Source organism: Zingiber officinale, chromosome 7B, assembly GCF_018446385.1.
Source record: "Zingiber officinale cultivar Zhangliang chromosome 7B, Zo_v1.1, whole genome shotgun sequence".
NCBI classification, from domain to species: domain Eukaryota; kingdom Viridiplantae; phylum Streptophyta; class Magnoliopsida; order Zingiberales; family Zingiberaceae; genus Zingiber; species Zingiber officinale.
Genome location: NC_055999.1, coordinates 92,088,040 through 92,232,218, shown reverse-complemented (window position 1 = coordinate 92,232,218; position 144,179 = coordinate 92,088,040). Strand labels below are relative to the sequence as shown.

Sequence of the window (144,179 nt, the reverse complement as noted above, 5' to 3'; positions counted from 1 at the left end):
ATCTTTCAATTATTAGATTAGCTAAATTATTTTTCGATTTTTAGTTACACAAACAGACTAATGCATGACCGACCGATAAAGGTATTACTTTGGTTGCAAGCACAAGCAAGGTTAAGAAATCAAAGCTCAAATTCTGACCTAAATCCGAATTCGAATTAGAAGACAACAAGGAGATCACCTCCAAACTAGTCATCCAAGATCAAAAATTGCTAAAGAAGCAAAGGACAAGGAAGGTGTTGAAAGCAATGTGATCTGAATCCTCGGAAGACTCCGACGAAGAACATGAACAAGCGAGCTTCCTTCCTCTATCGGAAAGTTTAATTTAACTTTTTATTTTTAATTTTGAGTTTAATTTTAATTTAACTTTTTAATTTTAATTTTGAGTGTAATTTTTAATTAAAATTTTTAATTTTAATTTCAAGTATATATTTTAATTTTTAAAATTTTTTAATTTTAAATTTAATTTTAAGTTTAATTTTAATTTTAATTTTAATTTAACTTTTTTATTTTGATTTTGAGTTTAATTTTAATTTTAATTTAACTTTTTAATTTTAATTTTGAGTTTAATTTTTAATTTTGATTTTGAGTTTAATTTTTATTTTTAATTTTAAGTTGAATTTTAATTTAAAATATAAAATTTAATTTTAAATTTAAATTTAAATTTTTAACTTTAATTTTAATTTGTAATTTAACTTTTTTATTTTAATTTTGAGTTTAATTTTTAATTTAAATTTTTAATTATAAGTTTCATTTTAATTTTAAATTTAAATTTTTAATTTTAAATTTAATTTTAAATTTAAATATTTAATTTTGAATTTAATTTTAAATTTAAATTTAAATTTTATTTTTTAGTTTAATTTTAAATTTAAATTTAATTTTTTAGTTTAATTTTGAGTTTAATTTTAATTTTAATTTTGAATTTTGATTTTAATTTTAAATTTTAATTTTGAGTTTAATTTAAATTATAATTTTTTTGAGTTAAATTTAAATTTAAATTTTTAGTTTTAATTTTGAGCTTAATTTTAATTTTAATTTTGAGTTTAATTTTAATATTAATTTTGAGTTTAATTTTAAATTTAAATGTTTAATTTTAATGTTTAGTTTAATTTTAAATTTTAAATTTTAATGTTTAGTTTAATTTTAAATTTAAATTTTGAGTTTAATTTTAATTTAAATTTTAATGTTTAGTTTAATTTTAATTTTAATTTTAATTTTGAGTTTAATTTTAATTTTAATTTTAATTTTAATGTTTAGTTTAATTTTAATTTTAATTTTGAGTTTAATTTAAATTTAAATTTTGAGTTTAATTTAAATTTTAAATTTTAAATTTTATTTTGAGTTTAATTTTAAATTTATTTTTATTTTTATTTTTTAATTTTAATTTTGACTTTAATTTTCATTTATTATTATTTTAATTTTAATTTTTGAGTTCCTTAGTCATCTCACCCGATCTACATTTTCAATTAGGGAATCATATAATTTTGTGAGATGAGTTAAGTTTAATTTCAGGGTTTCGTTTAACTTTGTTAGATTCAGGTTTAGCTTTTGGATTCAACAAACAGACATTCTTTAGATAAATTTCTGGGCTATCGTGAGTCACCTGGACATCATTAGAGTAACTATGTCGTTGAGGTTTTCCAAATAGTCCTATTCACTGAACTTAGTATAAAACCTTAGTCTAGCTAGTTAGAATCCGTAAGGGGTAATTTCAGTTAGTTCCACTAAGCCAAATGCATTAGGTCAACGTCATATCTTCCTAGACATGCATAGACAGAGTTTCGCTAACCTACTATCATCCAAAACTTCACTAGTACTTTTGTCAAGTTAAACTTGTTGGACCCCGTGGTTGTTTTGATGTGATCAACCAAGTTATGTTAGGTCCTGTTTGTTTTGATCCCTGTGTCTAAGTGTGCAGGAACTTAGGAGCGCAGGAAGTTGAGCAGAAGATGCAGCTAGCAGAAGGACAGCACGGGAAGGGAATCGACGGGCTCGGTGCGTCCGAAGGATGAAAGAGCTACGGAAGAGTACACCGGTGGATGAGAAGAACATGCGCGGTGTTCGAGGGATGAGAAGCCGGGACAGAAGCCTGCTCGAGGAGAAGGCTAGAAGTTGGGTTCGGGTGAGCCCTATTCCGGATGGCCAAGATCACCCAAGCAAGCGGAGTTAGATCGGAAGAGACCTGGACCAAGGCGAACTGAACCAGAGCAAAGGACCCGGATCAAAAAGTAAACCAGAACTGACTTTAAGGTTCGGGCGCTCGGATTCATTTCGGGGGCCCGGACTTCCGAGCGCCCGGAAGTGTAGTTTGACCAGGATCGCGTTAAACGCGATCCGTTGCGAGGGGATAAAGTTTTATCCCCCAGGGCGCCCAGAACCCTTCCAGGCGCCCCAACCAAGGCTATAAATATACCCTTGGTCCAGAAGATTGAATCATCTCTCGAATCAACTGCATTCAACTCTTGTATTCCATTTCTAGCAATAGTTCTGAGCTTTTAGTGTGTAAAACCTTCTCCGCCTTCAGAGAAGGAGATCGTTAGCGCGCTTTTCATCGTCTTGGATTAACAATCATCTTGGTTCTAACCAAGTCAACTTCTGATCTTCTCTAATTCTTTTTGTTTTATTATTTTATTATTATTGCTATTTATTTTGAGTTGAAAGCCTTGAGGAGGGTATACTTTTATTTGGCAGGCAATTCACCCCCCTCTTGTCGGCCCCGCTGCACCAACAAGTGATATCAGAGCCTGACAGCCTCAAAAGGACTAATCGCCGTCTGAAGGACAAATGGCCGGAACAAGCATTCATCCCCCGAAGTTCGATGGAGACTTCGCGACATGGAAACGCAGGATGGAGGTATTCTTTAAGACTGAATTTGATATACTCTTAATAATGAAATATGGATATACAACGCCAAAAGACTATGAAGAATACAACTAGACGAAGAAGGAGCAGGCAGATTTTATGGCCAACGGAAAGGCGGAATTTCACTTGCTCAGCGTTCTGCCGCCCCAGGAGATAGGTCGGATCAGAAGCTACGACTCCGCCAAAGACCTCTGGGATAAATTCCTGGAGCTCCATGAAGGCACCTCAGAAGCAAAATTAGCAAGGCGGGACATCCTCCGGACACAACTGACGAATCTCCGGATGAACACCGGCGAGAAGGTTGCGCAACTCCAAGCAAGAATCAAGGAGTTGATAACGCAACTGACAAATCTCGGTGAATCAGTAACGAACCGAGATTCCATCCGGTATGCGCTCAACGCCTTCCCTAGAACTCCAGAGTGGGCGCCCTTAGTAGATGCTTACTACATCTCTAAGGACTTTGAGGTAAGTAGTTTAGAAAGTTTATTTTCTATATTTAAACTTCACGAGTCTCGAATTGTAGAACCTATAGAGAAGTCAAAACTCAACGTTGCCCTACAAGCCGAGATGGACGATCCCGACTCCGAAGCATTTATCGATGAAACTGAAGCGACACTACTGGTAAGGAAGTTAAATAAATTTGTTAAAACTAATAAATTTAAATCGCAGTCGAGGAAGCATCAACGCAACAAAAGGACAGTCTGATGCTACAACTGCTACGAGGAAGGGCACATCAAGGATGTCTGCCCCAAATTGAAGAAAAAGAACAAGGAGAAGTCTTAAAGACCGACGTCCTCTACACGCAAGAGTCTGAAGGTTACATGGGATGATTCTTCATCCTCCGAGTTAGAAGTCGAAGCCTTCTCAGAAGTAGCACTGATGGCCAACCATCTCTTTAAAGATGACTCAGATTTAGAGATGAACATAGATCAAGGGGGAGAATCAGAAGAGGAAAGCTACAATGGAGGGGGAGCATCACCAAGTGAGGTAAGTAAGGTACGTGCTCTCACTCCTACTCAGTCTTTTCAATTTATCAAAGTACTTACGAAAGATCTAGCAAAATTAGAAAAAGAAAATACTGAATTGAAATTAGAAAAATCATGCCCCTTAGAATTATTTAACAACTTAAAATCAGAGAATGACAGTTTAAAAATGTAAATTGAAAATTTGAAAACTGCTGCATGTTCAAAAATAAATGCTTTTCAAAAATAAAAAATTAGAATTTATGGAAAATTGAATTGGTATATTAGAAAACACCAGGGTCAACTCAGAAAAATTCCCAAAAGGTATATACTCCCTAAGTTTTTAAAAAATCCAATAGGAAAGAACCTATACTCGGTTCCAAAATCTTTGTTAGTTTAAATTTTTTAAGTTAGAGCTTATAGCGAGAAAATTAAACAATGAATTTCTTTATGAGACTTTGTCTAAGGAAGTAGTTGTTACTCTAATAACCAAGAAGACCTAGTGTCTCACCACGATCTGGAAGCCAAAATATTAAAATAAAATGTTTAATTAACTTTATGCAAAAACATTAAAATTAGAATTAAATAATGCTTTAAAAAGTTCTTTAAACATTTTTTTTTTGTAAAATCTTCAAAAATATTTTTATACCTAGAAAAATATCTTTCATAAAATTTTGACTTAGAAAAATTCTCAAATAATATTTTTATCTAAGTTAAAATCTCATCTTATATTAGAAATTAATTTTAAATTTATAATTAGAAAAATTCTCTTGCGAATTTTTTTTTAAAAAAATCATGTTTTTAACTTAAAATTTTTTACTTAGAAAATCTTTAAAACTATTTTTTGTCTAAGTTAAAAAGTCTTCTAAAGTTAAAATTTTTTTTGTAATAATTTTAACTTGGAACAATTTCTCAAAAATAATTTTTACAAAGTTCTCTAGACTAAGAATTTTAAATTATTTTTGGAAATAACTTATTTTGTACTTAGAAAATTTTTAACAATTTTTTTAAAAGTCTCAAAAATATTTATATTTACGAAAACTAAAGGAAATTTTTTTCTGAAAAAGATTTATTTTAAAAACTTGAACACTTACCTAGAAAAATTCTTGCCTAAGTTAGAATCTTTTCTTTTACTTGTAATTTTTTTTAAAACTTTTTTACTTATTACCCCCATTCTTTTTATTGTGTTCAAAGGGAGAGAGATAGGTACAAATTCAGGGGGAGTAAATTAAAGTAAATTTTAATTATTTTTTTTTAGTGTTACAAATTTTTTATTGCAATCTTTATGCTTCAATGTTAGTTTAATAATTTCTTTAAATTATTACTAGTCTGTTTACCCTAACTTGAACTTAGGTTGATGCACATAAAAAAGGGGGAGATCGTTGGACCCCGTTGTTGTTTTGATGTGATCAACCAAGTTAAGTTAGGTCCTGTTTGTTTTGATCCCTGTGTCTAAGTGTGCAGGAGCTTAAGAGCGTAGGAAGTCGAACAGAAGACGCAGCTAGCGAGAAGGACGACACGGGAAGGGAGTCGACAGGCTTGGTGCGTCCGAAGGACGAAAGAGCTGCGGAAGAGTACACCGGTGGATGAGAAGAACGTGCGCGACGTTCGAGGGATGAGAAGGCGGGACAGAAGCCTGCTCAAGGAGAAGGCCGGAAGTTGGGTTCGGGTGAGCCCTTTTCCGGATGGCCGAGATCACCCAAGCAAGCGGAGCCGGAGTGAAAGAGACCCGGACCAAGGCGAACTGAACCAAAGCAAAGGGCCCGGATAAAAAAGTCAACCAGAACTGACTTTAAGGTCCAGGCGCCCAGAAGTGTAGTTTGACCAGGATCGCGTCAAACGTGATCCGTTGTGAGGGGATAAAGTTTTATTCCCCCAGGGCGCCCCGACCAAGGCTATAAATATTCCCTTGGTCCAGAAGCTTGAATCATCTCTCGAATCAACTGCATTCAACTCTTGTATTCCATTTCTAGTAATAGTTCTGAGCTTTTAGTGTGTAAAAGTCTTCTCCGCCTTCAGAGAAGGAGATCGTTAGTGCGCTTTTCATCGTCTTGGATTAACAACCATCTTGGTTGTAACCAAGTCAACTTCTGGTCTTCTCTAATTCTTTTTGTTTTATTATTTTATTACTATTGATATTTATTTTGAGTTGAAAGTCTTGAGGAAGGTATACTTTTATTTGGCAGGCAATTCACCCCCTCTTGCCGGCCCCGCTGCGCCAACAAAACTGTTGTCCCTATTTTAGTTAGTCCTAATTAACCTACCGGGTAAGTTATTATTTTAGATGTGTCAACTAATTTGGAGTCTCCCCCTGAATTATTGAGCTTGATTTCAAGTTTTAGATTTGTATCGATTACTTTTGTAATTATAGTGGACTTGATGGTAATTAAATTTGTTTGATTTTATTTTATTTTTAATTTTAGAATTTATTTTTTGTAGATTTATTTTGGTTTGAATTTAATGTTTTGGTCGGATTTGATTTTATGTAGTGGATCTCATTTTTAGGTACATAATATTGGTTGATTCCTACTTGCATTGTTAGACACGTTTTTGAAACCCAAGCTTTAGTTTGGGTCTTATTTTGATTAATTAATAATATAAAGGATTTGTTGGTTGAGCTGGACTTGTATCCGAGTCTGGATTTGTTATACACAACTCTTTGTGGCCTAAGTATTATGTCGAGATACTTGGATCTAGTTGTGAATTTTTATAGTAATTTTTTTAGTTCAATTATTTTATTTTTCAGTCTGAGATTATCCTCCTCAAGTTTTGCAACTTGAGTTGGGATTTCAGCTTGAATTGGTTCATTTGTTGAACTTGATCTTAATTGTTCATTAAGTTTGTTATTTTCTTTTGTTAGTTCATTCATGCAATTTTCAGAGTTAGTTAATTGCTTATTTAAGCATGTAATAATTTTAAAAAAAAATCTTTTGCTTAAATAAAACTATACCTCGTCAGAACCTTCGGAAACGAGTACAGACTCATGGCTTGATTCGGGTTCAGACCCGTCTTCTGATTCGTTCTTCGATTCTGTTGTTGGTGCAACCTTAGGTCAAGGTTGACCTGGGTGACCCGACTCGAGTTAACCTGACTCGAGGTATATTTTGATGTTTGACAAGAATAGAGAAGTTGTATTTTGATGTTTGACAAGAATAGGAACTTGGGGGATTGTGGGTGCAACCTTTGGTCAAGGTTGACCTGGTTGACCCGACTTGAGTTGACCTGATTCGGGAAAAGTCCAAGTATGGAGACTTAGCACGGGAAAAGTCCAAGCAGGGAGCTTGGCACGGGGAAAAGTCCAAGTATGGAGACTTGGCACGGAAAAGTCCAAGTATGGAGACTTGGCACGGAAAAGTCCAAGTATGGAGACTTGGCACGGAAAAAGTCCAAGCAATGAGCTTGGCACGGGGAAAAGTCCAAGTATGGAAGCTTGGCATGAAGGTCGGAGAGGGCTCGGTAGCTCGTTCTCTGGACTGGATGAAGTCGAAGAGGGCTCGGTAGCTCGTTCTCCGGACTAGGTCAGAGAGGGCTCGGTAGCTCGTTCTCTGGACTGGATAGAGTCAGAGAGGGCTCGGTAGCTCGTTCTCCGGACTAGGTCAGAGAGGGCTCGGTAGCTCGTTCTCTGGACCGGACGAAGTCGGAGAGGGCTCGGTAGCTCGTTCTCTGGACAGGACGTGGAAGTCAGAGAGGGATCGGTAGCTCGTTCTCTGGACCAGGAAGACGTTAGGGTTTAGGGCTGGGAAGCACTAAAACCAACAGAGGCATTGGATCGGTCTGTTGACCGATCCAGTGATACTTTGGCTGTCTGGATCAGTCTGTGGACCGATCAGTAACCACACAGTAGCTTTCTGTGGGTTATCTGATCGGTCTGGTGACCGATCAGTAAGAAGCGATGGGATTCAGAAAATAATAGGGGGATCGGTCTGTGGACCGATCCACCTATGGCCTGATCGGTCCACAGACCGATCAGGGCCCTAAACCAACTCTCTGTGAGAGTTGGGATCGGCCTGGGGACCGATCAGCTTAGGGCCTGATCGGTCCCCAGATCGATCAGGGGTTTCCTGGACCGATCAGGCCATAGCCTGATCGGTCCAGGCCTAGCCGTTGAGTCACAACGGCTAGATTTCTGTGTCTTCTTCTTCGCAGGTTCATATAAATCAAGAGGTGGAGGGCCTCTACAGTGCTGCTATTTTTTCTTACTCCTGCGATCTGAGCTTTGCTGAGCTCTTCATCCCTGAATCTTCGTGTGAGCTTCCCTCGACTGGTTCTCTGATCAGCTACTGTTGGCATCGGTGAAGTTGTTGCTTCATCAACAGACCCCAGTCGACGAGAAGGCAAGCAAACTTGGTAGGGTGTTTTTACATTCATATTGTCCTTGGTTTCTTGCTTTTTTTCTTGTACTCCGATCTTGCTGTTGCAAGAGAGATTGTGGCGAGGTTTCTCCACCCAGAAGGAGTTTTTTATTAGCCGGTTCTCCGGGGTCTCATCCACCGACGGATTGATAGGATTTGTCCACCTTACGGACACGCTGAGGAGTAGGAGTATCATCTCCGAACCTCATTATATCGTCGCGTTTGAGGTTTGATCTTCTCCATTTTCGTTTCTACTCTTTATTTCTGCTGCGCTAACTCAAATTGTAGGAAGAAACGAGAATTTGGGGCCGGCTATTCACACCCCCCCCTCTCTAGCCGCATCCGAAGGTCCTAACAAGTGGTATCAGAGCGAGGTCGCTCTTCGTCGGATTAACACCCGGGGGAGCACGAGCTAGAGAATGAATCAACTTGGAGAAGACATCACGATTCCACCCTTCTACGATCGCGACGACTTCGCGTATTGGAAGGTAAGAATGAAGTATTTTCTTATGACTAACCTAGTAAATTGGAATTGTGTACAAGTAGGTTTTATTCCTCCGGTGGATAAAGAAGGAGAACCTCTCGAGAAGAAGAAGTGGACGAAAGAACAAATCCACCAATCCATAATCAACGACGAGGTAACGGAAATCTTTGAATTTTCATTACCTAATGATATCTTGTGTAAGATATGTGGATACAACAATGTCAAGGAGTTGTGGAACAACTTGGCTAAGTTCCATGAGGAGAGCTCCAATTCAAGTCATGAAGAGGAGTCAAGTGAGTCAAGTCGCTCACATCATGGAGGTATGGAATTAGAAGTTGAGGGCTACTCAACATCTAAGGAAGAAGAGGAGGAGAGTTCTTCTTCAAGACTGGAGCAAGAAGAAGAAGCCTCTACCTCCGGAAGGGATGAAGGAGAGAGCTTATATCCATCCTCAACCCTAGCTAACTCAAGGAACTTAATTTCAAGTAAATTACATATAATGTGCTTTGAGTGTAGGGAATATGGGCATTACAAAAGTAAATGTCCAAAGAGGATTAGGAAGACTCCACCGGCACCAAAAGTCAAGGAAGCCGGAGTCCCGATACGCAAGGGCAAGGAGCACGTGGTGTGCTTCCAATGCAAGCAAAGGGGACATTATAGGAGTCAATGTCCAAGGGGGAGGCAACCTCACAAGGACAAGAGACCAAACACATCTATGGGGGGAGCTAAGGCAAACCCTAAGGTATCCTTTAAGGCACATTCTTGCAATTCTAATAAGACACATGCTAGTAGTTTTATTGCAATTGTCAATAATGATAAGCATGATAACCATAGAAACCGATACATGTGCTTAGGTGCCAAACATGTTAGCCTAGATAAGGACAATGCTAGAAATGCCAACCCTAGAGTTAACTCATCTAAGGTTAAGGAAAACCTAGATAGGAATCCCAAAATAACTAGACATATGCCTAGGAATACCTCAAAGAAAAATGGAAAATTAAAGCTTGAGGTATTAAAGAAGGAAAATCAAGTCTTGAGGTCAAGACTTGACACTTTAGAAAAGGCTCTCAAGAATTTGGAGAAGTCAACTCTAGGGTCTAAGGGTCAAAAATCAAGGCCCAAGGACATGAGATGTTTGGGTCACAAACCTAAGTCTCAAGTGGTCAAGCCCGCTTATCATAATGTTCCATTCGATTATGGAACAAGACCTAGGGCTAAGAAGACCATCACCAAGGTCACAAGGGGAGTCACCCCTAGAGTTGATCTTGATGAATCTCAAATGACCAAGGCTTTAAAGCCTAGGAGGGTCATTAGGAGGGTTGCTAGGGAAGTTATCCCTAGTGAATATTTAGTGAACCCAATGAGCTCAAATAGGTATTGGGTTCCTAGGAGCGTGATTCCTTCACGCTAGATGGTTTTGGGTGTGCCAACCTTAATTGGATAGGTAGTTAACCTACTTATGGCAAAAGGTGACATTTTAGGAATTTTCAAGGTGTAATCAAGCCTTGAAAATAAAATTAAAAATTATTCCTAAGGTAATTAGGATGTGCCAACCACATTTGAGGAGTTTTCTAGGGTCAATCTAATTGGCACATAGTGATCTAAAAATCTTTAGTATATGATTTTAGGTCTATTACACTTAGGAATATAGAATTTATGGTAAAATGATCAAAATTATCAAAAATGGCAACTAAGGCTAGAATTAGGTATTTTCTATACCTTTATATGTTATTTGCCATACATTGTTTGTCATATGTCATGTCATCATATTTAACTTATTATGATTTGAAATGTCATGATAATACTTAGGTTAGTTATATGTCATGCCTTATTTAAGTTTCATACTTTATGCCATGACATCATGACATTGACACATATTTCCACTTCTGATATTATTTTATGCCATGTCATCATCTCTTGCATTTATGATCAATTAAATTGATTTAAGGATAAAAACATAATTTGATATGGAAATCTAATTGTTGTTTAGAAAATGCATGAGAACTTAGCTTAAGATGACCTAAACCCATATCTCACATCAAAATTGACTTGGATATGTTTGATACACCTTAGATGTGTGTGAGATATTAGGATGATGAGTTAGGATCAAGGTGCATAGTTCTTGTACCTAGATGAGCCTAATTCAAAATTGAGGATCATAGGGAAAACTTGTGTACAAGTCATGTACATTTAGTCCTAAGATTGTGGTCCTAAATTGAATGGTTTAAAATCATTTCAAAATTGATTTAAAAAACCTTGATGAAGCTTTTCTAGTGATAGCATTCATCATTGAGCAAGTTGATACAAAGATGGATTAACCTTGAGTTATTTCAAAGTCTTTCAAACTTTGTATCAAGATTTAAAAATGGAAGTTATTTTCATAGAAAACTATTTTTCCATGATAATATATGTCATGAGGAATGTATCCTCAAAATTTTACAATTTTTGAAATTTTCTGTGATTTTTTAGGGGTTTCTGAATTTCGAGAGAAAAATCAGAAATCCTTATCAGAGAGTTGTGGACCGATCAGAGGGGATCCTGATCGGTCCAGGGAAGTCTGGATCGGTCACTGGACCGATCCAGGGTAGTGTGGATCTGTCTGGTGACCGATCTAGTAAAGTCCTGATCGATCTGGGGACCGATCAGAGCGTGCCAAAATGCTGATTTTCGACTGTTGTCTGAAATTTCAGCTATGGAAGTTGGTGCTTTAGATTTCTAAAGGGTTGAAACTCTCCAAGACATTGTTGGTACAATGGTTAAGGAGGAGTTGACCTTTAGGGGGAGTTTTACCTAATAGTCAAGGAGGAGTTGACCTTTAGGGGGAGTTTTACCTAATCGTCAAGGAGGAGTTGACCTTTAGGGGGAGTTTTTACTCGTCAAGATTTCTGAGGATGAGTTATATGGGATTATCACTAAGTTGACTATGGATTTTAGTATCAAGGGAGAAATTAAGGGTTTCAATGAAAGGTATGAGATTTTCATTAGGAAGACACTCTTGACCTTGATTCACTCTTTTTGATGTGTGTCAAAAAGGGGGAGAATGTCCAGAAAATGTTCAAGGAAGAACATTGGAGTTTGGGGAGAATGTTCAAGGAAGAACATTGGAGAACTATTGGAAAACCTGAGTTAGGTTATCGGGTTAACCTAACTTGATTATGATTTTTGTCAAACATCAAAAAGGGGGAGATTGTTGGTGCAACCTTTGGTCAAGGTTGACCTGGGTGACCCGACTCGAGTTGACCTGACTCGAGGTATATTTTGATGTTTGACAATAATAGAGAAGTTGTATTTTGATGTTTGACAAGAATAGGAACTTGGGGGATTGTGGGTGCAACCTTTGGTCAAGGTTGACCTGGTTGACCCGAGTTGAGTTGACTTGATTCGGGAAAAGTCCAAGTATGGAGACTGGGCACGGAAAAGTCCAATCAGGGAGCTTGGCACGGTAAAAGTCCAAGCAAGGAGCTTGGCACGGGGAAAAGTCCAAGTATGGAGACTTGGCACGGAAAAGTCCAAGTATGGAGACTTGGCACGGAAAAGTCCAAGCAGGGAGCTTGGCACGGGAAAAGTCCAAGCAGGGAGCTTGGCACGGGGAAAAGTCCAAGTATGGAAGCTTGGCATGAAGGTCGGAGAGGGCTCGGTAGCTCGTTCTCTGGACTGAATGGAGTCGGAGAGGGCTCGGTAGCTCGTTCTCCGGACTAGGTCAGAGAGGGCTCGGTAGCTCGTTCTCTGGACTGGATAGAGTCAGAGAGGGCTCGGTAGCTCGTTCTCTGGACCGGACGAAGTCGGAGAGGGCTCGGTAGCTCGTTCTCCGGACTAGATCCGAGAGGGCTCGGTAGCTCGTTCTCTGGACCGGACGTGGAAGTCGGAGAGGGCTCGGTAGCTCGTTCTCCGGACTAGGTCAGAGAGGGCTCGGTAGCTCGTTCTCTGGACCAGGAAGACGTTAGGGTTTAGGGCTGGGAAGCTCTAAAACCAACAGAGGCATTGGATCGGTCTGTTGACCGATCCAGTGATACTTTGGTTGTCTGGATCGGTCTATGGACCGATCAGTAACCACACAGTAGCTTTCTGTGGGTTATCTGATCGTTCTAGTGACCGATCAGTAAAAAGCGATGGGATTCAGAAAATAATAGGGGGATCGGTCTGTGGACCGATCCACCTATGGCCTGATCGGTCCACATACCGATCAGGGCCCTAAACCAACTCTCTGTGAGAGTTGGGATCGGTCTGGGGACCGATCAGCCTAGGGCCTGATCGGTCCCCAGACCGATCAGGAGTTTCCTGGACCGATCAGGCCATAGCCTGATCGGTCCAGGCCTAGCCGTTGAGTCACAACGGCTAGATTTCTGTGTCTTCTTCTTCGCAGGTTCATATAAATCAAGAGGTGGAGGGCCTCTACAGTGCTGCTATTTTTTCTTGCTCCTGCGATCTGAGCTTTGCTGAGCTCTTCATCCCTGAAGCTTCGTGTGAGCTTCCCTCGGCTGGTTCTTTGATCAGCTGTTGTTGGCGTCGGTGAAGTTGTTGCTTCATCAACAGACCCCAGTCGACGAGAAGGCAAGAAAACTTGGTAGGGTGTTTTTACATTCATATTGTCCTTGGTTTCTTGCTTTATTTCTTGTACTCTGATCTTACTGTTACAAGAGAGATTGTGGCAAGATTTCTCCACCCAGAAGGAGTTTTTTATTAGCCGGTTCTCCGGGGTCTCATCCACCGACGGATTGATAGGATTCGTCCACCTTACGGACACGCTGAGGAGTAGGAGTATCATCTCCGAACCTCGTTATATCGTCGTGTTTGAGGTTTGATCTTCTCCATTTTTGTTTCTACTCTTTATTTCCGCTGCGCTAACTCAAATTGTAGGAAGAAACGAGAATTTGTGGTCGGCTATTCACACCCCCCCTCTCTAGCCGCATCCGAAGGTCCTAACATCTGTTTCGTAAGCCATCAACGCGAGGTAGTTAGAGTGCTTCAGTTCTCCTCCGTCTGATTCATCTCCAGACAATTTGTCCCACGTCAATTTGAGAGTCTTCTTCTTCTTCAGATTTTGGGAGTCGGTCTTGTAGTGCCCCTTTTTGTTACACCCAAAGCAGGTCACATTCTTATTGTTAGAGTTGGTGGTGGAGTTGATCTTCTGCAGGTCTTTTTTCTGAAATTCTTCTTTCTCCTGGTGAACATGTTTCTTACCAGGTTCACCAGGTATTCTTCATCCTCTGAGTCTTGGTCAAACTCAACTTCTGATTCTGGTTTATTCTTATGTTTAGTTTCTTTTGAGGGTCCTTCAAGAAGATCAACACCTTTCTCGACCTGCTTTGAGTTAGTTTGTTCATGGAGTTCAAGTTCACAAAATAATTCATCTAGTTTTAATTTAGAGAGGTTCTTCAAAATTTGGTAGGCATCCATGATGGATGCCCATAGTGCATTTCGAGGAAACATGTTTAGGGCATACCTTTTCAAGTCATGGTTCTCCATCTGGTGGTCGATGGCGTGAAGCCCATTGAGAATATATTTTATCCTCGGATGTAGTTGACTCACAGATTCTCCTACCTGTATTTTTATGTTAAATAATTTATTTAAATAAAGATCCCTTTTTGTTACCTTTGTATCGTTGGTTCCCTTGTGCAATTCGATAAGTTTATCCCACAACCCTTCACATTTTCGTATGGGCCGATGCAGTTAAGTTATTCCTTCGTTAGCCCGCACTAGAGTGTGTTGAGAGTCTTGAAGTCGATCTGAGCCTTCTTCTTCATTTCTGGATTCCACTGTTCTGGGTCCATTGGAATTCCGGCGACATTGATGGGAGCCTTGTAGCCTCTGGTGATGCTGAACCACTGGTCGAAGTCAGTCCTCAGGTATACCTCCATCTGCTTCTTCCAATGCGGGAAGTCATCACCGTTGAATAGGGGAGGACAAACGGTGTTGTACCCTTCAAGTTGTGCTATTTGAGTGCTGAAAAGATAAACTAAAGAAGGTACCAAGACTTGGTCTTGCATTAGCAGAGTCTGAGATATAAATATAAAAATATAGAAAAATTTGAGAGGTGTTACACCAATCTCAAATTAAAACTAAAAAAATTATCTGAAAAGTTTTACCAATTCAAATGGAATGCAAAGAAATCTGAAAGTGATTCCCCCATCTTGATTGGTGGTTGCACCAAATTAGAGCACAAGCTGCTTTGATACCACTTGTTGGATCGATCGTATATGAAAGGGGGGTGAATTACGTGGTTTTCAAAAACTCATTTTGTCGGTTTTAAATTACGAGTACGCAGCGGAAAAGAATAAGAAAGCATATAAACACCAGAGAATATAAGCAGTTTTACTTGGTTCGGAGCCTTCGGCGACTCCTACTCCAAGACCTAGGTCTCATGGACCTATCGATGGGTAATCCACTAAAAACCTCTTCCGGAACCTCTAGAAGAGGGAATTGAGTATAAGAATAGGGACAATGTAACAACCTATACTTCCCTTTTTAAAGCAGTAATAAAGTACACAAATGAAATGTTACCGACACTTTTAGAAATATAAGAAAGAGCACTCGTGTGTCAGTCTACCGGCCATGATCGGAAGTTCTCGGAGTAGTTGTCGAGTGCAGCAGCTTCGCAGCAGAGTCGTAGCAGAAGCCTGGGGTAGTCGGAAGCTCAAAAGGATGTGCAGTAGCTCGTATCTCAATGTTATGTCAATGTCTTCTCAAGATAGCCTTATAAAAGGCATGGAAGGCACCTCTAATGAGGCAAATTTGATTCCGAATAGCCCGACACTTATCCACGACTTTGGCCAAAATTTATCATGTGGAAGGCATCTTCCATAGCCATGGAAGGCGCCTTCTATGAACAGTACGAAGGTGCCTTCAAGCAGTGACGGCACCTTCACTGCTTGAAGGCGCCTTCAGCACTGTTCATCTGAAGGTAATATTTCTTCTTTTGTCATGCAAAACAACGTTAGTCCAAATAACCTATAAAATAAGTATTAGGACAAATAATAATTAATAATAAAGGATAGTAATTAGTTCCTATCCTCCTGGGATCAGGAACTAGTCAAGGTCTCAGCTTAGGGATCCCAAATGGACCTAAACTGGACCGACGTCTACTGTTCCTCGAACAGGGACACGTCCTCACTTGGTCACTCTCCTCCAGTGACTTACCTTAACATACCAGTTTGTCAAACATCCAGTGAGCTCGTTGACCTGTCTGGACTTCATGCCAGCTATCCGGTAGGCTCGTTGACCTAGTTGGACTTCTTGCCAGATATCCATTTAGTCCGTCGACCTATCTGGACTTCGTATCAGTTATATGGTAGGCCCGTCAACCTAGCTGAATTTTTGTCAGATATTCGGTCGGCCCGTCGACCTATCTGGACTTTATACAAGCTATCCGGTCAGCCCGTCCACCTAGCTGGATTTTTGTCAAATATCCGGTCAGCCTGTCGACCTATCTGAACTTCGCATCAGCTATCCGATCAGCCCGTCAACCTAGCTGGATTTCCTGCTCACTTAATCAAGTGGTTAGATCACAACCAAACCTAACTTAACTTATTTGTTATTCATCAAAATCTGAGTTAGACCGTTAGTGCAAACTGCACCAACAATAACTAATCTTTTTTAGCTGATCCCTCCAATGAAAAAGGAAAGGCTCTCAGTTTAATATCCTCCTCGAAAATGTTATGTGGTTTTATAGTGGAGCAAACCACATGGAACTTGTGTAGATGCTTATTGGGATCTTCTCTTGATAGTCCATGAAATTTAGGAAACAAATATATAATATATGATCTTAGCTCAAAATTTGTCTCCAACTCAGGATAGTTGATGCAAGAATACTAATAGGTCACGTCTGGTGCTGCAAGCTCCTTTAGGGTTATGATGTTATCTGCCATGTTAGAATCCAAATCTACGGAACTACTAGCAGATGTATCAGATGATCTGACCCTCTTTTGAATCCTCAACAAAGCATAAAATATTCTATCAATCTCTGGATCAAACTCAATAAAGTTATCACAAGAAGACTTGGTTATACACCACACAATCAAGTATCATAAGTGAATAGGCAATGAAATCAAGAAAAGGAAAACACAATAACAAACAAAACTAATGCATAATCTAAAAACAAACGAACACCACCGTGTTCCTTGGCAATGACACTAAAATTTTGATTGCGTGTCTTTCACTCACTCAAATCAAAATTAATAATTTATAATCAACCGAACCCCTTAACCTACATTAAGACAGTATAGTAGAGCGCCTGGGTCATCTCTCTTGCGGAACTAATGACAGGACATTTATTTTCCGATGAAATCGAACAATAGGGTTGTTTTGAGGGTTTTGTTCTCTAAACATAATGTAACAAATAATGTCCTAACCAACAATCAACAATGAATCAATAATGCATTGTCACTCTATACTACAGATAACACTGTTAACAGAAACAACATGTAAGAAGAAGCAACTGGCAGTTCTATCTAACTATTAAGGATGAACCTGCATCGCATTGTCACCCTACAACACAAGGATCATCATCAATAGACGTAGTATGGAAACAAATGGAATTGCAAGATAGATAATTAAATAATGTGCATGCAGAGGAAACAACCAACATGAACAAGAAATAAATCCTAATTAACTAATCTAATTCCCTGATCAAAGATGAGAAGTGTTCTGCTTGTCACTAACAGAACCATCAAGGAGTATCCCATTGTCACTCGAAAATCTCCTAAATTTGGTGGACGACAATGCTATTGGTCGGAGATGTAAACGTCGATGGTGGAAGCCGCAACTTCCTCGAAGCAAACCCTTCTAAGGGAAATTAACCAGATCAAATGGAGCAGGAAATGCTATCTAGAAATCGTCAACCCTTAATTCAAGCCTATGTAAATCCCGCTGGTTGAACCAGGATTGAATGGAGCCTAATTTGGACTGCATTGTGGGTTCCTCACCGGAGATGGTGGCGGACCACTGGAGCTGGTTAATTGATGCCCCTACCTTAATATGCGCCAAGGCTGGACTGTGGAAGGAGGATGTCGCCGCCGAGGAGAGGGAATGCCACTGCTGTCAAAGACCTCTTCCTACGCAAACCATGCCGGCAAGAATCCTCAACGGGAGTTAAGATGGAGATGCACTGCAGCTCGCCACCTACGAAATGCCACCTCCGCCTTCGTCACTGCACCCGACAGAGGGCTCCAACCGTGATACGAGATGGAGAGAAAGGACCTTGCCAGAAAAACCCACTCTAGCTCTGTCTGATGGTCGTCGTTGTTGCAACTCCGCTGAAAGCTCTTCGCATGGGTATATCCTCAAAAGTAATCTGATCCGGATATTCTCCCCCCATCTCCATTTCAACAATCACTCTAGCATAAGCTAGCCTCGTTCTATTTTTTGTGCATTGATCAGAAAACAAAGGTTTACCAAGAATACTTGAGATAATGCTGAGATTATCCATACCCCAAAACTCCCACGGAAGAGCTGGAAATGTCACCCATACAGGAATTTTGAAAGTAGCCTCTTTTGGGAGAACGACAATTATCTAGTTTATTGTTTTCTATTCTTCAGTTGGTTGGCGATCAAGGGTCGAACTTTCCCGCAGATAGACTGATTCTCTCACCGGCATACTTGACTTCCTATCTTGTTCGGGCCTCGGTTCCTTTCAGGCTTGTAGAGACTTCTAGTTTAGCTCTGCTGAGGAGCTGACAAACGCATGGAGTTTCTACGGCTATCGTGATAGGGGAAATTCCCGCTTTTGAGAGTTGTGTAATGGGGCGGATAAGCCTCTTATTTGAGCCCGCTAGAGGTGTATGAGTTGTTTCGATAATAGCAGATAGGGCGGGTCGGAGCTTTCTAAGATCGATTGACTCTCTTTTTGAATGAGTGGGAGAAGCGGTGCTATGAGATAGCACCCGATTTAGTGGTAGTGTATCTGTCGTCTTCTTCCTCGGATGAGCGAGGTTCTTTGGTTTGTGCTGGCATGATTCCTTGGCTTTCGCCTATCTGTGGATTGAACCTTTCTTTTGGCTCGATAGCTCATTGGAAAGGCACCATTTTCAATCATGAGGAGCGAGTGAGTGGTGCTGATAGCACCCGAAGGCCAAAGCAAACGAGATACCAATCCATCATGTCAGGCTCTAGCCTGCAAGGTGGCGATAGTCCAACTGCATCATAGGACCAGTAGTGTAGGCGGAGGACTTTATTTACGCTATCCAAATTAGTCCGCTACTGGCTTAACTCACTCCTATCCTCCTTAGACACTGAAAAGAACACATAATGAAAACTGTCAGCAGAACGAAAAGGAGTTTGATAAAAAAGAGATCAAGCGAACTAGCCTATCCTTTGTATGGGGCTTACATGGTGGTCGACTTGCATTTCATGTGTTAAGCATATAGCTAGCGCCTATTGATCGGAAAAGACCCCACCTCGCAGTATCGACATCAACCAGTCATGAACCGGTTAGGGTGAGACTCAGCATTATCTCAAGTATTCTTGGTAAACCTTTGTTTTCTGATCAATGTACAAAAAATAGAACGAGGTTAGCTTATGCTAGAGTGATTGTTGAAATGGAGAAGAAATCGAACGCCTGTTATTATTCTTTATTTTTTTATTATTTTAATTGTTTTAAAATTAATGTTCGATTTATTTCACATTATTATTAATTAATTAATATTTTTATATTAATTTAATTATTATTTTGATTAAATTAAAATTGATTTATTATTTAATTAATTCATTAATTGAATTAATTATAATTAAATTAAAGTTATTAATTGATTACATATTAAATTAGTCAAATAAAAATTATTTAAATTAATTGAGAATTGAATTAAGATTGATTGATTAATTATTGATTTTCGATTAATTGGTTGATTAATTAATTTAGAATTAATTAGATTAAGATTGATTAATTAATTAGATTAAGATTGATTAATTAATTATTGAATTTTAGATTAATTAAATTAGTTTGGTAAATAAAGATTGATTAATTAATTATTGAATTTCAGATTAATGAGGTTTTTAATTGAGTTTCAAATTAGTTAGAATTTTAATTGAGTTTTAGATTAATTACCTAATTCATCTCACCATTTGTAAGTTGCCAAACATGGTAAACATATAGTTCTATGAGATGAGTTTAGTTTTAATATTGAGTTAAATAATTAATCAAGATAGTTTGAACTTGTGTTAGATTCAAATTTAGATTGGATTCGCCAAGCAAGCTTTCTTGGAATAAACTTCCAGACAGTGATGAGTCACCTAGACATCATTAAAGTTTCCATGTGCCTAAAATAAAGTTTTTCCAAATTGTCCTGCCCAAGAAACTTAATACTACATTTTGGCTTAACTAGCCTAGATTAGACTGAGATGACTTCATCTAGTTCCACTAAGTTGATTACACTAGGTTGAACACATAGGATTCGTCTTATATATGCTTTTGGCAGAACTTCCCTAATCTACTATCATCTCAATATTTTCTAATACTTTTGATCCAGTCAGAATTAACTTATTGTTATTGTTTTTAACCTTTCTACTCCTAAGTGTCAAACAAGTAATTATGCAAGTTAAGTTGTTAAGATAACAATAAAGTTCTCACCTCCCCATAATTATAAAATCTTTATGCTGTGTTTAAATAATGAATTTTACCTTTAGATACATAATATTGAGTTTATCCCACTTACTTGGTTAGGTAAACTTTTGGAACTCATGTTTTGGCTTGTTTCTTATTTTGACTGACAAGTGATATGAAAGTTTTATTGGTTGAATTAGATTTGTAATCGAGTCTGGACTTGTTGTACACAACTCTTTAAGATGCAAGTATCATATCAAGATACTTGGTTCCCAAATTTAACTTTTCCAAGGTCTCCTTGAATCTCTCAATTTCACTTTTCAATATGAAGTTTTCTTCCTCAAGTTTTGCAACTTGAGTTGAGTTTTCAGTTTGAACCTTGTTAGTTGAGAGGTTCAAGTTAACTTGTTCCTCGGATTTAATTAAGTTTCCATTTAAGCATGCTATAATTTTCAAGAATTTAATTTCTAGATTAGAGTTTATCTCGTTTGGATCTTCTGAATCGGATACAGATCCGTGTCTTGATTCATTGTCGAACTCAGATTCATCTCCTTGACTTGATTTTGCCTCAGACTCAAACTCAGGTTCACTTGCTTGCTCCTTTGCCATTAGTGTCATGAAGCTTGTTTGCTTCGGTTCCTCCACCCCCGAATCTTTTGATGAAGACTCATCCCAAGTTGCTTTCAAGACCTTCTTTCTCCTTGTCATCTTGGGTTTGTCCTCTTTCAGGTTCAGGCGCTTGTACTTGAAGTGACATTTCTGGTTGCACCTATAGCAGGTGATGTTCGCCTTAGTTTTCCTTGGTGTGGATTCAATCATATTTTTTAGATCCTTTTTGGTGAAGTTCTTTCTTCCAGTGAATATTTTTCTTACCATGTTCACTAGTTGCTCCTCCTCGTCTGATTCGAACTCATCCTAGGATTCAAGTTTAGTGCGAGTTTTCAATTTTGTCTCCTTGGTTGAATCTGTAAGAAATTTTATACCATTCTAAACTTATTTTAAATTAGTTTGTTCGTGTAATTCTAATTTACAGAAATGCTTGTCTAATTTTAACTTTGAAAATTCCTTAAAACTTTATATGTATCTACTATAGATACTCATAGTGTATTTCGAGAAAATAGTTTAGGGCATACCTTATTACATCTCTGTTTTCTAGTTGATGGTTGATAAGGTGGAGTCCGTTGAGGATGTCCTTGATCTTCGCATGCAGTTAACTTACGATTTCTCCGTCTTGCATTTTAATTTTAAGCAAATTATTAAGTAACAGGTCTTGTTTAGTTACCTTGGAGTCGTTTGTGCCTTCGTGTAGCTTGATCAATTTGTCCCAAAACTTCTTTGAATTGTCAAAGGGTCCAACCCAGTTGAGTGCCTCCTTCGTCAGCCTGCATTAGAGGGTGTTTAATGCCTTGAAGTCAGTTTGAACTTTCTTCTTTATTTCTGGGTCGAGGAGCACAGTTTTGGATTCATTTAAAGGAGTCGTGTATCCTCGTTGAATGCTAAGGCATTATTCGATGTCGATCTTTAGATTGACCTTCATTCTTCTCTTCTAGTATGAGAAGTGATTCTCATTGACAAGTGGGGTGGGGGTGGGGGGTGTTGTATCTCTCACTTCGGGCCATTTAGTTCTTGTAAAAAAAAGAAGTAATTAAAAGAAAAGGAATTTAGAAAAAGATTTCTGAAAAAGAAATAGATTTTGCTCAAGTTCGTGGTTGCGCAAAAATTGAGCGAATTTGCTTCGATATTATTTGTAGGACCGTTTGCACATGAGAAGAGGGAGAGAATGAATCACGTGCAATTAAAAAAAAATCTTTTTTTGGTTTAAAAACTTATCGAAAATGAAGTGTGTAGCAGAAGAAAAACAAACTAGGATAAGACAAAAAATTGTTAGGATCGATGGTCGCGGCTAGAGAGGGGGGGTGTGAATAGCCGCTCCAAATCGTTTGTTTCTTTCTACAAATCAAGGTTAGCGTAGCGGAAATAAACAATAGAAACGACAACGGAGAATAGCAAACCTCAAACTCATCGATGTAACGAGGTTCGGAGATGAAACTCCTACTCCTCGGCGTGTCCGTAAGGTGGACGAAGCCTATCAATCCGTCGGTGGATGAGTCCCCGGAAAACCGGCTAATAAGAACACTCCTTCTGGGTGGAGAAACCTCGACATAGAAACTTCTTGCAACAGCAAGAAAGGTGTACAAAAATACAGCACAAAACAGAAGACAATATGAATGTACAAAACAAAGCTTGCCTACTATTCTTGTCGACTGGAATCCGAAGCAGCAACTTCAGGAAACTCACAGCAGCAGCTGATCAGTCGAGGAAAGCTCACCCGAAGCTTCAAGAAGGAGCTCACACGAAGCTCAGTAAGCTAAGAGCTCAGCAAAGCTCGATCACAGTCAGGAGTAGGAAGAAGAAGAGAAGCTACCACTGTAGAAGCCCTTGAACTCCTTTTATAACCTGCACTGCACCTGCGAAGAACAGAAGACAGAAGACTAGTCGTTATCTCTCAACGGCTAGGGCCAGACCGATCAGGCATCACCCTGATCGGTCTGGGGCTGATCTGATCGGTCGTGGGGACCGATCAGGCTCTATGCTGATCGGTCCCCAGACCGATCAGAATGCTTTCACAGAGAGTTGCCCAACTCTCTGTGCGTACCCTGATCGGTCCCGGGGACCGATCAGGCTTCCTGCTGATCGGTCCCCGGACCGATCAGTAAGGCACACTGATCGCTTTCTGATCGGTCTCCAGACCGATCCAGGTCTTGGTTTTTGCCCAAACCAAGTCCAAACCAATATCCGATCAACCTTGACCTCTTGGTACATCATGCTTAGCATCCGGTCACTCCCTTGACCTGATAAGACTCCCCACCAAGTGTCTGGTCAATCCCTTTGACCCACTTGGACTTTTCTCTTCGTGTCAAGTATCCGGTCACTCCCTTGACCTACTTGACCTTCTCAACACCAGATGTCCGATCACCCTTGATCCATCTGGATTTTCCCTTTCCCGGCTTCACTCACCAGGACTTTCACCTAGCTTCACTCACTAGGGTTTTCACCTGGCTTCACTCACCAGAATTTCCAATCTGCCTGGCTTCACTCACCAGGACTTTTCCGTCTGCCTTCCTGATCTAGAGAACGAGCTACCGAGCCCTCTCTGACCTAGTCCGAAGAACGAGCTACCGAGCCCTCTCCGTCTTTCACTTCCGATCCAGAGAACGAGCTACCGAGCCCTCTCTGACCTAGTCCGGAGAACGAGCTACCGAGCCCTCTCCGACTTCCACTTGCCAAGTTCCCATACTTGGACTTCTCCGTGCCAAGTCTCCATACTTGGACTTTCTCCCGTGCCAAGCTCCCTGCTTAGACTTTTCCCGTGCCAAGCTCCCTGCTTGGACTTTTCCGTGCCAAGTCAACTCACCTCGGGTCAACCAGGTCAACCTTGACCAAGGGTTGCACCCACAACCTCCCAAGTTTCTGTTCTTGTCAAACATCAAGATACAACTTGAGTCAGGTCAACTCGAGTCAGGTCAACCAGGTTGCACCAACAATCTCCCATCATGTTCTCGTCAAACATCAAAATACAACTCGAGTCAGGTCAACTCGAGTCGGGTCAACCAGGTCAACCTTGACCTAAGGTTGCACCAACAAAAATAACACATGGTTGGTTACTTGGTTCGTAGCCTCAACGATTACTACTCCAAGGCCCACGTCCCCTTGGAAAGTTTCTGATAGGCAATCCACTAAGATTCTCTCTAAAAAAAAATTCAGACAGAGAGGTCGGATATGAAGACGAAGAGAGTGTAATACACTACATTATCCTATGCAAGTATAATACAAATTAACAAAATTGTTTACTGACAATAATCACAATTGAGGATTGGAGCTCGATGTCGGTATGGTTCTTGCTGTAGAAGTTCGCTCGAGCTTGAGTTAAAAACAGTAAGGCCGCAGCACAGCGGTTGCAAGGTGATGATACAACAGAAAAACAAACTAAGACAAGACAAAAAATAACACATGGTCGGTTACTTGGTTCATAGCCCCAACGATTACTACTCCAAGGCCCACGTCTCCTTGGAACGTTTTTAACGAACACTCCATTAAAATTCTCTCTCGAAAAACATTCAGATAGAGAGGTTAGATATAAAGATGAAGAGAGTGTAATACACTACACTCTCTTATGCAAGTATAATAAAAATTAACAAAATTGTTTACCGACAATAATCGCAATTGAGGATTGGAGATTGATGTCGGTATGGTTCTTGCTGTAGAAGTTCGCTCGAGAGTGAGTTCAAAGCAGTAAGGTCGTAGCACAGTGGTTGCAAGGTGATAACACAGCAGAATTGATCGAGGAATCATTTAAAGCTTTTATGAAAAATTGTATCTCTATAGTGTTTCGACAAACTGCTTTTATAAGGCATTGGAGGCCTCTCGGTTCATCTGGGGCGCCTCCATGCATACTGATATGATTCGATGATGTTGGTGTTTATCCTCTTCCAGGCGCCTTCAGTTTCCCCGGACACCTCCAATGCGCTGACGTTTATCCTTGTAGCTTATCCAGTGTGGGGTGCCTCTATTCACACAAGGTGCTTTCAGTGCTTCCTCTTCATGGCGTCTCCAGTCACCCGAGGCACCTCTGTTCACCTGATGTGCCTGGAGTGAGTTTTCCTGCATATGTGTTAGCTTAAAAAGAATATGTTCTTGCAACACAAAGTTAGAAAGACAGATGTATGATAAGTATTTGTGATTTAGATTCTGTCTAGGATCTAGTCTGATCTTAACTTAGATTTTCAATTTGGCTCTAAGTTGGATCAATGTCTAAGTCATCCCAAATTAGGATGCATTCTCACTAAATCTCTCCACTCTAGTTTACTTGCTTACTAGTCGTTAAATCTCCTTTGACTTCTAATATCTTGACCCACTAAGCCTTCTTACCAGTTATCTGGTTCTGTTAATCTAACCAGCCTTCCTTTCCAGATGTCTGATCCTTCTTGACTAATCTGGGCTTCTTGCCAACCGTCTACTCCTTTTGACCCAACTAGACTTCTTTATCGTGTCTGACCCTTTAGATACGCCAAGTCAATTTAGGTCTATACACTTAGTCAACATATTATATCACAATAGAATTTAACTTTAAAATTTTGACAATATCAAATCATATATTCGATTCTGGTAAATAATTCTTCTTCTCCTCTGTCTCCACCATTAAGGGTTGGCAACGTCATCTCCACCTTCACCATCAACGTCCCTCGTCTTCTTTCTCATCCACCCCATATCCTCATCCCTCATCTTTCATTCTCACCGGAGCTCATCTCTTAACTTCCTCCTTTCAACCATCGGCAGCCCTTGCACTTCGATTTTTTTCCCTTCGTGTTAGAAGAGGAGGAACTGAAGCACCTCTTCCTCACCATCCATCATCCGACCACTTCCTCTTCGGGTTAGACGAGGAGAAACCGACCATCTATGTCCTCCACTCTTCGGGTTTGAAGAGGGGAGCTCCACTCTCCATCGCACGGACAACCTTCCTTTATCCATCCGGCTGACCATCTCCCTCTTTGGGCTAGAAAAGGAGATCCAACAGCCCCTTCCGAATTCTAGCCTCTCCTCCACTCCCGCAATTCATCTTCTCCTCTTCAAGTTACAAGAGGAGGGCAGCTCTTCGGCGATTCCACAGCTCCTCTATTCTCCACGATAGCACTCTTCTCTTTGGGTTAGAGAGAAGAGGTCCTCCTTTATTCGAGCTCTAATCAGCCTGCTTCGGAAAGTCATCACACGTTTTTCATTTGCTCCGAAGCTTGAGTTCATCCACGTGCACTTTTGTTGTTTCTTATTGTTGGGTTGTTTTATTTTTTGTGTTGATTGATCATTAGTATGTTAACACTCGTATTGAATTGATCGCCTATGTTTAGAATTGCACATATTTTGTTAATTGATTCATACCCACAATTTGTTTGATGAAATATTTCTTTAACCTAGTTAAATTTTAATTTTTTTCAATTAGATTAGTTTAATTTTGTGCAATGCTTGTTTTGTTGATGTTTGTTCTTATCATTAAGTTAGCTGCAAGCAGATTATATTAGATTAGGTTTTTCTAGAATGCTTTATGATCATTAAATGTTTTATTTTTTTTCATGTTACCTTTAATTTTCTATTTTAGTTTAGATTATATTTTGTTATTTCATTTTATAGTCTAATCCTAAAATCCGAACCCCCGTTCAAAACATCAAAAACCCAATCGCGATAACATTATCCTAAATTTATCATTCTACCATTATATTTTTTTGTAGGCACCCAAAAAGAAGTCTTTCATACTTGATTGACTACGCAAGACTTGTATCTAATTTTCAAAATAGGCCTTATATGAGCAACATCTAGTCAAGTTTCCTTTTGTTGTGTAATAAAGTACTTGTGTTAAAAAGAAGGTAGGTTAATCGTGTATAACTAATTTTCTCAACTCCTAATGATGTAAAAATTGATTCTTTAGTAGACTTACTAATTCATTTGAAATATAAATCCACGTTATTTCTAATGTCCCATAGGTGACTTATGCTTACTTAACTAATAACTTAAATTTTCAGACATAGGAAGTAATCCACTAGAACCACTAGTTTTCTTCGGGCCACCTCCTAGGGATATCAATTTGGATTGACGAGGTCACATTCAGATCAGAATTTTTTTTTTTTTAAAAAAAATCTTAACCTAAATCATACCCAAACTCAAATTCAACTTGAAACTCCTAAATCCGAACCCAATCAACCCGACCTTGACCCGAATAACCCAATTTATAATGACTTACCCCTAAATTCAGATCAATCCAAACATGACCCGAATCCAATCCAAAAATTTTCAACCTGAAACCCTCCAATCCAAACCTGAATCAAATCCAAAAATCCCCAACCCAAACCTGATTTTTTTTTTTTATAGACTCGGATCGGGGCATGGGGTCATCTTTGACACTCCGAACCTTGTTCTTTAACATGGGAAGTTCCAACCAGAGTTACCTGGAGACGTTACAAAAAATATAGCATATGGACATTAATCCACCATCTCCTATTTCAATCATTATGAAGTAATCCAACTAGAACCGCTACTTTTCTTCAGACCTTGTTCTTTCATCCTCGCTCTAAATTGATCCACAATATCCCATTTCTGAGACAAAGCATATAAATTTGAGCCAGACACATAGCTGGAAGGATTATCAGGCTCGGACTTAAGAAGGAAATCATAGGACAGTTGCTGCAGTTTCTCATCATTGTGAATCACTGAAGCACCAAGCAGAGCACCCCAAACACTAGCAGACGGCGTAAACTGCATTGATTGTATGAAATGCAAAGCATGATCCAACATGCCGGCTCGACCTAACATGTCAACCATGCAAGAACATATTTCAACAGTGGGGGTAATTCCATGGTTCTTTACCAATGCATTATATATCTCAAGCCCTTCAATTGCTAGGCCACTCTTGGCACAGGCCGACAGGACAGACAAACTTGTGATGTGATCAAATTTGAAATCAAGACTAGTCATTTTTCTGAATAAAGCAATTGCTTCGTCTCCCCTGCCATGAATGCCATAACACGATATCATGGATCTCCTGGAGATAACATCTTTCTTCCATGATTCGTCATCAAAGATGCATCTTGCAGAATCAATGCTTCCACATTTCGAATACATGTCAATTAAGGCATTGTTCAAGGAGGTCTCTGTATTGAACCCTAACCTGATGGCAAAACCATGCATCTGTTTCCCATTTGGCAAGCTCGCAAGAGATGCAACAGCTGGAAGGACACTTACAAGAGTGATCTTGTTTGGAAGAAGGCCATTGCTTAGAACCATCTCACGGAAAAGCTTGATAGCTTCCTCATTCTGTCCGTGCTCAACATGCGCAGCAATCATTGCTGTCCAGGCTACTACATTCCTTAACTCCATCTCATTGAAGACATGCTTCGCCAAATCCATTCGCCTAGCCTTACAATACATATCTATTAGGCAAGTATTTATGTGAAAATCAAGCTCGCCATTGAAACTATTTCTTAAAATAAAGCAATGCAATTCCTTTCCACGCTTCTGACTCCAATTATCGGCGCCGCACGTAGTAAGGAGAGTGGAAACTGTGAAGGAATCTGGTTTGATGCCCTCCGTTTGCATCTGTTTCACCAGTTGACATATTTCTAGAGCATCTACGGCAGCCAACTCGGAGATCAAAGTATTCCAAGAAGCCACGCTTTTCAGGGGCAATCCATCGAACAAGACGCGAGCATCGCGTGGGCACTCGCATCGAAAGTACATCAGCATGAGAGAATTTGAAAGTACCGTGTCGGCGTTGTATCCGAGGCGGGTGGAGAGGGAGTGGATGAAACGCCCGGTTGGCAAGTCGAGGAGCTCGGCGGCGGCCTTGGCGGCGATTGAGAGGCTGAAATGGTCGGGGGAGAGGCGGAGACGGAGGCGTCGGAAGAAGGAGAGGGTTTGGCAGAAAAGGTGGTTGCGGGAAAAGGCAGAGAGGAGAGAGTTGTAAACGATGAGATCGGGGAGGTGATGGGAGTGGTGTTGACGAAAAACTAGGAGGGCGAGTGAGGGAAGGCGGAGGTGCGAGTAGGCGGAGATGATTGAAGAGAAGATGTAGGCGTTGTCGAAGAGGCCGTGAGTGATGAGAAGGGCGTGAGATTTGAGCAGGAGAGGGAGGGAACGATGATCGCCTTGGTGGAAGAGACGAGGGAGAGCAGCTACGGCGGCGACGATCCGGGCCGGGAGGGGCATCGGGTTACGACTAGAGTGAGTTACAAATCCAATGTACTTCAATAATCTACCATTATGCTGCGAGTAGGGCCAACCTATGAAACGACGGATCGGGCCGTTAAAAACTCATAATATAACAGAGCAAGAGCAAGGTGAGATGGGCCAAAAAAATTCCTAATTCAGGTGGATGGTGGGTTAGGCCATAATGAACTAGGAAATTTTTAATTAAATCCAAATCAAGATGAACTATAGGTTAAATAGATCAACCCACAAATCTTTCAAAAAAAAAAAAAAAAATTGGATTGTGATTTAGGTGGATCATGTCCACGAGCTCACTGAGTTTTCCATTCTAATTTTAAATGGTTGAATAATTATTTTTTAATCTGCGAGTTAATCCAAACTGTCATAAGTTGATCCACGTGAGTCATAGACCTAAACAAGTTGATCTATTTGGATCTGTTTTAAAATGGATTAATAAAATTTCAACCAAATTTACTTAAGTTGTTTGATGAGACGAGCTAATCCAACGGGCCAAATCTAAATTGACGGTTGTAGCTATGAATGCCAAAAAAAAAACAAGGCATGAAGCTTCACTAATAGGCATCAAACATTAACATGATGAAGAATATTGGCACCATGCGGTATTAACAAGGGCGGGTTAAGATGGGCCTTTATTAGCTCGAATTAAGACAAAATTTAAGAGGCATTAGTTACGAAGAGGGTGTCAGTTATAAAGCATCACACATTATAACAAACAGAAAAAAATGGTTTCAAGGATAAGTAATAATATTGTCGGTAACAATAATGACGTCAAATAAAATTACGATAGAATTACATTTTATCAAAGGAATTATGACGGAATATTCTATCGGTAAGCTCGAATATTTTTATAGTGAACAGGGAAGGAGACGTTGTTGATGTAGTGAGAACTAGAAAATTAAATCTATATTTTTGATGTTGATAAATATTCAAAGTTAAGATTAAGTGTGATCTATCAAAGTTAATCAAGTGTGCATGTAATTAACCTATTAAGCCTTAGTAGTTCAGGTTAACTAGATATTAGGCAAGTTAAACCTCTAGTAGGTTAGCTGGATTGAATACTAGGTAAGGAAGTCTTAGCATATCAAGGACACTAGAGAGCTAAATCTAGATGGGTCATCGGATTGAATATCTAATAGGAGGGACTTGATGGGTAAGTGAGGACTAGAGATCAAGTCAGAAAGCCCTAGGGTGCTAAGCCGAGGAAGCCCAAATAGGTATGGAAGACCAAGGGTTTGGCAAATGGTAAGTTGAGATAAGCTCCTAAAGTGGAGTAGTGATAACTAACATTTTGATGTATTATTTTAGCTCTTATTCTTATTGATTTATATCATATTTTGTAGGATCAATTTTTGATCTCATTATAATTTTTCCCTAGATTTTGTCATTATTTCATAATTTTGCAAGGAATTAAAGAAGGTTCACTCAAAGCCCTCAATCCGGTTCAATTTAATTGGTAGAGCCATCAATTTAGGTTGGGTCCGTCAAGTTGGCCTACCCAGTCAAACAATTTGAGTGAGTTGGATTGAAATTTTATTAACTCATTTAAAGGAGGATTGAGGCGGGCTGATTCATCTGGGCTGCGACCCGCACGAGTCTGCCCGTTGTGGGCTTGGGTTGACCTGCAATTTGAAAAAAAAAAGTAATCCAAATTTAAACTTGTTAATCTTTTATATATATATATATATATTTTATTTTCTTTTTTATTTTTGTGGTGGGCTCATGGGTTGGTCGTTGAGCCCGCAACTCGTCTTAAGTTGGGTTGGATTGGAAATTTCTCAATCTGCTAAGATGACGGGTTGTGACTCGTCCTGCCCTGTCAAATGGTCGGCCAGCTAAGGGTCGACCGCCCCGCTATGGGTTTGCTTGTTTGACATCTCTAATAATTAGTTATTGAAGATGAACCATGGAATAAGGCTTGAATCAAATTAAATGAACCTAATGCTAGGGTTGAGGAGAGTTGGTCCAAAACTTGATGGGTTGACTTGAAGCATCAATCGGTTCATCTACTGGAGCCAGTTCAATTTAGAGTATGGTTCAAGATTGAAGGAAAAGATTTGATTCAACAACCCTTAATCAATGGTTCACATTTAACTTGGTTCAATTGGAGAGTTTGATCAACTTAGAGATGATTTATTGGGAAGTTGGTTCAAGTTTTGGATGGTTCACTTGAGGAAGAGCTATCAGTTCACCAAGGAGGATCTCAAGTAGGGGTGTAAATGAATCGCGCTGGCTCGCTAGTTTTTCTAGCCGGCTCAAAAAATATTCGATTCATATTCGAATTTATCGAATTTGAGCCGAAATCAAACATGCTCGAATTTTTTTTCGAGCTGAACTCGAGCCCAAATTATATTGTTCGATAGTTCGTGAGCCACTCGCGAGCCTTAATATTTTATTAATATAATTTAAATATATATTAAATAAATAAATTTTGAGCCTTTTGAGTACATATTTTCGAGCAATAATTTGAATAGTTCGCAAACATGTTCTTATCTTTCGAGCCGAACTCAAACCCAAGCCCTAATTCGAATCAAACTCGAACCAGAAATTTTGAAAATTTCAAACTTCTAATCGATCTCGAACTCGAATATACCTATTTCGAACCGAATTCGAGCCTTAGATTTTTCTGCATATTCAGTTCGATTTGATTCATTTACAACCTAATCTCAAGCAACCACCTCTTCCTCACACCAATCTCAGACAAGGAGGCCAAGCTTCACCGACGCCACCCTCCTCCATCATCTTCTTCACCATCGCCTCTCATCACCATCTCCTCACTTCCAAGGGCCGATGGTCACCCCATCTTATTCATCCACCGTATCTCTCCCTCGCATCACTCTCTTCTAGCGTCACTTCTTCTCCATTGACATCCAAGGCTGGTCAACCTCCTCTATCTCATCTCCATTAATCTCATGTCATATCCTCTCTCTCACCTCTTCTCTTTGGGTTAGAAAAGAAGAACCCCTTCTCCACTTTATCACCACCATCCGACCATCCTCCTCTTCGGGTTAGAAGGGAAGGAACTGGATGTCCCTTTCGGAGCTCCACCATCTCCAGCCATCCATCTTTGGATTAGAAGAGGGAGAACCAGAGCTTCATTTTCTTCCTCCCCACTTAGGGTTAGAAGAGTGAAGCTCTTTCCCTCCCCACTTCGGGTTAGAAGTGGAGAATCGATGACAACCCCTTTTGAATTCCAATAGTCCTCCTCTCTTCGGGTTAGAAGAGAAGATGCCCTCCCTTATCTGAGCTCTTATCAACCTACTTCCGAAGTCCATCCACAATTGTCATTCATCCATGAGGAGTTCCATCTGCAAGATCCATCCAAAGCCAGGGTGATGTCTTTATATGATGGTTGTTTATGCTTGTTGGTTGTATTGTTGATTGTGTGTTGAATGCTTGTATTAAGTGATCCCCATGTTTAGATTCCACATACTTGGTTTAATTTGAGTAATGTTCGCAGCGTGTTTGATGAAATCTTCCAACCACTTTTGTTACTTTGGTTGTCATAGTTAAGTTTATTAAATTTCTTGCAATACTTATTCTGGTCATGTTTTAGTTTATTTGAATGTTAGTTATATTTGTGTCTTTCATTTGCATGCAAGTAGGTTAGATTATATTATGTTTCTTTAATACTCTAGGCTCATTAATTGCTTACTTCATATTTCTTTCAATTCCCTTGTCATCATAGTTTATGTTAAATTAAATTTTATTAATTGCATTATTTTTCATTTATTATGATTATTTCATATTTGCATTATTTTTCATTTCTTAGTCTTAGAACTCAAACCCCCTATTTTCATATCAAAAAATTCAAAAGCAATAACATTCAATTCTAGGTTTATCAATTATCACTCTACCGTTACATTCCTTGTGAGAGACAAGTAATCTCTATACTACATTAATGTAGAGGAGTTCAATACTTAATTGTGTTTGATACTCATGGTAAATATGGTATGACACACGGGTGCTTATCAAGTGGTTCTTCCAAAAGGAAGAACGAGTAAGAACATGCCCTCTTTATAGGGGCATCCTTAAGTGATGGTCCGACTAAGGGATTCACTCGAATTTCGAAGTTGAGATCGGATAGTTAGACAACTATCAAAATCTATTTTACCTGCTTATGATATTACTATGCTAACTTTTATTTTACAGGATCGGTAGACCAAACAACTGGATCGGAGATCGAACAGATTGGTAGATCGATCAGCTTGATCATTAGACTGAACACTGATGTGTCAACCAAGTCCTCCTGTGTACTGATGTGGACTGGATGAGTCCCAGATTGCTGATGTGGCATTGGATAAAGACCATCGTGTTGACGTGGTGAAGTGATAAAGGTTGATCAACTGATGTGGCAAAGGAGCTAATCAAGCATAAGGACTGCGATACCGACATGATAGAGGATCTTCATTTACAAGCTGACATGGTGGAAGGGAACTAGCCAAGGATGGATCGGTAGATTGATCCCGAGGATCGATAGACCAATCATTCGAATCTGGATTCCATTTCTAAGGTGATCGGTATATCGATAAGCGAATCGGTAGACCGATCTGGGTCTATAAAAGAAGCCCTCGAATTGAGGCTTCTTCATCAATTTTCAAATGCTTCCATTCTCGTCTCGCTCCAAAACATCGACGACATGACTCACTACTACTCCAACAACTATGCTTTTATTTCATACTGTTATTTTTGCCAATATATCTTGTTTTACTTTATTGTCTTTCTACTTTAAATTCTAGGAATGACAAAAGTATTACCGTTCCTCAATCTTTGTAACAACGAGTCTCTTTATCTTTTGAGAAAGAGATTTCTAGTGGATTGCATATTGAAAGCGAACAAAGTTTGTGGCCCTTGGACTAGCAGTCAGAGGCTGTAAACCAAGTAAAAAATAAAGTGGTCTCTTTGTGTTTTTTAATTTCCGCTGCTATCTTTGAAAATGAGAAAAAGAAGTTTTAAACAAGAATTAGCAACTCGTGCTAATTCTTCGACTCTAGTTTTTTATTTGATCCTATAATTGGTATCAGGGTGGGGGTTCTGAATTAGTATAACCACCAATCTAGCACTTTTTTGTTTTATTTAGCTGGTTGTTTTTTCATTTATTCTTTTTCTCTTAATTTAAGACCAAGTCTTAGTACATTTACTATGTATTTATCTGTACAGGTTTTTCTGAATGACCCATCAAGAAGGATACAACATAATCTGACCACCTTTATTTTCTAAAGATGATTTCAGCTACTAGAAAGGCCAAATGGAGTTCCATTTGAAGATCTAAATGGAGATGTGAATCATGTTCCAAATTGAATTCACGCTCCCCACCAATGAAGGAGTACCACTCGAATGCAACAAGTGGGATGCTTCCACCAAAAAGAAAATCGACATCGACACCAAAACAACTTAGACCCTCCAGTGCAGCTTAACCAAGGAACAGCTCAACCGAGTCGATCCATTCATCAGTGCAAAAGATCTATGTAATAAACTAATCAAACTACACGAAGGGACTGTTAGAATTTTTCGGGCCACGAAAACCGCTTTTCGCGTCGCGGAAACCCCGAAACACCCTAGCCAAGGATCTCGTGCAAAGAAAAAATCCGATTCGAAAAATTCCACGTATTTATATCATGCTTAATACCCGAATATGTTAGATCTACTCCTAGATCTATAGTTTAAAGAAAAACTACCTTTGATGCGTGCCCTTCGCTTATCCCGCTCGACTAAGGTTGAAGTTGGATCTAGAGGGCACAAAGTAGAGCCCCTCTATATGTGTCCACACAAGCAATTAGGTGGAGAAGATGACCGAAACAAGGTGTGCTAGCATCTATGTGGTTTTCGGCCAAGAAGAGGAGGAAGAGAGGGAGAAGTTGCCGAGAGCACCAAGGAAGAAGAAGAATCAAAAATTGAATTCAAAAATTCAATCAATCCACCATATCATGTGGCCGGCCACATAAATGTCATTAAGTGGGCAATTAATGCTCTTAATTGCCCCCTTAATGTGGCCGGCCACTCATGGGTAACCTCCCATGAGGTGGCAAGCATGAGGTGGCATGGTGATGTGTAGCATCCCCATTGGTTCTCCCATGCCACCTCATCAAATGTGGTGGCATCCAAGTCAAGTCAATATTGACTTTCAACCTTCCTAATTTGGCCAAAGTCAAACATGATCAAATTAACTCCCTTAATTGATTTATCCAACATTTGGATCATACTTGAGTCTAACTCATAGTCAAGTCAAACTTGTGGATTTAGGTCAAGTCAAACTTGCCTTTTATAGACTTTCCATATTTAGCCAAGTCAAACTTGACTTCATCTTTCCTCTTGGTTCATCATATGAACTAGTCTCCATCTATTGCTCTATGTGTGTGACCCTATAGGTTCTTGTCAACGTTGGCAATGTCCCTAAATCCAATTAGGGACATAAGCAATGAGAGGTATCTAGCAACACATCATTGCTACCCAAGTTACAAGAATGTTGAGATCCAACATCACCAATATGACTAATAATTGTGACTCTCACAATATGTGACATTGTCCTTCTATCCTTGATATCTAGATTTATCTTATATGAGGCATAGACCGTGTCATCCTCCAATCAATCTAAGTGTCTTGAACTCCAAGTAGACTCACTATAATCAAATAAGCACAATATCACATATTGCCTTATTTGGGCATGGCCATGCACTTAGTGATCTCACTCTATCAAGACTATGATATCACTCCTGTAATATAGGAGGATAGATCCCATCTACATCACTCACATCCCTCCGCATAATTTGTTACATACCCAGTAATCGCCTTTATAGTCCACCCAGTTACGGGTGACGTTTGACGAAACCAAAGTACATAACTCCTTATGTAGGGAACCATGGTGACTTCAGGTCTAAGGACTAAAGTCATACTAATAGTCACTTGAGAAAGTATATGACACTCATATAACGATCCATGATACTTTCTCATGGCGGGTCATTCAGTATACATTCTCCAATGTATACCCATGTGTCAACTTGATATCTCATATCCATGACTTGTGAGATCAAGTCATCATGTTGACCTACATGCTAGTCTCAATGCATTAACATTGTCCTTCTATGTTAATACTTGACTAGGAATAATTAAGTGTAGTGTTCTCTATATCATCTCACTATCGATTCAACTAATCGATTGATATAGATATGAACCTACTACCCTAGGACATTATTATACTTATTTATATAGCACAAATACACACAAGTATAATAATCACAATGCCTTTATTTATATATCAGAAATATATGTACAAGAATATGATACAAAGAGTCCAAAAAGTAACCATCACATGATTGGCTCTAGGGCTCTCACTAACAGGGACTTCTAACACTAAGGTTTGCAAGTGTGACTTACTGTTAAATAAATTGTATAATATTAAAATACAGGTAGGAGAGTTAACAAGTCTGCTACACACCTGGATTCAGGTCCTCCTCAACGGACTCCACTAGATCAGATAACAAGTCGAGAACCAGGACATAATCAAGTACACACTAAAACCATTTCCAAGAAACACATTATGGGGATCTACGATAGATGCTTACAAAGTTTCCTGAGATCTTTCAAAAGTTAAGTTAAACTAATTTTTTTTAGAATTTTAATTAATTACATGAACAATTTAATACACATCCAGCCAAGAAAGGTATTGCCTTAATTGTAGCTAAAATCAAGAACAAGGAGTTGAAACCCTAGTCTTGACCTGAACCTAAATTCGAAGATGAATTAGATTTAGAAAACGACGAGACAATTACCTTCGAACTAGTCAACCTAGTTCAGAAACCATTCAAAAAGATAAAAGGATTCACCAAGCGCGAAATCAAGAAGGTGATCCAATTAAAGAACAAGCAACCAGATCTAAACAGAACCACGAAGGCCAAGTCAGAGATGATTTACTACGGGTATGATCAAAAAGGATATTTCAAGGTTAAATGTCCAAACACAAAGGAGACCAAAAAGCAACGAATAAAGAAGACATTAAAAACAACGTGGGATGAGTCTTCGTCGGAAGAATCGAATGAAGAAGAACAAGCTCAAGCAAGCTTCCTGGCGCCGACGATAAGAGAACAAGTGGCCGAGTCCAATTTCGAGTTTAAGCCTAAGTCAGAGTCCGAACCTGAGTTAGAGTCAAGCCACAGATCTGTATCCGTTTTAGATGAACCAAACATCGAGGTAAATTCTTCATTAATAAAAAAATTATATGAAATGATTGCTTGTTTGACTCAAAAATTAGCTAAGTCCAATGTTTAAGTCAAGTCACTTTGAAAGGAGGTAAAAATCCTTAAGGAGAGGATTAACCAAGTCCTTCAACTGATTAAATTCAAAATAAAACTTCAACTCAAGTTCAATAATTTGAGGAAGAGAATTCCACTTTGAAAACTCAAGTTGATCAAACGGGTAGAAAACGAGTCCAAGCACGAGTCCCTAAAATAAGGTTGATTAATCAAGTTGGATCGACCAATATTGAATTCCCAAGAATCAAATTCATTACTTGGATCCCCAAGGATCAAATTTCTCGGGACTAAGTGACCCTAAGTGCTTCCGAGTGACCTAAAGGTTCGAGTGATTAAAAGTTGTCCGAGCAACCTGAAGTCCAAATTGAGATGATCCAAGTGAGTTTGTTAGAGATCCGATTAGACCGAGTTTCCAAGCCACTAGAGATGGTCCGAATGTTCAAAAAATTATTTCGTAAGCTAGATTAAATTGTTCGTGGATGAAGTTGATAGTTGAGTTAACGGAGTCTATGTGACTGGAGTTGTTTTAATTCACTGAAAAGGTTCAAAGTCAACAACTCGATCGATTTTTATAAAAGGAGACTAGGAGTTCAAGTTTAGAATATTAATTCAGCTACACACATTCTCTTCCATATGCTCAAAGTGCTCGTGTTGCTGTTCGGAAGTGTCAGGATGGATGCAATTGCATTCAGGTTCTAGAGATGATTTTTTTATACTTATATTATTTATCAATTTATAAAGAGATTCTCTTTATTTTTAGTGGTATGCGATCAAGGTATAACCCGTGGAATCGGAACCCAAGGGTTTACCGAACCACATAAATCTAGGTGTCATTATTTTTTATTCTTATATTTTACTTATGTTGTTGTGCATATTTAGCTGCATACTAACTCTATATATGTAAGCACAATTTGTTAAAAAAGTGTTATTCAGTTGATTGGAATACTTATTTAGTTGGCTATTAGGCCTGTCTCAAGGTATAGGACATTAAAGTTTATGTCTAGAGTCCAAATATTATTAGGATCCATTGATTAAATCATTAATAAATATTATGTTAACTCATTAATTACATCTTATCAATTAATTCATTATTTTTATTTATACTTAGAGCATCCACATCAATTACCCTAAACTAAACTTTTACCTTAAATTTTACATTTTACATTAAAAAAACATCCACATCAGATACCCTACTCATTATCTAAATATACATTTTATGAATAGTAGTTCTTTAAATTTAGGGAATGGAATCCATTCCCTAAACATTAAAATACTATTTCTCTCTCCTCTCTTTAATAATAAAAAATTTCTCTCCTCTTCCTCTAATAATAAAAAATTTCTCTCTCCTTTATCTCTTTTCTCCATCTAATAATAAAAAATATGAAGGAAAGAGAAAAAATAATAAAAAAATAAATATATGGTAAATTATAGGAAAACTGATGTATCATGTGGTGAAAAATGGATATCTAAATTTAATAAAGTAGTTCTTTTACCCTAAATTTTAGATTTTGGATGAGGATACTAATGTAGATGCTCTTACACTATCCTTATTTTCTCATCATTACAATTAGCTAAAATTTTATTTTATTTAATCTTATTTCCTCGTAATTACACTTAGTCAAGATTTTATTCTATTTAATTATATATCTTATAAAATTAATAAACTCTTTCCTTCTCAATATCTCTAAAAAATCCTAATTATTTTCTCACCAGCGTGTCTATTTCTTTTCTGATCATTAATTTTGTACGTTTATGTTCTCGTCGATATATTTTTTTTCTCATCAGTAATTCTGTAAGTTTATACTATCTCAGTAGTGATACTCTCAGAGAACGCTCTCTTCTCCTTCCTTGCTGATAATATTTCTTTCTCACTCTTTTTTTCTTCCTCGATAATAACATGAATCAAAGATTTTTTTTATCCAGACAACTAAAAATAAAATACTTCATCAGAAAAAAAAATTTAAAATTAAAATTAATAAAATTTTATTTACGTTCAACAATGTCTCAAAAAGATTAAATAATTTAACAATATTAAAAAAATTATCTAAATATTAGCAAAAAAATTAAATTTTATATAAAAAATAATATTTTATTTTTTAAAAAATAAATCAATTTTTTTTAAACCGATCATTCTTAATCCCAAATTCAAATGAAAAAAATTTGAGAAAAAAATTTAAAATATATTAAAAGATTATTATTATTATTATTATTATTATTATTATTATTACATAGGGTCTCGGGAATCTTTAGACGGTCCTATTGGCGATATTTTAATTTTTATATATTTGGATTGGCTGAATAAGTACCGATAATTGAGATAAAAAAATAGGATGAGATACTATTTTAATAATTAATAAAAAAATACCCTTTTTATGATTAAAAAAAACTCTTTTAAATTTTTGCTGATTATTTTCCTTTAATAATTATCCATCCTTCCTCTATCTATGCCCATGACAGTAAACAATACAGGGAAAAAGTCCCAAATGATTGTTTTTTCTGGTCGCAGTTCGTTACGACCCACCACGTGCATTTGATGACCCGTCGTTGACCGAGTCGTCGGATGGCACGACCATTTAGCAAGTTTACAGCGTCGACGGTAAATTCTTCACGCGCTTCCTCTTCTCCACCATTTTAACCTCCATCCTCCTCCGATATCCACCGACGTCGTCTACATACATATACAAGTGGCGTCGACGGAGGTGGTGGCAGCGGCCATATGGACGGTGGCTGGAGCTCGCCGGCAGGAAACAAGAGGAGGGTGATGGTACTCACCGACTCACGCCGCGAGTCTAACGGCGCGCTCGAATGGACCCTCCACCACGCCTTGCTGGAGCACGACGAGTTGATTCTCCTCCATCTCGAGCCCACCGTGGGGAGCGCAACGCCGCGTCGCTCATCCTCGTCCCCGTCCATGATTTCTTCCTTCCTCTGCAGGCCATCCTCAGCGGTTTCGCCCATCGGGGCCGAGAATGGAGAGGGCAAGGCCGAGCTCAACTTCTTGCACGCAATGAGGGCCAAGTGCGAGGCGGAGCAGCCGAAGGTGAAGGTACTGATCCAGAGGGCGGAGATTGAAGGAAATGACAAGGCGGCCACCATCCTTGCGCAGGCCAAGTTGCTCCTCGTTGACCTTCTTGTCGTCGGTCAACGTCGGAGCTCCGCCATCTTGTGCGGGTAATTAACTCACTAATTTAAGCTTTTTCTCCCCATTGTTTTGTTCAATAGTTTAAATTCTATCTTGCGAACATTTATTAGTGGACAATATAATTAAAATTCACACTTTTCTTTTATTATGAATCTTATATATTATCCTAGATATATTATCCAGATAATATAAGATGACACATTAAGTTTGAATCTCACAGCTAATTAATTCCTTGTTATTTGGTATCTTGCAAATATTTTATCACTTTTTGCAAACTTCTTGATTCATTTGCATCAACCTTGTTTGAATTTTGAATCATCAAATTCATATTGCTTTAACAACATTTAAGGTTAGGTTTAGCCATAGATTTGCACTTATCCATTGGAAACATTAAAAACAAATATATACTTCACTGGAGAGATGGAGATTTCTTTCATGTATTTTCTTCAATTGAATACCAAAAAAGTATTTCATAAAATATAAATTTGTTATGTGAAAATTTTTCATTATTTTGTAATTAATTTTTTTTCTCACCATCTTCATGTTGTTCTTGGAGATAAGATAATTAACATACAAACAAATAAAAAGGAAATCCTTCAATGTCCATTAATATTTTTCCTATTCCATTCTCTCAGAATTCTCTAGGGGTCTAGAGGTCATAGAGCTGTATAAAGATGTCAGCTATATTCTTGGCCTAGAACTTGATAACCTTGTGGTTGTTGTTAATTGTTAGAGGGGAAAGGATTGAATAACCTTTAATTTTGCTTCAAATTTATTTTGTCTTTATGAAGAGTTAGTGTAGCAGAAAAACAAACAAATGAAATTCAAAGAAAAAGATAACAAACAAGGCAACACAAGTGATTTTACATGGTTTGATAGTTCTAAGCTTCTACTCCACGACATATGATCCATCAGCGGATCATCCATAGAAATTTCACTACCTTTTGTCTTTCTTGGCAAGATTCTGGAGGTGGAGAAACATCTTACACTTCTTCTTACAATGATAGAAAATTAAATATAAGGAAGAAGAAAGGAAATGTAAGCACTTGGAGGATGAGAGATATGAACATTGGATCACAAATATAAGTAATTTCGGTAACCATTTTGAAGCCCCAAAGTCTTGTACTTATAGCCTTAAGCCCTCAACTTCTGTTTTGTTATGGTTCTATTTTTCCATGTCATGATCAATTTCATCAGTCGACTGGTAACTTGAATTTATCAACTTCTGTATCACAATAAATACTTCAGTCAACTAGTTGACTCATCAATTAACTACTTAAACAATACTCGGTAGGAATCAAATCGTTGCAAGGCATTATTGTCAAACCAATAACTCTTTTTGTTACAAATTAGTCGTCTGCTTTAGACATCTAGTAGATTGGTATGAATTTAGTAGATTGGTTTGTTGACTGACTCTCGAACATAACATTCTGTTCATTTTTTTTAGTGTTGAGTTGATTGATCTAAAGAATCAATTGACTAACTTGAATATTAGTCGACTAATACTATCTAGTTATTTAATATCTGAACAAAAGACTTTGTATGGTTTGTGGTTTGAAATATAAGATCTAATTAGTTGATTGCTTTAAAGTATTAGTTACTATTTGTTGTTTAATCTTGAGTTGACTAACTATTCAACTCAAATAGTAGTCGATTGGAACACTCTTTCAGTCAACAGTTTTCTATAACTATTTTTAAGGTTGAGTCCACTCATAAGTCTAGTCCCACCTATACACCAAATATAAGTGCACTCAACTTTCCACACTAGGAGATTACCTTCATGCCATAGGCTTTCCATGCCTCAAGGAGTTCGTCGTACCAAGAAGCTTCCTAGCTTCTGGGATTTCCACGCCTAGAGACTCCTTGCCTCAGGAACTTCATCATTTAGTCTCCTTGACTTGCTAGTTCATGCTGCTAAGAATTTAGTTCCCAACCTTCCAAGATTTCCACATGCCAAATATTTGATTCTCATCTACTTGGGCTTTCTTGTGCCAAGTATCCAATTCTCATCGGCCTACTTGGTCTTTCATTTTTTTAAATGTAATACATGTCAAGTTCCTTACACTTGTACACTTGACATAGATGTAAAATCACAATATCCCCTAACTTAAACTATCAAACCACATGGAAACTACATGTTTAGGGCATATTTGCATTAACAGTTGCTCAACATAAACTTTTTCTTCTAATTATCTATTTTAAAAATACTAATTTACTATCATGTTGATAAATTTCTAGATCACGTTGGGTAGCAAGAACCAGAATAACTTGAACATTCCCCATTCTAGCAATTAGAACAAGAGTTTTGGTTATGGGGGATTGAATGTGTATGAATGAGATAGATGAGCTAGAGGGGGTGAATATTGATGATACCTACAAATGATTGTTTTGACTCTTGCTAAAACACTAGTAAACTCACACAAGATAACTATTAATGGAAAAATTATACAAAGAATTCAAGCATACAACAATGCTATATAATGTAGTTTTGAACGCTCATTCTTACTCCATGGCCTATGACTCATTAGTCAGTTATTCCAAGAAAGCACACTATCTCCTTCATGGTGAACTAATGGAGGTTGAGAAACCTATTACAACATGAACTAAATTAGAGAGGAATGCTCAAGGGAAGAGGCTCAATAAGATCTAACTAATCTAATTTCACTAGCCTTCAAATGTCCATGTTGTTCCTCTTTTATAGCTTCATCCCTATTTAATCTTTAATTGTTGTCATCTAATTTGTCAATGATCAATTGACTAGATCCACCCATAAATCAATTGATTCCTCTAATGAATTTAGCCTGAGTATGCCAATGACAACTTTAATCAATTGGACCACTATAACCTTTAGGTTATCTGACTATTACGATCCAACTTTATTTGATCAACCACTCTTTCTGGTTTTCCCAATGTAGCATAAGTCAACTGAATCCTATCATAAATCAATTGATAATAGGTTAGTCAATTATCTAGTTGACTCAACCCCAAATAGAAGGATTCTGTATGTTGGATGATCACCCTGAGTTGACTCCTTAGTTAATTCAGATCTCTAGTCATGTTGACTCAGTTCCAATTGATCTGGAACTCTGACTCAAATCATCTTAATGATTGAGTCTTGCCTAATTTGAACACTACCATCTTCCAAGAGTACAAGTCTCCCAACTTTCATAGCTCACATATAGAGATTACCTCCTTAGCTCGACTTTCTCACCACAATCGTCGCTTGTTGGGCTACACGTCTCTTGATTACAGCAAGCCATTAGCTTGCCCCACATGCCATCTTCATTCTTTATCTATGTAGTTCGCCTCCTTTGGCTATCATCAACGTTGTGCCTTGATGATTCTGGTGTTGTGTCCCTTAAATGTCTTACATCATCCTTTTCAAATCTCTACAAGCTCTATCCACCAATCTATTGACTTGGCTATGTCAATTCATGCTCCATGAGTTGCTCCAACACCACTTCAATGTTTCTTGATCTATGGTCCCTCTATTGCCTCATATGACTTTTTCTGATCTCCATAGACCTCCAAGCCACTAACATTAATGAAATTCACACTAGGAGTTGAGAATACTTTTTTGACGGATAGCATTTCTTTGTGCTAATTGATGGAAGTATCTTCATTTAATTGTGTCTTGTACATCCACACTTCATCTTATTCTTCTTGATTATCAATATCCATTTACTCATGAATTTATCCCATGTTTCTTTTTTGGCTACTACTTTTGAAATCTTGTGGTTCTACTGGAAAGAAAATAAATTCACAATTTTCATAAATATCTTGTAAAGATTTCATAGTTCTCAATGAAGTGTCATAGCTGAATATTGCTTGTATGAACTTTAATTTAGTGTTTTTCTTGGAGTCAGTTATAGAATTGGAGTTGGCAAGGAAGCTTCAGATGATTAATCATACATTAATATAGTCTCCAGAAATTCATTTATAAATCAAGAATATGACGAACTTTCTTACAAACTCAAAGCTACAATTTTATCATCATATCATCTCTTAAGACAATAATCATATTACTGATAGGATTAAACAAACACTTAGAAAATATGAGGGAAAATAATTTCTTTCTCACACACTCTAGAATTGGTACAAAACTCTCATGTTTATAGAGAGAATTTACAATAGAAAGGAAATTAATGAAAAGGAAACTAAATAAAGCTAATAAGGAAACTAATCAAAGCTAATATTTGACAGATTATCCTTTACTATTTTTTCCTGATTTATATATCTTTTACAATCTATATTTGCCTAAGAAATGATCCTAGAATATTCCTGCAATTATGATTAAATCAAGGACTTTAATGATAGAATTTCCAACACTCCCCCTCAAGCTGGTTTGTAGATATCTTCCATAGCCAGTTTGCTAGTCAACTTATTGAATTGTTTCTTGTGTAGCCCCTTGTTAGTACATTAGCTAATTGTTCATCTGTTGGAAGACATGTTATGCATATTATTCCAGTGTTGATCTTCTCCTTGATGATATGTTTATCCACTTCTATGTGCTTTGTGCGATCATGAAGAACAGGATTATGAGCTAAGCTTTGTTGTCACAATAAACCTTTATAGGAGTTGAGTAAGAAAGCTTCAATTCCTCAAGAATTCTTTTGATCCACATCACCTCACATATTCCATGGGCAACAACTTTGAATTCTGCTTCAACACTACTTCTGGCTACCACATTTTGTTTTTTTACTTCGCCATGTAACTAGGTTCCCACCAACAAAGGAACAATAGCTTGATATTGATCTCCTGTCCATAACACTCCCTACCTAGTCTGCATCTGTGTAGACTTAGACTTAAAGATGTTCATGTTTCTTAAATAATAAACCTCTCCCTGGAGTTCCTTTCAAATATCTCAATATCCTATAGACGACCTCGAAATGTTCTACTCCTGGTGAGTGCATAAACTGATTTACCATGCTAACTGTGAAAGCGATATCAGGCCGTGTATGAGACAAGTAAATCAATTTCCTATGAGTCTCTGATATAGGTCCTTGTCCTTCACTTCTTTAACCTTAGCAGCTTGTAACTTCAAGTTAGGCTCAATCAGAGTCTCAAACATTTTACACCAAAGCAAACTTGTTTCTCCAAGGAGATCAAGAATATATTTTCTTTGATTAAAAATTATACCTTTCTTGGATCTTGCAAATTCCATTTCGAGGAAATACTTGAGGATTCCTAGATCCTTAATTTGAAATTATTTTGCGAGTATCTTCTTTAGGACTTCTAATTCTGTTTCATCATCGCCAGTTAAGATAATGTTATCAACATAAACAATCAAAATAACAACTTTATCCTTTTTGAATGTTTATAAAATATTGTGATATCTGTTTGACTCTGCAAGAAGCCATAACTGACAACAGTCTTTCTAAAGTGTTCAAACCATGCTCTTGGTGACTGTTTAAGTCCATATTGTTGGTGCAGCGGGGACTGACAAGAGGGGAGTGAATTGCCTGCAATCAAAAATTATACCCTCCTCAAACTTTCAACTCTAAAATAAAGCAACACTAATAATTAAAGTAATTGACAGAAAAGAAAAGAGAGACGACACAGCTATTTGACTTGGTTACAACCGAGACGGTTGTTAATCCAAGGCAGTGGAAAGACGCACTAAAAGAGTCTCCTTCTTTGAAGGCGGAGAAACCTTTTACACTTTAAGAGCACAGAGGTTGCTTAGAAAAGAATTACAGAGTTGATTGTAATTGTTGTTATGTTCGAGACCCCTTTATATAGGAGTTCCAAGACTCATCTAGAGCCCCTGATCTTCGGGATCAGGGTTTGACTTCGAGAGTGGGATCGGTCGACCGATCCCCAGGTTCGGTCGACCGAACTTGTGTACTTTCCCAGCTTCCCGTCTGGATGCGGGCTCTGTGGATCGAGCTTAGGTTCGGTCGACCGATCCTTGTATTCGGTTGACCGATCAGCCAACGGTCTCTGCTCGATTTGACCCGATCAAATCGCTTCGACCAAGTCTCTAATTATCTTCGGTTCGATCGACCGATCAGCCATTGGTTGCTGACGTGGCTGCCAACGTGTCTCCAACGGATGGCTTCTGATGAAAAGGGGTTCGGTCGACCGATCAGAGGGTTCGGTCGACCGAACACTTGTCAAGTCAACTTCCCGGTTGACTTGCTCTGGTTCGGCTTGCTTGGGTGATTTCGGCCATCCGGAATAGGGCTTACCCGAACCTGGTTCCCGGCCTTCTCCTCGAGCAGTCTTCCGTCCCGGCTTTACGTCCCTCGAACGCCGCGCACGTTCTTCACGCCCATCGGTGTACTCTTTCGCAGCTCTCTCGTCCTTCGAACGCACCGAGCCCGTCGGCTCCCTTCCTGTGCCGTCCTTCTCGCTAGCTGCGTCTTCCGCTCGACTTCCTGCGTTCCTAAGTTCCTGCACACTTAGGGGATCAGACAAACAGGACCTAACATAAACTTGGTTGATCACATCAAAACAATCACGGGGTTCAACACATATAATGCCTTGTTTAATTTGCACACTTTTTCACTGCTAAGTCTCTTCTCAAATCCTGGTGATAGGCTCATGAACACCTTCTCTTTTAGATTACCATTGAGAAATGTATTTTTAATGTCAAGTTGATGTAGAGGCCATTCTGAATTTATTGCAAGAGATAATAGGATTCTGATAAAGTTTATCTTAGCAACTGGAGCAAAAGTCTTTTGATAGTTATTCCCATAAGTCTGAGTGAAGCTTTTAGCCACTAGTCTAGCCTTGTATCTTTCAATGCTTCCATCAGCTTTGCATTTTATTGTAAACACCCATTTACATCCAATGCGTTTCTTGCCTTTAAGTAGATTAACTATCTCCCAAGTGTCACTTCTCCTTAAAGCATTCATCTTTCATGACTGCTAAATTCCAACTCAGATCATCCAATGCTTCCTGTATATTCCTTAGAACAAACAAGTGTGAAATCCTAGAAGTGAAAGCTTTATGGTTTTTTTGACCGTCTTTGATAATTTGCAATAGGATGATTAGTGCAATTTCGGACACCTTTTCTAATTACTATAGGAACATCAAGATCAGAAATAGTAGGTGAACAATTAGACACAATAGGAGGAATCAAAGTTGGACTTGTGATAGGGTTACCTTAAATTCAGTGCCAAAGCTTGGATTTTCATACTGGTGTTGTGCAGGTTTGACATTCGAGTCTTTATTCCTTAGATGAAATATCTTCCTAGTATAAACCTGAAGCTCAAAATTTAGATCACAGTGATTAGTATTTAGTATTTCTCCCCCTAATCGAAAGTCTCCGATACTAGGTACTAGAGGTAGGTGATTATTTTCAAAATTGGCCGGAAAAATGATAATGGGAAATGGGATAGAAATGTCCCAAAAATTGTCTTTTACCTCACTTGTCGCTCCCTAAAGAGAATTTTTGGTAAAATAGGATTTTGTTTTTAAAAAAGACACATCCATCTCACAAATTTTTTTTTATTTGAGGATCAAAACACTTATACCCCTTTTTGTTTGACGAATAATCCAAGAATACACATTTTATAGCACGTGGTTCAAGTTTTGCATGAAATTGATATGGAACATAAACATAGACAGTACATTCAAAAACTTTGGCAAATAAATAAGAAAATAATCTAATTTCAGGATTTTTTTTTTAAGACAATCAAGAGGTGTTTTGTATTCTAATACCTTAGTAGGCATCTTGTTTATCAAATAAGAGGCTGTTAAAATTGCTTCACCCCATAAATACTTAGGAACATTCATATAAAACATTATGACACGTGCTACTTAAGTAAATGTTTATTTTTTCGTTCTACAGGATCATTTTGTTGAGGGGTATCTCGACAAGTAGATTGATGAAAAATATCTTTTTCATTCAAAAAATACCCAAGTGCTCATTAAAATATTCTGTTCAATTGTCAGAATGTAAAATTTAAATTTTGGTTTGAAATTGGTTTTCAATCATAGTGTAAAAATTTTTGAACAAATTTCTCACTTCAGATTTTTTATTCATCAGATAAATTTAACATAAACGTATATGGTCATCAATAAATATTACAAACCATCTTTTTCTAGAAAGAATGGTAATTTTAGATGGCCCCTAAAGGTTTGGAGGTCTGGTAATTTTTTTTTGGCAAATAAGTTAAACGATGAAATTTTACAAAAAAAACAAGTTTCACAATGTAAAGAAGAATAATCAATGCCTTTAAATAATTCTGGAAATAAGGTTTTTAGATAAGGAAGACTAGGATGTCCTAGTCTGTAGTGTCATTGTATTATTTTTTTCTCGAACTGAGTTTGAATTGATACTGTTATAGCTCTGAACTTTTTTTTATTACTAACGGGTATTTCATCCGAGCAGTAAAGACCTTCAATCATCCTAGCATGCCCAATCATCATCCCCGAGTTCTGCCCTGAAATTCATAATGTGATTCAAGAAATATAAACGACAATTAGAATCTTTAGATAGTTTATTAATAAACAAAAGGTTATAGGCTAATTTAGGAACATAAAGAATAGAATTGAGATTGATTTTTTTGGTCAATTTAATAAGTCTTTTTCCTGCAATAGGTGAAAAACTACGGTCGACAATTCTAATTTTCTCATTTCCAGAATACGAGGAATAAGTATCAAATAAGTGAGAGCAACTAGACATGTGGTCTGTGGCTCTGGAATCTATAATCCATGGAGAGGAGTTTGAAATAGGAGAGAAGAGAAGTTTGATTACTACCTGTTTGTGCCAAGGAAACACTAGGAATACCATATGAGAAGTTGGATTTTATCAGCTTCAAGAGTTGATCAATCTTCTTTTAGTTGAAGGGACCTGAGTCGGCTTCATTGGCAGTAGGAATTTCACGATTTTTCTCTCCTTGCTTGCTGCTTTTCAATTGGCAGGTTTGCCATGAATGTTCCAACATGTCTCACGTGTATAACAAGGCTTGTTGTAGAAATCACACCAAACCTGTGGCTTATCATCAAACTTGCGCTGGTAATTTGCAGCCTTGTAGGTAGCATCAGTAAATAAAGCAAAATTTTCAATTGACTAATTGACATTCCTTTTTCCAAGCATGACACTCCTTCAACTTTCTTCTCTTCTGACTTCGCCAAATACTTCACCAATGGATGAGAGAAGAGGTCTCCCTATAATCCTTGTACTTTATCAAATTTGATGTTGAGACCAGCAAGAAATTTATAAATACGACTGTCTTCCATGGTTTTCTTGTGGTGGTTGCAGTCATCAGTAGATTTTCATTTGTGTGTGCTGAAGAGGTCAAGATCCTGCCCCAACCTTTTCAATGAATTAAAGTATTTGGTGATGGAATCATCTCCTTGACGAATTTCTCCCAACTTTAAAGGCAATTCAAAAACCTGAGATTGGTTACCTAAGTCAGAATATATCTGACTAACATTATCCCACAATTCTTTTGTAGTAGGATAGTATATGTAATTGGCACTTATATCCTCTTCCATGGAGTTGACTTTCCATGTCATAACCATGGAGTTTTCAACGTCTAATATGGCATGTAACAGATCATTAACAGCAGGAGCCTTCTTGTCACCCATAATGTAATTGATTTTTCCTTGCCCGCGGATATACATTTGGACGGTTTGTGACCACCGGAGGAAGTTGTCACCATTCAGGCGGATGGTGGTGATTTAAACTGAATGAGAGTTGGAAAGGTGTTGCGAGACAATTATAGTGGTAGGGATTGTAGTGGTTTTGGACGTGACTTCTGACATGACTACTATAATTTTAATGTAGCTCTAATACCAACTTAGAAAATATGAGGGGAAATAATTTCTTTCTCACACACTTTAGAATTGGTACAAGGCTCTCCTATTTATAGAGAGAATTTACAATAGAAAGGAAACTAATGGAAAAAAAACTAAATAAAGCTAATACAGAAACTAATCAAAGATAGTATTTGACAAATTATCCTTTCTTATTTTTTCCTGATCTATATATCTTTTACAATTTATATTTGCATAAGAAATGATCCTGGAATATTCCTGCAATTATAACTAAATTAAGGACTTTAATGATAGAATTTCCAACACAAACAATAAGTGCTTTGATTTTATCACTAATGGTTTTTTTTTTCCGTTTTATAAAACGTAACCTTCTTTAGATCTGAAATATGAGAATAAGAAATTTATCATCATGCAGTTCATAAAATTTATCATTGGATTGCCAACTATTGATGCTCATGGTTTATATAATATTTGATGCCTCATAAATTTTTTTAGTGTTTGGGTTTGGGTAGATTGTTTAATGAACTACTAAGCCCAAAAGTAGATAGAAGATGATTTCCTTCCATCATTCTTCTCGTCATTTCTAGAATAGTATGATTCTTCCTTTTTATTACTCAATTTTATTGTGGTATTCTTCCTTTGAATATCTTCTTCTATAAATGATGTGTACATAAATTCTCTTCCACTATCACTTCTTATTGTTTTGATCATGTAACTACATTAATTTTTATAAAGAGCTTTAAAATAATGAAAGCTTCTAATTTTTCATATATAAAATTATAGCCACATTAAAAAAGATTAAAATATTTCTTATTTCAATGAGAAGTTCTTATTGTTGGAACTTGATGGTCTCACTAGAATGATGAATAGATGATATTGATTTTGCAAGTTCAACAATTATTAATATTAAATCAACATGTGTAATTAATCAAAATGGTAATAATGTAATGAAATAAATAAATAACAAATATATGTAATGTGGTTCAGAAATTCAGTTCTTATTCCATGACCTATGACATGTCCAGCACATCATTTTAGAATGATCCACTACCTCACCCCTTTAAATGATGTAACGAGGATAAGCTTATGAATGATATATTCCAAGAACTCCTCAGAACCATGAGCTTTAGAGCCCTAGATTGTAACCCTCAACTAGATGTCTTTTAGTTGAGAACACTTTTGATTTAAACCTGTTACTAGTTCAACACTTTTGAGAACACTTTTGAACTCCCCATACCCAAGAACCACCATCGAGATTGTTCCTACTTCTCAAAACCCACAAAGGTTATCCTAAGGGAGCTCCCATTGATACCAAATACCTTATTAGAGAATGATTAAAATCCAATGCAAACGACAAAACTTCTAGACGACCTCTATAAGAAAATAACCCCTCAATAACAAATCTCACACTCTCCCTCGTAGATGAAATGAAAACCTAAAGAGAGAAGACACTACAAAAAGATTTATAGGAGATGAGACTTTCAATCCTTGTCCAAGCTCTTAGACTACTTAGAATTTATCTTGATAAATCACAAAAAAAAAATATAATATAGAATGATAAGTGTTTAAGTACCCAAAAGATCTCTGAGAGCTTGTATAACGTTTGCACCAATTTGTACAAAAAAAACACCTCCAGTTGACTGAAAGCTTGTTCCAATCATTTGTTGCTCCAAAATGAATATACAACTATTTTCAATTGACTAAAAAATCTCTCTAGTTGACTATTTATCCTTCCAACCGGCTAGAAATACTTTCGGCTATTCTATTTTTCAAATTTTATATTAAGTCAACTAGAAATCCTTCCTCAATAAATTGCTATTGTTTGGATAGTCTCCCTAATCCCACATAACATCAAAGACTTGAGTTGGTCTACAAACATAATTTGTGCACACTTTAAAGTCGTAAGAGTGCAACATGCCCTAGGTAGTCAAATTTCTACCTAATCAACCATGATGTCATTACAATTTTAACCCAAAACAAAGCCCAAGATACAATATCATAAGCCTTACATCTAAGCTTGATCTACGATCTTCCATTTTGGCATGCTAAAATGATACACCATATAAAATACACACTTATCTTAAATCATATTGTCAAATCATCAAAATAATATGATTAAACCTACTATAAGGGAGGAATAGTGCCTTAGAGCAATCAAATGTAAAAGAAATCACTATAAAATGTTGTACTTGATTAACAAAATTATGCTTTTATTGATGATCTTGTTTTTTTTTTTTGGTAATCAGTAGATTGAATATTGTTGCTTTAATGATGGATCAAGATAGATGTGAGATTATCCGAAAGCACAAGTCAATGTTATTGAAATGATCCTTGGTCTTAGTGATTTTGAGAATGAGATTTGACTATGGTACGACTAGTACGTGTTATGTTTCTATTATATGATAAAATGTGATTTCTGTTGGGATTGCAAGGTTACAAACAAAGTCTCACATTGAAAACACATAGGAAAGGTCATAAGTTTATAAGGGAAAGATATCTTGTATGAGACCTTTTGGGTAAATTCCAAAGACAAAACCATGAGGGCTTGGGCCCAAAGTGGACAATATCATATCATTGTGGAGATATGTGAGTTCTTTTGGTCCTAACAATTAGTATCAGAGTCCGGATTGTCAGAACGTCTAACCATCGACTGTGCATAAGAGTTATGATCTAATTGAGTAATGTGAGTGGGATATTGACCTTGAACAAAGGAAGTGGGAGCTCCCATGTCCGGATCAAGAGGACCAGACATCGGGCAGAAAATCCAAGTGGACAGCCAGGCGGAGAAACCCTACTTGCGACTAGGCAAGGAAGACCTAGTAAGTCAGTTGGACTGAGGGTTAAGAATGCCCTAGTAGATGGGGTGGACCAAGGGGCAGTAAGATCTAGTAGGTTGGTTGGACTGAGAGACAGAAAGACCTGGTGGGTCGAAGATCGGACGTCAAACGGATAGACTTTCCGCTTGAGGGGGCCTTATGGTCCTTCGTTTGAGGAGGATTGTTGGGTTGCAAGGTTGTAAATAAAATCCCACATAGGAAACATATGGGAAAGATCATGGACTTATAAGGGAAAGATATCTCCAGTGGTATGAGACTTTTGGGTAAAGCCCAAAAACAAAATCATGAGGGATTAGGCCCAAAGTGGACAATATCATACCATTGTGGAGATATGTGAATTCTTTTGGTCTAACAATTTCATGTTTGTAGACATGTTATATCTCGACTAGCATGCATATGGATTGTTATAAAACAATCTATTGGATGTAATTAGCCATGAGAACCCATTTGATAGTTTGCCTAATATCTATGAGAGGTCTGATATAGATGAGTATAATAGGTCCGTAGACTTGATATGACTAATCTTCTCATAGGAATACCAATATACTTTGCTATTATGGATTGGTCTCTTGAATGAGTTACATATACACTTAAAATTATCTGTGTTATTAATCTTATGAAGATAAGAGATTAATCAATAAAAGACTGTTGGAAGATGGTGGACTCTCAAATAGCTTACTAGGAAGAGAAGAGGAGTAGTATAATGACTTGTTTTATAAAAATGACTTGTTTTGCAACTTTATATTACATGACTATTTATTCTACTCAATAGAAACTACTAGACCATGCTTCATCAATTAGATACGTGAACTTATTCTATCTAGATACATGAATTACAAGATTCATATTTTGCATAATTCATGCACATCAAACATTTATTATAGTTCATGTATTCAAGTTTAATTCAAGTTCCAATACTCCCCCTTAAACTTGAATCGTCCTTACTCCAAGCATGAACCTCAATCTTTGAAAAATCATCAAATTTGAGTGACTTTCTAAAAATATCAGATAGTCTTCACATATTCCAGCTCAACTTCTTTCTTTGCAATACATTCTTGAATAAAATGATATCTTGTGTCAATATTCTTGCTACATTTATTAAACATCGGATTCTTTTCCAAACTTTGAGCCGTCATGAACTTTGTAGCATCTTCTAGTTCCAAATGAAGTTCATTTAACAATCTTCTCAACCATATAGCATGACAAGTGCAAGAAGTAGTTGCAACATACTCAGCTTCACAACTAGAAAGTGTCACAATTCTTGTTTTTTGAACTCCACAAAATTGCATTATTTTCCAAAAAGAATATAAAACTAGTACTTTTTTCTATCATCATTGTCTCCCGCTAAATCGCTATCACAATATTCTGTTAACTTGTAGTTGTTAGAAGATGAATAAAGAATGTCATAATCAAGAGTACCTTTAATATAACGAAGCAAGGTTTAAAATTTCGACCCGTGTTGAGGTTTCGGTCCTGGACCGGAACGATACAGTTTCGGTACCGTATAGTGTCGTGCCGATATAGTTTCGGTATTTTTTAAATATAAAATACATTAATTAAAAATTAAAATATTTAACATAAATATTTAAAAAGTAAACAATATAAAAAATAATCTTTTAAAAAAGGAAAAGATATGAAAATAGATAAATAAATAAATAAAAATTTTATTATAATTTTTAAATTAAAATAAATGAAATATAAAATTAATTAAATAATTTTATTAGAGTTTAATAAAATCTCTTTAGATTATCTCCATCATAGTTAGGAGTTGATTAAAATAATTAACCTAAGTTTAATTTAAAAAAATCTAAAATTCAACACCACTTGCGAGCCCTCACAACTTCGGCGCTGTCGCGAGGTTGCGCGACCAACCATGGCCGTGGGGATTGCGTGACTCCTTCAGCGTGACCGCGTTGGGCGTGCGACCCCTCTGCAGTGATTGCAGGGTCGCACGATACCTCCGCGGCGGCAGCGGAAGGGTTATACGACCCCTCCATTATTGTTGCAAGGTCGAGTGTCCCTCCGCTGTGACCACAGGGTCGCGCAACACCTCGCACCTGTCGCGGGCCTGGTGCAGGGGTCGTGTCGATGTCGGTCGCCCGTTTCGACCGTCTCGGCATGACACTTTAAACCATGTAACAAAGTATTCTCTTAACTGCCAACATGTGAGACTCAGTTGGATTTTTCATAAATTGACTCATAACTCCAACTTTAAGAAAATGTCAGGTCGTATAGGTCAAGTATCTTAAGCTCCCAATAAGACTTTTAAATGCAATTGGATCAATCTTTTTTTCTCCTTTCTTCACTTTGGATAGTTGTGCTCCAAATTGCATAACGGTATTAGCTGATTTGCAATTAAGCATATTGAATTTCTTGAGAACCTCTTTTGCATAGCTTTCTTGTGAAATAAAGTTCCATCCTCCATTTGCTTTACTTGGATTCCCAATAAATGTGTCATGAGTCCCATGTCAGTCATCTTAGATTCATGACTCATGACTATCTTGAATTCTTTAATATTTTTTGATTATTTCTTATAAAAATGAGATCATCCACATGGATGCAAACAAGTAAGAAACCTTGACCTTCTTCTTTCATACAGAATGCATACTCATGGGTGTATCTCGAGAAACCATTTCTTGCAAATACTTATCAAGTCGATTGTTCCAAGCTCTTGGTACTTGTTTAAGCCCATAAAGTGCTTTCTTTAGCTTCAAGAACTTATCTTCATGCCCCTTAACACATATCCAATAGGTTGCTCAATGTAAACATCTTCATTAAAATAACCATTAAGAAAGGCAGATTTAACATCCAACTGATAACTCTTCCAATGTTTTTGAGCGGCAAGAGATATCAACAAGCGATTTATCTCTAATCGCGCTACCGGAGCAAATACCTCATCATAATCAATATCTTATTTTCTGTTTGTAGACTGTAGCAATAAGACGTGCTTTATACTTTTCTACTTTTCCATTGTCATTCCTCTTTATCTTGTACACCCATTTACTCCAATAGTCTTATGGTCTTTTGGAAGAAATACTAACTCCTAAGTATTATTTTTCACAATGGCTTGAATTTCTTCATCTATGTCTCCTCTCCATTTCTCATCCTCTTTTGCTTCTTCAAGGCACAAAGGTTGAGCATCGGCAAGTAAACAAAACAAACTCATTTCATTATATCCAATTAAAAAAGTTTATCATCTAACTTAGATCTTTTTTGTTCAGGGACATGTTCAAATGCAATGGATCTAAATACTCATAGATGTGACATAGTTGGTTTCCACCCACTCCATCCTTCTTGAGGTGTTACATTCTTCAAGTTCTTTATTAGAGATCGATTTGAAAGATACACAACACATACCACTACTTCAACTCAAAACTCCTTAGTCATATCTTTAGACTTCAACATACTCCTTGTCATATTAAGTATTGTCATGTTCTTCTGGCAAATTCATTTTGCTAGGGTGATCTAGCAAGAATTCCATGCAACTGACAAAAACTGTTAAATTCATTAGATGTAAATTCACCACCCCTATCAGTTCTTAATGCTTGAATTTGATATCTATTTTTTTTTTTCAACAAGAGCTTTAAACCTTTTGAATGCATCAAATGCCTCAGGTTTTTTGTTTCAAAAAATAAACTCATGTCTTTCTACTGAAATCATCAATAAAGGGCACAAAGCAATAGCTTTTACTGAGAGATTGAGGCTTAATGGGACCATAAACATCATCATGGACAAGTTGGAGTGGTTTGGTTGCTCTCGAAATGGATTACTTTGGAAAGCTCTTTCTTGGATGCTTGCTAAGTAAGCATGTTTCACATAATTGATCAGGGTGATCAATTTTTTGAATCCCTTTTACCATCTTATGATCTCTCAAAGCTTTGAGTCCATCAAATTTCAAATGGTCAAACCTTATATGCCAAATTTATGATAGATCCTGGATATAAGTGTTCAAGCACATTAGTTCACAATTTTTTAAATCCAATAAGAACATCCTGTTCTTAGTCATAGACACCTTAGCAACAAGGTTAGAATCTTGATCTCGTAGCCAAAGCATATAATCTTTCATATGAATCTTGTAATTTCTTTCTAAAAGTTAACCAATACTTAAAATATTGCTAGTCAATTTTGGAACATAATAAACATCGCAAAGGACTTTACGGCCGCCATTCTTTGTTTCAAGAAGAATCGTACCTTTGCCTTCAATTTTCACATTTGTGTTGCCTCTAAAGCTTACAAAACCTTTCTTATTTTATCAAGCTCCACAAATTTACTTTTGTCATCTGTCATATAATTGCTAGCTCCATTATTGAGATACCATGTCTTTGCTTTTCCAATATAGTCCTCCTTGAGTGTAAGAAATAAGGATTTCTCTCTATCATCTTCCTTGTTCTCCGTTAGATTTATCTCTCCATTTTCCATATTTGACTGACACTCCCAATCATAATGACCAAACTTATGACACGAATAATATTAAATTTGAGATTTATTTCTTCTATCATCATACCTCACATAATTACTTGCAAATGTTTGATTTCTTTTATCAAATTGAGAAGATTGCTCATCTCTCCCTTGACCATGACCACATACTGAACCTCGGCCTTGACCTCTACTAGAAACACCTCCTTCGGTCTTCAAATTGGTCTTTGCTTATAATACATGTTTTAATTGCTCTTGCTTTCCACAATTCATCTTTCTTCATGAGCCCATAATGATCCTTTTAATTCATCAATGGTCATAATCTTTAAATCTTTAAACTCTTCAATTGCAACAACATGCTTAAACTTTGTGCTAAGAGAGCATAGTACCTTCTCAATTACGCGAACATCAGGCACGATTTCTCCAAGTCTTTTCATTTGATTGATAATAACAAAAACTCTTGTAAAATAGTCGGAGATATGTTCACTTACCTTCATAAAGAGTGATTCAAACTCATCCCTTAGAGTTCAAAGTTGCGCCTTCTTCACCTTGTCCACTCCCATAACAGAGTTGTGAAGCATCTCCCATGCTTTCTTTGATGTTGTCTCATTGGCTATTTTCTTGAACATGTCTTCATTCAACCTTGATGGATGATGTTAAGAGTACATTGATCTCTCTTTCTTTATCCAAAGCATCCTTTTAGTTTTTAGGTAGAGTTGCCACATCTAGGGACTCTTCAAAACCATTTTCAACAATATCCCACACTCCTTGAGATCTGAGTATGACCTTTATTCAAAGTGACTAATTCTCATAGTTGAGCTTGGTAAGTTGGGGGTATTAGAAAGAAAAGGATTTTGATGTCATTGACTTTGATACCACTTTGTTGGAAGGTGGTGGGATCTCAAATAGCTTACTAGGAAGAGAAGAGTAGTATAATGACTTGTATTATAAAAATGATTTGTCTTGCAACTTTACACTACATGACTATTTATACTAAATAGAAACTACTAGACCATGCTTCATCAATTAGATACATGAACTTATTCTATCTAGATACATGAATTATAAGATTCATGTTTCACTTGATTCATGTACATCAAACATTTATTATGGTTCATGTATTCAAATTTAATTCAACTCCTAACAAAGACTTATCACTCTTGGTAAAAGGGAGAACACGCATGATTGATTTGATCAATGATCACTTTGTACAAGTTTGTGTATATTGTAAAATGTTGGGTTCAAAAGAATTCATATATCTTCACAGTGGTATGATATTGTCCACTTTGGGCCTAAGTCCTCATAGTTTTTTTTTTTGATTTTACCCAAAAGGTCTCGTACTAATGAGATATCTTTCCCTTCTAAACTCATGATCTTTTCCATGTATTTTCAATGGGAAACTTTGTTTGTAACCTTGCAATCCCAATATAAAAAAGTTAAAAAGTGTTCTCAAGTTAGTTCTCCTTCTAGTGGATTATGTATATCAAATGGTCATTTGGACATGGGACAAATACTCATCCAAGTTTTAAGGTCAAATCTTGATGTGAGATGATAAGGTGAATATATTATATATATGGCAATAATGCGACCAAAAGATTTTATTGGATTGATCACTTTTAGAATAATTGCTTGATGTCTTGCTAGAGGCCAATCAAAACTTGTGTACCTAAATCAATGAAAAAGATATTCATGTGGTATCAAATAGTTTGATCACTCGTTGACATTGCCATTATGCTTAAAAACCTATATAGTGACATGGAGAGAATTAAAAACCTCGACATATGATGCATTTAGTTTGATTGAAGGGTTTAAGATAAGTTATCATAATTAATTAATCAAATATAAGAATTAATAATGCTAATTATTCTGAATTCAATTAGAATAAATTAAAAGTTAATTTATTCAATAAATTAGAGATATCAATTGCAAAATTAACAATAATTTTCACAATTAAATTTGATGGGTAAAACTAAAAATTAATTAAAATTTTAATTTGGATTTAGTTAGCTCAAATTATTTTTGCAAGGGCTGTATAGTTAATTTAGAATAGAAATTATTTGAATTCATTAAAATTCTGGCAATATTAAGTATTTTTCTTATAAATTTCTGTGGATTGTTATTATTATAGATAATAGAATGTCATTCCAACAATCATAAAATTATGGGTCAACTTAGGAACTGATGATCACTTATAAATTTCTTGTTACCTCCTTCTTGTTGACAATAATGAGTCCTGCTTTTGGATCTGACAAGTGACAGCACCATGATGTGAAGTTGTCATCAACTTTGACAAAAAAGCTTGTGTTTACCATCACATGACTATCACAACCATTGTCCAAATATCTCAAATTTTCAACTTCTTGTTATTCAGTCATGCAAGAGAAACTTTGTCTCGCTCTTCTTTAGAGCACACTTCTTTACAGTTTTAATGGACTGATTTGAAAAATTGCATCTTTTCATATGAATTTATAGTTTTTCGACTCATTATTTGTCTTCTTGTGCAACAATGTGACGGAAAAGCACTATATTATTGATATCCTTCTTGTTTATAATTCCTCTCTTTGCTTTTATTTTGTCACTTCTTTGGATAAAAACTTCCCCTTTCCATGTATCATTTCTTCTTGGCTCCATCCAATATTGGGCTGGGGATGGAAAATTTGATGTAGGGAGTTGATTTGAAATCTTGATCAACTTGGTTTTTTTGAGGAACTTATGCTAGTTTATAAAAAATGTAAATAGATAATTCCTTAGCTTATTCCATTGCAGCAACTACCCTGAAGAAAATTCATTTTTCCTTTAATCACATTTCTATGACCTCTAGCTTGATAAAAAAAAATCATGATTTTTTTAAGAAAGTCTTAAATTAGCATTGTCAAATATTTCCAAAATATTTGAAGCTTCATGAAAGTTACTTTTCCATATTGTGGCTTTCATTTCTCAAGAAAATTATACACAGAATGATTACACTATCCTAGGGTCAGGGTACAATGCATAGTAAATGAAACAATCAATATGACTTTACACCCTCCATAGCCACTTAGCGTGAACTAGCTGTCTTTTAGTCAAAAAACCTCTGGAACTCAGGGTATGAGAAAAACAAAACCTGTTTGTATGATGTTGTTCATGGGGATATGGGTTGCTTCAAAAATCAATTTTTTGTGAGCATGCCAAATTTGATATAGTGTACAGGCAAATGCAATCTTTTTTAGCTCTGTTCTTCCACGAGATACCTCTAGCTTCTTTTTGCAACCATTTGAGAGAGTTGTTCATCATTGTCATGTGTCTACTAATACCCAACCAATGCCTGATTTGATTCCATATGGTGCTACTGAGGTCACAACCAAAAAATTAGATGATCCTGTGTCTGCTTCCTAGTTGTACAACTCATACTTCAATAGTTTGTGATCCTGTGTAAGTAACCAATCTTTGATTCCTAGCCATAACACAAATGAGTGTTTGGGGATAAAGTGGGTTTTGTATGGCTGTCACACATGCTAGTTTGCTGCATTTTGGCCTAAAATGATCATAAGCCTTCACTTTATTAATTCCAACCTTCTAACACTAGTTTGACAGTAATTGAATTATGGCAAATTCGTTTCCAGCTGCTTCAAAAAGACTATTCTTCTGAATTTTGCTTCCCTCTTGATCAAGGGGAGTCCCCTTTCTTTGGTTCCCATGTCCACACTGACTGGCCTTTGGTATAGACTGTTGATCCGTTGAATTCACAAGGAGTCCTTGGCATGTATGTTCCATAAAACTTTTGTGAGTAACATCACTATTTGCACTTTGTGTTTTTGAAATCCAATCCTCCTTCCTTTGGACAGCACACATCTTTCCATACCACTAAGAGTTTCTTTGTTCTCCATAGAAACACTCTGCATAACCTGGTAATCTTTGAAATGGTTATTGGGAATATGGCCATCCAGAAACATTCTACTCTTTCAAGGACAGATCAGATTAACTCAGCTCTAGCAACATAAGATAGAGTTCAGCTGGTCCAAGTATATATATATATATATATATATGCAGCTATCTTGTCAACAAATGGAGCATACTGTGCCATTTTGAGCTTTTTATGCTGCTAAAGGTTTACCTAGGTATCGGAAAAGCATAGTACCTTTCGAAATCTGTGTTAACTCCATGATTTCCTCCAACTTAGGCCCAACAATACCAACTATGTAAAGCAAATATCTCATCACATTAACACTCAGTCCAGCAATCTCTCCAAATTTCTTAAGGCATTTTAGAAGAATCCCAACTGATGTAACATCCCCTCAAGACATAAGTATTAAGTCATTCGCAAAAGCTAGATGTGTGATTTCAGTTCAACACACATAGGGTGGTCATTGAACTCAAAATTCATAGTCTAGTTTCATCAATCTAGAGTAGTCCAAACATAATATAAAGAGTGTTGGTGATAGTGGGTCTCCTTGCCGTACACCCTTCTTGCCTGAAAAATGTTCATATAAACTTCCATTTATTGCCATTGAGTACGAAATTGTGGTCACACATTTCATTACTCACTGAATGAGCTTGTTTGGAAGCCCAACATTGATGAGTACCTCATGAAAAAACTCCCCAGCTACTAGTTATAGAGTTTTCGCAGATCAGTCTTGATGCAAGAGGATCAAGGAGAATAACTAGTTCGTGACCCCCGGCATGAGTGTGCTTCATTCTCTACCCTAGCGAGGTGTCCTCGAGGTTTCCAGTAGCAAACACGGCCAGCCCGTGTTTCTTGGCATGGGCATGCTGATCCTTGGCGATGTGAAACTGAGTTTTCCAGGCGCCAACACGGCCGTATTGCATTCTATTCCTTAACGAAGCGAAACCGCACGTTCCAGGAAAGAACATGGCTTGGTCGTGTCCTGGCACAATCGTGTGGCTCCACCATGGTTCAAGCGGACCGGGTCGCCAAACAACCTAATTTTGGTGTTTTAGGATTTGTTTTGTTAGTTTTATCTTTTTTAGGATTTTTAGTCAATTTAAACACTCGTTTGGGTTGATGTTAGACATCTTGTTTTTGGTTTAATAAAGTTTCTTTTCACTTAAACCTAGAGGCGACTCCTCTACGTTTATCGAATTTTCTTCCTTCTACTTCTTTCTCTACAATCCCTCTGAAAAAACTTGCCTATAGAATAATCGCTATTCTATCCCTGAGATCAGTTGGTATCAGAGTCTTAATTTTTTTTTTTATGAAAGGTAAATATATATATCATAAAAATGTACAACATACATATGCCCAAAGATAGTTGCTCATTTATGATGAAATATCATATCTGAGTAGATGTCTAAGGGAAATGATACATGTGTGTGTATCCTCATAATTACCACATACTCTCATAATACCAGCTTCATTGCTAATGAACACTGTCAATCAAACAACCCACTAAATACAAACAACACAAAATAGATGTCAGTCTCTGTGCAAGTCAGGTGTCATCCAGTATATCTGGGCCATCTGAGATAATCCTCCTATCCCATCCACTCTCACACCCAGGCAATCATAATCCAAGATGCCCGTATATCATAACTTGTTGGAGTCATGTAGGTCGCTCTATCCTCTCACCAAGTGATGGAGTTGCCTCGTGTCGCATGTGTCACCAACTATCTCTCAGGGAATGCCATGTGCAGGTGGCAGCCTAACGCATCCATGGATATCCCGTCTGCCATCTGCTACTGATCTATCGGTTGACTATATGCATCCGACTATTTTCCATTTGTCATCCTCCTGGCCTTCCATCTCCTCCTCCACCGAGATTAATGTTCATTGGAATGTTGATCTCTATAGCGAGAGATGTGTCATCCGCTCCATGTGCATATGAAAGTTAACCCATAACAATTGATGTATGCTAGCGATATATACCATCCTCCCAATCTCCTCCATCCCAACCTTGGACAACACCATGCCCCTCTGGAGGTCATCCCAAGTGCCTCTGATAACCTCTAAAGGTCAGCCTAAGTGCCTCTAATCACTGTGGAATTTCAGCATAGGTGCCGCTGATCACATCTACATATCTCTAATCCTCACATCCATATAGATGCCTATTATTCGTAGCTGTCCATCCTCTCATCCTCTCCTCCACCACAAAGTGGTACCACTACTACTGTAGACCAACCTCAAACTCCGTGCACATCTAGATGTTAGCTCATGTATGATAGGACCTTTACTATTGGCTAGAGGGGGGGTGAATAGTCTTTCTTCGATTTTGCCTACAATCTTGTTAGCGGAAGCAAATAGAAATAAAGAAAATACAAGAAAACAAGAGAACAATGCTAACTCCTTGGTTTACTTGGTCTCCACCTCCTTGAGGTGACTAATCCAAGGCACACACCCACACAATCAATCTCCACTATAAACTTCTCCTTCTCGAATCACAATCGAAGGTGGAGAAACCCTTGCACAATTTCCTCTTCCTCTTTACAAAAATGAAGACTAGAATCAGAAGAAAGAGAGTGAGTATCTGTAGACTTGAAAATCACTTGATGAACAACTTTTCAGTTTTTGAACACTAATCTTTCTTCAAGCTCTGACAGTAGCTTTTATAGTTTTCCCGACATCAGTCAACTGGTATACATATCAGTTGACTGATGGGCTTCAACGACACTAAAGATTTGATGAGATTTTGAGCCGTCACTTCATAACGGTCGTCTACCAGTCGACTGGTACTAGAACCAGTCGACTGGTGCTTGACTCCAATCTGTCTGCCGACCTTTTGTCCATTCTGTATCTTGGTATCAGTCGACTGGTGTGGGTACCAGTCGACTGGTACCTTATATCTTTGAAATTTACAGCAAACGTCTAGTTTAAGATATACATTATTTTACACACTTGAAATACTTCCTTAGCCTAGACTTCATGCCTCCAAGCACCTTCCCTCAGCCTTGGCCCTTAGGATGCTTCCGTCTCCATGACTCCTCATCCTTGCGCTTGCCTTCAAGGGCTACCGTTGGCTTTGTCATGCTAAGTCTCTATTTTGCCAATAGATTGTACCTCCGGAACTTTCCTTGCCAAGTCTTCATACTTGGTCTTTTCTTCATATCTGCTTACTCAATACTTATGTTAGATCACAATTAATGCCTAACTTAAACTAATTTAATCAAACATCAACAATGAGTAATGTCTTGAGCAAGATTGCTCCAACAATCTCCCCCTTTTTGATGTTTGGCAAAATTTGTTTAAGTTAGGTCTTCAAATGTACCATAACTATAAGGCATGATAATATCCATGAAGCATATAACATGAAGCATAAATGAAGCATAAGCATACAAAGTATCTACATATAACATAAGGCATGAATGAAGCATAAGCATACAAAATATCTAACTTAAACCATCCAAGTCTCCCCCTTTTTGACATACAACAAAAAGATTTAGAAGTATGCTAACAGCTCCCCTTGAATCCAGGATATCCTCGAAGAGCAAGAGATAGAGAGAGATACATGACAAATAATAAGAGAAGACACAGCCGAACATAGAGGAACTCACAAAACAACAATAGAGAAATAGAGAAGCATCAGCACATAATAAACGCTAGACAGACAATGTCATAACAGTATACACCCATCATAGTCTGACAATCAAGTGTTCGAGATAAACAAACGATATCGCTATCGAAACCAAAACATATCTCGACACTAACTAAACCAAAACATATCTAAACCCAGAAGCAGTATCCTAGTGATCATCACTGGAAGGAGGAGGGGGAGGAGCCTGGTATGTCAGATCCCAGCGCTGCAGCATCGCATACACCTCTGTCTGACGCTGCTGAGAAGCAGTCCAATCCTGCCGGAACCCACGAAACTCCTGAAACCCCTGGCGTACTGTCTCCTCCAGCTGAGTCAATCGAGCCTCGACAGTCATAGGAGCTGGATCCGGCGCCAATGCAGGAGCAGGTACGCCCGCCTCCTCCTCATCGTCAGAATCATCCGCCGCCTGAGCACGCCATACCATCACCCCTTGGCGTCTCTCAATCCCTGCAAGAGATAGCTGGCGGGCCCCAACCTGATCATAGTCCTTAGATATTTGATGTTGTTGACCCCTCATGACATCTATATGCCGAGATGCAAAGAAGGAAGTCAGGAGGTGGCAGTAAGGCATGTACAACTTCTCATGGATAGGACTAGAGAAGTGCAAGATGGGCTCAAAGACCTGAAGGGCAATGTCGATGTCGAGCCGGTGCTCCAAAGCATACATCATGACCAGATGGGGTAGCCGAATCTTGGCTTGCCCCCTAGTGACTATGGGTAAAATACATGCAATAACAATCTTATAAAGAATGTTACTGCGGGCAGACATGCGTGTGACATCGAAGATACGCCGCAGAGGAGCCCGGGGGGCATTGAAGTAATACTGATGTATCACTTCGACCGACAAATGAGAGAACGAATCAATGAAGGGCTCAACAACCGTAGGAAAACAAGTAAAGGAGCTATCAGAAGCCCGACACTCTAAGAAAGACCGAAGAATGCTGGGAGAGAACTCAATGTCGACACCACCTACACGAGACACCCATACACGACCTCCGCTAGCACTAGGATGCAGATTGGTGTAGAATTCGTTACACAAATCCAGATTTACCATATGCATGCAATGTACTAACTTATCCAACCCAAAGTATAGAATAGTATCCATGATATCTGGCACAATCTGAGTAAAATAAGTCTGATTCAGATACCGACAGGGCATCATAGCGAAATCAGTATTCGCAAACTGTTGCCGTGCGACTTCAGAACGAAATCGATCCACCGAGGGAACGGGAGCGGACTGCCGGGAGGTCCCCTCACCAGCCCTACGTTTTTGCCTAACCCTAAATGTATGAATGCAATGCATACGATCCAAAAGCAGCCCCAAATGAAGAGCACAGAGAAGAACACAGCAGGAACAAACATAGAACAACACAATATTAGGGTTTAGATCACAACTGAACTTGAGGAAAGCGTGTAAGAGGGATTACCTTCGTTCCATAGCTGAGAAGCAGTCGTGGTGAGCAAAGGGGGAAGAGGACTGGTGGTGAGAGACAGCAGGAGAAACAAACCGGGCAAAGAGGGAAGATAAGGGTAGATCGAGGAAGAAGATGAGGTTTAGGAGACCGGAGAAGACAGGAGACGTCGACGAGCCGCTCTGGAACGCAGGCGACAGTAGGCGGCGGAAGGAACTAGGGTTTCCATCGGGTCGCCTGCCGCGCGGAAGGTTATAAAGATTCGAGGATCAGTCGACTGATGTACATATCAGTCGACTGGTACCTAAAACAGAAACATACAGAACCATTCTGTTCGAAAAATTTACTGTTACCAGTCGACTGATACCAATATTTGCCCAATTCTGACCCGAACTTCAGAAACTCGCTGATAATTCTACATATCTCAAAAAAAAGCTCAAATTTTGTGGAGAGGTCTATATGAATCATGTCTACTTGGGAAAAATATACATAAAAATATATCTATCACAGATCCCAAGATTGACACAAACTTCAAAATTAGTTAGATTATGTAGTATATCCTTGAGTGAAAGTTCCAATTAAGACTTTCCTATAGTTGCTGTACCTATGTTAGAGCAAGGTTCCCTTCTTGCATGTGGTTATATGGTATTTTGCCATGTCAGCGAGAATTGCATACAATAGGGTATGATACTTGTATCTTTTAAGGAAATATCCAATCATGTTCAAAGGGCTATGTACACATTAATTTTGCACAAGCCTTCCCAATGATTGGTCCAATTAAGGATCAATGTGACTAGATGTCATATTGGCTCAACATCATGCATCATAACTAACATGATGAACCAAATGCATCTTCCTAATATCTCACATGATGTCTAAATACAAGCAAGTCATCCTAGGTCTTTGTGAGATACATTAAAGTATGTATTTAGCTTTTAAATTTATGGGAGCATGAAAAGCTAAATCTATTATTATTCTACAAGGCACAGACCAAGCTCTCTTGTGATAGAGATAAACTCCGCTTCGGGTAAAGGTTTGGTAAAAATATCGGCAAGATTAGATTTGGATTCAACATAAAGTAGTTCAATGTCGCCTCTTGCCACATGATCTCTAATGAAGTGGTGTTTTACCTCAATGTGCTTTGTCCTAGAGTGATGTATGGGATTTTTGGTTAAATTAATGGTGCTCACATTATCACATAAGACCTTGACCTTGGAATAATGTAGCTCATAATCCTCCAAGGTATGCATCATCCAAAGCAATTGGGTTACACAACCACCCATTGCCACATACTCGGCCTCGGTTGTGGACAATGCCACACAAGGTTATTTTCGACTACTCTAACTTACAAGAGAAGGTCCAAGAAATTGACATCCACCGCTAGTACTCTTTCTGTCCAATTTGCAACCCGTATAATCGGAATCGGTATACCCAATTAAGTCAAAATTTCTAGTTCTAGGGTACCAAAGCCCCACATTAAGAGTGCTCTTGATGTATCTCAAAATTCTTTTTACCGCTACTAAATGTGACTCTTTAGCACATGATTGGTATCTTGCACACATTCCTACCGCGAATAATATATCCGGTCTACTAGCGGTTAGGTATAGCAAACTACCAATCATGCCCCTATATTGCTTTGGGTCCACTAATTTTCCCTCTTGATCACTATCTATCTTGGTCTTTGTCCCCATAGGGGTAGTTGCTCCTTTAGCATTTTCCAACCCAAATTTCTTGATGAGTTCTTTAGCGAATTTGGATTGGTAAACATAAGTTCCCTCATTAGTTTGTTTTACTTGTAATCCCAAAAAGAAACTCAATTCTCCAACTAGACTCATTTCAAACTCGCTTTCCATGTGTTTAATAAAATCATGAAGAAGGTCATTATTTGTTGAGCCAAAAATGATGTCATCAACATAGACTTGGGCAACGAAAATGTCTCCATCTTTAGACTTTAAAAACAATGTTGGATCAATTGTTCCTCTTCTAAAGCCCTTGGAAATTAGAAAGGATGAAAGTCTTTTATACCAAGCCCGGGGTGCTTGTTTTAACCCATATAATGCTTTCTTAAGCTTATAAACATGGTTTGGGCAATCTATACTTTCAAATCCGGGTGGTTGCTCTACATAAACTTCTTCCTTAATGAACCCATTTAAGAAAGCCGATTTCACATCCATTTGATGAAGTTTAAAACCCATATAAGCGGCATATCCTAATAATATTCGGATGGACTCTAATCGGGCTACCGTAGCATATGTTTCATCATAATCAAGTCCTTTTACTTGATTGAAACCCCTAGCTACCAACCTAGCCTTATTTCTAGTGACTCTCCCTTGATCATCCAACTTGTTTCTAAAAACCCATTTTGTTGTGACGATTGTACTATCATTAGGTCTTGGAACCAACTGCCACACATCACTCCTTTCAAATTGGTTCAACTCTTCTTGCATTGCTAAAATCCAATCCGTATCAAGTAAAGCATCATCAATTGTTTTTGGTTCAAGTTGTGATATTAGAGCAATTTGACTAGTATGATCCCTAAAGTAGGATCTAGTCCTTACCCCTTGTGCCACATCTCCAACTACTTGATTAATAGGATGATCTTGATGGTGCCTTAAGGTCCTTGAGATACTTGAATCATCATCTTTGGAAAGGTCATTGTTTACATTGTTTCTTTCATTATCCGAACCATCTCTTCCTCCCCCTTGATCATTACCCCCTAACTTTAGACTTTTCATTTCTTGAGTAATGGTTTGGTTATGTTCAATTATATCCTTGTCAATAGAGAACTTCCTAGGGTAAGTCTTAGTGGACTCATCAAATTCAACATTTGATGATTCCTCAACGGTTTGAGTTCTTTTGTTGTATATTCTATATCCTCTACTAGTAGATGAGTATCCAACTAGAATTCCCTCATTGGACTTGGCCTCAAACTTTCCTAAGTCATCTTTGGTATTGAGAATATAAACCTTGCAACCAAAGAGTTTAAAATAGTAAATTGTAGGGATTTTGTCATTTCATAATTCAAAAGGTGTTTTCCTTAAGAACTTGTGAATCAAGACACGGTTTTGAATGTAACAAGCGGTATTAACCACTTCGGCCCACAAATAGCTTGGTAAGGAGTATGCATTGAGCATGGTTCTAGCCGCCTCTTGTAAAGCTCGATTTTTTCTCTCCACTACACCATTTTGTTGAGGTATTCTTGGACAAGAGAATTCATGCTTGTAGCCATTTTCTAGACAAAACTTAGAAAAGTTCAAATTCTCAAACTCTCCACCATGATCAGTCCTAATTTTATCAATTTTGAGGTTCTTTTCGTTTTCTACCCTCTTGGCAAATCCCATAATTGTTTCTAAAGTTTCTCCCTTATGTTTCAAGAAATAAACCCAAGAATATCTAGAGTAATTATCTACTATCACCAAACAATATTTGTTACCTACCAAAGAAGGTGTTCTATGACAATCAAAAAGATCCAAATGCAATAATTCTAACGGTAATGAAGTGCTAGTTAAGGTTTTACCTTTGTGTGATGACCTTGATTGCTTATCCTCTTGGCATGCATCGCACAATTTGTCCTTGATGTACTTGATCTTTGGTAGTCCCTTTACTAGATCCATCTTGGTTATCTTGGCTATGTTTCTCATGTTGATATGCCCAAGTCTTCTATGTCATAACCATCCTTCCTCTTCTTTTGATATCAAACACTTAATAGGAGGATTAGAAGCATATGAAAGATCAATATAATAAAGATTTGCTTTTCTAAATCCTTTTAGCACAACATTCTCAAGATTTTTGTGCTTAACTAAACATTTATCGGGATGAAACTCCACATTATATCCGGCATCACATAATTGACTAACACTAAGCAAATTAAATCTCATACTTTTAACCAATAGGACTTTATGAATGGTAATTTTAGATGATACCTCAATTGTACCTTTACCTATAATCTTGAGCTTTCCACTATTCCCAAATGATACCGTTCCCTTCTTTATATAATTTATTGTAGAGAACTTGCTCACATCACCGGTCATATGTCTTGAGCAACCGCTATCCACAATCCACATACTTGCATCCTTCTTCTCCTCTACCTAAGAAACATAAAACACACAACTCTTTGGTACCCATGCACTAGATTCGGAAATATCATTCAAATATTTCTTAGGCACCCAAGTTTGTTTTACCTTCCCTTTAAGATTTTTCGTAACTTTGTTTCTAAGTGCATGATTTCTAGTACCATTGATTAGAGACATATATGCAACTTCCTTTTCCTTAGGTCTATACCCTATTCCGGCTTTGTTGTAAACGGCTCTTTGATCTCTAATGATCATATCTAGATACTTGGATCCATTTGTGAATTTTTCTAAACATGCTCTTAATTCAATCACATCATTCTTCAATTTCTCATTTTCTTCCTTGAGCACATTTGACTCACTAGACATGCATGTATCAACTTTAATGGTCCTAAGTTTTCCCTTCAAGGTTTTTACCTTAGATTGTGATTTGACATAAGCATTTTTGAGGTGAGCAATAGTTTTATAGAAAAATTATACTTTGGGAGATTCTTTTACCTCATCATCATCACTTGACGATGATTCCTCACTTGATGACTCTTCATTTGATGAATCCTCTTCACTTGACACTTCTTCTTGACTTGACTCTTCTTTGTCATCTTCAAAGGCCATAAATGCCATATGTCGAGTAACATGGCATAGCTCATCTTCATCCGATGAGTCAATGCTTGGTGTATCCCATGTAGCTTGGGCCACCATGGCTTCCTTCTTCTTTTTCTCCTTCTTCTTCTCCTTTTCTTCTTTCTTCTTTAATTCCGGGCAATTTGGCTTGATATGTCCTTTCTTATTACATCCATAACAAATGACATTAGGGTTAAAACTTGAACTTTGATTACTTTTACCTTTTGAGGGTTGGAACATTCTCTTCACATCCTTCCTTGTGAATTTCCTTGATCTTCCCATCATCTTCTTAACATAATGTGCCACTTCACTTGTCGACATTTCATCATCACTATCCGATGATTCTTGCTCGGATTCGGATGATGAGGATTCCACCTTCTTTTCTTTCTTCTTTTTCTTTTCCTTCTTTTCTACAACAAGAGCCATACCTTTCTCTTTTGAAACCACATTAGCTTGTTCATGTAGTTCAAACTCACAAAACAATTCATCAAGTTTAACTAAAGAAAGATCTCTAGAAACCTTATATGCATCAACCATTGATGCCCATAAGGTGGTTCTAGGAAAGGATTGGAGAACATACCTTACTAAGTCTCGATTGTCAATTTTCTCACCTATTACATGAAGTCCATTCACTATCTCTTTGAATCTACCGTGCATTTGACTCATGGTCTCATTGGACTTCATAGTGAAAGTTTGAAGTTGCCCCAACAAGAGATCTCTCTTGGCTCTCCTTGATTCGCTTGATCCTTCATTTAACTCAATGAGTTTTTCCCAAAGCTCTTTGGCTGAGTTGAATGGTCCTACTTTGCTTAATTGCTCCTTTGAGAGTCCACATTATAGGGTTGTTGTAGCCTTTGCATTTGCTTGAGCCTTCTTTGCCATCTCTTTTGTCCAATCCTTGGTTGAAAGAGGAGCTCCCGACCCATCCTTTGGCATCTCGAATCCATCTACAACACTAAACCAATTTTCAATGTCATTCATTAAATAATACTCCATCCTACCTTTCCAATATGCAAAGTCGTTCCCATCGAAGAAGGGTGGCCTTGCGGTGCTATATCCCTCTTGAAATGCCATTTTGATGCTTCGGTTGACGGTGAGGTCTTCCGATGCGAACCTTGCTCTGATACCAATTGATAGGACCTTTACTATTGGCTAGAGGGGGGGTGAATAGCCTTTCTTCGATTTTGCCTACAATCTTGTTAGCGGAAGCAAATAGAAATAAAGAAAATACAAGAAAACAAGAGAACAATGCTTACTCCTTGGTTTACTTGGTCTCCACCTCCTTGAGGTGACTAATCCAAGGCACACACCCACACAATCAAGCTCCACTATATACTTCTCCTTCTCGAATCGCAATCGAAGGTGGAGAAACCCTTGCACAATTTCCTCTTCCTCTTTACAAAAATGAAGACTAGAATCAGAAGGAAGAGAGTGAATATCTGTAGACTTGAAAATCACTTGATGAGCACTTTTTCAGTTTTTGAACAGTAATCTTTCTTCAAGCTCTGACAGTAGCTTTTATAGTTTTCCCGACATCAATCGACTGGTATACATATCAGTCGACTGATGGGCTTCAACGACACTAAAGATTTGATGAGATTTTGAGCCGCCACTTCATAACGGTCGTCTACCAGTCGACTGGTACTAGAACCAGTCGACTGGTGCTTGACTCCAATCTGTCTGCCGACCTTCTGTCCATTCTGTATCTTGGTATCAGTCGACTGGTGTGGGTACCAGTCGACTGGTACCTTATATCTTTGAAATTTACAGCAAACGTCCAGTTTAAGATATACATTATTTTACACACTTGAAATACTTCCTTAGCCTAGACTTCATGCCTCCAAGCACCTTCCCTCAGCCTTGCGCCCTTAGGATGCTTCCGTCTCCATGACTCCTCATCCTTGCGCTTGCCTTCAAGGGCTACCGTTGGCTTTGTCATGCTAAGTCTCTATTTTGCCAATAGATCGTACCTCCGGAACTTTCCTTGCCAAGTCTTCATACTTGGTCTTCTCTTCATATCTGCTTACTCAATACTTATGTTAGATCACAATTAATGCCTAACTTAAACTAATTTAATCAAACATCAACAATGAGTAATATCTTGAGCAAGATTGCTCCAACAATGTATGTCGCTGATTTTTTTTCCTATGTATTCCTTGTGCCAATCAAAATAAGGCTACACAAGGCTATGTACCTATCACTATACACTCACATCCCAAACCTAGATGTATACACTCTCACCTCTCACAACTCAATAACCCTATGTCAACAAACAAAATAAGGCTATACAAGGCTCTATACCTGTCAATACCCTAAACTCTATTAATATGACAAAACATATACCCTCACAACCAAAAACCAAGAAGTATACTCTCACATCTCCTGGACCAAAATGTATACTCTCACCTCTCACAACTCTGATCTCATGTCAAATAAAATAGCGTTATACGAGGCTCTATATCTATCACTATGACAAGATGTACACCCTCTCGATTCACGGACTAAAAAATAACAAGCTACCCTAAAAGAAGACTCAATTACCTGCTCCAACTAGAAGCAGGGTCCTGTATGAGTGGATATTCGATGGTCAGTGTCAGGTCTCCCTCAACCAAGTAGTCATGGAGTATCAGTAACAGGTCGCATGATCGAAGAAGCGCTCCCATGTCGGACAAGGTGTCTGATCTGAATATCCAAAACTCTGCTCTAATATAAGACTCCCAAGATGCCCAATCTAAATGGATCCCCATCCAAGGTCCCTTCTGGCTGAGGAATCCCCACGCCATTATCGTAGTGCACAAGACGAGATGCTTGAGGATCTACATAGACAAATTGGAGAATTGACTCAGCGCTTAGCGATGTGAGATCTTGATTCTAATTCTGTCTTCGAAAACCCATATCACTATTGCGAACTTGATTTTCGAGTTGATCTACTGGAATTTTCTCATACATTACAAGCGGAAGGATTTGTTAATTGACTCAACGAAGTGGAGAAAATTTTTTATTATAAGGAGGTGCCCGATCGTGTGAAAGTGAAGTTGGTACACATCGAACTCAAGGGTCAAGCATCCGCATGTTGGGAACAGTTGCGATGCTCACGAGAGAAATAAAGAAAGGCCAAGATCACTGATTGGAACAAGATGAAAGGCCACTTTCTTTCCTTTGGATACACTTAGTTTATATTTTCAATGACTTTATGCATTGAGGCAAGGATGCAAGAGAAGATACCAAGGAATTTTACCAATTCATTGCCCTGAATGATTTGTATGACACAGAGTAAGAGTAACAGTTGGTGACACGATATTTTAGAGGATTGCGCCAGTCTTTTCAGGATATTCTCAGCCGTCATTCATTATGGACTATTTTAGAGGCTTATCAGCGTGCATTGGCAGTTGAAATACAACAAAATTTAAAACTAACAATTAGAGGTGATCAAAGCAGTCGGCCAACTCGCCCTCGGATTCACGTCCTATCACACCACATGTTAATCCTAAAACTCCTATCAAATATTTTAGTTGCGGTAAACTGGGACATAAGACCACCTAGTGCAAGAAATTTACTAGCCAAAGGGGCAAGAATTTATTGATTGAGAAAGATGTGGACGACGAGGCTGAAGTAGTTGGCTATCCGGTTTATGACGATGAAGAGATTGATGAGGTTCTATATGGTGATAGCCATAAGACGTTAATCGTTCGTAAGAGCTTGCTAACTCACAAGGATGATGTGAGGGATGATTGGCTAAGGACTAATATTTTTCACGCGACCAACACAGTAGTGAATAAAGTTTGCAAGATGATTATTGACAGCGACAATTGTGTAAAAGAAAGTTATTCAAAAATTACAATTGGAGATAGATCGCCATCCTAAACCGTACAAGTTATTGTGGTTGAGTAAAGGAAGTGAGGTAATAGTAGATCGGAGATGCCTCGTGTCTTTTTTTTTTTTTTTTTTTACAGCAGATACTATGATGATGCTTGGCGTGATATCGTGGCGATAGATGCATATCATATATTGTTAGGGTGATCTTGGCAGTATGATCGCAGTATCATTCACGATGGGAGGAAGAACACATACACTTTTTAGGCAAAGGAAAGAAAATCACGCTAGCACTCCGACGAGAGGACACCACTCCTATCCCAATAACCTCTAACACTAACCTCCTTTCTATATCCATACTTTTAGATGAGGTGGCACAGGGAGATATTTTCTATGCCTTACGACCTGACAAGTGCAATATGATAGCTATGGGTCTTGATTTACTAGTAGAGGGGCAACAGTTACTCGAAGAATTTACAGAATTGATGCCAGAGGATCTTCCTCCTGGACTACCACCTATGAGAGATATCCAGCACCAAATTGATCTTGTTCCGGGATTGAGTTTGCTTAATCAACCAGCGTATCAACTCATTCCTAAGGAAATCGAAGAATTACAACGACAAATATTGGAATTGTTAGACAAGGATTATATTCGTGAGAAGCTATCGGATTCCAAGAGGAACTACTCTACTTCTGACTTGGAGTTGTTTGTCATATTTCAGTCCTTGAAGCATTGACGACACTACCTTGTACAGAGAGAGTTCATTCTATTTCCCGATCACGAGGCCCTGAAATGCATCAACAACTAACACAAGATGAGTAGGCGACATGCCAAGTGGGTAGCTTACTTGCAAGAATTCACCTTTACACTAAGGCACCAAACAAGGAATTTAAATCCTATAGCTGATGCCTTGAGTCATTATTCTTCACTACTTACTACCATGAGCACTAGGGTTACAGGCTTTGAGATTTTTGCCGACATGTATACAGCCCAAGTGGGTAGCTTACTTGCAGGAATTCACCTTTACACTAAGGCACCAAACAAGGAATTTAAATCCTATAGCGGATGCCCTGAGTCATTATTCTTCACTACTTACTACCATGGGCACTAGGGTTACAGGCTTTGAGATTTTTGCCGACATGTATACAGCTGACCCCTTCCTTTGGAAGGATATTTCAGGAGGTGAAAGAAGGTCATCACCATGATTTTGTTCTGCATAATGATCTTTTTCATGGATTATGGTTGTGTATTCCGTTCATTGCGGCAGCAGATTGCCGCAGATTATGTGTGCTTTATAATGAAAGCCACTTTGGCCAAGACAAGGCATTAACTCTCATCTCTTCTGATTTTTATTAGCCCAAGTTAACCAATGATGTAACTCATTTTGTGGATTAGTGTCACGTGTGCCAGTTTAAGAGAGCCCTCACCAATGCAGGTTTGTACACTTCTTTACCAGTTCATGAAGCTTCGTTGGTTGACGTCAACAAGGATTTTGTATTGGGTTTGTCCCACACCCAATGATCCTCTGATTTTATCCTAGTTGTGGTTAACAGATTTTCGAAGATGACCCATTTTGTAGCTTGCCGAAAGACTATGGAAGTCGTACAGATTTTCCATCTTTATTTCAATGATATTTTACGTTTACATGGTATTCATCAATCCATCACTTCAGATCGTGATACCAAATTCATCAATAAATTCTGGAAGTGCCTATTGGGAAAATTAGGGACACATTTGAATTTTAGCAGTGCCTACCACCCATGAACAGATGGTTAGATTGAGATGATGAATCAGAGTTTGGGTAACCTATTGAGATGTTTGGCAGGATCTAAACTAAAGCAGTGGGATTTAGCATCACCTCAAGCAAAATTTTCCTACAATCGATCAAAGAACAAAACCACAGGTTCAAGCCCTTTTGTGTTTGTCTATGGACGGAACCCATCTAGGGTACTAGATTTAGCCGCCATTCCATGCATGAGACACTTTAATCCAAAAGTAGATGAGATGGAAGAGCATATTTGGGATATTCATGAGCATGTGAAATAGACTATTGATGATAGCAATACCAATATGGGGAACGAATCGATGATCATCATTGTCAGGTACTTTTTGATGTTAGTGATTTTGTTTGGGTTGTATTAATCCGAGATCCTTTCCCTGTCGGCGAGGATAACAAGCTCAAGGAATGGAAATTGGACTATGTGAGATTTTATAGAAAATCAATGATAACGCGTATAGGTTGCGCCTCCATAGCCATTTGAAGACTTTTAACCTCTTTAATGAGAAGTACTTAAGTCCTTACTCTATGGATGTGGATGACGTTACCCTAAACTCGAGGATGAGTTCTTTTTAATTGGGGTGGCTGATGCAGGAGGATCAAGAAGAACAACTAGTTCATGGTCCCCTGACACGAGTGTGCTTTATTCTATGCCCTGGCAAGGCGTAATCGAGGTTTCCAACAACAAACATGGCCAACCCGTATTCCTTAGCATGAGCATGCTTCATTCTGTGTCCTTATGAGGTGAAATTGAGTTTTCCAGCCTTGACACGGCCATGTTGCATTGTGTTCCTTGACAAAGCAAAATTGCTTGGTCGTGTTCCCTGGCACAATCGTACCTTAGGGCATGGTCATGTGGCACTACCGTGGTTCAAGTGGACCAGGTCGCCAAGCGACCTAATTTTGATCTTTTAGGGTTTGTTTTGTTAGTTTCACTTTGTAAAGGATTTTTAGACTATTTAAACACTTATTTGGGTTGATGTTAGACATCTTGTTTTTGGTTTAATAAAATTTCTTTTCACTTAAACCTAGAGGTGACTCCTCTACGCTTATTGAATTTTCTTCCTTCTATTTCTTTCTCTGCAATTCCTCTGAGAAAATTCGCCCACAAAATAATCAGTATTCTATCCCCGGCGTCAAATCTTGTGCACGCACCTGAAGGATATAAGCCTTTTGCTATATTGTCTAAGCAATTCTTATGCCAGGTGGGCATAATTAATAATGCTTCATCCTTTTAGGAAAGCAGCTTGTGTAGAACTTTGGCAAGCCGGCTAGCCATACTCATGGACATAACTTTGTAATAAACGTTGCAACATGCAATAGGTCTATAATTCTCAACCCCTTGTGCATTGCTCACTTTAGGCACTAGCACAATTTTTGTGTGAGTTTCAGCAGTGAACTTGAGGCAAAGAATTATAACATCACTGTCAATAAGTGATTATTATTAGTTTCCCATGACTGTTTAAAGAAGCAAGAAGAATAGCCATCCGGTCCTAGGATTTGTTCCTACATAGATCTTCAGTTTGTTGTTAATTTATTTTTGGTCTAGCAGCAACAGCTTGTTCATTCAGTGTGCAGTCTGATTCTGTTCCCAGCAAGTTCTACAGAAAGCCACAAATTCTTCAGTAACCTCTTGTTGAGAGCACATGTGATCACCATCTACTTTGTAAATGGAAACCACTTGGTTTCGTATCCCATTTTACTTGAACAGGTCATGAAAAATCATCGTGCATCTATCACTGCTTTTTAGGAATCAGTTTTTTTACCTATTGTTGATATAGCATTCTTTCTGCTTCTCCCAGCATATAGGCTTTCCTTCTCAATTCCACCGTGGTATCCCTCAGTCGTGTTTTTCCAGGTTGTACATGAAATTGCATCTGCAACTCTTGGGAGTTCCTGGATGCAACTTTTGCTCAGGCTGAGATGCGGCCCTAATGCTCCCTCCCTATTTAGTAGTTTAAAAGGTCCCTTTAAAGTCATTAATTTTTTACACAAGCTGAAGTGTTCAGTCCCTTCATTGCTGTATCCATGCCTCCTTTTACCTAATTTTAGAAATTTGAATGTTTAGTCCACGTGTTGAAGAATCAGAAAGGAGTATGTCTTCGTGTCTCCAGCTGAAAGAGAGTATACATAGTGAATGGTCAGATAGACAACCCGGTGGTAAAAAGTTCGCGTGCCAAAAGAATTCTGCTCATAGCCATGGTGGATTGCTCAACACTTTTAGTTTGAACCAAATTAACAATATCGTTCATCCATGTATAAGTGTATCCCGTATATGGCATATCTCCATTTTTTTTTGTTTTAAAATATCCTAAGTTTGTTTGACCTTTCTAACACACAAAATAAGAGAAGATTTCTTTACTTATCACTTCTTGGAGATACTAAGTATAGAACTAAGAACGAGAGAAATTTATTTGGAAGAAATTTGTTGCATTATCCTTGTCTCATTTCCCTTTATACCTCCTACACTTTTCTAAGATCTAACTAAAATAAATGAGCCATTAAGTTTTACATTGCATGAGAAATAGGGTACCAAGAATATAGTTTGCTTTTATGAAGTCTATATACTGTTATTTTGCATAAGTAACTATGATTTCCTTTGCCACTACATGGATAATAAGCAACTTCAGTATTAGTTGACAGAAGTGGAGTTTTATGAACGTTTCGATTTCAGGTGCAGGATAGGTGGAAGCATCTCGAGCAAAGGGACAAGCATTGCAGAATTCCTGATCGAGAACAGTGAGTGCCTTTGCGTAGGCGTTCAGAAGAAGGGGCAAAATGGTGGCTATCTCCTCAACACTAGGACTCACAAAAATTTCTGGCTTCTTGCTTAGATTTAGTGGACGTGTAGTAACTCCATTCTTAATGCCTTACATGGGAGACGAACGATTTGCTTATTCTGAGGGATCGTATGGCCATTCGCAAAGCAAGAAGCAGTTGTTATTCGCAGGCAAGGAACAGGAAACCAATCACTTGAGCTGTAATTTAACCATGCACAGTGCCAATGTATCTTATAAACATATTTCCCCCTTTTTCTTTAATATATAAGGCATTACTGTAAGCTTGAGATAATATTGTAGACCATTTGGTGATCTGTCGGAGTAATCAGACATAGCTTACGGATGTTCAGGGTACCATTGTAGATGAGAACTGACATTTTCTGTGTTTTCAAGATGCAAGTTGGTACTTTTTTTTTTGTTAATCCAGCTATCAGTTATTCACATGGCTAATCCTAGAAGTGATCGGTCCAGCTCTATAAAAGTTTATCATCGACTACCAAAGTAAATATAGGAAACATAGATAGCTCCTAAATATGGGAAGCACATAGGAAACATAGATGACTCCTAAATATGGGAAGCACAGTTGTATTCTCACGGAGAGCCTAACATCATAGTGATTTGAACACCGTGGATGTATGATATCCCTATGCGAGATTCAAATTAGCGGTCCGAGCATTTGGATTTGTCGACATCTATCCACTCTAGCAATGGTCCACTAATGGCTCTCGATGAATCCTCGCTTTCCGATCGCCTGGAAGTGGTTGAGTACCTGGAATCTGTTAATGTGGGTGTTGTCCTGATCCATTTCACAATGACTCTTACTAATGTGGCGATGGCATCCGGAAGCTTAGATATGTTCTAAGTGCCTGGACTTCGGGGCTGGAATGGTTAACGTTTGGACTTGACCATTTTTTTCTTTAGTCGTCTGGGTGATTGTCTAGTCGCCCGGAATAGAGCTCATCCCAACTTAATTCCGTTCTTCTCTTTGAGCAGTCTTCCTTCTTTCTTCTCATCCCTCTGATACATCATGTGAGCCTTCGTCCCATCGGAGTACTCTTCTGCATCTTTTTGTCTTTCATATGCATTAAGTCTGTCGGCTTCTTTCTGTGTCGTCCTTCATGACCGCTTGCGTCTTTTGCCGTCTCGGATGCTTTTGTATTTCCATAATCTCTGCCTACTTAGACACACAAATTAAATTCATAAAATCTAATTTAATTCAGTTGAACTCATATCACAACGGGCATAGCTCAACCAATTGGGATATTAAATATTAAATTTATCTCCAAACTCTAAATATTAAATATTAAATTTGACCCTCTCGAGTTATACATTCATGCATTCTTTTCCTCTAACTCAATATATCTCTCTTTGAACACATAAAAAATTTAGGATTAATTTTTTTTCAAAATTTTTTTAAATATCAGAAAAAAAATATGATTAATTTTCCAGGAATTTAGTGCATTGTTTGCTAACATAGAAAAAAGTTTGCAGTGAAAATTCATTTGAAATAATTTTTTATGTATCATAAATCAAATCGAACTTAAAAAAAATTATAGAAATTTTTTGTTTAACCAAAAAATTTGAAATTTTTTCTAAGTATGAGAAATCAGTAAATACATTGTCAGAAAAATAAATTTTGTTAAAAATTCAATTTCAGAAATTTTCTATTTTTCATAAATGTGATTTTGCATAGAAAAATATTTAAAATTTTCTAAATTGGCAAAAATTTCAAAATTTTACTTAACAACATAATACTGTTATTCTTTTACAGAAAAATTGTTTCTAAAAAAATTCTAATAGAAGATATACTAATCAAAATTTTGTTCTTTTATTTTACCACAAGCAATTTTAATAATTGGCATTTTAAAAAATAATAGATAAAATAAATTTTTAACCCTTCAAAATTGATTTTGAAAATAATTTTTTTCCTACTAGATTTATCATGTATTTGGTAGGAATTGAAAATCTTGACATCTTTTTGTAAGTACTCTGGGTTAGTTTTGATATGATCAATTGAGTTAAGTTAGTGTTGGGTCCGAGAAGTAGCTAGAGGGGGGGGATGAATAGCTCGTCGCGTGCTAGGTGCTCGTCGTTGCTTGTTTCTTCAAGTGATGCGCAGCGGAAATACAAAGAAACAATATACAACAATGCTAACAAATGGATTTACTTGGTATCCACCTCACAAGAGGTGACTAGTCCAAGGATCCACGCACACACACACACCTCCACTAATAAACACTCCTTTTCGGTAACTACCGAAGGCGGAGAAGCCCTACAAGACTCTCAATACAAGTAGAAGAAAGGGTAGTAAAGAATAAGCAAAAGCTTACAAGAGATCCAGTAAAAACCCTAACCCTAATTTTGTTCTTCTTGCTTTTGATCCGCCTCTTGACTTGGAAGAGCTTCCAAGAACCTTCAAGAAATGGCGATCTGGAGCTTAGAGAGAGCTGTGGAGTTGCTGTCGAGGATCTAAGATGAATCGGTGAAGGTCTCTTGAAGGAAACACTCGTTTGCAGCTAAATACGACGCCAACGGTCGGATCCCGATCGATTGGAACGCTCCCAATCGATCAGGGAGGCTTTGGATCGATCAACCGATCGATCCAGAGAGTCTCTGTGCTTTCTGGAATAGCCTGGATCGATCGGCTGATCGATCCAAGGCTTATCGCGCACAAACAGCAGCTCCCAATCGATCCACTGATCGATTGGGACCTCTGGATCGATCCACTGATCGATCCAGAGGGGTTCTGTTCGCGGGGACTCACCCGATCGATCGGCCGATCGATTGGGCATGATCCAATCGATCGGCTGATCGATCCAGATCTGCTGGATCAATCGGCTGATCAATCCAGATCTTGATTTTTGCCCAAAACCAAGTCCAAAGCCTCCCTAAACCAACATCTAGTCAACCATGACTTGTTGGTACATAAAACCTAGCTTCCGGTCACCCTTGACCAGTTAGGACTCTTTTCACCAAGTGTCTGATCAATCCCTTTGACTCACTTGGACTTTTCTCCTCTTACCAAGTATCCAGTCAATCTCTTTGACCTACTTGGACTTTTCTTCCTCGTGCCAAGTATCTGGTCAATCCCTTTGACCTACTTGGACTTTCACCAGATGTCTGGTCAACCTTGACCCATCTAGATTTCCCCGTGCCTGGCTTCACTCACCAGGACTTCCCTTCTGCCTAGCTTCACTCACTAGGACTTCTCTTCTACCTGACTTCACTCACCAGGTCTTTCACCTAGCTTCACTCACTAGGATTTTCCTCTGCCTGGATTCACTCACCAGGACTTCCCTTCTGCCTAACTTCACTCACTAGGACTTCTCTTCTGCCTGGCTTCACTCACCAGGTTTTTCACCTAGCTTTACTCACTAGGATTTTCCTCTGCCTGACTTCACTCACCAGGACTTTCCAGTCAGGTATCTGGTCAACCTTGACCTACTTGACTCTTCTTCAACCAACCTGATCAGACCCTGATCAGAGGGGAATTGCACCAAATAATCTCCCCAAATGAACAACTGCACTTGCACTTGTCCATATCATCAAAGTCTTGTATTGTCAAACATCGAAACCTAAACCAAGACTCAAGCTTGGTCAACCAGGTCAACTTTGACCTGAGGGATATTGCACCAACAATCTCCCCCTTTTTGATGTTTGACGATACCTCACTTAAGTTAGGCTAATTCCCATAACCTCAACTTCCTTCATGCTACTAGGTAATGAATGCGTAAGTTAAACCCTACATTCTCCCACTAAGAAGGCAAACTCCCTCTTAGATAATGAAGGTCTAACTTAAACCCTACATTCTCCCCCTATTGGCACACATCACAAACATTCTCCATCTTTGGGTACACAACAAAACAAACTCTCCCCCTGAAGAGTTACTCACCGTTGTTCACAACTTCACTCGTTGTGATCAACCCGATAATGAAAATCCCATACCTTTCATTTATCCTTAACCCTACATTCTCCCCCAATGTAGACAAATGCTCAACCTTGAGCATTTACAACTTAAACAATGAAGATATCCACTCTCCATTGTAATCCAATGCTCAACCTTGAGCATCTTTCACTAAGGAAGGTTAACCACCTTCCACGGTGTATGAAATTTAGTTTTCATATCCTTAAAGAGTAACTCCCCCTAAAGACATGGTCGTGACTTCTGTCATTGCACCAACAATGACTTGGAATCCTTAAACCTTTAGGAAACCCAATTTAGAAGTTTTGAGGTTCAAAAATTTAATAATGAAATCAAACCTCAACCTAACTTCTACCTAGTCTCCCTTAACCAATTCATCCTTGTTTTCAACCTGAAGACACCCTTTTCATGTATACAAATGTATTTTGAGGGGTTAGGAATGGTTTTCTCGACTAAACCTGGTTTGGAATGCTGAAATCAGGCTTTCCCAGCCAAAATCAGCTTCCTCAATCGATTGGAGTTGGGTCCCAATCGATTGAACTGCTTTGAATCGATCCACTGATCGATTCAGCCAGTCTGGATCGATCGACTGATCGATCCAGCGAGCTTCTGCTCGCGAGGATGGCCTTCTCAATCGATCGGCTGATCGATTGAGGCACTCCAATCGATCCACTGATCGATTGGAGACCTGAAATTGCTGAAATTCAATTTCAGCCAATTTCAGAAACTCCTAGAAAATTCTACAAAATTCTAAAAATCGTGAAAATTTGTGTAGACATTATTTAGGTCATATATTATCATGGAAAAATAGTTTTATAAGAAAATACTTCATATTTTCCAAGATTGGCATAAACTTGAAAACTTGCAAAAACCTTAGTGTTTTCTTCCAAGTTTATGCTTAACTTTTCAATAGTGATTACTATCAAAAGATATCCTTCACCAAGGTTTTCAAAAAGCATTTTAAAAATATTTTAAAAACCAATATCCCACCATGTTCCTTGGGCTTAATGCACATGACTTGTACATTAGCTTTCCCAATGATGGGAACACACATAACTATGTGATTTGATGAACTTAAAACTCAAAAGAATGCACTAAATCAACATCTTGAGTTTTGTTCATCATCCTAACATCTCACTTGTATCTACTGTGCACTAAAACACATACAAGTCACCTTATAGGTCTTTGTGAGATGTAGATTTTGGTTTTGCCCTAATCTAGGGATCATGCATCTCTATCTAGGCATTTTGAGTGGCAAACATCCACCAAGGATGTTACTTGTTTATATCACCTGTTGATAAATGCCATTTATCCTTAATTTTAAGGAAATAAACATAATGCATGATAATGTTATGACATACATCAAAAAGAAATAATTTTCAAAGGAAAATTTCCTATAACTACATGATGTATGTATGTCATGACATGGTATTTTTGTGTTTTTCATCATAAGGTACGAATGCAAAAATAATCATGATGTCATGGCATATAGTGAGCAAACAATCATGACAAGGTTTAGCATAGATAAAATACCTAGACTACCTATCTAAGTGTCCTTAAACCTTAGCTAACTTAAAATCTAACCTAGATTGCCCTCTAAACGCTCCACAAAAATGGCAAAATCTAAATTGACATTTTTAATTATCTTGACAAAATTTATGCCGATTGAAACTAAGCATATTCCTCAAGTGTTGGCATATTTCATTTTTCCACAAGAGTAGCACTAAGAAAATACCAAAATCGCAACTTGGTATTTCCTTATGTTTTCCCAATATGTGTCATTTTTAAAATAAAATCAATACTTCTCAAGTTTTGGCACATTTTACTCTTTCAAAGAGTAAATCATAAATTCATTTCATTTCCAAAGGTTAATAATAACCTTGAAAATGCTCCTTGAGTGTCAAACTTATCATGATTGGGTTAACTACCCTTCCACTTATAGTTGACACTCTCTAACCCATCTATGGGGTAGAGAAGATGCTCCTAGGAACCCAAAACCTATTGGTGCTCCTTGGATGCTCTAGGTATTCACTAGGGATAACTTCCCTAGATACCTTCCTAATGACCTTGTTTAGCTTCTTAGAAGCCTTGGTCACTTTTTCTAGGTCAACCCTAGGGATTGCTTCCCTTGTGACCTTGTTAGTGACTTTCTTAGACTTCTTAGAAGTCTTAGTCACATTTATTGCAAAAATACTCTTAGGAATAACCTTCCTAGTATTTTTGACTTGACCACTAGACCTAGGGTTGGTTCCATAATTATATGGAACCCTATGGTAAGAGGGCACATCCTTCTTAGCCTTGGGTTTGTATTCCAAACCTCTATGGCCATTAGATGACCTTTGTGCTCCTAGACCTAGGCTATGCTCATTTTGCCCTTTTAGGATATTTTCTATCCTTTTTAGGGTCTTTTCCATTTTATCAAGCCTTGACCTCAAGACTTGATTTTCTATCATTAAATCCTTAGATTTTGATTTTTCATTACACCCATGAGCATTTTTGTTTCTAGGCTTATAACTATGGTCCTTAGTGTGATTGCCTAGATTTTTATCTACCTTCCTAATCCTAGGTGTGGTAGTCTTAGCATGATAAGCTACATGATTTTCTTTAATTTTATCATACCTCCTATTTTCATGGTAAATAGCATTAAAATGATATAAACTTGAATTAGCATGCTTTTTACCATTATGCAAGGGAATAGGCTCAATGAAAATTACCTTTCTTTTTACCTTAGAGGCTCCCCCTTGAATTGACCTTCCTCCTTGAGCCTTGACCATCTTCTTCCCCTTGGGGCATTGACTTCGGTAATGCCCCTTTTGATTGCAAGAGAAGCATATAATATGCTCCTTGCTCTTCTTTGTATTGGGGATGGTCTCCTTGGGCTTCACCTTGCCCTTTTGTGCCACTTGGCCTTTCTTCTTGGCCAATTTAGGGCATTTATTTTTGTAATGCCCATGTTCCCTACATTCAAAGCATATGATATGATTTTTATCATTAATTTAAATGTTTATACCTTTGCTTGTAGAGGTGGCATCTTCTCCTTTTGATCCGGAGGTAGAAGCTTCCTCTTGATCCGAAGATATTCCTCCATTCAATTTTGCTTGACTTGTGGAGGTGGAAGCTTCTTCATCCTCATCTTCTCTTGAACCGGATGTGGAGGATTCTTCTTGCTCTTGATCTGGTGTCAATGAAGATTGCTCCCCCTCAATCCTAGAGGTGGAGGCTTCACCTTCTTCTTCATCCTCTTGTACATGAAACAAGGAATATGCTCCTTCCTTGCTCTTTTGATTGCACTCCTTTGAGGATGAAGCTTCTTGGACTTCCTCTTCTTCGGAAGTTGAGCATCTCTCAACTTCGGAGTCCTCCTCTTGATCTCGCTCCAATGAGTCGCCCTCTTTGGATTCCTCTTGATTCGGTACAGTGGAGGGTTCTTCATGGATTGTTGCCAATTTTCTCCAAAGCTCCTTGGCATCGTTGAATTCTCCGATTTGAGCCAAAATGTGGCTAGGCAATAAGTTGACTAAAAGCTTGGTCACTTTATCATTTGCCTCGCTCATTTGAATTTGCTCCGAGCTCCATTTGCTTTTCTTGAGAAGCTTGCCCTTAGAGTTTGTTGGAGCTTTGAAGCCTTCCATTAGAGCAAACCATTGCTCTATCTCCATCATAAGAAAATTTTCGATTCTTGATTTCCAAGAATCGAAGCTTGTGGATGTGTATGGTGGAGCCACCCTTGTGTTAAATCCAAGTCCATCTTGGAATTGCATCTTGAAGTTGAGCTTCTTAAATTCTTCAACTTTGATGAATTTGCTCCAACTTCTTCGCCCTCTAGCTTTGCTTGTTTTGTTTGCCCCTTCCGGCGATGATTCCGGTGAAGAGCGACCTTGCTCTGATACCACTTGTTGGGTCCAAAAAGTAGCTAGAGGGGGGGGTGAATAGCTCATCGCGTGCTAGGTGCTCGTCGTTGCTTGTTTCTTCAAGTGATGCGTAGCGGAAATACAATGAAACAATATACAACAATGCTAACAAATGGATTTACTTGGTATCCACCTCACAAGAGGTGACTAGTCCAAGGATCCACGCACACACACACACACCTCCACTAATAAACACTCATTTTCGGTAACTACCGAAGGCGGAGAAGCCCTACAAGACTCTCAATACAAGTAGAAGAAAGGGTAGTAAAGAATAAGCAAAAGCTTACAAGAGATGCAGTAAAAACCCTAACCCTAGTTTTCTTCTTCTTGCTTTTGATCCGCCTCTTGACTTGGAAGAGCTTCCAAGAACCTTCAAGAAATGGCGATCTGGAGCTTAGAGAGAGCTGTGGAGTTGCTGTCGAGGATCTAAGATGAATCGGTGAAGGTCTCTTGAAGGAAACACTCGTCTGCAGCTAAATACGACGCCAACGGTCGGATCCCGATCGATTGGAACGCTCCCAATCGATCAGGGAGGCTTTGGATCGATCAACCGATCGATCCAGAGAGTCTCTGTGCTTTCTGGAATAGCCTGGATTGATCGGCTGATCGATCCAAGGCTTATCGCGCACAAACAGCAGCTCCCAATCGATCCACTGATCGATTGGAACCTCTGGATCGATCCACTGATCGATCCAGAGGGGTTATGTTCGCGGGGACTCACCCGATCGATCGGCCAATCGATTGGGCATGATCCAATCGATCGGCTGATCGATCCAGGTCTGCTGGATCGATCCACTGATCGATCCAGATCTGCTGGATCAATCGGCTGATCAATCCAGATCTGTTGGATCAATCGGCTGATCAATCCAGATCTTGATTTTTGCCCAAAACCAAGTCCAAAGCCTCCCTAAACCAACATCTAGTCAACCATGACTTGTTGGTACATAAAACCTAGCTTCCGGTCACCCTTGACCAGTTAGGACTCTTTTCACCAAGTGTCTGATCAATCCCTTTGACTCACTTGGACTTTTCTCCTCTTACCAAGTATCCAGTCAATCTCTTTGACCTACTTGGACTTTTCTTCCTCGTGCCAAGTATCCGGTCAATCCCTTTGACCTACTTGGACTTTCACTAGATGTCTGGTCAACCTTGACCCATCTAGATTTCCCCGTGCCTGGCTTCACTCACCAGGACTTCCCTTCTGCCTAGCTTCACTCACTAGGACTTCTCTTCTACCTGACTTCACTCACCAGGTCTTTCACCTAGCTTCACTCACTAGGATTTTCGTCTGCCTGGCTTCACTCACCAGGACTTCCCTTCTGCCTAGCTTCACTCACTAGGATTTTCGTCTGCCTGGCTTCACTCACCAGGACTTCCCTTCTGCCTAGCTTCACTCACTAGGACTTTTCTTCTGCCTGGCTTCACTCACTAGGTTTTTCACCTAGCTTCACTCACTAAGATTTTCCTCTGCCTGGCTTCACTCACCAGGACTTTCCAGTCAGGTATCTGGTCAACCTTGACCTACTTGACTCTTCTTCAACCAACCTGATCAGACCCTGATCAGAGGGGAATTGCACCAAACAATCTCCCCAAATGAACAACTGCACCTGTACTTGTCCATATCATCAAAGTCTTGTATTGTCAAACATCGAAATCCAAACCAAGACTCAAGCTTGGTCAACCAGGTCAACTTTGACCTGAGGGATATTGCACCAACAATCTCCCCCTTTTTGATGTTTGACAATACCTCACTTAAGTTAGGCTAATTCCCATAGCCTCAACTTCCTTCATGCCACTAGGTAATGAATGCGTAAGTTAAACCCTACATTCTCCCACTAAGAAGGCAAACTCCCTTTTAGATAATGAAGGTCTAACTTAAACCCTACATTAACCTGCACTTGTCCATATCATCAAAGTCTTGTATTGTCAAACATCGAAACTCAAACCAAGACTCAAGCTTGGTCAACCAGGTCAACCTTGACCTGAGGGATATTGCACCAACAGTTAGGTCATGTAATATTTTGATATCTTATGTCTAGGTGTGCAGGAGCTTAGGAATATTAGAAGTCGAGCGGAAGACACAGCGAGCGAAAAGGGTGGCAAGGAAAACAGGTCAATGACCTTGGTGCATCCAAGTTACGAAAAAGTACATCGGTAGATGAGAAGAACGCGCGCGGAGGGTTTGAGGGATGAGAACCCAGGGAGGAAGCATATTCGAGGAGAAGATCAGAGTTGATTTGAATGAACTCAACTCCAGATGACTGGAGCTTCACCCAAATGATTGGAGTTGTTTATTCTCGGATGAACAGTGCTCGAAACGACCTGGAGCCCTTTTGGAGGTGCCCTTGTGCCTCACTTGGAGGTGCCCTCGCACCTCATTTAGAGGCGCCCTGGCGCCTCTCTTGGAGGCCCCCTGGAATTTCCATAGATGTGCCTCCAATGAACAATAGCTGTTGGCTGACCTTTGAGAAGTGGATAAAGTTCTATCTACTTAGAGGCACCCTGGATGGCTTTAGAGGCGCCTCCAAGCAATAGTAACTTAGTCCAGGAGGTTATAAAAAACCCCTTGGAGCTAGGAATTATAGAACAACAATTGTTTTGATTTCAATTCTAATTCCTGAGCTTTCTAAGTGTGTAAGAAGCTACTTCACCTTCAACGAGGGAGCATTTTTAGTAAGATTTTCAACTGCCTTGAATTAACACCATCTAGGTTATAATCAAGTAATTTTTTTCGAGTCTTTTTACCTTTTAGTCATATCTTTTATGTTAATTATTTGGTTTTTCTAATATTGTGTCATTGCTTAGTTCAAATAGCAAGAGATTTTTCTAACTTAATTTTCAGGGCTATTCACCCCTCCCCCCTCTAGTCGACCTCACCAGGACCTACAAGTGATATCAAAGTTAGGACACTTTAGAAGGGCTAATCGTCAACTGAAACAATAAAATGATGGTCGGATCGAGCATTCACCCATCAAAGTTCGAGGGAGAGTTCCCGCTATGGAAGTGTTGTACGGAAGCATTTTTTAAGACTGATTTTGAAATCCTTCTAACTATTAAATGTGTTTTTGAAGACCTAAGGACAAGGATGACAAAGAAATGGAGGAGTTCCTATGTACCAAAAAGCAGCAGATGGACTTCGTGGGCAACGATAAAGTAAAGTTCCATCTGCTGAGCGCTCTACCGCCATAAGAAGTTAATCAGATCAGAGCTTCGGAGGCTAAGCTAGCGAAATGGGACTTACTCCGGAATCAAATAACAATCCTCTAGATGGAAAAGGGTGAAATGGTGGCTCATCTACATGCGAAAATCAAGGGACTGATCGCTAGAGTCAACAACCTCAGAGAAATGGTAATGAAGCGGGATTCAATAAGGTATACTCTAAATGCATTCTCGAGAACACCTGAATGAGCGTCAATAATAGATGCCTACTACATTTCCAAGGATCTCAAAGCAAGTAGATAAGAAAATTTGTTTTCTACTTTTAAATTACATGAGTCTAGATGTTCAGGCATAAGAAAGGGCAAGGAGCCGAACAACAACATCTCCCTGAACACAAGGAAGATCGAACTAGATTCAGAGTTGTCCCTCGATGTGGATCAAGAAACATATATGGTAAGTAAGTTCAAAAAGTTCTTTAAATCTAACAAGCTTAATAAGATGCAGGACAAGAAAAAACCACGAGGTAACAGAAAAATCAGATACTATAATTGTGACGAAGAGGGGCATTTAAGGGATAACTGCCCAAGATTGAAAAATAAAGGGTCAAACAAGTCCAAAAACAAAAACCTCAAGGCCACATGGGATGAAATATCGTCACCTGAGTTCAAAAAGAAGAATACATCGGACTAGCACTGATAGCTAGTCACGAAGAATCAAATGAAAAAATAACTAGGGTTGTAAACAAGCCGAGCCGAGCCAACATAAATTGACTTTCGAACTAACAAAGTTTAAAAGTTTACCTTTCTTAACACACCTGTATGATCTTTATTCTTACAGAAAAAATAAATGGATTCCTATTTAATACGCTCCTTATGGCCATGAATTCTAAAACAAACAAGAACTCGAACATATGACAACAAAAACTATAAGGATCTTGTTACATACAAAATAAATACATAAATTGAAATTTGTGAAGAACCTGAATGCAACGGAATTTCCATTATTCTTCATGTAGTATTCGTGATCAGGCGATCCCTACAGAAGAAAGAGAGCAAGGGGGGCTGGTCTTCCAGAGGAATTTAGGTGTCAGCGTCAAAATCTCTACATCTGTTATCAACCTATCATTAATCATGGAGAGGGTTAAAGAGTTCTACACATATAAAACTTCCACGTCCAATAATACAAACTCAATAACTATTAATTAGATCACAAACAAGTTTGTTTCTTAATGGCATGAATCCACATGTTAACAAATTGCATGTGAACTCACCAAAAAGAAGATAAAATCCAACACCCTTCTATAATAACATTTATTATGGCCACATAGTGTTGGCCTGAGAACTGGTTGACAGAGACGTTGGGGACAAGCGATCACTTTTTTCCACCATTTATCATGGCCACAAAAGCTAAAATTCAGGTGTGATTTTTGTGTAACATAGCCAAAACTTACATAGGGAAGCTTCATATGATTGGCCAACAACTACTTTTTGAACTTATTCTTTAGTCTAAATTCTTCTTTAATTGACTCAAATTCAAATCAAAGAGTCATTGTGTGTCTCTTATCTGAAGTTTTGTCAGCTCAGATCTTGTTGAGTGAACTTAACTTCATGTTCGATCAACTCAAGCCAACAAAGAGCATTTTATTCGTGAGGAAAGAGTTTGTAGTTGACTTAATAATAGAGTCAATTGGATCTTTCCTTACTCATCTTTACTTATACCTTCATAAGATTAACTATGGAATCAAGCTTGAACATCAACTATAACCTAAAACCCATGTCCCTAAGTTGAAGGCTCTCTCTATAATCCAAGTTTACACTTTATTAAAACACATAAACATTGAAATCACATTACTAATTGTCTATCATGACTTCACCTGCTTTCCAAGATTTTATATATATCAATAGAACTTCTTTCCCAAAAGCAACACTCCCAAGTCTTCCACATGCTTAAAGGTAGTGCCATCAAGACTTTCTTTGCTTGCCCAAAAGTCATGCTTCTAGGTCTTCCACCGCCCAAAGGTCACACTGTTGGTTATTATCTATTTTTGGTGGGTTTAATTGTAAGTTGTACATATAAGTATAAACTGAACTCATTAAAGTGATCTAACTTAGATTTATTGGGTTTCGGTTATTGGATGTAGATTTTGTATGTGTAGAACTTATAGTCTCCCATCTATTATCATCTATGTGCTGATAATATATGTCCACTATATATAGGGTTGGTCCCAAGGATTTAGGGTTTAATCTTGACAGAGCTTTTGGTTCCTCATTGACCTAAAGCTTTTCGGTGTTGTTACCCCTAAGCTCTTTGGAAGACCTTCCTTTTCTTTCCACTGCATCTTCTTCTATAGAGATTATTTTTGGACGACGCTAAAGATAAGGATGACTCTTCAATCAAATTCCTTGTCATATTTGTTTATGCTTTATTTTCTTATGTCATGTTTAATTGATGAAACTAGATATTCGTATTCTTGTATTTTCTAGATGTGAGTTCTTTATGTTTTAGAATTCATGCGGCTTAAGTTTTTTACAAGAACTAACACACACACATCTCATCTAAGACTTCCTCCATTCTCCCAAAACCCTTGCTTCTAGAACTTCAACTGTTAAATGTCCTATACCATCCTTCAACAACATCTTGTGTGCAAGTTGCCAAGTCCCTACAAACTCAATGAACACATATATAAAATAAATCTTACTTAAGTTCAAGTCATCCCACATCATAAATCATCCATCACTAAAATTGTGATATTATTTAAATCTTTTATTACAACCTACCAATTAATAATAATAGAATAGTTTCAATAATCATTGTGTAATTGCATAATAGTGATTCTATTACAATTTGATTGTCTAAAGGCATTAACACTAACAAAAATGGCAATGCAGTGATGCAAGCGTTTGACTTACAAATTCGACAAACAACAAAATCAATTGATAGAGAGTAGAATAATTCATAGGGTGAGGGTGTTTTGAGGCGAGGACAAGAGAAGGAGAAAGATCATGTGGAGTATCGAGGGGACCATAAGACGAGGAGCATCAAAGTGTGACTGAGCCGAGGAAGCGAATTATGTAGGCGAAGGCGTAAAGGATGGAATAAGGAGAAGCTACACACTAGGTGCATCTGAGGGATAAGTAGCCTAACAGGAGGTAACTTTAAAGTGAAAGTAAAACTCTTAATGAATTGTATTTTGAAAAATTGTACCTAAGCAAGGGTATAATCTCTACATAAATGAATATGATCTTAGAAGTGGTTAGAATCATTGTACCGGTCGACAAATATTTAAATACTAGTTGATTGAAGGTTGAGTCATGGACTCAACGTCTAACAAAAGTGATTTCTATTTGTGGTTATCTTGTCTATTCTACTACTGATGGACCTTATGAAATTTTAAACCCTGAATAAGGAGTTTTGGAGTATAGACCAACTCGTGGTTTGGTTCAATCGATTGATAATAAGCAATCAATATGAAGCTGAGTCCATTGAACAATCGACTAGAGCCAATTACACACAAACATAATATTTATGTTCATGATTGAGTCGGCTATGACTCAACTGATGACAAATTCCAGAGCTAGCATTGAAGGAACTACTCTTAAAGTAAAAAACAGTTAAATTTGCTGACGATAATAGTTGAAAAGTCAACTATGTTCAGTTGATAGTAAAGCTAAATAAATTGAAAGAATTCTATAAAAGAAGGGTTTGATGGAAGATCAATTACGAATATTTCTAGCCATGTCTGACTCTTCTTGTACTAATATGTGAGTTTCCTTGTGACCTTTATGTAATTCATTCAATTGAATTGTAAGAGATTTTTCTACCTCTAATATTAATTGAGAAGGACAAAAGTAGTGATTGTTTGAGAATGATCCACGTGTTTGAGAATGATCCACGATCATCAATAGCTGTGGATTAGCCTGGGCTATTGAACCATGTTACATCTCTCTTTTCATTTCTTTCTATTTTGATTGCTCTGACCTTGCTAACTAATTACGAAGAATCTTTTAAGCTATAACTTAATGGCATTTGTTATTCATCCCATCTAGGCTGGCGGTTCTAATATAAAATTTGTCATCTAATTAAATTAACGGTAAATTAGAAAAAAAATCCTCAATGGTAATCGTAATTTTGCATGCAATCCTCATGCCTAAAAAACTTTGTTTCCACTCCCTGCATGCAAAGTATTACTTGTTTCAACTTCCTCATGCAAATATTGATACCTAAATTGCCCCTCAGATTTTTTAGGTACAAAAAGTCCAAAATTGAGTACAAAAAGTCTGAAAACGAGTATAATTCTTCTTAAAGTCAGTACTTTATATTAAAAATCGAGTATATTTTCTATCAAAATTATCCCTCTTATTTTTTAGGTATAAAAAGTCTAAAAATAAGTATAATTCTTGTTAAATTCAGCACTTTACACTATAATCCAGTACTCTATACTAGGATCGAGTATATTTTCTATTGAAATTAATCCATATTTTTTCGGTACAAAAAGTCAAAAATTGAGTACAAAAAATCCAAAAATGAGTATAATTCTTCTTAAAATCAGTACTTTATATTAAAAATCGAGTATATTTTCTATTAAATTCAGCACATTAAACTAAAACGAGTATATTTTGAGGTGAAAAAAAGAATCGTACTCAATTTAATAGAAAATATACTAGATTCTAATTTAATATACTGAATTTAAGAGGATTTATACTGATTTTTGGACTTTTTGTACCTAAAAATATCATGGGCAATTAGGTAAATATGTTTGACTGGGGAGTGAAAAGGAAATTTTTCATGGATGGGGACTGCATGTAAAGTTGAGTTTACCAATGGGGAGTGCATACAAAGTTACCCTTAAATTAATTCAACTTGGTTCACCCCTATTTTAGTTATAGAACTTCCGATTTAAATGTGATGCAAGTCCAATTTCCCTCCCATAACTTGTAAGTGGTTCGCGGGGAATAGGCCTGTGTTCAGTTCTTTGCTAATGTAATCTCTGATTAGGAATACAACACAACGTAACACGAGAATGATGGACGGGTTGAACGGTTGGCTGTCCTCGTTACACGACACACACCCCTCCTCCTCTCTTTCCTATCCCATCCCACCTCACACGCCACTGCTCGTCTTCTCCAATCTCTCCATTTCCTCATCCTTTCTCCACTCCTCCTATTCTCTAACATGGTGTCTGCCATGCATTCTGCACTTGTTTCTTCTCCAAACTTCACCAAATGTCCCAAGAACCAACTATCCCACCAAGGTTCTGCTTTACTGCTTCGATTATTAACACATGATTGTCTACGAAGAGCCTGCTCTCCTGCATGCTCTTGATTTTTTAGACTTAATTAGCAATGCCTTTTGTAGCTTCCCCTGCTGTCGCTGGACCAAAGCTTCAAACTGCTATCTCTGGTGCATCTTTGCGGTTTCCACCTCCACCGCCCACAGCTCGACGGGCGAGATGGAATCGCCACAATTCTCACTTTTCCAGGATGTCAGTGCTGATGATGGTGAAGCCGGCAATCCAATTCATACAGGGAACGGATGAGCAAACAATACCAGATGTGAGGCTCACCCAATCAAGGGACGGTACGAATGGGGTTGCCATCTTTTCCTTCGAGCAGCCCTCTGTTTTCGACTCCTCCAGCGAGCTGGGAGACATCACCGGCTTCTATATGATCGATGAGGAAGGCGTGCTGCAGTCTGTGGACGTGAGTGCCAAGTTTGTGAATGGGAAGCCTGCGAGAATCGAAGCCAAATACGTGATGAGGACTCCGAGGGATTGGGACAGGTTCATGAGGTTCATGGAGAGGTACTCTCAGGCAAATGGCTTGCAGTTTGTCAAAAACAAGTAATTGTAACCCCAATGTCGATTGCCTTCTCCTCGGAGGCATTGCAATATGTCGTTTGTGTTCTCCGTTGCAGATTTTTCATAGAGCATTTGGATGATCCAACAAATTAAATTGTCTTTCCACAAACCAAATAGCTTGTTGACTTAAATCTAATCGATTCATAGACCATAGTCTTGGTCAAAGAATATCCAAAGAGTGAAATAGTAGGGCCAGAACTCGCTAACGTAATTCTATTTGTAAAGATATTTCTGATTGAAATGGGTACTATGATTGACTGAACGAACGCACAAGCTTTTTTTCCCTACTATTGAAATCCAACAATTATATTTTCGGTAATATTTACAGGGCGGACGTGAAGTTTTCGAATGCACAAAAGACGCCAAAAGACGTATCTAATTCTTATTTTTATCCCTCTATCAACCATTGTCTTTTTCTTTTCATGTATCGTCTTTTCTCTCTTCTCTTTCATGATTTACTCTCTTTTAATCATGTGAGATAGTTGTAGGAGACTGTTAGAATGATGAATTTCATCTTCGGTAGAATTTTCTCTTCTCTTTACTCTCCAATTAAATTAAAGTAAAGTAAATTTTAATTTACACTTTAACTGATAATCCTCTAAATATTTTTTTAAAATTTTAACGCTAGAAGGTTAATAAAAAAAATAATAAAAATATTTCTCTATTTTTTTAATATCTAATTATAAACGAATAATAAAGTAAAATAAAATTAATAATGAAAACTTATTTTATTAATAAAAATAATTTTTGAAAATGAAATATAAAATCGCTTTGGAGCTTAACACACCGGCACCGTTGTGGTATTAATTTTTAAAAATCAGCACCATAGTTTAACGCACTAATACCATTATTACTGTTGAGGTGCTAGTTTTTTAAAATAGTAAAGAATAACATATTTGAACTCCGAAGTACTACAGAAATTCACAAGAGTTGAAATGAGTCCAATCAAAACTGTTTAAGTTCATCAATGAGAACCCCATTGATGAACCTAAGAGATTTAAATTTTTGAATAGTTGATATATGTAATGGAAGAGGATAGTGTAGTGAAGATATTTATGGTACTCACATCTAATTCTAACATCCTTACACTAAGTTATGTACATGTCAATTGCCTTAAAATCATAAATTTTGAAAAACTTTTGATTACTGTTGTTAATAACTTCAAATTTGATATCTCTAGACACAAATAGACTCTAGGGCATTTTAGAAATATGTAGCATTTAGAATGGCTATGATTAAAGCTATATAGGTCCATCATTGGTTTTGACTGAAATTCATTTATGGACCTAGGAGATTTGCATTTATGAAAAGTTGGCATGTAAGGGAAGATGATAGTGCAGTAAAGGTATTTATAATGTTCATGTTTGGTCTAACATCTCTACAGTAAGTTATGTATATGTGTCAATTGTCTATTTCCGGAGGTTATAACTTTTGATTCGGGTATCAGAACATAATATTCTACGCGTCAAATCAAAACTCGTTCAAAGATCTATATTTGTTATTTGGTGAAACTCATAACAATCTAGTTTTAAATCCAAAAAATATCATTTAAAGCATTTTCAGAGGATTCAAATAATTGTCATTGTTTTGACAATTCACACGTACATAACTTATCGTAGGGATGTCAGAACTAGTTATGGACACCATAAATACCTTCACTACACTACTCTCTTCGATTATATGCCAACTTTTTAGAAATTCAAATCCCCTAGGTCTATCAATTGGGTTTCGGTCAAAATCTATTGATAGACTTAGAGAGTTCTGATCGGACTCATTCCAAATGCTATAGGTTTCTGAAGTGTCTCAGAATATATATGTGCTTAGAGATATCATCTTGAAATCATTAACAGCAATGATCAGAAAGTTTGCAAACTATTTTGACTTTAAGGCAATTAGCACATACATATAACTTAGGGTTATCAGAACCAGACATGCACACCATAAATATCTTCACTGCACTACCCTTTCCATTACATGTCAACTTTTATAAATTCAAATCTCCTAGGTCCATCAATGAGTTTCAGTCAAAATCCATTGATAGGCCTAAAGAGTTTCGATTGGACCCATAACTCCTATAGGTTTCTGTAGTACTCCAGAGTTCAAATATATTATTCTTTATTATTTTTTAAAAAAAAATAAGCTCCACAACGGTATTAATAATTTTAGTGTGTTAAGTTGTGGTGCTACTTTTTAAAAATCAATAATTTTTTATTTTATTATTATTTTTATTAATAAAATCAGTTCTAGTTATTTATTTTATTCTATTTGTTTATTCATATTTAAAAATATATGTTTTTTATTTCTTTATTGTTTATTAACTTTCTTTTATATTTTTATATTTTTTATTAAAGTTTTAAAATTAAAAATAAATAAATTTGGATGTTTATTTATTAAACTTTAAATCAAAATTTAATTTAAGAGGATAGATGTATCATGAAAAGGAGAGAAGAAAGAAAAGAGAAAAAAGAGAAAAAAATCAACAGTTGACCTTGAAAAATGAAAATTAGGTGCGTCTTTTGGGAAGAATGAAACTTAGGTGTGCCTTTTGGGCATTAAAAAACTTCATGGGCACCCTTTGGGAAATTGTCATTCTATTTTGTTAATACAATCAATTAATTAGATAATTGAAGGTATCCCAATTTTTTTTAAATGAAAGGTGAATGTATATATATATAATAGAGGCTTACAATGATATCCTTAGGTAGCTACTGATGTATGATGAAGTGTCAAGGCTAAGTAGATGCCAAGGGACTTGTATACAAGTCGTGTAGGTAGCCTTTCATGGGCCAACATCCATAAGGTAAATGCATGGCTCGAATGTAAGAACTACTGCCACATTATTGGCGCCCATGGCTATTTCTGACTTGGGCCCTTGAAGAAGTCATATGTCTATCGTGTGCCCTTGCCTTGCCCACTAAACCATGTGGTTAGCCTCTGTATTGCCCCTTATGCAGATGTTGTTGCTGTTAGTATGGTATTTCAGATTTGCAATATCTTCTTTATTAGTGACGAGTTTACATGCTTGACCTACCACTCCCATACCCCATCCTGTTTAAGGTAAGTATGATGAACCCAATGTATCCATAGGGTATTTGTCTTTTCCTGGATGTGCTACAACACCTTTTCTAATAATGCAAGATTCTAGGCTTTCAAATCTCTAAAGCGTAGACCTCCTTCCTCCTTTGGTTTGAACAACTCTGACCATGAAATGGGGGATACTTTGTCCTCCACATGAAGCGTCAATAGGTGTTGTAGGTCTGGTCCATGATCCCACAAGGGAGTGGCAATATAGACATCCAAAAGTACTCAACTCCCTGCAATGCTAATGTAATAAGTTATGCTTTGCTTGCATGGGAAATGGTATTCCTCGACTAAGAGTGGATCGTCCTAATAAGGGAGTTCATAAGAAGTATATAATCTACTATCCTAAGCTTCGTAGAGGCTAAAGGTACCCCCAAGGTATTTGAAGGGCATGGCCCCCTTCTAGAAGCTTGTGATAGCTAGCAATTGAGCTTTGGTCTGAGCATCTACTCCAGTCATGTGTATACTGGACTTGTCTAGGTTGGTCGTGAGTCGTGTCATTTAACCAAACTATGTAAGGCATTCTACTAGAGTAGTGACTGAGGTAGTGTCCCCTCTAGATAGGAGTAGGAGATCATTGACATACACTAGGTGCACAATCCTCAAGGCAACACATTTGGGGTGGAAATGAAAGTCTGATCTCAGAGTGTGCTGATGCAATAACCATGTCATATACTTCATGTAGATGCTAAAGAGGTAAGGGGACATTTGATCCCCTTCATGGTGTCCTCTTCCACCTTTCAAGAAACCATAGATGTTGTCATGAATGCTCAAGGAAAAGAATGTGGTGATGATGCATTTTATAACTCATGCAAGGGAACTGGAGCCTTGTGAACACATCATGTACAAATTCAGTGCACAAAATAAAAGGCCCTATGTAAATACACTTTTAAGATGCATCTGGGTGACATTCTCTTCCTAGCATACTTTCTCATCAATTCTTGAGCGAGATGAATGTTATTTGTAATATATCACCCCTTGACAAATGCATATGTTGCTGGGTGGAGGAGATGATCTGCAACATTTACAAGTCGCTTTGCTAATAGCTTTACTATGATTTTGTAGAAGACTAAGCAGCAAGATATTGGCCTATAATCAAAAACCCTACTAGCATGTTTTGATTTCGGTATCAATTGTAGGATCACTTCAACATTAGAGGGGTATGAATTGCTTAATTGTCTTTTTCATCACTTCTATCATAGTTGTTAGTTTGCACAGTGGAATAACAAAAGTAAAAAAATAAGAACAAAATGATGACACCCGATTTGTTTACTTAGTTCACAATCCTTCAGGGTTAGTACATCTAAGGCTATGCACAAAGCAATTATCCACTAATGTCTTTCTCCTTTCCAGACTATTCCAAAGGCAGAGAAACTGTTACAAGTGATAAGGCAATTACAATACAAAATATAAATAGTAGTATAAGAAATAAGCATGTAAGTAAAAACAAACTTGTCATAGTCCGACTGGAAATCCTGCGTGTTGCGACACTCCTCCTGTCACTTCCAAGACCACACGAGTAGAGTTTGGAATACTTTATGAGCACTAGCATGAAGATGGATGATTAAAAGAGTTGATGGAAGACATGACCTCAACTTCCCTTTTATACAACTCGATCGGTACTTCTCCAGTCAACTGGACCTCCCTTTGGTTGCCTGGATCCCTGTCAATTCAGTTGTAAATTTGATCCTCTTCAAACTAAGTTTTGACCTCCCGGTTAACTGTAACACCCTCCAGTTTCCTGGAGCTCAGCTAAAATTTATCCGAGAACTGACTCACGTGAACCCAATAAAGTTCCCCTTGAGTCGACCGGAAGCTCTAGGGTCGACTAAACTTCAGGTCGCCTGGGAACTATTTGGGTCAACTGGAACCTTCAAGTCCCTCGAAACCTCCGGGTCGCTCGAAACCTTCAAGTTGCCTGAAAACTTCTAGGGTAAACTAGAACAATTTACCCTTCAAAACTTGATCCAGTTCTCCTGAACAGGCTTTGATCTCTCGAATCTTTGTCCGATTGCATCTTCTTACAACACAAACATGCAAGCAACACACAAAAATATGAAAACCTAATACTTGGTTTATCTAATTTATTAGGCTTATTTGTTTGGCGTTCACTCCTCCAAAACTTTTCCCTTTGCCAAGTGTTCAGCTCCTAGCTGACCCATCTTGGACTTAACCTAGTTCCCAACTAGGTTTGTCTAGTTTCCAACTAAGTCTGTCTAGTTCTCAACTAAGTCTTCCATCGCCTAACCCTGTTAGGACTTCAATTGCCTAACTAGGACTTCAATTGTCTATCATCGTTAGGATTCCCTCTACCTAGTTCTCTACTGCCTAGCTCCGCTAGAATTTTTCGTTGTCTGGTTCTTAACCAGGACTTTCCTTTTCCTAGTTCATTAGGGATTAGTAAAGTTGTTATTATCCCCTACATCTTGTAACGGTTTCTCTCCTTACCGAAAGTTTTCAGAAGGAGAATTTTAATGAATTGTCTATCTAAAATGGTCCAAGAGATCGTGGGCCTTGAAGTAACAGTATAGACTATGAACTAAGTAACTACCCGAGTCTTTCTTTCGTATTTGTTTTTCCGTTGTGTATATCTGTTTTGTTTTGTTAAAAAGAAAAGAAAATTTCAACGAACGATATTCACCCCCACCCCCAATTTCACGATCCGGTCCTATAAACCATTCCATGTTTTTTCTTAGGTATTCCTTTCTCAAGTTTCTAAACTTGAGCCAAGTTTCCTACTTGATCATTGCAAGTAGAGGATGAGGAAGTCTCCCTCTTAAGGTCTTTGAGTTCCTTAGAAGTGACTTGACCTTCTCCTCAAGTCAAATCATTTGTTAAGCGTGCTGCAATTTCATATAACTTATCTAATTCAGGGTTAGTTACCTCATCATTACTGGAAGCTTCTGTGTTGCTAGTTGGATCATCCTCGTCGTTGGATGAGTCTCCTTCTAGATCTCTGGTTGTATCTTTCGTCCCGTGATCATAGGCCATGAAGGCCATGTGTATAGTTTTCTGGCATAGCTCCTCTTCGTTTGAAGACTCTGAGAATGATTAGTCCAGGTAACTTGGGGCGCCTTTGTTTTCTTGGGCTTTTCTTCAGTTTGTTCAACTCTAAACACTTTGACTTGTAGTGACCATTCATGTTATATTCAAAGCATGTTATATTCAACTTCGACTTTGTCATACCTTTTGTTCGGCTTATCTTATTTGGTTCCCATAACATCTTCTTCATGTCCTCTTACTGAAACTTTGTTTTTTCGCATCATTCTCTTTGTGAAATTTGCTATTTTATTGTTCAGGGTCTCTTCCTCCTCACTTTCAGTCTGGTGTTCTGATTCAGAAGTGACCTTCTCCTTCTTGGTTTTCACTTTTCCTACAATCAAAATCAAAGTTATATCCTTGACTTTTGGCTCAAGGTAAGCTTATTCATATAATTAAAAAATTATAAAATAATTCATCTAACTTAACTATGAATAAATCCCTAGATAGCTTGTAGGCATTATAATAGAAGACCATAAGGTGGACTAGGGAAATACCTCAAGGGCATACCTGATTAAGTTGTGATTTTCTATCTATTCTTTGATTGCGTCAAACCATTGAGTATCTCCTTGAATCATCTATGAAGTTGGCTCATGGTCTCACCACCTTTATTACTACATTTCTACAATTGACTCATTACTAAATCTAGTTTAGCAATATGTGAATCACTTGTACCTTCATGGAGTTTGATGAGTTTGTCCCTAGTTCCTTTATGTTCATGAAGGGTGTCAAACCACATTGCAATGTATAGATGGCTTTAGCATTGGCCTGTGCTTTATTCCTGATATCATTTATCTACTTTATTGACTCAGTAGATCCCCAAACTCCTCTTCAAGCATGTTGAATCCTTCTTTGATTATGAACCACATGTTAATGTCTATCATGAGATAGTATTTCATCTTTGCCTTTGAGTAAGTAAAGTTGTTATTGTTAAAGAACGAGAGTCATGTTGTATTGTAGCCTTCTTGCATAGCCATACCTATATAAATTCTCTGAATCAAACACTTTCCAAATACCTTGATAAGTGAGTCAGCTTTTCAAAGTACTAAGATTAGTTGGAACAATAACAAAAAAAAAATATTTGCAAAAAAATTGAACAAAGCCGAGATAAGAAGTCAAAAAAATTATTAGATTGAAACCTATTTTGAAAAAAAAACAACGTTGTGAAAGAAAAAAACTAGTTGAGAAAGGAACATTAAAGTACTGTTTGCTTGATTAATGCTAGAAGAGGTGAATAAATTTTTTTTTTTTTTTTAATTTCAAAAAATAGATCAAAGTTTTCAAAATGTTGATTGAAATACACAGCAAAAAACATTATTGTAGAAATACTTTTAGAAAATCATTTCAGTTTAACTTAAGAGTTTAAAAATGACTTTTTCAAACAACTTGCTGAATAATAATACAATAATGGAATGATGAGATAAGAAAAGCGTATAGAGATTTGATGTGATTTGAAACTCCCACGCTGCTGCTCTTCAAGTCAAACAACTTTGATGTGAATGCCGAATCACTCCTCAGAAATCAATATATTTTCTTCTTTTAGAAATCTTCAAAGGTCAAGAAATCTTTATAAAACAACTTTGAGTCAAACAACTTCAAGTCCCCTTTTAGAATTTTTGTTGGTCTAGTCAAACAACTTTGATTCCCCTTTTATATTTGTTAATCCATATTCATGACTACTCCGACGTTTTCGATAAATCAAATTCTAAACACATCATCAATCAACTCGTCCTGAACAGCTTATCCTTTAATTGATACTTTTGTTGACGTTATCATCGATCTTCGACTACGTTTCCTTTGAACCGAATTTGTTGTTAACTACCCTAAGTCGACTACTAATTTAATATCACTCAAGTGTCCTTAATTTATCTTGTTTTAAGTTTACAATAATTCAAATTTAAATATCAATCACTCTGCTGTTAAAGAAACATTAATTGACAGAATTACAATCTTCATTCTTGATTGCCATAACCGTGTCAGTTGGCACACGAAATTCTAATTCAAAACTCAGGATGCCTTATAAAGATTCAACTGACTCGACTTCCAAAAGTTGGTACTATAAGAAAGAAAGCTTACACAACAATAACATGTCTTATCCACAGTTAAAAACATTCAATATTAAATCAGACCAAAAAAGAAATTTCAAAATTTAACCTAAAATTAGATAAATAAGAAGAAAGTCTTTCTTTTTCCAAATATAATCTCAAGGACATGAATGCAAATGAGATAATACACATATATTCCTAGTAGTTTGCACTCCAGTCATAAGGCTGGTAGGTTACTTTCAACTGGGTGCTTGAAAGCAACTCTAGAAGGTCCTCAGATTTTTGGGGTTCGAGGTAGTTGGCCGCATGTTTTAGTACCTCAACCTCGTTCTTCCCAAAGTCCACACTGTACCTGAAGAAAATCATAAAATGAACTTAACTCTAGTACATTTTTTGAATGATAACTTGACTAATAAAGAAGATATGCAACAAAAGTGACATCACGATATGAAAATTTACAAAGAATTGGGGCTTATATCAGGTTTTTATTGAAGTAAAGAAGAGAAGAAATTCAAAAGAAAACTTACCATCTTAAGATCTTTGTTATTGATGCAACTGAAGATTCAGAATCCACAAATAATCCTCCAGTTTTGATGAAATCTCGAGCAGATTCAATTAGCTCTTTGTCGATATTTCCAGGAGAGTAACACCTTAGTGCAGGTCCAGATCTTGTGCCACACACCAAAGCAAAGTGAACTAATGGTTCTGGATATGGAAAAGCAACCTGATTGAAGGAAACAAACAAGATTCCACTCTCAATTAATAAGCAGCTCTTGTTTAATTGAATTAATTATAATTGAGCAGACTAGCCCAAGATTTTTTGGAATGTCCAAACTCTTCGTCCAGGCAAAGTAATACCAGATTGCATTTTCAGCCTCCACATCACAGATAATCACAAACTTCAGTGAACATAAGCATAGGGAAGAGTGCTTCAGTTGAAGCTTTCAACCTTCACCTAAACCACTTTGAGTGCTCTACATACTCAGCCACTGTTGTCTAAGTAGACTCTAGAACTAACTCTTTCTTAATTTATCAAGTTGCAACACACCCTTGCTAGCTCAGAGCAGAGCACATCTGTATGTTGTATGATGGGGTCAGAGAACACACTAATAGCATTATGATGTGTATAAAAGAACTGTCTTTGCATCTGCTTTCTTCTAACAATCCAACACCAATATTATTTATTTTCTTCTCCCAGCTTGCCTTAATGTTACAAATTCCAAAAAGAGATCTAGTAGTTGTAGCATCTATAGACCCTCTAGAAGACAATATAAAGTAGACAATTTAAGAAAAAAAAAAAACAAATACATTATTTACTCAGAAGATAAAACAACAGAGGTTAGGGTCATTCATCCAACCTAGATATTCTTATTTGCTTAAAGTAGTATTTGATCAATATAGCCAGTCAGTCAAAGTGAGAACGCTGTTATTATATTTACCTTTATGCGCTTGTCCCTCTGTCCAAAGGGCTTGGTAATATTATACGGAGGCCGTTGATTCCCCCTTAATATTCCATTATGGATGGCCGATAGAGAATAGGCACACCCACCTATAACATATTTAAAATCGCCGAAGAATGTTCTCCTTTCTAGGGCCCGAGCGGGAAATCCTAATGTCAATATTGCATGGATGGCCATCATGTTATAGAGGTTTATGAAGAAAGCAAGCTTTTCCTCCCGTGACAAGGGTTCCAAATCCACCCTCTGAAGCTCTTCAATTGTTCTCAAGTACCTATAAAACAAAGAAATGAATCAAAGTCTGTTATCTCTAGAAAAAGACCAACATTATTCCCATTTAAGTATAATTAATATTATTAACGTATAACAGTTTCTGAAACTTGGAATGGTGAAACAATTTTGTTTCGATTTTAACAAGCCATGGGACCATGATGTGGCAAGCATCACGAAGTCGTGTATTTAAAGTTGGTTACATGAATCTTATTGGCACTGAGCTCTATGCAAACTGTAACTAATAATATTCAAATCACCTAAATCTTTTATTTATTATCCTAACCAAAATTCTCTTGGGTCTCTCTATATCCTTAACACTCTAGTCAATTCAACTCATGCAGCCTTAGAATTTAGTGGTTGTCATAGAACATTTATATATTATCTCAACATATTTTCTTTCATATCTATTGTAACTCCACATGTTACTCCTAGATAATATTATTTTTTTTAGTTTATCATATCTAATGATCCTACACAACCAAGCAATAAATATAGTTCTCCAAAATTTCACTGAAATAATTTAGGAGATTGAAATTTAGGGGCATAGATAGGGATTGCTCTCAAACCTCAGAGTGCAATGGCTGTCAATCACATATGATTCCACAAACTGTTCACCATTTCAACCACATACCTTTATCTATTAGCGATATCTTTATCAACATTTCTTTGTTGAATAATAGATCCACGCAAATCTAAAATTCTTATATAAATTTCATGTCCATTCATCTTAATTATCCTTGAACAGTTTTGTTATTATTGAAACTGAATTTCATATGCAAAGTTTTCAAAAAAAATGTTTAAAAAATATATAAAGAAAGGAAAAAAATAACTGATAAGTATGCCAATACTTCTAAAGGATGCACATCTGAAAGCAAATCAAGTTATGTTTAGCAAACTGGCTGCAGAAAATGAAAAGCCTTGTTGTTATAAAATAGTTGATATAAGCATTATAAAATCAGTTGAACAAATTATCTACATGCTACAGAAATACAATTCATGTAAAATGTTGTGCTAACTGCAATTAGAAGCAACACAATTTGCTTCCCCAGCAAACAGAACCCTAGTTTGCAGGTAGCAGCACATTATATATTCCTAAGAAAAAGTGTGATCAGCTTTTAAATTCAGTATGGCTGAAACTAACCTTTTGAACTCTTCACAACTATGGATACTCCTGTAATCAACATGCCTTCCATCTTCAGATACATATGCTTCAATTATCGCATAAGAGAGAAACCTTAACCTTGATGCAATTTCAGTGATAGGCTTAGGTTTGACTTCAATAACACCCCTTGGGAAGTTGTAGCACTGAGTCATGATGACTGGATCATGTTCCAAAAATCGGTACAAGTGGCTTCCATCCTCGAATATGTTCTCACTATACTCACAAAAGTGAAAGGTAAAAATACGGTTACCACAGAAATTTTAAAAACACAATAATGATTTACAATAGTGATATGCATGGAAAACATATTATAAATGGAAACAATAGAGAACTAGAATTACTACTTTGTAATATGCTGGAAAAAGTGCATGCCAACGAGCTTTCTTCCAAATTCCACAGCCTGCATATGAGAGGGAGAGAACATGAGTAGTAAATTTTACTTAAAAAGAAAAAAAGCTTTTTACCATTTTCAACAAACACAATGAAATCACTACATTATCACTTGCAAATAAGAGCACAAGTATGCAAGTTTCTATTTCTATTGTCAATTTCTTCTTGGATGTGTATAATTCTATTAGCATACCCCTTGTATTGTTTATTAGACCATACTAAAAAGAAAAAAAAAGGGCACAAGGGATAAGAACGTTCAAGAAAACAAGGTGAGTAAAGTTTATCTGCCTCTACATGAATACAACACTTTTGTCACGAATCTCCATGTTATCTCCCATGCATATTCATATTCTACACATTTAGGTGGATCACCAAATTAACTGAAAGGGGCACTTCAAGTTATGCCCAAAACTCTATGGCCTCTTGCTAAAACTGTCAAACTTAATGGGATAAACCCGCAATCCCAAGTCATTCAATAACACCTAACCATCACAGACCCACAAAATCTCCAAATTGTAGACTTTTATTTATTAAAAACATTTTAAAAAAAACTAATTTGAAAGAGAAAAAAAGGTTCCAATTTGAGCTCCGTGCGTGCAAAAGTGAGTTTTTAATCCAAATTGGATAGAAGCTATACAAAAGAGAACTAAGGAAAGATTTTCATGTCTTTTTTCTTCCCTTCCTCATTTACATTAAAAAAAGGAATGGAGGGAAAGTGCTTCTAGGGAATGTTTTTCACTTGATTTCCTTCCTAATTTCCTTCCCTCGTAAGGAAATTGACCTGAGATTACATGATAACAAGTATTAGCAATCATCATAACACCCACATGCCATGGTATCCTTAAAGTCACTTAAAGCCCTGTGATTCTTACATTGACATCAATGTCCCTATCACACGCCTTGTAACATCCCTAAAGTGGCATGATCCTATTTAGGCATTAATAGTCCTTACTGATATACATCTTGTAATATGCTTGAAACTCATGTGATCCCCATGTAGGCATTGGTGACCCTAACCCCTAATCCATCTCATGTACTATATATTACCAAGTATACTACAAATTTTCATGGTAGGAACATGCTAAAACATATATCAAGGAACAAAACTAATCTCTAAGCATGAATCATTAAAGAAAGATAACAACTCAAGCAGGCTTCATTAACACATGCAAGATAATAAGCAATATGCATGACAAATAAAGTAAGGACACATGAATAAAAAGAATCAAAGACATCCATGGATCAACAAAAGCAAGGAACCAAAAAGGTAAATAGTACCTTTTTTAAGTTAGTGTTTAACTGAAGCTTGCACTATCAATTAACCTAAGGTTAAGCTTGAACCTACCCCGTAATGGAATTTAGGCCACAAGAGAGTAATCATACGGCTAACACCATATCCACAACCTCTTGCTTTAGATTTGGACACAAAACTTTCCTTCTTATTTCCAAAAAGAAATAACTACTCATCTTTTTTCTCACCGCACAATATAAGAGCAATGTACACTCTACAAAAGATATACATACTTGTCCTCAAAAAAACGTAACATGCACAAGACAAACAACAATGTTAGGAATTTTCAAGGAAACTCATTGCTACACTTTAATTTTCAAAGTTGTCCAAGTTGTCAATTTTATATTTTGTTATATTTTAGACATAATTGGAAATTTTAAAAATATTGTAGAAAATCCAAATATGTTTTTATTGAGTCATTATTTCATTGAGAATAAGTCTAATTATCAATCTAAAAGGGGCAGGATCCCATATATTAAATATGTTTTAGATTAATATAATCCCTTTTATTCTCTTAGTGAGAATTTGTTCCTTTGGGCAAGTTCTTCTTTGTATTTGTCCACTATGCTATGTTAATTGGTATTAGAGTTGAAACCTACTTTGGTTTTATACCCTCTTCTTTGATCAACATTCTATTAGTGTGATTTCCTTCCTCATCACCCATTTCTCTCCACCTTCCCCTATTGTTTGACATCCTTCTACCTCCCTTCCATTAACTTCTTGCTCCTGTTATCACCACTTTTCATTCCACCTCCATATCATTTATTCATATTACTCGTGACCATTGCCTCCCCACTCAGCCATCCCTCCCTCATCGTCAACACTCACCACCTCTCCACCACTTGCCATGATAGCATTGGACAACCATACCACAAAGATTGGCTCCCATTGTAAGCCATCAACGACCCATGCCACTCTTTTGCCAACCTCAAATTGACCCCAACCCTCTTTTGATGCCTTTTGTGTGTAACCCTATCCCAACTACCAATTTACGCCAACACCTATACAAGAACCACCATTCTACGCTGATGCCGACGCTAGCACAACCTCCCTTTTGTGCTAGAGCCAATGCAAGTGAATCCACTCTTTTGTGCCTAAGTTGATATAGCAAAACTGCCCTTCTACTCTAGCATCTATGCCAGCACAACCTTCCTTTTGTGTTAGCATCAATGCTAGCAAAACCAATGTGTCGAAGCTACCAACACCATCAAGAACCCCTCTAGCACTGAGCACCAGCTTCAAACGCCTCTTGATCCTCCTATATAAACACCAACATCACTGCTTGACACGACCTACTCTAAACCCCAATTTTGTCCACTCAACCACCAACTACCCTACCCACTACCTTGATATAATGCCTGTACACTTTGCTGCTTCATCCAACCAACGTCACTTGCTCTTCTATGCTAAAATAGGTTTTGAGTTTCATTAAAACCTAATTTTAGAAAATTTTCATTTTAGTTATTAAAAAAAGGACTGCTGTTATTGTAGCAACTATAGGAAAAAAAATATTTTCATTAGATGTCGTTAGGGGTCCAAATTGACACAATAGAGACTTGGATGTACAAGAATTTATTAGCACAAATTTTATAGAAGAGGGACTCACATTACCCCCATCAATACCATTGAATTTCACTCCTTTGGCACACCACGAGACTTGGACTATGCAGTGCAAATTCCACCTTAAAGGCTCACATCAAGGTAATATTGTCGCTTACTAATAGGTTAATTTATTTATGTGTTACCTATTTTCTCTATTGTTGCTTCGTATATCACTATAATTTATTAATCTTTGACTGTTTATTGTTTATTTTATCATTGTTCTTTTATTTTTATTTGTTTTCTTAAATTTACTATGTTATTTTATAATTCTTATTACTTGTCTAACCTCCATATTGGTCATAACAAAACACCCCACTATCTCTTCCTATCAAAGAGATAAAAAAAATGTGTTAGGATCATTGATCGTAGTAATATTGGAATGCTAAAGGGAGGTAAATAGCACCTTGACCTACAAATAATATCTAATCTTTCTCATAGATTAGTGCAAGCCCAAAATATAAATTAGTTTTTGTCAATCGTGTTTATAGATAATGTTGGTGCAATCTCCCTTTGAGTTTGGGTACAATCAATATTTTAATAGATTGGGCAAAGATTTTATGGTAGAATTCTGGTTGAATTTGATAAGTATTTAGTCGTGCAGGACTTAGAGATATACACATTGAGACAACTTGGCATGGCCAAAGTCGGATGAGTTATGCTCTGTTTACTCAAAGGAGCATATGAGTGAGGGAAAGGATTTCACCGTGGAAAAATATCTCTACGGGGAGGAAAGAGGGGGGTGGCGGCGGCAATACCGCCACTCACGAGCGATCGTGCGTGGATGTTCGCGAGCTATCCTCTACTCATGAGCGGCCTTATGTGGACGCTTACGAGCCGCCTGCCGCTCGCCCTCTCGGTCCTTGTGGACGCTCGCCGCCCACCACTTGTTGTCGTCGCCGTAACTTGCTAGTAAGAGAAGGCGGTGTTTGACCCCGTCATGATTCTCTACTAGCTGTGGAATTCCAAGCAACGGATCAAGAATTCTGATTGCCGCCATAGGAGGCAATTGGAGCACATGTTGTTCTAGTTTTAGTGACTCTTTTATCATTGAGGTGTATTGGGGTGGGGTGGTGTTATGTTGATTCGATGTGGTTGAGAGGGGTTTCGGAAGGAAACATTTTTTTTATTTAGTTGTTGGTTTTTCTAGTTAAAGATCTCTCTTTTCACTTTGGGCGGTTGCTTGTTGATCGGTTTAGCAAATGTGCAATTTGTCTTCACAAGAATGTCGGTGTTCGACTTGGATTTACTGTGTTGGTGTGTTTTCATTATCTGAGATTTTGGTGGCAGTTCCGTCACTCGCGAGCAGTCATGCGTGGATGCTCGCGAGCTATCTGCTACTCATGAACGGCCTTATGTGGATGCTTGCGAGCCGCCCACCGCTCGCCCTCTCAGTCATTATGGACGCTCGCCGCCCACCACTCGCTGTCGTCGTCATAACTTGCTGGTAGGAGAAGGCTATCTTTGACCCTTCACGATTCTCAACTAGCTGTGGAATTCTAGGCGGAGAATCAAGAATTCTGATCTCCATACGCCGTCGTGGGAGGCAATTGGAGCACATGTCGTTCTAGTTTTAGTGATTTGATCATTAAGGTGTACTGGGGTGGTGTTATGTTGATTCGAGGTGGTTGAGAGGGGTTTTGAAAGGGAACATTTTTTTATTTAGTTGGTTTTTCTGGTTGAAGATCTCTCTTTTCACTTTGGGTTGTTACTTGTTGATCGGGTTTAGCAAATGTGCAATTTGTCTTCACAAGAATGTCGGTGTTCGACTTGGATCTACTGAACCATGTTACATCCTTGAGTCTTTAGTTTGTTTGTGTATTTATTTTTAATTCCTCTGTGCTTTTATTTGTGCTAACCTTGATAAGCAGTTAGCAAGAAATTCTTAAGTTGCAAATTGGGGATGTTTTCTATTCACCCCCTCTAGTTCGATCGTCTAGTCCTAACAAGTAGTATCAAAGCTTCATTTGCATTCGGAGGATTAACCGCCGACAAAGCACAATGGCTGTAGAAAATTTTCAAATCCCAAGGCTAGAGGGAAATTTTCAATCATGGAAGAGAGAGATAACACTCTACTTCTACCTCAATATTACCATGACAACCATAGGAAGGTTTCGATTTTCCTTTTGATAATGATGATAAAATGTTATTATTATCTAGGATGACCAAGAAACAAAAGGAGGAAGTAATGGAAGACACAAAGGTGAAGATGGCCCTTAAACAAGTGATCGGAACTCTTGGAGGAGTTAACTCTAAGCAAGGGAGTAAGCTTTAAGCAAAAAGTCTTAGAGGACTCTAAGCAAGTGAGAAAGTTTTGTAGATTAGGTAGACTAGATACTAAGTAACATATTATGTATATTGTTTGTACTTAGATGAAGTTCACAGAATAGAATCAGAGGATCCGAGCAATCGGAAGTGCTTCGATCAACTCAAAAATCCAAGCGATCGGAACTGATCCAAGAGCCTAGAAGAACTAGACGACATCAAATCCAAGGTCTGAGTCAGACAATCAACGGATCATAGTTGACCAAGCACCACGTGGCCGAAGTTGGTCTAAGCAACCGGAAGTCGCCAAGTCAGTAAGATCCGAAGTTCATGAGGATAAGATTGGCAGCTAAGTCAACAAGGGTCCAAGCGCCCGGAAGGCTTCCAAGCAATCGGATACGTGCCACAACAACAGCTTGATAGAGTGCTATAAAAAGAGGGCAGGGGCTCGAGGTTCATAATATCATCACATAAAATCATTCAAACTCTTACTTTATGCTCTCAAAGTTCATTCTAATCAAGTGATCCACGATGTTCCGAGACGAGTGTGGGGCATGCAGGCTTCTAGAAGCGAGCTTCTCAGCAGTATTATTTATTCTTGTTATTAATTATTAGTTGCTTAATTGTTGTTCTATTTATGCCTATGACTATTAACCTGTAAAAGGTTTCTCCGTCAACGGAAGGTATTCAAAAAGGAGAAAAACAATAGGGCTTGCATTTGAGGCATAGCCATGGAGTAGAAGCCTGGGGAGTTGCGAACCATGTTAAAAATATGATGTGTACGTGTTCTTGTTTATGTTTGTTATATTTTTATATTCCGATGTGTACTAACTTGCAGTTAAGCAAGACCGGCGTGAAATGAAAAGAGAACGTTATTCACCCATCCCCTTTAGCGCGACTAGCCGACAGCTCTTCAATTGAATTAACAACCAATAGAGCAAGCTAGAGGTATGAATTGTGGTTTAAAATTTAAATTTCATATAATATGTTTCAAGTGAAGGGAAAAAACACACTTTAAAAATAAGTGTTAGAATGGTCTTGCCACAGTGAAGGAGGTAGGAGCACATGTATTTTAAATGCAAGAAATCAGAACATCACAGAATCATGGTTCGTGGAGGAGATCCATGAATCTGGGTGAGCGTTTGAGGGTAATTTTAATGTTTATGAAAATTCAATGCCAGTGATAATTTAGATAATTATGATCTCTTCTAATTTAAGTTTGGATTATCTAAGTAAATTAGATTTTCATGATAATTCTATTTTACTTGGTCATAATAATTTGATTAATTCAAATTTAATTAATAAGAATAATTCAATTAATTTAATTAATTCAGATTTAATTAATAATACAATTGATCAAGATAATTTAGATTTGATTAATTTAAATTTAATAAATAATTTTAATTCGATTAATAATTCAAATATAAATACTAATTCTATTAATCCGAATTTAATTAAGTATAATGAAAAGATTAATCAAGATAATCAAATTAATAATTCAGCTTTAAAGACTAATTCAATTAATTCAAATACAATTAATAATATGTTTAGTTTAATTAGATTAATCAAGAAAATGATAATCTATTTAATTTATTTAATCAAGATTTTAATGAGGTCAATTAAAATAGTGATCAAATCAATCAAAATATTAATCTGATCAATCAAAATCTTCATTAGAATATTAAAGAGAATAATCAAAGTTTAATTAAAATTTTAATTAATTAGAATAATTCAAAATCATAAAACAGTTTTTGATTTTTAGAAATCCAGAAAAACAGGTTTTAGAATCTAAAAATTCAAAAATCAGAAATTAACTTTCAAAAATCCAGAAAATCAGTTTTCGAATTTTAAAAATCTGAAAAATCATTCTTGAATTTTAAAAATCCAAAAAATCAGAATTTAAATTTTAAAATTTCAAAAAAAATGAGTTTTTAAATTTTAAAAATTCAGAAAATCAAATTTTAAATAGTAAAAATACAAATTATATAAAATTAAGAAGTTTTAAAAATAAAAATAACATTACATCATCTTATAATCAAGTACCTTTCGATGAACAAATTAATAATATCATACTCAAGCAAAAAAAAACAATAATAATTAAAATGTGTCAAAAGTTGGTTGACACATTCAAGGAATAACATACAATGTGTCAAATTATGTATTCGACACATTATTAGAAACCAATGATTTAATTATGATTTGCTTGATATGTTACATGCTTTACATCTAATAGTTGTCATTTTCATGTATATTTTTAATTAATTGTTATATGTTATGCTTCATATGACATATATTTATGATCCATGTGTTAGATTTTTATCTTTAAAAGGATAGAATATGATAAAGGGATTTGATCTTGAAACTTGGTATTAGAAAGGGTTGAGATGATATAGACCTAAGTAAACTCTGTTAATGCATGTCTAGATTAAATAATGAGAATTCTACCTAGTGCAATTAACTGAGCGGATCTAACTGAAGCTACCTCAATCTAATATGGCCTTAGTTAGACTCAGACTTAGTATTAAGTTCCTTAGGTTTGTCATTTTGGAGAAGTTTTGTTTAATACATGTGGCTACTTTAAGAAGTGTCACTAAGACTCGCCACAGCCTAGAAGCTTATTCTAAAAACACTTGTTTAACGGACCCAAAGATAAGTTTGAATCTAACACAAAATCAAATTACCTTAGAAAATTCATCATCAAACATTTAAATTAATCACTTAAAGTTGAAATATATAATGTGTATAGTGAGACACATACAACGGGTGAGATGCTACGATAAATAAATGGAATTATTTTGAAAAATATTTTCAAAAATTCATAGAATTATTTTATTAAAAAATATTTTCAAAACAATCATTTACATAGTAATGTTGAATGATATTTCATGATTGACTGATTGCTAAATACTTATAAAATTTTCAAAAAATAGTTATATTTGTGAAAAATTAAAATATTGACCAGTGAAACCCTAGACACCTAGGTATTTTTTTTCCTTGTGGTTAATAAGGTTGTCATCAGAGAGTGTCAAAGTTAGGGGGAGCTCAACTTCTTAAAAGACATAGCATTGTTTAAGGGGGAATTTTCAAATTCAACTTGAAAATATTCTTGAAAATGTTTTGAAAAGAAAAATTAGAAAATTCCTTGAAAATAGTTTCAAAATGTTTGAAAAATATTTTTGAAAATATTGTTTGGAAAGTATTTTGAAACTATTTAAATATATATACCTCTTTGAAAATAATTTGAAAAATATCTATATCTTTGAAAATTTAGAAATATTTTCATTATTTTGAAAAGAGTAGATTAGTTTCAAAATAAATATTTTGAAAATTACTTTTTAAACAAATATTTTTGAACATTATTCTTGAAAATCTTTTCAATAATTTTTTAAAAAGAAAAAAATTATGTCTTTTAAGAAGATAGAGATGGAGAATTTAAATGTTAAAACCAATATTGTTGATGCAATAACCAAGGAGATCCTTAGGATTCTAGTTTTAAAAAGTATATAGCCTTATTCTTTCTGTAATAACCAAGGAGGTCCTTAGGATTCTAGTTTTAAAAGGTAGATAGTCTTATTCTTTCTTATATATGTCAAAGGAGGAGAAGAAAGGATTAAGTTAGAAACCCTCATTCTTTGATTTTGGCATAAGACCGAGAAATTAGGTTAAATAATTAGACTAACTTAAACATATTATCAAGCATCAAAAAGGGAATGATTGTTAGTGCAATCAACTAAGTGGGCAAAAGTCCAAACAGGTCAAGGGTGACTAGATGTTTGACAGTTGGATAGAAATCCTAACAGGTTAAGGTTAACCTAGGCAAAGTGAGAAGTCATGATAGGTTAAAGTTGACCTAGGCAAGAATGAGAAGTCCTAACAGGTTAAGGTTGACCTAGGCAAGGGAAAGTCTAGACCCGAATGTCTAGCAAGTGAAAAGTCCAAGCAAGTCAAAGGGGTCGAATGCTTGAAAAAGGAAAAATCCTAGGTACTAAGAAGTCTTGAAGGAGTGAAGTCCAAGTCTTAGAGGAGTAAACTCTAAGTCTTGGAAGAATGGAGTCCAAGCAAGTGAGAAAGTCTAGTAGGTGAGGAAGACCAGATAATGGGTAACATATTCCGTATATTGTTTGTATTTAACTCTGTATTGTAGGAAGCTAAAGTTGATGGAGTGGACTCAAAGGATCTAGGCGATCAGAAGTGGTATGGTCGACCGAAAGGTTCGGGAGATCAGAAGTGGTTTGATTGACTTAAAGGGTCGGACGACCGAAACTAGTTAACACCCGAAAGGACCAGGTGAGATCAGATCCGAGAGAAGCGGTCAACGAATTGGAGTTGACCAAGCTCTAGGCGACAGAAGTCGCCATGTCAGCAAGATCCGAAGTTTGCGAGATCAGATTGGAGTCCGCAAGGGCTTAGGCGCCCGGAAAGCTTCTGAATCAAATAGGTGCCACATCAACAGAGTGCTATAAAAAGAGGACAAGGGCTCGAGGTTTAGAATATCATCATATCATTTAGACTCTTGTGCTCTCAAAGTCCATTCTAGTCAAGTGATCCATGAAGAGTGTGAGGCATTCAGGGCTTCTAGAGTGATCTTCTTAGCAATATTATTTATTCATGTTATTAATTACTTAGTTGCTTAATTGTTGTTTTGTTTTTGCTTGTGACTATGAACCTGTAAGAGGTTTCTCCACCGCGGAAGGTGTCCGAAAATGAGAAAAACAATAGTGCTCGCATTTGAGGCACAGCCGTGGAGTAGGAACTCTAGGGGGTTGCAAACCACATTAAAAATCTGGTGTGTGCGTGTTCTTGTTTATGTTTGTTATATTTTTTATAATCCGATGCATACCAACTTGTAGACAAGCAAGACTAACATGAAAAGAAAAGAAAGTGAGCGTTATTCACCCCACCCACCTCCCACCCCCTTTAGTGCGTCCAGTTCTAATAAGGAAGGGCATAGCGAGGTGGAGATTGAGTGATGAGAATTGTCAAGATCAAGAATAGCAAACTGTGTACTTGGGCTCGATTGGAAGCAACACAACACTTGGGCCAAAATAGAGGAACTGCTTAGATTCTTGTATTTAAAGCAGAGGATGCGAGATTGGGTGCACATGCGGTAAGGAACTGTTGTGCAAATGGCGGTGGCTTTCTTCTCGACCACGGACCTCCAAATCAGGTTATTTTGACTGGCAGCAAAGGCTTGGTCTTGGCCAACAGGTGGTGAATAGGAACAACGACCAATGAATTACTACTAGTGTTGACCCAATAGGAGCTATCGTATGTTAGTGCAAGCAGCACTAAATAATCAAGTTTTGATATATAATAAAAGTTTAAAGTTATATATTGGAAGATCTAACTTGTGTGTTAAGTGTACAGATATAGGTCACTTAACAGGAAAAGCACTAGTAGGTCATAAGGATCGAATACTAGGCAGAAGAAGCTCTAGTGGTCAATAGGACCGGACACTAGACAGGTAACTAGACACCAAACACAATAAAGCATGAGTAGGTTAGGAGGACCATACACTAGGCAGAAGAAGCCCTAGTGGGGCAGGAGGACTGAACACTAGATAGATAAAGTCTAGTGGGTCATGGGTCAGCAGAACTGGACATTTGACAAAGCTTAGCAGTCCTGAGTAGTCAAGCAAAGTTTAGCAGTCTTGTGCTACATGAAAAAATCATATTTTTCAAGCGACTGAAAAGTATTTTTGGTCAACCAAACAAATCAAGCAACCAGATAAGCTTGATCAATTGACTGGATTAGCATAGTATCACTAAAATGGCAACTGACATAGCATAAGTTGTTGTCATGGTAACTAATACAAAAGTGGATAAGTCTCTAGAAGCTGACATGGTGATGTGTGTGAATCATTTATATGTTTTCGGTCTTATTTAGCATGCATTTGTTGCATTACATGAGCATATTTTGTGTAAACTTCTAGTGTTTGCATTTATTTCATCTTTTTAGTTCGGATGACTACGGTTTATGTTTTATATTGATAGGAAGTGGAGATTTTTGACATTAGAGCATGCTTGGAGATGCAAAGTCCGAAGAAGCACATGACATAATGATTCATGGCCAGCCCGAGGTAGCCACTACAGTCTTGGATCATCCCGGAAGAAGGGCGGCCATGGAGCATCGAATTGGGACAAGCAACCAGAACCACGGCCAGCCTGTGGTAGCCATCGTAGTCGTGGTCCATACAAAGCAATGAGGAAAATCCAGGCAGAACGATCCACGGCCAGCCCGTGGAACACTCCACAGCCATGGATCAGGGTTTCAAGACGTGTCTCCCTTTATTTTTAGGAAATTTTGTTAGCCTCCTCTTATTTTTAGTGAACTCTGTTAGGGTTCTGAGCTATAAAAGGGAACAAGAGGAGGTGGCTACAAGGCATCTAGTAACAAGGGATCGAAGAGGAGGCTACATCCATGACATCAAAGGAGCTATCAGATGTCAATGGCTTGTATCTCTAACCCTATGAAGTAGTTTTCCTTATTCTAGGATTAGGAAGTAGCCCGATGATGAGTTGATGATTGTTGTTTGTGACTTTTCTCTTTTATTAATGATAAGATCTTTTTTGATTTAGTTTAGCATCCTTAATTGTGAATGTATTAATGTACGTTTGCATAAATTAGAGGTCAGGGTTTCGAAATTGTAAAACTGAACTTGAGTTTTTTATCATGAAAGTAGCTCTCGAGGATAACATTGAATGTCACAGGGCATAAAGGGTCTATCTTGATTCAATGACCATCAGAATAGGGTTGTCTTAAGAACTGGTTTTCTCATTGCTTTTCATTAAGTTGATAAGTTCTCTTAGTTTTTCTTAGTTTGCTTTAATTTCACAGCTATTCCCTCATTTTGATTCGTCTAGATAACCTACTTTGTATGTAACTTGATAGTTAATAACACAGTCCCAGAATACGGTAATTTTATTACTTACGACAACCATGCACTTGCGATTAGCATGCATCACGTGGAGAGGAGATAAGTCCCAAAATATTGACATGGAAATTGATAAGTCATGGATTGCTCACTCTAAATGATGTTCTTAATGTTCCAAAATTGTCTTTTAACCTTTTATCTGTCAGTAAATTGGTCCATGATCAAAATTGTCAAGCTAATTTCTTTTCATCTCACTGTGTATTCAGGATTGGGCCTCAAGGAGGATGATTGGCGGTGCTAAACTAAGTGGAGGACTCTACTTCCTTCAGATTGCAAAGCATCACCGCACATTCTTCCCATCACAGCCATACATGCCATCAAAACCGTTTACCATAATCCACAGTGATGTTTAGGGTCCTAATAAGATAAGCACCCCCTCTAATACGAAATGTTTTCTGACATTTACTAATGATCATACTCGACTTTGCTAGGTGTATTTATTAAAGGAAAAATCAGAAGTTGAACAAGTCTTTAAAAAAAATTTCAATATGGCGCAGACTCAATTTCAAACTACCATATAGATTTTTAGAAGTGACAATGAGAAGGAGTATTTTAACATAATCTTAGGAAGAAAAAAAAATTTGAAAAAGAGATAGTTCATCACAGTTCATGTATAGATACACCTCAACAAAATGGTATTGCGAAAAGAAAAAATAAACACCTCTTGGAGATAGCCCGAGCATTACTTTTTTCAACCAAAGTACCAAAATATTTGTGGAGTGAAGTTATTTTAACTGCTACATATTTAATTAATAGAATGTTATCTAAAGTTCTATAATTTAAGACTTCATTCAATACATTTACAACATGTTTTCCTACCGTTCGTCTTTCCGCTAATTTACCATTAAAAATATTTGGTTGCACAACTTTTGTTCATGAACATAGGATAACCGGAAAACTTGAGACAAGGGCAAGAAAATGTGTCTTCGTGGGTTACTCTCCTACGCAAAAAGGTTATAAGTGTTATAATTCGATATCAAAAAAAATTGTGGCAATGGATGTCACATTTTTTGAAACACAACCTCTTTTTAAGAACATTCATCTTCAAGGGGGAGAGTTTAAGGGAAGATCCATTTACTAACTTTAATGATATATTTTTTGTCAAATGATATGCTTGGATTTGAGCCTACTACCTCTGCACAAATAATAAATGGCGAAGGATCATTCTTTGAAACTCCTCTCATAATGAGTAATGTTTCTACTGAATCCAGGCGTACATTTGACAATCAAAAATCTGAAAAACAAAATTGTGAAAAAAAACCTAGTACAATGTCACAACATGATATGATAGGTAATAGATTTAAGGAAGGGGAACAAACTTGGAAGGGAATCGTCTACTTGAGAAAGAATCATCTGAACGGGAAAGATGAATCATCTCTACGGCATAGTCGTGATTCCGAGCCAAGGGAGAATCTTCATCATAGTACTGATAATTCTCTTCCAAAGTTTGATAGTCAATCTGAGTCTAACATACCAATATCTCTTCGAAAAGGTGACAAATCTTGTACCAAACATCCTATATCTAAGTTTGTGTCATATTCAAATTTGTCTTAATCTCTTATCACTTTTTGTTCTCAATTACCCTGTGTAAACATTTCTAAATATGTACAGGAAGCCCTACAAGTTCCAAAGTGGAAGGAAGCTATGCTTGAGGAGATGAGAGCTCTTGGGAAGAATAATACTTGAAAGATTGTTACACTACCAACAAGGAAAAGTACTGTGGGATGTAAGTGGGTTTTCACTATGAAGTATAACTCAGATCAATGGAGAGATATAAGGCTAGATTGGTAGCCAAAGGGTTCACTCAAACCTATGGTGTTGATTACTCTAAGACATTTGCTCCCATTGCAAAACTAAATACGGTGAGAGTACTTTTATGCTAATCTAGACTGGCCTTTGCTACAATTAGATGTAAAAAATATCTTCCTCAATGGTGATTTAGAAGGGAGGTGTACATGGATAGTCCACCGAGCTTTGATGAGAAATTTGGCTTAAAGGTGTGTAAATTAAGAAAGTTTTTGTATGGTCTCAAGCAATATCTGAGAGCTTGGTTTGCGAAATTTACTCAATCAGTGAAGAAGCAAGGATACACTCAAGGACAAACAGATCATATATTATTCTTAAAATTTTCCACCGAAGGAAAGATTGTTGTACTGATAGTGTATGTGAATGATATTATTCTCACAAGTAATGATGTGATTGAAGTGGAAAGACTGAAGAAAAGCTTAGCAATTGAATTTGAGATCAAGGATTTGAGAACATTAAGGTATTTCCTTGGTATGGAAGTCGCTCACTCTAGATAAGGTATTATTGTCTCTCAACGGAAGTATATCCTTGATCTCTTGGAGGAAACAGGAATTAGTAGTTGTAGACTCGCAGAGACTCCCATGGATCATAATATAAAACTCTGGGTTGTGTTACTAGTAGATACTAAAGGTTAGTTGGGAAACTAATTTACCTATCTTATACTCAGCCAGACATTGCTTTCCCAGTCAGTGTTGTGAGTCAGTTCATGCATGCACAATTTGAAGAACACTTTGAGGTTGTTTATAGAATTCTGAAATATTTGAAGACTACTCCCATAAAAGGCCTACTTTTTAGAAAGACTTTATGTGTTTACTTATGCAAATTAGGCAAGATCAGTTAATGACAGGAGATCCACTTCAAGATACTCCACCTTTGTATGGGGAAACCTAATAACATGGAGAAATAAGAAACTAAGTGTTGTAGCCAGAAGTAGTGCAGAAGTTCGGTTTAGAGCAATGGCTCAAGGAGTCTATGAGGTGTTGTGGATATGCAAAATACTTGAAGAGATCAAAAACCCCATAGAACTTCCATTGAAGTTCATATTTCATTGTGATAATAAGGCCGCAATAAGCATTGCTCATATTTCATTCCAACATGATAGAAGGAAACACATTGAGATTTATCGACATTTTATAAAGGAGAAAATTGAAGCTGGGACCATTTGTTTACCATTTGTACCTTCTAACCAATAAATAGTTGATATCTTGATGAAGGGACTTGCAAGAGTCAACTTTGAACAATTATAAGCAAGTTGGACTTGATATTTATGCACCAACTTGAAGGGGAGTGTTGGAAAATTAGGAGATACTGATTGCATAAAATCAAGAAATAATCTTTAAGATAATGATTGCATAAAATGGAAAGAATCTTGGAAAATCATAAAATAATCTCTGATTTTAGTAATTTCCATTTCTGATATTTCCTTTCTTTTATTTGTTCCTATTTCAGTACTTTGTATCTTCTATTTATTGATGTAATGTCTAGTTGAAAATTAATAATAACAATTCCTCTTCGTTCAATTTTTTTTCCTTTAATCTTCCCAGTTTTCTTCCATGCCAAACGCGATTTCTATGAAGAATGATCCTAGGGTTTAAAAGGTTGACAAGTGTTGTAGTCAGGCACACTTTGCGTATCTGCTATGTAGGCTAAGGCTAGGCAGCTGTTATGGTTGTTCCTTATTAGAATTTGTATCTGATGCAAACAAGCAGACCACTACACCTACTTAATCTATCCGCTAAGTTGTATTGACTAAGTGTTTAGGACATTCGAACCTAGATTGGGTACACCCAATACCAATCCAGATTGTACATTATTTTTCATTTAGATAATATTTATTTTAGGGATGACAATTTCCTCCGAATCCGATGGAGGATCTAATATCCGATCCGAATGAAGGAGGGTATGGAGGGATTTTTTTTGGATTCGATTAAATAAACGGATAATCGAGTATGGAGGTCTAGCAGAATCCTACCCATACCCAACCCGAATACTTGATTAAATAATATATATATATATATATATATATATATATATATATAAAATTATTTTTCCAAAACCCACTAACTATTTTTGTTGGTGCTAATCTATTTTTATTGAATATGATTAAATTAGAAGTATGCTATAGATGTTTAATCTTTTTGTGTAATTATATTTTTTGGATATGATGTTAATTCTAATTTGTTTTTGTTGGAGTTGGATGTAATGAAGAAAATCATTACCATAGAGTATATCCAATCCTTTGATGGGTATGGGGATGGATATCCAATCCGTGTATGGAGATGGGGATGAAAGTTGAAAATCCGATGGGGATGGGAATGGAGATGGATATAATAAATGAGGATGAGGATGGGGATATGGAATCCAATCCAAATCTGATCCATTGTTATCCTTAATTTATTTACCTATCCAAAAAAACAAAAGGAGTCCTTCGAAGGATTCCTTTTGTTTCATTCTGTACCAACATGAGCATGCAAGCAAACTTGTAACCGACCATAGGAGTCTTGTGTAGCACATGTCAATGGGGCTTTGATGTCGAGTACTAAAAACCACCTATATCGAGCGACACGATACCACAAAACCCTAGTAGAAACTAATTTTTTTCCCCTTCTAAGGGAACACAAACTAGAGAAGCAGTTCTCCTTCCCTAGCCTAACTCACTTCTTAGCCTAGTTGATCCCTAACTCATAGAAAAAAGAGGATGGTTAAGCATCATGGACTCATGGGAGATAAGGCTACTTTGTTCTTAGCAAGGTCTTATTTTACCATTAAACAAATTATCTTAGAATAAGGATCATAGCAAAATCTTACTTTACCATTAAATGAAACATCTTAAAATAGGGCAAAATCTTATTTTACCATTAAATGAAACAAAAAATAGGGATAAATTATCTAATCATATTATATTAGATGGTCATTATGTTACCAAGTCAAGGTTCTTAGTTTTTACTTTTTATATTAATTAGTTATCTTGTAATAAACACAGGGGTTGTATAAGTATTCATATGAGGATATTGAAAAAAAGATGTCATTTTACAACTAACATAACATAGGTTTTAGAATAATCTCAACTTCTAAATCTTAAGTAAACGTCAGAGGAAAAGAAGGCTACAAACTACTAGGGAAACTAACCTCTTCTCTTTCAAAATACTGATCTTCAGACAGAAAGTTTACAGCTTCAGACCCAACAAAACAATTGCTAAACCTCCGCATCTTATAGAATCTGTCCTTTATAATAATTGACTCTTTCATCTTTCTGACAATTGAGGCCATGTCATCAATTGTTCCATTACCAGACTCATCATCTTCACCAGGCAATGGTGGCAAAGGAGCTGTAGGTATAGATTCCTCAATGAAAAGATCTTTAATTTTCTCATCAAGCTGTCCTGACTCGTCCATGGCCTTCAGTTCATCAAGTCCTCCAACTAGGAAATCATTTAAATACACCTTGGGAACAACAGAAGAGCCTGTTCTTTTCTCCAACTCAAGCTTTCTAGTAGGAAAAATATCAATGTTGATCTCAACATATTTGAGTCTCTTCATATTCAATAAAGATCTAACCATTCTACACTCTTGGCATCCAAGCCTTGTATACACTATAATCCTTCGCTGTATTGTTTCTTGTAGTAAATTATCAAAAGAAGCATGTTCTAAATGATCAGTTTTGCTTTGAGAATCCGCATTGCGTCTAATTTTCATGAAATTTAGAGGGTTCCATAGTGATTGTTCACCGTCCTTTGGTGAGACTTTATTTTCCTTGGAATCAGTTTCCACATCTTGATCCTTATCATGACCCTTTGTGACTATATCATTGTAATCGCCAAGTTCCTCTTGATTTTTTTTGCTAGAAAGGCGACGAAGCATAGTAGAAACAGCAACTGCACTCTTCTCCCTAACGAAGTTTCTCAAAGCAACAGCTTTTTCAGGCCAAGCATACACTTGCACTTCTGGATCAGCAGGATCCATATTTTGGCTTGAAAATGCCTTGTCAGTTTCCAATTCAGGAGCCTCAGTTCCATCAAAAACAGGGTCTGCATCCTTCTCCTCGACAGTAACTCCCTCTGAAAGCTGATTCACCTCTGTCAAATTTTGTCCATCTAACACTGTACTTGCCTTTTCCTGTTGCTTCAAAACTTGATCCAGATTTTTAGCTTCATGCTTCTGTTTGTTCAACTCATTATGATCCTCTTCATTAATATTTATAGATTCCATAACAGTTGATAGATTCCCTTCATCCTTGCTAGGAACATCACATGGACTGGTTGCAGAAGCCTGTGTTTTTGACGAGAGGACAAAATTCCCCTCACAAATCACTCTTTCATCCATAGTGTTACAATTGTGCTTTGTTGGATTACCCAGTGCTTCTCAGTCAACCTAATCCTTAAAAGCCTTAATAATATAACTCTGAAAAAAAAAATGAACAGAGAAAATTGCTCAATTATCATGTAGGAAGAGGCTAACCCTATTGTTTCCATAAAATCTTAGCAGCAGCATCTTCTTAAAACTGAATTTCTTCTATCAGGCAATTAACAACTAAAGCGGCAAACTTCTGGCAAATAGTTCACTCCAACTTGGTTAGATACTCTTTACACCTTCTTATCCGACCATCATATAGATTTAGGTGATAATAATATATTTTTGTATTGATTCAAACAGAAATTTTGATTGACTTTACATAGATTTACTGGAGCGTTCAACATTTAAAGAAGGAACGACTTCAGATTTCAAAATAATGTAACAGGGAAGGACAAGGACGCCATTCCAGCATTTAAATAAAAAGGGAGGGAAGTTTGCAATTGAAGACATACCCAACAAGCAATGGTTTCAAACAGAATATAATCTCCTTTTCAACAAAATAAACAAGGATTGATAAATCGTTAGGGCGTTTCCACCAGTATCCAAATACCAAAGAGAAAAAAAAAAGGAAAAAAAAAAAACCGCGTTCTCCCCATGAATAGAATGATTAGAACAGTATCGCATGACTTGTACTTCATTTCTACGTCTAAAATGATACAGTCGCATCAAGTTGGTCTCTTTCCAAAACCCTAAGTACGGAGGAGCAGAAATCGGAAACAAGAGAATCCACGTCGTCAAAAAACCAAACATCAGAAAAGGAGTTATCATGAACTAACCAGCTGATGAGACGCGCTCCCGCAGTGGCTACATGGAAGAACCCAGACTCCTCAGCCAGGTCAAATCAATTGACTTGTTGACCATAAAGGGGGAAAATAAATCTTCAAAGAAATTGATAAGGAAACCAAATTGAGAGGTATTTTTGAAGACGTGAGGACTGAAAAGAAATAGAGAGATTAGGTCAGATGATAATGACGAAGAAGAAGAAGAAGAAAAAGGTTGAATCGGATGGGAGACGGAGCGGGAATTGCAGCAGAAGATACTGATGGCTCACGAGTTACGAGCATACTTTCAAGATTAGATCCAAAAGTTATTGTATAATACAAGGTAGAATGATACTTGATCCAAAGCACGTGTCCACTGCACGTCGAGGAGCCCACAGGACTGGATTAGGTGCGGGGAAAGGGCGAGCAGTGACCTTTGGCTGGGATCCAGTTCCGGGAACCTGCATGAATCGCGGGTTGATATTTTACGGGTCGAGTTGGCCCACATCCGATTCTCATATATCAATCAAATATAATTTAGGGAGGCTTTGCGGTTGACTAATTTGATGCCTGGTAGGTTCCCGGGTCGGGTTGGCTCAGATCCGGTTCCAGGAAGGCTGTTGAGCTCGGGATCAACATCATGAATACGACGGTTGAGGTATAACTCCATAATTATTTATTCGTAATTGACAAAATTCCTGTCTAGGGGTGAAATTAGAGGCGGAAGACGTGCAAACATTTTTATTTCCGGAATCTCCCGATCCTGTATACAAGTCATGTGCAGTGTTGCCCGTAGGTCACGGTGTGATAATAAACAATGGAGTGGTATATTTATGTAACCAGATTTAAGTTTAATTCTCATATTAATCATGTTCAAATTATTTGTGATGCTAAATCGCTCGTGCACCTGTATTTTTTAGATTTATATATCTAATATTTGGAAGAGGAGGTAAAATTATTATTTTATGATAAAAAATTACGGTTCGAATTCTAAAAATAACTTTTTTAAAAAGATAAGATAAAATTATGTACAATATATTCTTCCTTAAAATCCTGCATAACGGAAGTGTCATACATCGGATTATTTTTTTTATATATCTAATAATCATTCTGTAAGATCAGACCGGACCATCCTCTTCAAAATTAATGATTGCAAGAACGGAATATTAGACGCAGAAAAAAAAAATGTCATATTCGACACCCAGTTGCATGGATTACCATTGCCAATTAGGGGTGTTCATTTGGTTCGATGCGGATTATTTGGGTTATTCGGATTTTATAATTTTCTAAATTCAACCAAGAACCAAACCGAATTACCTATAAACCAAACCGAATTATCCGAAACTAATTCGGATTATTCGATTCGGGTACCCATTAACCCAATTTTCTTTTCATTTCAAATTTTCAATTTTCTTCAAATAAATAAATTCTTAATAATTTACATTTATAAATAAATAAGCTCCAAATTTGATAAAATAATTTCATTCAATATAAAAAAAACTTACACACTCCAAAATTCCAAAGATTATATTAAAAAATTAAAAAAAATATATTAATTTCTTATTCGGGTTTCGGGCGAGTTATTCGGATGGGGAGTTAAATCCAAAATAAACTATTAACCCAATTAACATTTTGAGTCAGTTCATTCAACCGACCCGAGTTTCATTTAACCAAACCATATAACCCGAATATTATTTGGATCAAACGGATTAATGGATAACACCCCCAGTTGCCTTTCTACTGTATCGCCGCGACCAGGATTGAATGTTTAATATGGAGGGGTTTGTCACCCCTAGGTTGGCTTGCATTAACTAGTGTCGTAAATCTAGTTTTACATCCTGGAGCAAAAATTTAAAAAGCCACCTCTGAAACTTTTGTGTTGATCACGTAAACAAAACAAATTTTAAAAAACTTCTTGTGAAAACTAAATCTTAAAATTAAAATTCTCATATAATTATAAATTTAAGCATATAACGATACTAGTGATCAAACTGTGCTCACCCCGCATGCATGTCTAGTTCCGATCTCCTGTCCACCATCTTTAATCCTCTCAGGCTCTGATCGATATCATTTTATTTAATAAATTCATCTAAAAAATGGAAATCTAAAATGTCTCAGTTCTATACCTAAATTATAATTTTTTAACATTTTTTACTTTATAAATGTATTTAATGAGTTTTTTTTATCAAAGTTGGAGAGAAAAACCTTATTAAATATATTTGTAAGGAAAAATAATACTAAAAAACTATAATTTATGTATGAAATTGAAGTATTTTAGATTTTTTTTTTTTTTAAGAATTACTAAATAAAACGATATCTGAAATATATAGGAATCAGAGATTGTGAACCAAAAAAATTGAAATTCATACATGCCATGGTGCACGATAGAGAGGGAGGCAGCCATATGGAGGAACCCAGTACTCCTACCACGTCGGTCTCCCATCTCTGTCGCGGACGGCGACCGCTGATGGGATGAGTACAATATCATCCTATGACATTAAACACAATGCAATAGTCATCAAGTTTATACAAGGACGGAGCCAAAAGGAGGGCGATGGTGACGACCACCTTCCTTCAAATTTAAGTATAAACAATGTATAAGATATAAAGATAGGGGATGAAAGAGAAGCGAATAGGAGACAATGATACGGTCACCTCCCCTCAACGTAAACATATACATTTTGCTCTTTTACTATGAAATTCTTAGTTACATCCCTGAGTTTATATAGTGAATTTAAAAAAAAATAGAATTGGTGTAAATAAATGGACAAGGCACCTTTAGTTACTAAAATTTTAAAAAAAAAACACTCATTTTTAAAATGTCTAAATAGCATACATTTATTCTTTTTCTTGTTGTTGTTACAAAACAACTACTAAGTATAAAATTAAATATTGATTTAATTAAAAATATTATATAAATTATCTTACATAATAAATTTGGACGTCATTCCTGAGTGACCCTTATAGCCAAAACACTCGAGGCACCCGGACGTGATCCGGACATCCCGAGCTGTGAGGATCATCCAGAAACGACACCTAAATTGGTTGGGCAAGAAAAGATCAAATACACTTTAAATAATTATTATAATTATTGAAACAAAAATTAATTACTATTATAATAATTTGATAAATAATTTAATCAATTTAAAATAATTTTAATTATATTTTAAAAATAAATTTGTAAAACAAATTGTTATAAAAATATTTTTTATATAATTTTTTGATCGAATCAAATCGATTTAACAGCTATTCAAATCATTTTGAGTACAAGAATTATGATGAGAGTGCGCTCTTGACTTTTTAAAAACAAGAGACTGCACTTATGACAATTGAAATGATTAGATACGTCCTTTTAATTTTTATTCTAATTAAAATTGATATTTTAAGTTCAGCAATTTCCTAAACCGCATAGCTGGTTATGTGATTTACCCAAATAACATAGGTAGTTTTGGGATTATCTAAATCGTGTAGTCTCGTTTGGGTTTATTTTTCATTTTACCCTTCCCAAAAATAGCATGTGTGGTCGTATGATCATCATAAGCAGGGATGGTTTAAATGGTAATCCGAGGCATCTCACCGAATCACTCATGCATTTTCTCACAAAAAATCCTAACACCGCCTTGCTTCCACTTCATCGACGAAACTAGAAACCCTTGTTCCCACCAACAAAATTGATATAAATCCGTACTTTTACTTCAAAGGCCCTCCATTTAATGTTAACAAGCGCTTTCATTAGCATCGTTGACACCTCATCGACGAAACCGAGAACGGTAGCACTTCATCGGCCACCATGTGATCTCCTTCTAGTACAAGGCTTCCATCCATTCAGCTGGTGTTTATTATCCGAAAAAATCAGGTCTAAGTGAGGGTTGACTCTACGGCTACAGAATCATTAATATTTGAAATGTCCAAGAATTCATCATCTTCTTAGATGAATCTAAGAAATTATTTTGATTATATGTTTTTAAAAATTTTAAGAAAAGTATGTATACTTAGTTTAACTTAGTTTCATAAAAGTTATGGGATTGAATTGTAGAAATTCTATATTCTAAATGCATGATAGAAGAATAAAATAAAAGCGGTAAAAATTTACAGCGATCTTCCACAGATCCGCAATCGGTAATGGTGAAACTCGCTATCGAAAGAGCGATCACAGGATCGGTAAGCCCTTCGCAATTTCACAAACCAAATTCCGCCGCCTTGGATGTTCTCCTCTTACTCTCGTCTCCAACGCATCCTGATTCTCCTACTTGATCCTTGGACGCATCCCCTTTATATATGGAAATAAACCAGGGGCATAATGGACATTTTCCATTATGAGTAGTGGAGAACATGGGTCATGTTCCCATTTCTCCACTCTCCCCATTTCCAACATCTCCTACTCGTCCAAGGTAAGTTACTAAGACTAGTTCATTCAGGTAAGTCACAAAGACTTAATGAGTCATATAGACTATTAGAGAGTTTGGTCGCATAGACCATATGAGAACATCCAATCCATACTTAGAGAAAATGGTTCGTGCGATAGCAAGCACACTGAGCGATAGTTGCTAAGAAGATTGTTACACCTTGACTTAGGTCTTCAGTAGCTTGTTACACTTGGCTGAGGATTCAACAAGAAGCATCCTCTTCATGGTAGTTCTGATGCAACTAATAGTTCATTGCTTCTGGAAATCCAAGAATGGAGCTATCTTAGATATTATTATGTCTTGCTTTAAGTTAGAACACGATTGTTGATAAACTTATTTCCTATTGAACAACTTGCAAGTCTCAATTAATCATTCATTTCCGACGTAAATGGGTCGACCGATGAATAACAACAAAAGATGTAAATATATTTAATCTTTCTTTTAGCTAGAATCAATTCATTTTAATCATCACTTTCCTAGTTATGCTCCATGTAGACCGAATCATCCCATAGCCATAGGATACACGCAAAGTAATGTGACTAATTAAAACTTCAAGTAAAGTTAAATAGTCACTATAAAAATTTGAGATTAACATATAATCAAGGTCTATAGTAGAACGATTCATTCTCCTAATACCTTTATTGTCGCAATAGCACATGTGGTATGAATCACATGCTACGATGTTATTCTCTTTACTAAAAAGAGCGCAAATTTAACATCGTATGATTTTGATCTAGACATACTTAACGTCTAATCCGAATTCAACATATGAATTCTAATCTGGCCTTCAAGTAAATGGTGGGTTCATTTACTTAGATCATTATTTACACATAAATGATCTCATCTTGACACAATTATCAAGGCGACCTCAACTTATGAATCTCTCTCTAATTTCATAATTTCACCACGTAAGTCGTACAAGTGGTCTTACCTCTATTTGTACTTTAAACAAATAGAGATGATTGTCCATGTGAGTGGACCAATCTCCACCGCCAACATGCTCACCGAGATCTTATATGAATGTAACAAATACAACATATAAACTGAATAAATTATGACAAATTACATAATCATAACACAAAGTCCGATTGTTATTTCAATATTGTTACATTCTACGAATTCCAAAGACTTTACATTCTTTAAATGACTCTTTAGTCATTGGCTTAGTAAAAGGATCTGCATAAGCGTGTAGGGACATACTAAGGATGACTTTCTCTTTTAGCCACAATATCTCTTACAAAATTATATTTAATTTCTATATGTTTGCCTCTATGATATTTGGGATCCTTGAAAGCTGATGTCCATGAGACAATTAATTCTTGGACTCCCACTATCCTCGAATTTTCGGATGCCCTTCTCAACCAACCGCTTGCATGGTGCAACTTGAACATGCCACATATTCACTTCCATAGTCGACAAAGCTACAAGCTTGTTTCTTTCGTTCAGAAGATGGCGCAACCATTCGAGAAGAATGCATGCCGATGTGGATTTTCTATCATTCGGTCTCCACTGCATCCTGAATAACCTTCGGACTCATATCTAATCCTGAAAAGAGACAATAATCATTGTCGCAGATATCTGAATATCCTTTATCCTTTCTCGGTCACGGGTTTGACTGGAAGCGATCACTGCCCACAACATAGGCGATATCGAGGACGTGTACACAACATAGTGTACATCAAACTACCATGCTTGGCATATGGTTTTATTCATCTCACCTATTTCCTCCGGGTTTTAGGACACATACTCTTGCTCAGTACGCACTTTCACAATAGGTGTATGTTCTATATTGCAATTAGACATGCTGAAATGATGTAACATCTTATTTATATAAGACTCTTGTGACAGACCCAAAAGTCTTTTATGACGATCTCTTATGATCTTCACTCCTAAGATGTATTCACTTCTTGACTTCATTCACATATCCTATGTCATTTCCATTATCAACATATCATCAACATATAATGATAAAATGACATACTTTCCTTTTTCCTTTTCAGAAAACACAATGATCCTTATTGATCATCTCAAAACCATAAGATAAAATGACTTGTTAAATCTTATGTTTCATTGTCTTAACGCTTTAGCCTTTCTAAGTCTACATACTTTTTGCTCTTGGCCTTCAGCAATGAAACCTTCGGTTGAACCATATAGATTTCTTCATCAAGATCACCATTAAAGAAAGCGGTTTTACATCCATTTGATGTAATTCCAAGTCATAATGTGTCACAAAAGCCAAAATAACTCTTATTGATACAAATTTCACTACAGGAGAAAATGTCTCTTCAAAGTCAATACCCTCCATTTGGGTATATCCTTTTGCAACTAAACGAGCTTTGTATCTGTTAATCGATCCATCTGCTTTCCTCTTTATTTTGAGAATCCACTTATTCCCAATAGCCCTTCGGCCCGGAGGAAGATCGACTAAGTCCTAAACATGATTTTGAATCATAGACTACATTTTTTCAACCATTGCAGCTTTCCATTTTTCTCTAACTCTACATCCCAATGCTTCCTCAATGGATTGAGGTTCGTCATCGTCAATTGGAAGTGTAACCAATGCCTCATTCTCAATATCAAACCTCTTCTTAGGTTTGATCTTACAAACACTTCTCCGTAAGTTGGGCTATTGAGAAGTCAACTCATGACTCGGCATATCACTCGCACTAGGTTGACTAGACTCAGGTATCTCTTTTGACATCTCTCTCGTTGATAATATCTCATCCTCCTCAAATAGAGAAACATTTTTATCAACATCACTTCTGATTGGGAACTCTGTTTCGAGAAAAGTCGCATCTCTCGAGTCTATTTCGGAGATAGTTCCATCTAGTTGCTCACCTATGAAAACATAACCTTTGGAGGTCTCATGATATCTTATAAAAATACATTTCTTACCCTAGGCCCTAGTTTTCCATACTTGTGAGAACTGTCATGAATATAAGCAGCTGCCCCTGGGTCTCGGATTACTCAAATCTGGTTTTCTGCACATCCAACGTTCATATGGGAGATGGAACTGACTTTGAAGACACTTTGTTAAGTATATAAGCTGCAGTTAATAATGCATCTCCCCAATAAGAGATTGGCAAATTAGCTTGCGCCATCATAGACCTAACCATTTCAAGAAGAATCCTATTTCTTCTTTCAGCTACCCCATTTTGCTGTGGAGTTCCAGGGATTGTCAGGTGTCTAATAATCCCTCTATCATTACATATTGTCTTGAACATATCAGATAAATACTCCCTCCACGGTCAGTGCGTAAAGTCTTAACTTTACGTTCGCAATCTAATGCTTCGGATTTGTGAGAAATCAAATACACATGACCGAACCTAGAGAAATCATCAATAAATGTAATGAAATAGGAAGCTCCATGTCTAGCCTTCACATTCATTGGACCACAAATGTCCGAATGAATTAACTGTAATGTTGATTCAGATCTAATAGTCTTACCAAATGGTTTCCTAGTTGCTTTTCCAGCAAGACAATGCTCACATATAGACAATTGAATCTTAGCTCAAGTGCCCAATAGACCCTCTCTAGCTAACCCATTCATACGTTCTTGTCCTATGTGTCCTAATATAGCATGTCAAACCTCATCAGTTATATCTGCATCACTAGTTAAAGCAATGTTTGAAAAATAACTATCAATAGCATAATTGTCATCTCGTTCTACATCAAGAACCATAAAACTATTTGTTAAAAAATCATATCCGATTGACATTGAGTCAATCTTAAGTTCAACAGACCGATTGTAAAAATTAATACAATGCCCTAAATCAAGAAGACACGTAACTGAAACAAGATTCCGTGAATTTCGAGCATACAGGACATCATGTAGAAACAAAACTCTACCACCACGTAGGTTGAGTTTGCCTATGACTTCAACTCTTGCATTATTTCCCACATAGATCCACTTGTTGCCGGTTGGTACCCAATACTCAACAAATGTAACTCGTTCCCGAGCTACATGGTTGGTTGCTCGAATCTATAATCCACAAAGGATAAGAATCAGCTAACAATACTATATACTAGCAACATAATACTCATGAATAGAAGATAAACATGGATCTATCCTTTTTAGCTCAGTATATTCCCAAGCAAAGTGGTTATCCTTGCCACACTTATAGCAAGTTAACTTATTTTTAGGTTTTAGTCCATGCTTCTTCCATTTAAATTTCTTCTTGTTTGGGCCTAGTAGTAGTAGTACCAGCTTCTTTTCTCTTTCCCTTCTTAAATCATTTTTTCTTATTTTGAATCCAACAGAACCTTCAACTACAAAAGTCTTTCCAAAATCCTTGCAGTTTTTATTCTCTTTACCTCTAGTTCAACATGGTGTAAAACATCAACAAAAGTTTTGATAATTTCACTGTTAGTAAGATTCTATGCCATTAGTTCTCAAGAATTAGGAAGGAAATAAATTACTATATGAACCTATTGTTCATTGGTCAACTCATGACCAATAGCTTTTAACTAGCTCCCAAATTATATTCACCATTTCTCTCAGGTGTTGGACTATGGTGACATTCATTCACTTCTTACAACTGTAAACCTAATAGTCAGCTGTTGAAGATTGCTTAGGTTCACTCCATTGTATTTCTCTCTAAGGGCAACTTAGACAGAATGAGCAAATCGAAATTGCTCATACTCACACACCATGTTAACCATAGAATTAATCAATATTCATTTAGAAGTAGAGTTATTCTTTTTCTATGCCTCATAAGCATCAAGATCACATATGTGTTGTGTTGTAAAACCATCAATAGGTTCTTCCATAGCTTGATTGATAGTCTCTAGAACTTCTTGTTTCTCAAGTACATATTGTATCTTGAGGTGACAGATCTTATAGTTATCCCCATTAAGTTTTCACCTTTGTTGAGTTCAGCTATTATGTTTTTGGTTGCCATAATCTATCATAAATAAACAAATTATTTAGTATTCAGTATATCATATGTATGCAATTTATGATTGACTTAATATTACTTTGAGTTGGTTTACAAAATCAAGTGACAATTATGTTTTCACTCATCATCCGTATGACCAATCAAATTAATATTAATCAATTCTATTACATACATCCCAACAAATGAACTAATCATTTATAATATCATGAATTCATTAATTAAATGAACTAATCATTTAATATATCATGTTTTTTTTAATTAAATGAACTAATTATTTAATACATCATGAACTACTCATGCATCATGTCAAGCAAACAGCATAAATAAATGAACATATCATTAATATAAAATTATGCTGCAAATTGTTAACATATAACTAACTGACATGAATGAAATAGACTAACTATTGTTCATACAAAACAACAATAAAAATAACAGAACTCTAATAAATTAGATAGGCAACTACCACTCCCACTAGAACAGACACTAGTGCAGTGGCCAAAATAATCCCTCTCAGCCTAGATTTATTTGGGGTAATCACAGGCAGGACAGCTTCAAGGTTCTCTATTGGATCCACAATTGGATCCTCTTCTGGTTCCTCCTCGATCATTTCCGGGTCCTCTTCGAACTCTTCCGGATCCTCTTCAGTCATATAATGAAGCAACTCCTCACATAGTACAGAATATGTGACGCGTCCTTGATGACACCCCCAAATATAGTCCTCTATCATCCTAGGATTTTCTGGCAATGATTGCATCAAAGCCCAAATCCTATAACTGTCCAGGACTGGAAACTCTTCTCGCTCAAGTTTCCAAAACAGATCATCAAGTCGTCCAATGTGTCCGTCGACTCCATAAGCAGAGTTGTACTCTATCTCCTGAATCTCTTCCCTGAGCCGATTTCATCGCACTTCGTGACGAGTCAATGTGGTAATCGTCCGTGTCATCTGAAAAATTGAAAAAAAATAAGTCAGTACAAAATCGGCTTATTTCAATTTATACAGGCATAGTACCAACATAATAAATCAAGAAAAACAAATTTTCTCGATTTTCAGGAGTTCAAGTCGATAATTAGAACTAATCTAATTGGTCAGACTCATTGGATCGGTTGATCAGGGATCCAGATCCTAAGCTTTGTCCTTTGTCCTTAATTAGAATTAATCTAATTGGATAAGGATTTTTATGTCTATGTTCTGTTACTTTTTCTCTAGGTCCATTCATACCAATTTCAGACTTATTGATCAAACTCAGGTCCGTTTGATCAAACCAATGCTCATTGGTTTAAGTTTGACCAATTAGAACAAATCTAATTGTTTTGATCAAATCTGACCCATTAGAACAAATCTGGTCATTTGATCATATTTGGTCCAAGTCCAATTAATTAACCCAAATTAATTTCGGGTTTAGATCAAATTGGTTCAATTAAACCAACTAATAATTTAAATCTGAACCAGATCTAAATGGACCAAAATTACTCTAGATTATTTATCATAAATGGTAAATTAATTGAACACATTTCCAATTAATTACCCCGCATATATACAAATTAAACTTAATGCTACAGTAGACATCCATGCATGGTACAGTAGGCATGCATTAGCCTATTTCGACGGTGCACACATTTTTTTTTTTTTACACAAAAGCTTAAAAAAAACGTTTCGTTTTTTTTTTATTTAAAAAAAAAATGCAGCAACTATTTTTTTTATTTATTTGATTTTTGAAAAACAAACATTTCCTCACGACTTCCGTTTTCTTCGCTACATGTTTTCTCTGCCTCACGCTGCCCACGCTCGCACGCAGTGCATGCCAAGCAACCGTGATGGACACGGTCACCGGCAGGCCACTGATGCATCGTCGACCGGCCAGAATACCTTCGACGGCTCTAGTAAAAATCACGAAATCGTCACGATTTTCAATCCTGGGCAACAACGCTAACATTGGCAAAAATGACTCGATCATCGAATTGCAACCCAGTCGCAAGTCTCTCTGTGACCTTATTGTCGGCAACCATCGGAGACAAACTCCGTTCCCTCAAAGCCTATGGTGTCGGCCATTGGGGAAGATCGCGACATAAATGCGATCTTGCCATGTGTTGGCAGCAAGCAACAAAACTCCATCGGAGCAGCAACAATGTATCCTCCGGCGAGCGACTTTGTCGCTGACTACATCCCTTTTTCGAGACGTTGTCGCCGGCAAGCCTTTGTCGCGACACAGAGTCATCGGCCTTGGCTTTTCTTGTAACACATCGGTCGTGACTTCAACGCAAGGTTTTATCATGTATATAGAAACAACTACGTGCTCTGATACCAATGTAGAAATTCTATATTCTAAATGCATGATAGACGAATAAAATAAAAGTGGTAAAAATTTACTGATCTCCATGATCCACAATCGGCAATGGCTTCGCTGCTCGGGAAGCGATCACGGGATCGGACCCTCGCAATTTCCTGAACCAAATCCATGCGCCTTGGATGTTCTCCTCTTACTCTCGTCTCCACGCACCTTGATTCTAGTACTCCTACCACGTCGGTCTCCCATCTCTGTCGCGGACGGCGACCGCTGATGGGATGAGTACAATATCATCCTATGACATTAAACACAATGCAATAGTCATCAAGTTTATATAGGGACGGAGCCAAAGGGAGGACAATGACGGCGACCACCTCCCCTCAAATTTAAGTATAAGCAATGTATGGGGTATAGAAATAAGGGATGAAAGAGAAGCGAATAGGAGACAATGATACGGTCGCCTCCTCTCAATGTAAACATATACATTTTGTTCTTTTACTATGAAATTCTTGACTACGCCCCTGAGTTTATATAGTCAATTTAAAAAAAAAAAAATAGAATTGGTGTAAATAAATGGACAAGGCACCTTTAGTTACTAAAATTTAAAAAAAAAAACACTCATTTTTAAAATGCCTAAATAGCATACATTTATTCTGGTTGTTGTTACAAAACAAATACTAAGTATAAAATTAAATATTAATTTAATTAAAAATATTATATAGAGAGAAAAATTATCTTACATAATAAATTTAGACGTCATTCCTGAGTGACCCTTATAGCCAAAACACTCGAGGCACCCGAACGTGATCCGGACATCTCGAGCTGTGAGGGTCATCCAAAAACGGCACCTAAATTGGTTGGGCAGGAAAAGATCAAATACACTTTAAATAATTACTATAATTATTGAAACAAAAATTAATTACTATTATAATAATTTTATAAATAATTTAATCAATTTAAAATAATTTTAATTATATTTAAAAAATAAATTTGTAAAACAAATTGTTATAAAAATATTTTTTATATAATTTTTTGATCGAATCAAATCGATTTAACATCTATTCAAAACATTTTGAGTACAAGAATTATGATGAGAGTGCGCTCTTGACTTTTTAAAAACAAGAGACTGCACTTATGACAATTGAAATGATTAGATACGTCCTTTTAATTTTATTCTAATTAAAATTGATATTTTAAGTTCAGCAATTTCCTAAACCGCATAGCTGGTTATGTGATTTACCCAAATAACGTAGGTAGTTTTGGGATTATCTAAATCGCGTAGCCTCGTTTGGGTTTATTTTTCATTTTACCTTTTCCAAAAATAGCATGTGTGGTCGTATGATCATCATAAGCAGGGATGGTTTAAATGGTAGTCCGAGGCATCTCACCGAATCACTCGTGCATTTTCTCACAAAAAATCCTAACACCGCCTTGCTCCCACTTCATCGACGAAACTAGAAACCCTCGTTCCCACCAACAAAATTGATATAAATCCCTACTTTTACTTTAGAGGCCCTCCATTTAATGTTAACAAGCGCTTTCATTAGCATCGTTGACACCTCATCAATGAAACCGAGAACGATAACACTTCATCGGCGACCGTGTGATCTCCCTCTAGTACAAGGCTTCCATCCATTCAGCTGGTGTTTATTATCTGAAAAAATCAGGTCTAAGTGAGGGTTGACCCCACGGCTACAGAATCATTAATATTTGAAATTTCCAAGAATTCATCATCTTCTTAGATGAAGTTGTTTTTAAAAATTTTAAGAAAAGTATGTATACTTAGTTTAACTTAGTTTCATAAAGGTTATGGGATCGAATTGTAGAAATTCTATATTCTAAATGCATGATAGAAGAATAAAATAAAAGCGGTAAAAATTTACAGCGATCTTCCACAGATCCGCAATCGGTAATGGTGAAACTCGCTATCGAAAGAGCGATCACAGGATCGGTAAGCCCTTCGCAATTTCACAAACCAAATTCCGCCGCCTTGGATGTTCTCCTCTTACTCTCGTCTCCAACGCATCCTGATTCTCCTACTTGATCCTTGGACGCATCCCCTTTATATATGGAAATAAACCAGGGGCATAATGGACATTTTCCATTATGAGTAGTGGAGAACATGGGTCATGTTCCCATTTCTCCACTCTCCCCATTTCCAACATCTCCTACTCGTCCAAGGTAAGTTACTAAGACTAGTTCATTCAGGTAAGTCACAAAGACTTAATGAGTCATATAGACTATTAGAGAGTTTGGTCGCATAGACCATATGAGAACATCCAATCCATACTTAGAGAAAATGGTTCGTGCGATAGCAAGCACACTGAGCGATAGTTGCTAAGAAGATTGTTACACCTTGACTTAGCCGCTCGTTGAGCAATCAATGCTAATAAAGTTGTTACACTTTGCTTAGCTGCTCAAATAAATTAGAGACACACTCTTCATAGCACTTAGCCACTTTCCTGGTGGCACATAGCCTTTATCCAGGATCCATCCAATCTTCAAGTGACACGCAGGCGTTATCTTGAAGATATCTATGTCTTGCTATTTACCCAGATTAAATAATTTTCATTTACATCGATATGAACATTTCTAATCCCTTATAATGACCATATTGTCATGAGCATGTTCCATATCCTATATTCACATTCATTTCCGTACATAACAGAAATGGGTCGACCAGTGAATAACAACAAAAGATGTAAATATATTTAATCTTTCTTTTTAGCTAGAATCAATTCATTTTAATCAGTCACTTTCCTAGTTATGCTCCATAGACCGAATCATCCATAGCCATAGGATACACGCTAAAGTAACAGACACTAATTAAAACTTCAAGTAAACAGTTAAATAGTCACTAAGGCAAAAATTTGAGATTAACATATAATCTCAAAGGTCTCACATAGTAGAGAACAGGGATTCATTCTCCTAATACCTTTATTGTCGCAATAGCACATGTGGTATGAATCACATGCTACGATGTTATTCTCTTTACTAAAAAGAGCGCATGTTGTCTTCAAATTTAACATCGTACAGATTTTGATCTAGACATACTTAACGTCTAATCCGGAATTCAACATATGAATTCTAATCTGGCCTTCAACAGGTTCAGTAAATGGTGGGTTCATTTACTTAGATCATTATTTACACATAAATGATCTCATCTTGACACAATTATCAAGGCGACCTCAACTTATGAATCTGTCTCTAATTTCATAATTTCAGCTACGTAAGCTGTTTCATAAGTAACGGTCTTACCTCTATTTGTACTTAACAAATAGAGATGATTGTCCATGTGAGTGGACCAATCTCCACCTGCCAACATGCTCACCGAGATCTTATATGAATGTAACAAATACAACATATACACTGAATAAATTATGACAAATTACATAATCATAACACAAAGTCTGATTGTTATTTCAATATTGTTACATTCTACGAAGTTCCAAAGACTTTACACATTCTTTAAATGACTCTTTAGTCATTGGCTTAGTAAAAGGATCTGCAAGCATAACGCGTGTAGGGACATACTCAAGGATGACTTTTCTTTTAGCCACAATATCTCTTACAAAATTATATTTAATTTCTATATGTTTGCCTTTGCTATGATATTTGGGATCCTTGGAAAAAGCTATTGCAGCTTGACTGTCACAGTAGACAATTACTGGACTCCCACTATCCTCAGCAATTTTCAGATGCTTCAGAAACCTTCTCAACCAAACTGCTTCTTGCACAGCTGCTGAACATGCCACATATTCAGCTTCCAAGCTACGCTTGTTTTGTGATTAAGAAAGGGAACGAAGTATATTTAGTTGTAATTGCAACAGAATTTAAATCGTGTTATAAAGAGATTAACTTTTCCCTTTCTAATCCGAAAAACAATAATCTGCCTTTTCTATCCTTTCTCGACCGGTTTCGCCTTCTTGTCTCGGTCGAGAAACGCACAGCAAGTGAAGGTCCCTCCGGCGCCAGCGAAGGTACATCCTACCAATCTTCACCTGCGTATGGTTTTTATTCATCTCAGCTATTTCCTCTGGAGTTTTAGGACACATACTCTTGCTCAACACAGTACCTTTCACAATAGGTGTATGTTCTATATTGCAATTAGACATGCTGAAATGATGTAACATCTTATTTATATAAGACTCTTGTGACAGACCCAAAAGTCTTTTATGACGATCTCTTATGATCTTCACTCCTAAGATGTATTCAGCTTCTCCCATATCTGTTGTATCAAACTGTGATGACAGCCACTTCTTGACTTCATTCACATATCCTATGTCATTTCCAGCTATCAGCATATCATCAACATATAATGATAAAATGACATACTTTCCTTTTTCCCTTTTCAGGAAAACACAATGATCCTTATTGATCATCTCAAAACCATAAGATAAAATGACTTCGTTAAATCTTATGTTTCATTGTCTTGACGCTTGCTTTAGCCCATATATAGACTTTCTAAGTCTACATACTTTTTGCTCTTGGCCTTCAGCAATGAAACCTTCTGGTTGAACCATATAGATTTCTTCATCAAGATCACCATTAAAGAAAGCGGTTTTTACATCCATTTGATGTAATTCCAAGTCATAATGTGTCACAAAGACCAAAATAACTCTTATTGATACAAATTTCACTACAGGAGAAAATGTCTCTTCAAAGTCAATACCCTCCATTTGGGTATATCCTTTTGCAACTAAACGAGCTTTGTATCTGTTAATCGATCCATCTGCTTTCCTCTTTATTTTGAGAATCCACTTATTCCCAATAGCCCTTCGGCCCGGAGGAAGATCGACTAAGTCCTAAACATGATTTTGAATCATAGACTACATTTTTTCAACCATTGCAGCTTTCCATTTTTCTCTAACTCTACATCCCAATGCTTCCTCAATGGATTGAGGTTCGTCATCGTCAATTGGAAGTGTAACCAATGCCTCATTCTCAATATCAAACCTCTTCTTAGGTTTGATCTTACAAACACTTCTCCGTAAGTTGGGCTATTGAGAAGTCAACTCATGACTCGGCATATCACTCGCACTAGGTTGACTAGACTCAGGTATCTCTTTTGACATCTCTCTCGTTGATAATATCTCATCCTCCTCAAATAGAGAAACATTTTTATCAACATCACTTCTGATTGGGAACTCTGTTTCGAGAAAAGTCGCATCTCTCGAGTCTATTTCGGAGATAGTTCCATCTAGTTGCTCACCTATGAAAACATAACCTTTGGAGGTCTCATGATATCTTATAAAAATACATTTCTTACCCTAGGCCCTAGTTTTCCATACTTGTGAGAACTGTCATGAATATAAGCAGCTGCCCCCCAGGGTCTCAGATTACTCAAATCTGGTTTTCTGCCTGTCCAACGTTCATATGGGGAGATGGAACTGACTTTGAAGACACTTTGTTAAGTATATAAGCTGCAGTTAATAATGCATCTCCCCAATAAGAGATTGGCAAATTAGCTTGCGCCATCATAGACCTAACCATTTCAAGAAGAATCCTATTTCTTCTTTCAGCTACCCCATTTTGCTGTGGAGTTCCAGGGATTGTCAGCTGTCTAATAATCCCTCTATCATTACATATTGTCTTGAACATATCAGATAAATACTCCCCTCCACGGTCAGTGCGTAAAGTCTTAACTTTACGTTCCGTTTGATTCTCGACTTCGTTCATATAACGAATGAAGCAATCTAATGCTTCAGATTTGTGAGAAATCAAATACACATGACCGAACCTAGAGAAATCATCAATAAATGTAATGAAATAGGAAGCTCCATGTCTAGCCTTCACATTCATTGGACCACAAATGTCCGAATGAATTAACTGTAATGTTGATTCAGATCTAATAGTCTTACCAAATGGTTTCCTAGTTGCTTTTCCAGCAAGACAATGCTCACATATAGACAATTGAATCTTAGCTCAAGTGCCCAATAGACCCTCT

The 144,179-nt window shown here is 37.2% G+C and overlaps 4 protein-coding genes across 5 annotated transcripts; 2 read left to right on the top strand and 2 right to left on the bottom strand.

The window, feature by feature from the left end:
- Positions 1–27,128: 27,128 nt before the first annotated feature.
- On the bottom strand, positions 27,129–29,006 carry LOC122006261 (pentatricopeptide repeat-containing protein At3g12770-like). The gene has a single exon (XM_042561695.1). The coding sequence runs from the start codon at positions 28,939–28,941 to the stop codon at positions 27,247–27,249; it is 1,695 nt and encodes a 564-aa protein (XP_042417629.1). The 5' UTR covers positions 28,942–29,006; the 3' UTR covers positions 27,129–27,246.
- Positions 29,007–39,802: 10,796 nt separating this feature from the next.
- LOC122003932 lies at positions 39,803–79,776 on the top strand. Its single transcript, XM_042558897.1, has 2 exons — positions 39,803–40,379; positions 79,230–79,776. The coding sequence occupies exons 1-2, from the start codon at positions 39,925–39,927 to the stop codon at positions 79,387–79,389; spliced, it is 615 nt and encodes a 204-aa protein (XP_042414831.1). The 5' UTR covers positions 39,803–39,924; the 3' UTR covers positions 79,390–79,776.
- Positions 79,777–95,428: 15,652 nt separating this feature from the next.
- LOC122003930 (photosystem II reaction center PSB28 protein, chloroplastic-like) lies at positions 95,429–96,446 on the top strand. The gene is made up of 2 exons (XM_042558896.1): positions 95,429–95,578; positions 95,683–96,446. Exons 1-2 carry the CDS (start codon positions 95,500–95,502, stop codon positions 96,168–96,170), a joined length of 567 nt encoding a protein of 188 aa, XP_042414830.1. The 5' UTR covers positions 95,429–95,499; the 3' UTR covers positions 96,171–96,446.
- A 7,875-nt stretch (positions 96,447–104,321) lies between these two features.
- LOC122006260 lies at positions 104,322–126,925 on the bottom strand. Of its 2 annotated transcripts, XM_042561693.1 has the most exons (7): positions 126,656–126,925; positions 124,656–125,927; positions 107,586–107,641; positions 107,221–107,454; positions 105,789–106,080; positions 104,877–105,073; positions 104,322–104,701 (listed from the first exon to the last, which is right to left on the bottom strand). In XM_042561693.1, exons 2-7 carry the CDS (start codon positions 125,847–125,849, stop codon positions 104,548–104,550), a joined length of 2,127 nt encoding a protein of 708 aa, XP_042417627.1. In that variant the 5' UTR covers positions 125,850–125,927; positions 126,656–126,925; the 3' UTR covers positions 104,322–104,547. The 2 variants fall into 2 exon arrangements, with proteins under 2 accessions (XP_042417627.1, XP_042417628.1); XM_042561694.1 differs by lacking the exons at positions 104,322–104,701; positions 104,877–105,073 and adding an exon at positions 105,097–105,423.
- Between the last annotated feature and the right edge of the window lie 17,254 nt (positions 126,926–144,179).

Coding starts and splice junctions, on each gene's coding strand:
- LOC122006260 (XM_042561693.1), bottom strand. CDS start 125,849: ATGGATGAAAGAGTGATTTGTGAGGGGAATTTTGTCCTCTCGTCAAAA. Junction 107,455..107,585: donor TTTTTCCAGCATATTACAAA/GTAGTAATTCTA, acceptor TTGTGAGTATAG/TGAGAACATATTCGAGGATG. Junction 106,081..107,220: donor AGTTGTGAAGAGTTCAAAAG/GTTAGTTTCAGC, acceptor TTTGTTTTATAG/GTACTTGAGAACAATTGAAG.
- LOC122006261 (XM_042561695.1), bottom strand. CDS start 28,941: ATGCCCCTCCCGGCCCGGATCGTCGCCGCCGTAGCTGCTCTCCCTCGT.
- LOC122003932 (XM_042558897.1), top strand. CDS start 39,925: ATGGACGGTGGCTGGAGCTCGCCGGCAGGAAACAAGAGGAGGGTGATG. Junction 40,380..79,229: donor AGCTCCGCCATCTTGTGCGG/GTAATTAACTCA, acceptor TTTCGATTTCAG/GTGCAGGATAGGTGGAAGCA.
- LOC122003930 (XM_042558896.1), top strand. CDS start 95,500: ATGGTGTCTGCCATGCATTCTGCACTTGTTTCTTCTCCAAACTTCACC. Junction 95,579..95,682: donor GAACCAACTATCCCACCAAG/GTTCTGCTTTAC, acceptor TGCCTTTTGTAG/CTTCCCCTGCTGTCGCTGGA.